Below are 121896 nucleotides of genomic sequence, written 5' to 3'. Positions count from 1 at the left end.
TTTCCCATTTCCCGTTGCGAAACCAGCCGAGCCCAAGTCCACCCTTTCTTTTTTTTCCACGGCACACTCGGTGCCTTTCCCACGATCGTGTCTCCTTCAGATCTTACGCAAGCTTCCTCGATTTCCTGGTGTGTGTGTGTGTGTGTGTGTGTGTGTGTGTGTGTGTTTCTTTCTTATTCCTCCCTTCTCTGGTGGTTGGAAAGGCGTGTGATGCGCTTCGACAACAACTCTGCTGGCTCTCTCGGTGGGAACCTCCCATCCTCTATATACCCCCATTTCAGCTGCTTCGCAAACTGCTTCCTCCACCCCACCCCACCCCACCTCACCCCCCTTTTTCCAAACATTTTGTTTGCACCTCTGGGCCAAGCACGCAACTCCGAAAACGATCCCACCACTGGCAACTCCCTAGCACCGTAGGCAAAAACTAAAGTCGAAGCCACACCTGACAATCGGGGAGGGGAGGGGAGGGGGGGAGGAAGGAGGAAGAAACCAGCGCACCCTTTGCCCTTTTATTGTCACAATCGAAGAGGCAGGAGAATGCGGGGTGGGGAGGGGAGAGAGAGAGAGAGTAGAAATCCCTATTTTCGGAGCCAAGAAGAGAAGCGCAGCTACAGCAGTCGCTAGAGTTCCTCCCAAGGGGGCGGAGAAAGAAGAACTGTCGGAGCGTTTCTTTCGTAAATACGCGCGCAGGCACACACTCGCCCAGCCGCGTGCTTCGCCCAGCTACTCGCGGGGAGTTTGCAAGCCCTTCGTTTCTCTTCAGGGCCGTCAGAAGGGCGAGCAAGTCTCTGCCCTGCCCTGCCCTGCCGTGGGGGTGGGGAGCCAAGCGCGCTTGACGTTCCTGGAAACGAGAAGGGCCTGTGGAGACTGACACCAACCCGAGTGCCCAAGCGGGTCTTCTCAGCGTCAGGCAAAGTAGCTCACATGCAAAACAAGCCCGGCAGAGGAGCCGGAGCAGCTCCGCTGCTGGGGGCGCGTCTCGGCCGGGCCTTGCAGGATCTGGGCCGGGCACCTCTGCTCGCCGCTCCGGCTGCTCTGCCAGGCTTGTTTTGCGTGCGAGCTACTTTGCCGGCCGCTGCTGAGGGAAGATCTCTGGAGAGGAGCATAAGGTGAGCTGCTGCATTTCCCAGCCTCGGCTTATACTCGAGTCACTAACTTTTTCCAATTTTGGGGGGTAAAATTAGGGGTCTCGGCTTATATTCGAGTCGGCTTATACTCAATTATATACGGTATTAACATAAATGGCAATGCTTGCAATAATTGCTAGATTTGGTCTACAGAACTTTTAATCAAGAAATAATACTTAATAAATACAGAGATAGGATGAATTTATATTTAATAATTTTTTTCTTTTACATTTTAATTATGTTATTATATACTGTTGACTGACAATTTCTAAATATCAGTCTATACTTTTGCAAAAATAAATGCAAACATAACCCACTTCCCCACTCAAAACCTAGAAAGTTCACGGCAACAGCAACTTGAATAATGTCATGTTTAGAAATAAAAAAAACATACTTCGTGTTATCTAACAAGAAAAAAACTGTAACAAAACCCTTCAATTCTTGTAGGCCAATTAAACAAAAGTAGCCACATACTGGCATGGTAGTGGGAACATAGACAATTATGATTCATTGCTCCCAATAGATGTTTCAGAAACTGTGACAACTGAAGTTTTGGATCCTACTTTGTTTCTGATCTTTTTCCTGTTAAAAAAATGTACTATCTGGATTTCATAGATATTCAGAAGAAAAGCCGTAAAGAGAATCCCTCCTATTGACACAGCTACAATTGTGCTGATGAGATATTGTCCTGGGAAAGCCAGTGGGGAATCATCGACATATATCTGCAATAAAAAAAATACATCCTGGTAAATTTAAAAATCACACTACTTGAAAAGTTGGGACTTGAGATAGATAACTCAAGTTTACATTAGTAAATGTACTTTTGAAGGCAAGGTTAACGTTGCAGGATTAAAATGCAGATTTGAAAATTTATGGCAGTAAAGAAGTGGAAAGAATTCTTTCAGCTGAATTTTCATTTTAGGAGTATTCAGACTTTCAAATGCAGTACAGGTTGTCCTTGACTTATGGCCGCTTAGTGTTCTGACAGGCCTACCTGGCAGGGGGTAGTTATGACTTCAATTTGAAGGACCAGTCATTGCACCCTCTGTGGTCACATGACCACACTTTAGATGCTTGGCAGTTGGGCTGCATCTAGAGCCATTTCTGATGTTCTGTGGTCACATAACACATTTTATGATGGTTTTATTGAAAAACCAGTATTTACATCCATTTTTTTGGCAAAACTGCACATATAGCGAACAAATGATTTGCTTTTAATGATCGCAGATTCACTTAATGACTGTGGAAATTCTATTAGCAATTGTCACATAAAAGGTCATAAAATTGGTCACTTAACCAATAATTTTATACCCATCATAAGTTACAATAATGATGGGCAGGTTCTTATGTAGTTGTAACCTGAGGTTATATGTATAAGAAATGAATGAATGAATGAATATCAATAAATCAGTCTATTAATCCCTGCCAAATTCTTATAATGTTATATCTGAATTCCGTAATGGTATATTTACTTACCGTAATTTGCTTAATTTCTAGAAAGGGACAAGTAGGGGCTCAGATTTGTGGTACATCCATTGTAGTCCTTAAGGAAACTACATCTACATAGAGGGAAGTATGAAGTAGAGTACCCCAAGATTTGTTTTAAGTCCAGTGCTCTTCAACATCTTCATAAACAATTTAGATGAAGGAATAGAAGGGGAACTCATCAAATTTGCAGATGACACCAAGCAAGGAGGAATAGCCAAGATAGGCTCAAGATCCGGATGGATTTTGACAGACCTGAACACTGGACCCTATCCAACAAAATGGAATAATTCAGTAAGGTTTTATGCTGGATAAGATATGATAGCTGTTGAATAGGTAGTACCTGGCTCAACAGTAGCAACTCTGAGGGGGATCTCGGAGTCCTAGTGGACAATCACCTAAATATGAGCCAGCAGTGTGCTGCAGCTGCCAAAAAAAGCCACTGCAGTTCTAGTCTATATCAACAGAAGGGATAGCATCAAGATTACATAAACTATTTGTACTGCTATATATTGCCTTGGTAAGATCACACTTGGAACATTGCATCCAGTTCTGGTAACCGCAATACAATAAAAAGGATATTGAAGTTCTAGAAAGAGCACAGAGAAGAACAACAAAGATAATTGGGGGGCGGGAAGCTGAAACATATCATGAACATTGTCTAGTCTAACAAAGAGGAGACTAAGGGTGACATGATAGCAGTCTTCCAATATTTGAGAGGATGACACAACCTATTCTCCAAAGCACTTGAGAGCAAGACAAGAAGTCACATATGGAAACTTATCAAAGAGAGAACCAATTTAGAAGTAAGGCAAAATTTCCAGACAGTGAGTACAATTAATCAGTGGAACGACTTGCCTCCAGAAGTTGTGGGTGCTCCAGCTCTGGAGGTTTTTAAAGAGGACATTGGACAGCCATTTATTTGAAACGGTATAGGGTCTTCTGCTTGAGCAGGGGGTTGGACTAGAAGACCTTCAAGGTCTCTTCCAACTTTGTTCTTCTGTATTCTGTGTATTTCTGTTACAACAAAAGTATAAATCTTTGTTGTCTGTGAAAAGAAGCAGGAGAGGTTCCTCTTGCTACAAGGAAAGGAATAAAGAATCTGTCTGTGCCCATGACTCTTTTATTATGTTGGGGGCTATGAAGATTGGATTTTTGCATTCTATCAATATTCATTTGTAGAAATGTTATCACTCACACATTGTTGTAGGGACACTTCAGACAATATTACTTAAATTTGATGAAGATGAAGTTGTTGCCGATTATATCTGTACTAAGATACATTTACTTTATATAAATAATTTTTGCCAATGTAATTATTTTATATATTTGTGATTTGTTTCACATTCTTCTATATTTCAGTACTATGAAAAAATATACCTGAAATTCATCAAATAAGTTGCAAAAGGACACTCCGGGAATAGTGGATACTCTAAAATGGAAAAGTTCAGATCCCTGTTAAAAGTAAACATTATTTTTATTAGTGCATAATAGTATTTCTTTTGCTACAAATTCATTTTTAACATTGCTTAATCTGTTAAAATTAGTGTTGTGCATTAAATTTACATCTTGAATGACGTGAATGGAAATGTCTATGGAAATGTCTATGGGGATTCTCAGTCATCCAAGCCATGGTTGCCCCAAAGGTGCTTTTCCAAAAGGCAACTGGACTTCCTTGGTTTGTTTTTTTGTTTTCTCTTGAAAACCCACTCCCCACCATTCAGACAGAATCGAAGAAACCGCTTGGATGAGAAGCAAAACATTTTCAAGAGAAAAAAAAAGCCCAAGAAAGTCCAATTGCCTTTTGGAAATGATCTTTGGGACATGAGTGGAAATGAATTGTTTTCTCTATTACTATTTTACTTTATTTCCAAAGTAGGATTTGCTGCCCTAAATAACTTGATTGGTTTTAGATAGGTGTCTTTATCTGAGCAGATGGACAGGGATTTAACTGCATGCTATATTTATCCTCCATTTGTCTATCCAGGCCAGGGGTCAGCAACCTGAAACAGTGAAAGAGCCACTCGGAACCGGTTCCCTCACAAAAGGAAAAACTGGGAGCCGCAAAAAATGTGTGCACATGCGCGTACATGCGCATGCGCAGAAAAGGGTTTGACTGAAGAGTGGAGCCAAGGCAAGATATGCACCTACCCTGCATATTTGAATTGATTGGTTGAAATTTTTTAGTCCCACTTTTTTTTTTCTTTTTTCTTTGGACTGCACATGGCAGAGGACTGGGAGCCGCAGGAGACGTCTGAAAGAGCCGCATGCGGCTCCGGAGCCATGGGTTGCAGACCTGTGATCCAGGCCAATTCTGCCTTCTCTGAGTATTCATGAATATGAATATCATGGTGCAGTTTTTTCTATTGGGAAATTACTAAAATTAGAGAACAATGTGAGAATATTTGTCCTGAATTATTTAATGCAATGTATAGACCAGGGCTAGGCAACCTCGGCTCTTTTATGACTCATGGACTTCAACTCCCAGAATTCCTGAGTCAGCTATGCTGACTCAGGAATTCTGGGAGTTGAAGTCCATGAGTCATAAAAGAGCCGAGGTTGCCTAGCCCTGGTATAGACTAACCAGATGAGTTTATTCAACAAATCATAGATAGCAAAATCATGCCATTTGAACAAATATGATTTAAGATTTTTTTGTGGAGATACAGGTATTCAATACAGCGGCAGGGTGGTAATTAACATTAGGATGGGAAAATTTGCCCTTTGGTGCCAAAACAAAGATTTTCTCTACATTTAAAATTGCCACTTCTTTGATTGGCCATTTTGACCAAGATCATTGACCAAGGAAGAAAGTTTTAACCTTTCTGTGCCTTGTGAGGCCAATGACGTTCACGTTTCCCCCAGACTGTCAGTAGTAAAGAATCTTTTCAACCTGATTGCCTTGCTGAATGTTCTTTGTGTCAGGCTGTTCTTTTAGTTCCATTAGTGGGGGAGGGGGGAGGGTTAGAAATGTAGAAATGTAGTTTCTATTCGGGTTGCAAAAACCTGGATGATAGCTACTTGACACATGCCCGCTAATGGTCATCCAGATTTTTGAAGACAAGATATGGTAGCCCTACAACAAGCTGAGGTAGGATTCAAAATAACAGTGCTTTATCAACTTTCCTCCGCCCTGTGCGTTCCCACAGAGAGGGCCTCCTCAGGGTGCCACCGGTCAGAGAATGTAGATTGGTGGCCCCCAGGGGGAGATCTTTCTCTGTGGGCGCCCCGGAACTATGGAACCAGTTACCGGTTGAGCTCCGGACAGCGCCCGATCTTCGCTCCTTTCGCCGCGATCTGAAAACATACTTGTTCGAACAAGCCGGCCTGGCCTGAGGGGGGATTGGTGGGGTTTTTACTATCATTTTATTGGGGTTTTTATTATGTATCAACTGTTTTTATGGGCATGTATTTAATTACCTTTTAACTTTTGTAACTCTGTGTTTTATTCTTGCCCTGTACACCGCCCTGAGTCCTTCGGGAGAAGGGCGGTTTAGAAATATTAATAAATTAAATTAAATTAAATTTATTTCTGCACCATTTTTTATTAGCACAGTGTATTTCAAAACAATAAATAACTTGGCTCTCATCACTCTTGATTAAAGGGGAAAATTGGTGCCATTTGTTTAAAAATCTACTCCTGAGGAAGGGGAACATCTTGCTATGCCCCACCCAAGCTTTAGTTAAATTGAAGGAATCTCTACCATCAGGAAAACTGAGTGACAGTTTTAACTTCCTATCCCAAATCTAGGGAAATGGCTACATCCAAATACTCTGGAACTCAAGTAGGGAATGGAAATGGGGATTACCTAGTGTTATGTTTTTATGCCAGAGAATTTACTCAGTGTCATCTGCAGAAGGCACAAGTTGGTGATCCTGATTAGGTGATCAAAGTCTTACCCCTTTTTAATATTTTAACAGTTTTAGCAGTAGGTATGCCAAATTGTTGCAACACCTTCAGTTTTTCTATTCAAAATATGTATTTTATCAGAAGCTTACTGTTATTGATATAGTTAGCCCATCTGGATTATACAACTTGGTTTTGACCTTACTCTCCAAGTGCATCCTTAGTTTTGTCAAACTTAATGTTTCATTGGTACCTGGAAAAAATAAAATAGTTTAAAGTTATAGTTTCACATATTGTCTGATAATACATTTCAGTGGTAAATAAATCATATATAAAAAGGGTGAATTAGCTAGTGCTTTGAATAAAGATATCCTTTTGTGAAAGCTAAAAATAAAAATTTAGATTAGAAATTATACATGAGAGCTATCTGCAGCAGATTTTTTGTTATGATGATAACTTAAACCTTGGTAAACCAAAGTATAATCAAGACTCTTTATCATGGATTGTGCTTGGGTGGAAACAGGGTTGGGTGAAACTCTTCAAGAATAGTGAAAGTGAAAATGAAAGTAAATAGATCTGGAAAACAATATTTTTCGTTGTAAGTTATTGTAGGTGTAATGTATGGGGCTTGTTTTGTTAAGGGAAGACCACATGAGTTAATTGCTGGAAGGTTGCTTGAGCAGGGAAGCTGGCTAATGGCTCCCAGCTCCCCAGACAACCCGTCGCCAGTGCCGCTATTGGTTGCCTCTAGGGAAGCAATAGGTTGCTTTAAACCTATTGGCCAGGGTATAAATTGCTGCATTCGCAGCCCTGTTTCTCAGGTCAGATCCTGCAAGCATTAAACAATTATCTTTGCTGAACTCACTCGCCTCGTCTTCGTCATTAAGCAACGAACACAGTACATAACAGTAGGTATGGCAAGGAAGAGGGCATTAAAGAACAAATATTTTTAATAGAATTTCTCAGAAAGATTCCCTCTGAACCCCAGCAGTCTGCTTCTTACCTGAAATTTTCCAGTTTGTTCTATTATTTACTTCTTTTATGGTGACAAAATAAGGAGATGTCAGATTGACCATATAACCCTCATCTTCCACTATAAAATAGAGAGGAAGGTTTTCTACTGGAAATTTCATCCGCAGAGCCTAAAGACAAATGAACCATAGAGACAGAGATGTTGAAGTGTGTGTGTGTATATATATATATATATATATATATATATATATATATATATATATATATATATATATATATATATATATATATATATATATATATATATAATTTTTTTGGATTGCTAACAAAGAATTAAAGGGAGACTGATATGCATTTCAAACTTATTTGTTCTCATCAGTCAGCCATACCCTTCTGAGATTTGAACCTGGGCCAAATGCACCTTAGGCAATTGTTCTAAACTTTAGGCCACTGGCTCTTTCTTGCTTTGTTAGCTGAGAAGCAAGGGAGATATGTGTTAAGTGTTTGTTAAGTATTTGGAATACCTTGCTAGGCCCCAAACAATATTTAACAAACACCTATGTGTGTGTGTGTGTGTGTGTGTGTGTGTGTGTGTGAATATGTATGTGTATGTATATGTATACACACACACACACACACACACACATACACACACACACAAAGTTAAGGGTCAATGGGACAATCTATTTTGAGAATACTTTTCCATTTGAAAGATAAGTTAGAGAAACTGACATAAGAAGAGCTACTTTGTGTATAATTTTGCATCTCCCTGTACCAATATCTTACAGGGCAAGAATGGGCAATTAATTTTCTCAAGGGGCCATGTGAGAAGCTGGGATTGTTGTGGAGGACCAATAATTCAAGCTCAAGTCCCCTCACACCATGACCACTGCCACCACCACCTCCTTAGGCTGCTCCAGGCGAGAGGTGAGCGCTGCTCAGGTGCAGAAAAGCCCTTTGTGTCCTTGCCCTCCTGCAACTGCCAGGCAATGGAAGGAGCCCACAGTGACCGTGCAGAGCTGGACCCGATTGTTCTTCTTTTCCTGCCCCCCTGTGGCACACTTATTTACATTTGATTTTTAATTTCTGATTGATCTTACGTGAGCCAGAAAGACAGTCAAGAGCCCAGATGTGGCCTGTAAAATGCCCAATCTGCTTTAGAGGCCAATCAGATCCTCAGACAGGAATCTCAGTGATTCCCTTTCTATCCCTTCATTGAAATCATTGATGAAGATGGACTTCTGGTTTTTGCACCATAGCACATGGCTGTTGGATTGTGGAGCTCTGTACCCCACAGCTGATTTAGCCCTGCCAGGGGACCCTAAATGGGTCTGAAGTCACCCTGGAGAGGCAACAAAGAAAGAGGGGTGCTCCGATGATCACAGAATGATGGCAGTCATTCCACTCGATCTGGGGGAAGCCCTCTAACCCAACAGGAGAAAGGCTAGCTTCACACCAGCGTTTAGCCCAAGCTACTTGCAGCCAAAGTCCAAGAGCACAAATCAGAACAACGGTGAACAGCGTGCTTGGAACTGGTGAGAGTATAGATCTTCTATCCTCTACTCTGTAACTAAGTCCTTGGGAAAGATCTCCAAAGCAAGAAAACCTCTGAAAGTGGACTACACCCCCACTCCCTCATAGAAGGAAGCAGTGAATTAACATTTAAGGGGAAAGAAATATACTGAAATCAAAGTTAAAATACTACAGTCTGGATAAATCTAGAAATTAAAAAAATAATTGCTAAGATTATACCTTAAAGGGTTTTGATGAAACTATAAAATAATAATAAATAATAATAATTTTTTGTCTGGAAAAGCTGGAAAATAAACAACTACTGACACCTAGCGGAGAACTAGAGCATAGAACATTAACAACACAGACTCAGAAATTGGCAAAGACCCCCAGAAACAAAGAATAATCTGTCCCCTTGCAATTTTAATAATCCTCAGAAGACAGCTGTGTGGGAACAAAGAAAAAATACACACTGGGCCAGCCATAAGATTAAAAAGTGCCTGAAGGAAAAGAAATACTCTGATTGTTGTCTAAACTCAAGAATTGTTTACAGAAAAAGAAAAACTCTGACTCTGGGCTAATCTTTTAGGGGGGAATTTCAGGAAGGACTCAAAGTGACTAAATATACTGAACTGCAATTTTGACTGGTTGACAACTGACCCCTGAATAAAAGAACTGTTATAAAATACTGATTTTACTGATGCTTTTACAATTGGAAAAACAGTGGATTATAAAAACTATATATAAAGATAAGATCTATAAAAAAGTGGGCTGTTTGGATTCTGAGTTTGGCCAGTTTGACAAGGCTAATTATAGAGATGATGGCACCGATGAAGGACTATTTGAAAGGGGGAGACAACATGGATATTGCATACTTGTCAACAAAATGACAGAAAAACACATTTAATACTTACTCCTGAAGTACCTAGCTTGGAATATCAAAGACCTCCAGAAGAAACATTTCAAATGACAATAAACCATGAGCAGATCAAAAACAACTTTGATGACTTAAATGAGCACATCTCTAATCTAAACACACAATAAAAAACACTCAGAAAATGACGGTAAAGGTAAAGAATGAACAAACAAATCAGATAACAGAGCATAAACTAGAAGAAAATGACAATCAGCAAAGCTACAAAATGAAGAAAATTTTAATTTAACACAAGCAGGTAAAAACCTACAAGACTTAGACTTAACAAAAGTGGAAAAGATATTTTATTCATCAGAACATCAAAATAAACCTGAGGATAAGAAATAAGACTGAACAAAATGAACTATAGAACTGCCAGGAGAACCATTAGAATTTGGGAGACAAAAAGCTTATATTTTATGCATTCTGTCTTCTCCACTACCAACAATACTTACAAAAATACAAGAACTTCCTGGCAAGCAGAATGCATCAATTTGAAAAGCTGCTTGGCAAAAGAAGAAGGCCAGAGACAGATTCAAAAGATTTGACTCGCCCTACCAGATGAAGTATTACATGAGCAAACACTTGTTTGAATACGCTTAAAAGAACAGATAACTTTGGATATAAAGGGGCCTTAGAGGGATAAGAGATATAAGTAATATAGCATTTTTCATAATATATAAAATGTAAAAATATTGGGATGATGTATGTGAATGAAAAGTTTGAAATTTTAAGGTAAATTAAGTTGAAGAGAATTAAGACTAAGGAAGGATTGAAATACTGAGGTGAAATTAGGATATATAGTGATTTAACAAATTAATTTTTACAAATATAAGTGAAATATAAACCAATCAGAAAAGATGTTATAGCTAGATGTCATCAGATGGATAAGCAGTATAGTATTTTTATAATGCATGAAATATGAAAACCTTGGGATGGTATGTCTAAATGGAAAATCTGGATATTTAAATGATAAATATTGAGAAAATTATAACTGATAAGAATTGTTTGATTATTAAGGGGAAATTAAGCTTAAATAAGAATTATGAAAATAGGATATATGGTGAACTAAAGATGATATTTATAAAAACAACACAAGTTGATAAGAAAAAAATGTTATACATGGACATTATTATTTGTACAAACATGAAAAAATGTTTATATTTAACCATTTATGCATTGAAAATACTAAGAATTATATTTGTTTAAGGTTGAAGAAGGAGAATACTATTGGGAGAAGGGAAGATCAAAGAAATATACTATTAATTAATATACTAATTATGGAAGTAGAAAAATTAATTATTATTGACTGTTAATGAACTACTATTTTTTTTAAAAAAATATATGAACCAAGACAACACGCTGTACACTAGGCACTAAGGATTGTTATTGTAAAAAATCAATAAAACATTTCTAAAAAAATAAATACATCACTGATGAAGATATTGAAGAGTACTGGGCTTAAAACAGAGTCTTGGGGGTACCCCACTGCATACTTTCCTCCATATAGATGCAGTTCCATTAAGGACTACACATTGAGTGCAGTTGATCAGTCAATTACGAATCCATCTGGTGGTGGTGCTGTCTAACTTATGTTTTCTATCTTGTCAAGTAGTAGGTTGTGGTCTACTTTATTAAATGCCTTACTGAAGTTCAAGTAAATTTTGGTAATGACTTTGTTTGCCTCTAGGTGTTTGCGGATTTGTTGCTGGATTATATTTCTCAGAATCTTCCCTGGTACTGAGGTCAGGGTTTCCTGGATCCATTTTTTTCCTTTTTTGAAAATGGGCACTACATCAGCATTTTTCCAGTCCTCTGGTAGTTCCCCAGTGCTTCAGGATCTTTGAAAGATATAATTCAGTGGTTCTGAGATCACTTCTGCCAGTTCTTTCAGAATCTTGGGGTGTAATCCATCTCTTCCTGGTGATTTGAACTTGTGTAAAGTGGACAGGTACTCATTTACTATTTTCATGCCTATTTTAACTTGTGTTTCTAATCTGCTTTTTATGGTACTGTTTTTGATAGGTTGGACTGTTTTTTCTCTTTGTGTAAAGATGCAAAAAACAAGTTAAGGAGTTCTGCTTTCTCCTTGTTGCTTATCACTTTCTTGCCACTTTCTCCCACTAATGGACCAATCATTTCCTTAACTTTTTTTCTTGTTTTTTACATGTTGAAATAAGGTTCTTTTGGGGTTTTTTGTGTTTTGTTGCAAGCCTTAGTTCATTTTGAGCCTTAGCTTTCCTCACTTCATCTTTGCAGCTTTGCAGCTAAGGTATTTTGCCTTAGTTATATGCCCTTTTCCCACTTTTCATACTTGTCCTTTTTGTCTTTCAGCTTATCAGAGAGTTCTTTTTGCAACCATGCCGGTTTCTTTTGAGATCTCTTATTTTTCTTATTTATTGGTATTGTACTAGACTGGCCTTTTATAATCTCATTTTTAAAGTTTCCCAAGCTTCTTGGGTTGTTTTCTTCTTGAGGATTTTCATCCATGGAATCCTTCCCAAGTTCTCTCTAATTTTACTTAGATCAGCTCTCTTAAAGTTCAAAACTCTAGTTTGGGTTTTTTCTATTCCTTGTGCTTGCATAATGTGGAATTCCAATATTGCACAATCACTCCACCCCAAGGTTCCTGTAACTTCAACGCCTTCTATTATTTCATCTCTGTTAGTGAGAATTAACTCCTATATAGCTGACTCTGTACTTCAGAGGTCTTCAACCTTGACACCTTTAAGACTTGTGGACTTTAGCTTTAGCTGAAGTACACAAGTCTTAAAGGTTCAAAGTTGGGAAACCCCTGCTCTACTTCCCTTCTCTATCTTTTCGGAGACAAAGCTGTCAGCTAGATTTCAAGGGAGGTATGTTTGCGTACTAAACTTTCTGTGTATCAATAGAAGAGAATATTTGTTGCTCAGAGTTGAACTGTGGGATCCTTGGTGCACTGCTGACGTTACCTATTTTAGTAATGCAACATCTGCAAGCTCAGAGGGTACAAAGGATGCACACTACCTGTGTACCTTAGAGACTTCTTGAGCCATATCGGGTAACAAATTTTTTCACTTGGACAACCCATTTTTGGAATTCTTTTTTTAGAAAGGTGTGCCTCTCACACTTTTTCTTTAAAAAATATTGCTAATTAAATATCAGGTAGTTGATTATATTTCATTCTGAATGATACTGTGTTTTTGTAAACCCAGTCCTTATCTCCAAAAATTATTTCTAGAACGAAGCCCTTTTCAAACACATTAATTTAATTAGGGGGCAATTAATGCTTACCTTCTCTTTACAGTCTGAAAAGGCAACAGAAAATGACAACTTCATATAATCAGCACATTTGCATTCAGCTCGGCTTGATTTGTTAGCACACTGTTTGTACTTTCCAGAGGTCTGTGGAAAAGATATCCATTGATCTAAAACTGTGAGATCAGAGAATGACTAAACAGTGATGTGGTATTTACGTTAGTGACATTTTTTGACTATCATTTGTTCACATGTAGGCTCCTAAATGGTAGAGTAGGGACGGAAAGGGATTTGCAACTGCTTTTCAATATTATAAGTGACTTGTAATTTATGAATACACTTGTATATTAACATTGTACATTAACATAATGCATAAAAGCAAGATATTTTAAGTTTATTTAAATCTTTAAAATCATGGCATTCAAAAGACAAACATGATTAATAACCAAAACTTACTTTTGATCCTTCAAAATAATCTCTCATTCTAGGTTTACTTGGATCTGCATTATAAAAATTATCTGTGAGTGGCACAGCAATTCCCATTACAGATGGTGGTCTATAGTTCACCTATATTAATAATAACAACAAAAACTGTTGGGGAATATGAAAATTACTTCAGCATCCTTTTTCTAATCCCAGTAACTTAATTTCCTATGTACTAGTATCATTGTTTCCTATGAAATTACCCTGATTCCACTGAAAGTGGTCTTTAAATTGTGCTACAAATCCCAGTCTTCAGTATAATTTATGTAATCAAATATGTATGTGGAGATTTTTTTTCCTCAAAAATATTAGCCACCTAGTTGATGCTCATGTCTGTAATTATGATGAAGTGTTGTAAGCTCTAGAGAGAAAACTCTTGGATATAGTAATTTGTTAAAAAGCAAAGAAATGAGATGAACAAACCAGCAAATCTCAAATAAACAATAGCCAAACAAAATCTCTAGCTATATATGAGGGAGAGTTGGTCACAGTGCTGCTCTGCTAAACCCGCAGGTTTTTACTTACCAGACTATTGAGGGCAATCCATAGAAAGCAAATGGATTACCTTCAAGAAATACATATACAAAATATCCATCCAATCCACAGCAAAAGAGGGAATAGGTACATATGTAAATATACAAGAAAAATAAAGGATAGAAAACTTTACACAAAACTTAAGTATAATGCACCCATTTGCTTCCCACCACCTCTGGACTCTTACTCCATTTCACTCTTGGGACCCCGGAACTGCTCTTCTGGGATTCCGAGAGTCCTGCTGGAGTTCTGAAGCTTGGCTATGAATCTGTGACCTAAAATTGATGGGATCACCTGGGCTTGGAGTTTGGAGAAGGAAATGCAAAGTGCACAGTTGTTTCTGATGGATCCAAAAGCCAGGACTAGATTTGAGTTGTCCTCTACAAAGAGGTTGAAAAATACGGCTTCCAGCATTTCCCATTTAATCTTCAAAAAATGCTTGAAAATGTGCAGAGGGGAAAAAATGTAACCCTGGAGTAGGCACAACTGCTTTAAGGTGCTATATTATAGTGCTATATGCTAGAGACTAAATCCAAACATTGCACAGTCCTAATGTTTTGTGACAAATAGCTTTGACCAAGAATTTTGCAGTGGCTGGATTTCTGCTTCACTATATAATATGATTGTATGGTTGGGTTAACAGAGGCACCGGCAGAGATCAGGATATGCAAAAAAAATTGCAAGAAAACACAAGATGGGAGATGTTCAGAATTTCTTTCAATGATACTTCTGAACAGATTTTGTTTATTAAATATCTATGCTGCCCATTCACTGATACAGTGACTTTCAATAAAAAGTACTAAAAACAGTTAAAATTATAAAAAAATGAATAGAAAAATTAAAAACCAAAATGATGGGAGGCCTTGGGTGGGAATCTTCTCTACCAGTCAGTCACCACCGGGCCAAGCAATAGAGTCAAGTTCTTGGGTGATGCATAAAGCCAGGAGCATTTGGGTGGACCTCTTCTCTGACAGGAGAATACTCCAGAGGGCAGGACCCAGAACAATAAAGACTTTTTTCCTGGAACCCACAAGCCAACATTCTTTGGCTGATGGGATCTGAAGTAGGCACTTTCCTTGGGAACGAGTGGGGCAGGTTAGTCCTATCACAGTGAGATGGTATCTCAGATAACATATTTTATCATTGTCAAATTGCCATTGTACTTGTACCTTTTTTTTTACAAGTGTCCTGTACTCTGCAACTTTTTTGCTGCCTATACTTCTCCTCAAAATATGGTAAAAAAATCAAGAGGGCAGTTATGAGACTGAAGCTCTGTTTTTATGTTAATTGCACATGCAGTACACATATAAATATGAGCAAAGTTTCAGCAATCCTCTTGTGGCCCACCATCTTGACTTTTTTGATCACACTTTGGGGACCTCACTGTATCAACTGAAAGTTTCTCCTAACTTCTAGTTTCCATATGGAGAGTCAGGAAGACTAGTTACTACTGGAATGATTGTACACTTAAGATTGTCAGAATCTCACCTTATTTACCTCATAAGATTGCTACGGTATGCAATGCTATCTCACAAATAAGCAAAGCACCTATATCTTACCCATGACAAATTTGCTATAGCTGCCTTATCCTTTTTTAAAAACAAAAATAATTCATTTCCTAATTAAAGGAATGGTTGCAATAAAATTCAGTGCCACATTTTGATTCCAGGTGTCTGATTAGATCCATCTCTGAAGCCGTTTAATCTGTGGCTAAAGACCATATTGCTACACCTTTGTTTTTCTGTCTAAAGCATTTTGGAAATATTTTAGTATCCTTACCGGCAGAACCGTCAAATATTTTTTAATCTCTGAATTATTGTATTCGACCGTATTCCATGCAGACAGCCAGTCTGATGGAGACAATTTATAAGGTAGAACATAGTGCATTGCTTTAAGGTAGGAGCAGGAACTCTTCAAGGTTATTACAATACATACAACATCACATAAGAGACTGGCATGTGGCAGAATCACAGCTAAGGTAGTTCTACCCTAGGGATGATAATTAAAAAGCATAATATTAATTCACCCCAATATAAAAGAAATAATTATTATCCCATCATAAAGCTTTATCTATGAAAGCTCAACCATTAAAGTGGTTAAATATCTATGCTGTCCTTCATTACAATAGTTTAAGAATTCTCGGTGGGAGAAATATGTCTTCAATGGTAACGTTCTTTGTACATTGAAATACAGCAAACATAACGCATGCATTTTAAGTGAATGGTTTCATTCAGTTAAAAAGAAACAATAATACAAAAGTTACGTATCTGTTCAAATTTATATATTGTTGCTTTCAGGAATCTTGCAGTGCAGTCCTAGAAATACTTGGAATTTAATTGGGCACAAGATAGTACATATCACAATTTAAAATACAGTAGTTGGAATGGAATAGATGCATTTCCACCTTCACAGAAACTTCTTCAGGCATTCTCCTAGAGGGCAGAGGCTTATGTATGGAGACTGGTGGGTCTGTACACGCTGGGGGAATACATCCTTACCTCCCTAACTGTTCTTCTTCCTATTTGAGCAGAGCAAGATGAGTTCTGCTGGCGGTTTGCTTGAATGTGAGTAAATCTCTATTTCGAATTGTGGAACCTGCTTTATCAACATATGCACTGTAATCTCATGAAACATTATAACATGTTTAAGTACATGTGAGTGAAGTTTCCATTTAAGCTGCCTTGTTTCCACCTGAGAAAATCTGAAGGGACCGAAGGAAGGAAAAGACTTGTTTGCCTGGTGCTGTCTTATTCATTTGAGCATTTTTGGTCTGTTTTGATACTTTTGATCATAGCATCTTCTGGACCACCTGCAGTGTTTGGAGGTTTGGAGAATTGTTTTATAGTAGTTCTGATCTTTACTTGTGAATGGTTTCTATCTGTTGTAGTGGAGATGGAAAGGTTGTCCCATAGCCCTTCATTAAGGTGTACCTCACCCCCTTGCTTTGTAACATTTATATGAAACCACTGGGGGAGTCATCCAATGTGTTGATAGACTATACTATAGTGTACTGTACTATACTGTACTGTACTGTACTGTACTACTTTGTCTCATGAGGAAGATCCTGTTCTGACTTGGTGCCTGGAGACTGTTAAGGTCTGGACAGGAAAGAACAGGTTCAGATTGAAGCAAAGCAAGAAAGAGTTGAGGTTTATACATTGTGGTTCTTCTTTGGTATCAGTGTTATCCCTAAACAGACAGGCATTTCCTGTCCAGGAATAGGGTCATGATTTAGGGCAGAGGTCACCAACCTTTTTCAGTTGATGGACTGGAGGGAAAGGAAAGAGGAAGCATTTTAAATGCACGCGCACAGGGCCGTGAGCATGCACGTGATGCAAAGAGGATGGCACTAGTGCATACATGATACTCGCTAGCCCTTCCCCGTTCTTGCATGGCACAGCACCCCATTTTTGTGCCCTGTGGTGTGGCTCCCTGTTTTTGTGTCCCATGCCGTGGCAGTGTCCCATTTTCATGCCCCATGGCACAGTGGCATCCTGCTTTCTTGCCCCATTTTGTTACCCCACACCATGGTGGCATCCTGTTTTTGCACCCTGTGGCGCATCATCATCTTGTTTTTGTCCCCTGTAGCAAGGCAGCAGCCTGTTTTTGTGCCCTGCAGCCGTGGCGCTAGCACAAGTGGGGTTGTGTGCACGCACATGTGTGCACACTGGGCAGCCTGTCCCGCAGCTTGGTAGCCAGCAGGCCATGGCCCAGTACTGGGCTGTGGCCCACAGGTTGTGGACTGGATTTGTGGATTTGACCAGGAGAGACTAAAATTAAATATGAGTTATTTATGTGCTAATGTTCTTGCAGAACTTGTTTTTCCAAAAGGCCCTCAAAACTTAGTTATTATGCCTGGGGTTCCCAGGGTACTAAAGATTACTGAGATGGTTCCATTGTTGAGCTGGCCATTTTCATCCTTCTTGTTGCCCAGGGTTTATATCTTTGGTTTTTCTAATATTAATAAGAAATTTTACATATTATATATGTGGTTTTTACATTGTTACTTTATCTGATTGTTAGGCAGAGTAAGACAAATATGAAAAATCCCTTTCTTCCTTCCTTCCTTCCTTCCTTCCTTCCTTCCTTCCTTCCTTCCTTCCTTCCTTCCTTCCTTCCTTCCTTCCTTCTGCATGATAATTGGGACTGGAAAATCTATTGTAGCAGGAAGCAGAGAGCTTCCTTCATCCTGGAGTTCACTATCTACCTGTGTGGTGGCAGGAATGGATTGGGAATTGAAGGGATGACAACCACTGGTTGAGAAAACCTGAAGAAGATAATTTGCTTACAACTCTTTGAACTACTCCACATTTATTCTGTCCTGAATATTAATCCATACTAGAATATCTCTGTTATACATGGTTAATACTCCTTTAATATTCATTCCCTGTATTATACCTACTGTATATATCCTACCCCGAGAAGAGATTTCTACTATAAGCAGATCAAATCCAAAACAAGTTCGCCCGGTTCGGTCCCACAGAGTCGGCCTCCTCAGGGTTCCGTCGGCTAAGCAATGCCGGCTGGCGACCCCCAGGGGGAGAGTTTTCTCTGTGGGCACGCCGAACCTCTGGAATGAGTTTCCTCCGGAGCTGCAGATGGCCCCTGACCTTCGGTCCTTCCGCCATGACCTGAAGACATGGATGTTCCAACAATCGGGCCTGGACTGACTATGGTTTTAAATTTGGTTATATTGGGTTAATTGTTATGTATTTACTACATGTATTGTTTAATTCTTTTTTAAATTTTGTATTTTATGTTTTTAACTTTTTATTGTTGTGAGCCGCCCTGAGTCCTTAGGGAGAAGGGCGGCATATAAATTTAATAAATTCAATTCAATTCAATTTATTGTGCCATATGTATTTGATAGAAAGTGCTGGCATAAACATTTGAGATGTAGACACACAGATCAAACAGTTGAGCAAAACAGTTTGTGTATTACCTGTTCAAAAAATTTACTGTGAACAGTGATACTGAATATATAACTATGATTATCATCCCAGTAATCTTTTGTAGTCATATCCAGTAGGTAAGGCCTTCCAATTAGTACTCTCATCAGATACTGATGAAACACTATGAAAGCTGTTGAAACAACAATGAAAATTATATTTATCATTACTATTTGCTTTCTGCAGAATAATTCCACGTAAGAGGAGGAACACCTAGTGCTTTGCAGGCCAGTTACACATATTATAATTTCTGAAAAATAAATAAAGCTAAATAAAGCTGTTAACTGGAGCTAGTAATTACACATTGTTCCACATAAAGCCAGGTTTAGCATTTTACCTCTTATTATAAAGAAATACACATATGATAAACCCTAGTACCACTTTCTGCCCCTATGCGGGTATCCAGTCTGTACAAACAATGAGACATTGGAATCATGCTAGCTTGTGCTGTTCAACTTAATATGAACTTGAATGAATGAGTTCACATTCGTCATGTGAGAAAACCAACACATAACCCTACAATATTTGGATAGTTCTGTACATGCTTCCTACCACGTTTGATTTTCCTAATCCATTTGTTTAGCCCTCTTTTGGTCTACCAGGCCATTCCTTCTACAGTGATATCAGTGCCATAATGTATACCCTATAATTCTCAAGAATCAAAACAATATTTTATAGGAGGAGGAACTACCCTGCCACTCTTGAAACTCCAACCCATAAATACCTTGTTTATAATGATTTAGTACCAAGTTCCCTGTGAATGTGCCTTGGGTAAGAGATAGTTTGGTTGGTGACTATTTTTCAATTGATTGCAATAAGGGAGCAAAACACTTAAACATTAAAACACTTAAAACTTCAATGGTAAGAAAAGGCTTTATGCATAGGGAAGTAAAATCAAATGTACAGGTTTAGAATAGGTGAAACCTCAATAGCAGCAACTGCAAGATAGATCTAGGACTCCTGTTAGACAACTACTTAAATATGAGCCAGAGTGTGCAGCAGCCACCAAAAAAGCCAATGCAACCCTAGGCTGCATTAATAGAGGAACAGAATCTATGTGAAGTTTTAGTTGTTATTGTTGTTGTTAGTTGCGAAGTCGTGTCCGACCCATCATGACCCCATGGACAACGTTCCTCCAGGCCTTCCTGTACCATCTTCTGGAGTCCATTTAAGCTCACGCCTACTGCTTCAATGACTCCATCCAGCCACCTCATTCTCTGTTGTCCCCTTCTTCTCTTGCCCTCAACCTTTCCCACCATTAGGCTCTTCTCCAGTGAGTCCTTCCTTCTCATTAGGTGGCCATTAGGTGAAGTTTCAACTTCAGGATCTGGCCTTCTAAAGAGCAGTCAGGGTTGATTTCCTCTAGGACTGACCAGTTTGATCGCTTTGCAGTCCAAGGGACTCGCAAGAATCTTCTCCAGCACCATAGTTCAAAGGGTTCAATTCTTTGGTGCTCAGCCTTTTTTATGGTCCAACTTTCACTGCCATACATTGCAACTGGGAAGACCATAACCTTGACTATATGCACTTTTGTTGGCAGAGTGATGTCTCTGCTTTTTAGTGTGCTGTCTAGATTTGCCATGGCTTTCCTCCCAGGAGCAAGCGTCTTTTAATTTCTTGGCTGCAGTCCCCGTCTGCAGTGATCTTGGAGCCCAGGAAAATAAAATCTGTCACTACCTCCATTTCTTCCCCATTTATTTGCCAGGATGTCATGATCTTGGTTTTCTTAATGTTAAGTTTCAGGCCAACTTTTGCACTCTCCTTCTTCACCTGCAACAAGAGGCTCTTTAGTTCCTCTTCACTTTCTGCCATTAGAGTGGTATCATCTGCATATCTTAGGTTGTGATATTTCTCCTGGCAATCTTAATTCCAACTTTTGATTCATCTAGCCCTGCCTTTCTCATGATGTGCTCTGCATATAAGTTAAATAGGCAGGGCAACAGTATACACCCTTGCCGGACTCCTTTCCCAATTTTGAACCAATTAGTGGTTCCATATCCAGTTCTCACTGTTGCTTCTTGACCCACATATAGGTTTCTCAAGAGACAAATAACATGGTCTGGTACTCCCATCTCTTTAAGAACATGCCACAATTTGTTGTGATCCACACAATCAAATGCTTTAGCATAGTCAATGAAGCAGAAGTATATGTTTTTCTGGAACTCCCTAGCTTTCTCCATGATCCAGCGTATGTTGGCAATTTGATCTTTAGTTCCTCTGCCTCCTCGAAATCTTGCCTGTACTTCTGGTAGTTCTCGACCCACATACTGCTGGAGTCTAGCTTGTAGGATTTTAAGCATAACTTTACTAGCATGTGAAATGAGTACAATGGTGTGATAGTTTGAACATTCTTTGGCACTGCCTTTCTTTGGAATTGGAATGTAAACTGATCTTTTCCAATCCTGTGGCCACTGTTGAGTTTTCCAAATTTGTTGGCAAATTGAGTGTAGCACTTTTACTGCATCGTCTTTTAAAATTTTGAATATCTCACCTGGAATACTGTCACCTCCACTAGCTTTGTTGTTGCTCAGCTTTCCTAAGGCCCACTTCACTTCACATTCTAAGATGTCTGGCTCGAGGTCAGTGACCACCTCATCGTGGTTATCAGGGACGTTAAGCTCTTTCTTGTATAGTTCTTCTGTGTAATTTTTCCATCTCTTCTTAATCTCTTCTGTCTCTGTTAGGTCCTTGCCATTTTGGTCCTTTATCATGCCCATTTTGCATGAAATGTACCCCTCATCTCTCCAATTTTCTTGAAGAGACCTCTGGTCCTCCCTATTCTATTGTTTTCTTCAATTTCTTTGCACTGTTCATTTAAGAAGGCATTCTTATCTCTTCTAGACCAAATGTGGTCTTACCAAGGCATTATAAAGTGGTATTAACATTTCACATGATTGAGATTCTATCCCTCTGTTGATGCAGCCTAGAACTGCATTGGCTTTTTTGGCAGTTGCAGCACACTGCTGGCTGATATCATATTTTTTCATCTATAAGACGCACCCTTGTATAAGATGTGAGTTTCTCTGTGCTGATCAGCTGTTCGGCAGAGCGCCAAACAGCTGAGCCGGCAAATCCGGAAGTTTGGCCAGCTGACAATCTTGCCCCCTCCTCATTAATGGCAAGCCCACAGGCATGCCATGCACCAGGTGGCATGGCAATCCACACAGGTATGCCCTGGGCTGCAGAGGTTACCATTATTTTTCCATGTATTAGATGCTGCACTTGTATAAGACGCACCTGATTTTTGAACAGGGTGTTTGCAGGAAAAAAATAGCATCTTATACATGGAAAAATACGGTATTTAAGTGATTGTCTCACAATTACTACTATTGAGCCTGGTACCACCTATACCTGTGCATTTGATTTTTCTTGCCTAAATGTAGAATCTTACTTTTTTCACCACTGAATTTCTTTTTGTTAGATAGGACCCAATGTTCCAATCTGTCAAGATCCTTTTAAAGCTTATCTTAAGCCTGTCTTCTGGGGTTTGGGCTATTTCTGCCAGCTTGGTTTCATCTGCAAATTTGATGAGTTCTCATCTATCCCTCATCTCAATCCTTGATGAAGATGTTGAACAGTATTCGGCCTAAAACAGAGCCTTGGGGTACCCCACTGCATGCTTCCCTTCATGTAGATGCAGTTCCATTAAAGACTACATGTTGAGTGCGGCTGGTCAGCCAGTTATGAATCCATCTGATGGTGATGCTGTCTAACACACATTTTTCTACCTTATCAAATAGTAGGTTGTGGTCTACTTTAGCAAATGCCTTACTGAAGTCCAAGTAAACTATATCTACAGCATGTTGTCCTGTCCACTGATTTTGTCACTTTGTCAAAGAATGCACTAAGATTTGTCTGGCATGATCTGTTGTTGACAAACTCATTTTGACTTTTGGTTATGATTTTGTTTGCCTCTAGGTGTCTGCAGATTTGTTGCTTAACTATCTTTTCCAGAATCTTTCCAGGTATTGGTATAAGGCTGATAGGTCTGTGGTTTCTGAGTCTATTCCCCGCCCTTTTTTGAAAGATAGGAATTACATCAGCTCTTTTCCAGTCCTCTGATACTTCCCAGATACTCCAGGATCTTTGAGAGATATAGTTCAGTGGTTCTGCAATCACGTCTGCCAGTTCTTTCAGAACCTTGAAGTATAATCCATCTGATCCTGGTGATTTGAACTCATCTAGGGTGGACAGGTGCTCCCTTACTATTTTCTTGCCTATTTTAACATGTGTTCCTAATCTGTTTTTTTATGATATTGTTTTGATAGGTGAGACTGTTTTTCCTTTTGTGTAAAGACAGATGCAAAAAATGAGTTAAGCAGATCTGCTTTTTCCCTGTTGCTTGTCACCTTCTTGCTATTTTCTCGCATTAATGGATCAATCATTTCCTTGACTTTTTAAAAATGTTTTTTACATGTTTAAAGAAGCTTTTTTGTTATTTTTTTACTTTTGTCCAAAGCCTTAGTTCATTTTGAGCCTTAGCTTTCCTGACTTCATCTTTGCAGGCTCGGGCTATTTGCTAATATTCTGCCTTAGTTATGTGCCCCTCTTTCCACTATTTATTCTTGTCCTTTTTATCTCTTGATTTATCAGAAAGATCTTTGTGCAAGCATGCTGGTTTCTTTTGACAGCTGTTATTTTTCTTCTTTATTGGAATTGTGCTAGACTGGGCTTTTATATTCTCATTTTTTCAAAATTTCCCAAGCTTCTTTTCCAAAGCACTAGAAACAGGACCAGAAGCAGTGGATGGAAACTAATCAGGGGAGAACCATCCTAGAACTAAGGAGAAATTTCCTGACAGTGAAACAATTAACCAGTGGAACAGCTTGCCTGTAAACGTTGTGGGTGCTCCATTGCTAGAAATTTTTAAGAAGAGATTGGACAGCCATTTGTCCAGAATGGTATAGGGTCTCTTGCTTGAGTTGGGGTTTGGGTTAGAAGATCTCCGAGGTCCCTTGCAACCTTGTTATTCTATATTCTGTTACTGTCTAAAAAATACCATACCATAAAAAATAAGACTGCCTGTTCCTATTTCATTAAATTTAAAGGATTGGATAGATGAACTGTGCTTCACAGAGACCTAACATAGCTAGGTGAGGGTTTAATGTTGTTTATGGCGACTACGATGCCAGCCCATCTTTTTCATTAATTTCTTTCAAGTGCTACAGGTAGTCTTTGTTTAGTGACTGCCTTATTGCTAATTGTTCACAATTATAATGATGAACATTTTACAATTTTACATTTATGACTTTTACATTTTACATTTATGACCTTCACAGGCCTGTAAAACAAAGGAAAACTGAAGTAAGATCACAAACACAATCACAGCTTTAGTTAGCAATCATTTTGCTTAACAACCCAGTTGCTTGTCCCAATTGTGGTCACTGAATAAGGACTGCCAGTATTACCTTATTTAAATGCTATTGATTCCAGTTACTTATGCTAAAATTTTATTACAATAATCTTACATTAAAAATGATAAGAGCTTGAAAGACAATTAATGACTAATTAGGGAAGGATAGTATTTTTTTCCAGTGTGGAGTCAATTACCAGCTAATAGATTTTTCTTCAGAAGGTTGTAGTTGAAATTTTTCAAACTTTTCTACAAATTGAAAAGTAGATGAATGAATTAAGCATTTCAGAGTCCTGATATTCCTATTTTGAACATTTTAAAGATATAAAAGGCAGAGCTGTATATATTCATGGGCTCAAATTGTCTACCCATGAATAGCAGTGAATATTTGCATTGTTACTAAAAACATACATTTAACAAATTAATATTTTCATACTTTAAAAACTTATTGTATACATGCTTATAATACATTAAGAGTTTAAAGAGAGAGAGATACATATATAATTCTAATGGTCTTACCAGTATTAACTGGAGTTACTCTGAATGAAAAATATAACTTTTGTCCAAGATCCAGGTATTTAATGGCATGGAGTGGTAGATCATCAAACTGTTGTATTACATATCTACATGTGTCAACTACAATTTTCCATTTTCTACCATTTGTTGTGCCAAAGTCATACAGAAACCAGTTATCAGGTGGAAAAGAGTAGTTTAGAAGCATTTTTTCAGGCAAAGTGATAGTTCCTAAAGCGTTAAGATCATCCAACACCGTAGTGATAAAGAAACTGCTAGTGCCTGGAATCACCACTGTCTTTTCAACATCAGATGCCTTAAATACATTAGTACCTAAAACAAAAAAAATCACACAGGGAGAAGCACAACTGTCATTAAAAATGAGTTGACGTTATAATGAATAAGGCTAATGTATTCAAAACTAGTTACCCGACCTATGCCAGCCTCACTTAGTATAAGGAATCTTAGATTTTATACCTCAGTAAACAATAAATGACAAATTTTAACCATAGTTTACCAGCCATATACGGTAGCCCACTCAGATTAATTTAGCCTGCCATTCTTCTTTCGAATGAGAAAACAAGCAAAAAAAACCCCCCACAAAAAACCCTACAGGCTTTCTGGATGCTAAGGATGAAAGCCTTCTGCCTTGGGTGGCTCAGAAAATGGTAAATATGTGGGGGGAGAGCCAGGGTAAAGTCCTTCAAATTGACAATATGCTAAATGAAGTTCTTAACCACTATGCTGTTTCAGCAGCACTGGTAAGGTAAGATACTGTAGAATCTTTAGAGTGCATGATAAGTTGTGTTGGATATGTTCACTGCCCCGAGTTATTTGTAAAAACAAAAGTGGCAGGGCATAAATAAACAAACAAACAAATATTAGCTCAATTGAATAGGTGATCCTCTGCAAAGTAACCAATGAACTAGTGAGGATAGCTCACAACAAACTGTCGCCCAAATTGCCCAAAGGGTAGCCCAAATTGACAAACGGACTCCAAGAGACAATATTACTTGGAATTTTGGGGCTTCATTATTAGCCTTTTAATAAAGATGATATTAGCATTATTAGCATGGCATCCGTGCCTCATTCTGAAGTTCAGAAAACCATGTTTTCTTTATCTAAAAAAAAATGTGGTCTAAAAAGGACTATAGCCACTTAAGTTGTCATTCAACCAAAATCAATTTTTCAGACTCAGAAATGCAAAGATATATGAATAAAACAAAGTGTTTGAAGGAGGCAGACAACTGAGCAGCCAGGAGGAGGTGAATAGAATAGAATAGAATAGAATAGAATAGAATAGAATAGAATAGAATAGAATAGAATAGAATAGAATAGAATAGAATAGAATAGAATAGAATATGTTGGGAGGAACTCCCCCCCATTCCAGCTTTTCCAGCCCGGATTCTCACAAGCGGCGCAGAGGAGAACAAATAGAAGGTGAAGCCAACTACTGGAAAGAGAGGTTTAATCATGGAGATTAAATTTGAGTGACAATTCAGCATGAATCCCCGGCTAGCTCTTATATACCCTTTCATGGTTTTCAAAACTGTCATTTCTGATTTGTGAGTTTAAAATTGTCATTTCTGACTCGTTGGTCAGTGTCTATTGATGGGTTAATTTCTTTATCAATTCTGTCTAGGAAAATGTTAATCTTTGCCCCAGGAGGGATCCGGCGTGATTTATTTTATTATTATGTACCTTTTAGTGTTTCTATTTTAATCCTGTCAATCTCAATTGCTGCTAGTGGGTTCTGCATTCCTGTGGTTTAGACTTGATAGTTTGTAGCCAGTGTGTGTTAAGTGTTTGTTTATTTAGCCTCAGCCTGCCACTGAGTCAGACTAGTTTGTATTGGGTTCTTCCTGTATTTGCCAAGGTATTTTCTTGTGGTGAGGAGGGGGTGTCCTGCTCTCATAGAATAGAATAGAATAGAATAGAATAGAATAGAATAGAATAGAATAGAATAGAATAGAATAGAATAGAATAGAATAGAATAGAATAGAATAGAATAGAATAGAGCTGGAAGGGACCTTGGAGGTCTTCTAGTCCAGCCCCCTGCTCAAGCAGGAGAACCTACAATATACTATTTCAGACAAGTGACTGTCTAGTAGTCTCTTCTTAAAAACCTCCAGTGACGGAGCGCCCACGATTTCTGGAGGCAAGCCGTTCCACTGGTTAATTGTCCTCACTGTCAGGAAGTTTCTCCTTAATTCCAGGTTGCTTCTCTCTTTGATCACTTTCTAACCATTGTTTCTTGTCCTGCCCTCTGGTGCTTTGGTGAATATTCTTTGGAGAATAAATGCTATCTGATAATCCCTTGGGAGAGAACCCATTGTAAAGAAATGGTACAGGGGAAAAGCATGCAATTTGATACACAAGAGGGAATGTATGGGCATGGGGATAGGGTGGGGAAGCCTCAAAGGTTACCCACTTTGTGAGAAAATCAACTAGACTGCAGATAATGGAATCACATGAAAAAGAACAAATCAAGACACAGCTCGTACCTAAAGCCGGGGTTGGGCTTTATGGAGAATAGGGAATTGATCCTGAAGACCTGCCATTTACTGCTTGCCATTTTTCTCTGGGTCCTGAGAAATGTCAGTTCTGATAGCTTAAAAGTCTTAGCAAAATAAACACCTGAGAGAACTTGCAGGATTAGGACCCCTGATCATGTTCAGAAGACATTGAATGTGGTTGTGAGAAATCATAATTTGGAATTTTAGAATGTTTTCAAGAGATTTGTTAAACTGGAATTTGACCAATGGTATCCAGCTACAAAGGGAATATCATTCATTTTGTATAACAAAACATTATGGCTTTTAACATTATAAGCATGCCAATTTTTTTCCTTATTCTTATAGGATTTCAGATACCACAGTACCACACTTAATGCATTAAAAATATGCCTGTTCAGAATTTAGAAAATGCTGGTTTTTAAGAGAAATATAAGCAAATTCAGAACCAAGAGTTCTTCATTATCAAGCAATTGACATACCTGCAGTAGTAAGTTGAAGTTGATATGAAGTAGACTTAGGTTTAGGAGGAAGAATGATTAAAGTATTTGCTGTACAAGGGCTGTCAATTATAGATTCAATAGGAAAATGTTCCAGAACATCTACCAGGATAGACGATACAACTCCTGCAGGATTCATACGTGTGAAGACTGTGTTAATTGTACCTGATCCTCCTGGCCTTAAAAAAAGTAAATATTATTATCTTGATAGATTTGTCCCATTGCATTTTATATGTACCACAATTACAGCTTTTCATATGTCATTCTTCTCTCAGAAGCCCTGTAGATCTGGTCCTGCTTTCTGCTTTGGGCTAGCACGTGACAGTTTCTGCTGCTAACACCTGTCTTCTAAAGGGGTTCCCACTGGGGGAAATAACCAATCCTTGGTTCTCTGTAGTATAAGAGGGGGAACTTGATCTTTAATATTCAGATTAAAAACTTTAGAACAAGCTCCGTGATAAATAAACTCATCCTCTGTTAATTGGTGTTTAGTGGAGTTCAGCATGATGTCAGTTTTAAGGGCATCTCCATACTTTTCACTGCTGCAATACTCGCATAGGATTTGTTTGGACTTGTTTTTTCCTCCTGAATTATATTGTGCATAAGGTAAGGGACAAAGCTTGAGGAAGAGGAAGAGAAGTTTGAAATTATTTGTCATTGACATGTCACAAGGTAACATTTTATCAATAAGTTTTAAGAATTGATGGAGGTTGTGTCTTGGCTATTAGAGGAAGGTAGAACTTGGAAAGGAACTATGTTAGTATGAAACTTTAACACAGTAATTTTTAAATCTTCCAGCCCCCAAAGAATATCAACTAGTTCTTCCTCAGAAAATTGTCTGACAGAGTTTGACTTAAAGTTTCCTCTATAAGCTGTTCAGATGATGACCTTATTAAAGATTTATTAGGGGTCATAATATCTTTTCTTTTCAAAGTCATCATATCAAGCACATTGTGACCATCGGTGTTCTCTTCCATTTTATGGGTAATTGGATTTTTTTTAATTAAGCAGCAGTGTTCTGATATATAGGTCAAACAACATATTTTGGATAGATCTGAAAACACTCCATGAATTTGCTTACTTTAAGTAACATTAATATAATAACTGAACTTTTATCTTTAATTATAATGAAATTTCTTGCAAAACCTATCAATTACTTCCATTAATCTGCAACATTTGGATATGGAGAAGCTGACTCAGAGAAAATATTATTGTTTTATAGGAGACTCGTTATGTTTTGAAATGGAAAAGTTTTCAGCATTAAGCACTATTTTGAATGGTTGCCAAACTTGCCCAAGGAATAGACCCATCAAATAACATATTAGCATATGTGTGTCTTTCTTTACATCGGTATCCATTTCTTCAGTCATGTGAGCTCTTATAAACCTTCTTATTTGATATTCTGGTCTCTTCCTTATTCATACTGACTTATTCATACTAACAGGAGAACCAAGGATGGTTGAAATTTCTCAACTATATCTGATCGTTCCTGAAAGATAATAGGCATTGTATTTGCAGTCAACAGACTTTAACTTATCACCAAAGCCATCAAACAGGACTGTGGCATAAAGATCTTAGGTAAACAATCATTTTCCTGACTAGTTTTGGCTTCCATTTTCCAGTATTTACAGAAATTAAATCAGTGCCAAAGGCTTATATTGGTTACATAATGGGAATAGAAATAATTAATCTACTCTTACTAGAATACTTTCTGTAGTTGATAGCAAATCCCTAATCCTCAGTTGTTTTGAAGTTTTCCAACATCTTATCTACCCTGAATTTAGTTTTAATCTTTCTTCAACTCCCCACACTAGAAAATTTTGTCACAGAATTTTTTTAAAAAAAACTGTTGGTGTCTCAAACTATTAACAAGAAAAGTGGGGAAAAACTGTAAAATAATAAATTCAAACAGCTAAAACCTAAAAGATTTAAGTTGACATCTTTCTTAAGGCCCCCTCCCCCCAAATCACTATTTTAGTACATGCACATTTCTGTTAAACAGCTACTAAGACCCAATAGTAAAATACTAAATGTAAAATACAATGTAAAATACTAAAATAAAATCTTCAAAACTTTTTTTTTTAAATAAAAACGTTTTTAAATATTTTTTTAAAGTCACAGATATTCACACCTAGCATTAAGAGATGTGAAATCTATGACTTTTGTTTTACACACAAGGCCTTTGTTCCACATTTTGAGACTCAAAAGCCCCTGAGGATCATGCCTGTGAAATCTAATGACACTTGAGCATTTTAAGTGGCACATCATTTCATTGTCTTCCTTTTAAAATAAGAGCTAATATAGAGAAGTCCCTCCCATCCTCAAGAATAGCTGAAAATATCAGCCCTGCCCATTCTGGACCTTTAGTGGCCTGTAAAAAATTGCTACTGTTGTGCTGGCCATCCAACTATGTATGGTTCTCAAACCACAGTGGCTGGGTTCATATAACATGCTGAACCAAAATCAAATAAATCATATTATACTTTACCATAATGTACAAACCAGGCTTCTATACTCTAATCAAAAAGAAATGTTAAGGGGGTCATGTATAGTCTCAATTCTGCATTACTGGAATAATTTAGTGTCAGAAGCTGACAAATGTGATTTCATTTTGAAATTATATAACAACAACAACAACAGTTGGAAGGGATCTTGGAGGTCATCTAGTCCAACCCCCTGCTCAGGCAGGAAACCCTATACCATTTCAAACAAATGGCTGTCCAATCTCTTCTTTGTGCCAGGTCTGTTAACACTTGCCAGATATATTACAGGTTCTTTTCCTTAAATCTGTATTTTAAGAATGACTGCCATTTACTTTTCTTAGGAAACGGACAATGTTTTAAAATTAATAATACGAATAATTAAAAAACCCCAAATAATTTATTTTTAACAGGTGGTTCTTAAAGCATATGCTGTTGGTATTTACTCATAGTCTATGCGTTTTCCACTGTGTAAGTTGGAGAATGTTGGTATAGTTTTTGGTGGCCCGTGGTGAAAAAACAGCATTTGTTCTTCAGTAACATAATGTGGAGATAAAGGTTCATCAAAACCTAAGTCAGTCTCCTGAAACAAAGTGAAGAAGTAATTATTTGGTTTCTTTATTTAGATGTACAATTTTTAACTATTTTAGGGGGGAAATCTAAACTGTTCTTGGTTAACAATATTGCATATTGACCACTCATTCTTATATTCAGTCCATATTCAATTCCTATTTATTCACAACCAATTGATTCTTGACTCTGTCTCTTCTTGTTTTGCCATGCAAATACCATTTAACCAACTTGGTAAAAGCTATTTTGTTGTATCCATCTCTTCAATAGATTTCATATTGGCACAATCTATGTAGCTGATATCAGGGGCCTGACCATCTCATATAAACATGACAACCTGTGACAAAATCACCTTGTTTTACATAGGGCTCATGGCTATGGCTCATGAACCAGCCAAAGGTGATAGAAAGCATTCCTGTCATCATCAGTAGCTACAAAACCAGAAAAATCCTAAATGTTTGCCTGGTCCTTTAATGGAAGATTATCCTGCTCTGACTTGCAGCAAAAGGTTTGCCCACCGACAGTATTAAAATGACTTAGATTTAGGAGTGAGGAGCAAGATAACCAAGTATTCTGATGCTATCAAATTGCTCAGATCAATAAAATAAAAGATGAATTGCAAAAAGTTCAGTGATGGAAATGTAACGTAAGCAAATGTAAAGCGATGCATGCTCATCCATAAATCTCTGATTTCATATATGCAGTAATCCAGAGCTGATAGTGTTATGTATTGCGTTGGTTTGAAGCACGAGGCGAGACGAGCAGGTGAAAACAGGAACATGCTTTATTGAGCTGCTGGAATAAAAGAGAGCTGTGCGTGCGTCCGCACCACTATTTATCAGGATGGCCACTAGGTGGCAACCAATAGGTTTAAAGTACTACAGTTCCCGCATAAATCAGCCAGTGGCTAAAGTTTGGCTAAAACCCCCAAACTGACACCAGGTATGCGTGCTGCTGCAAGGCCCTGTTAAGGGTACATTTGTAATCAGCACAGATTCTGGTTTCCCCATTGGCCTTAAGTGGCATGACAATGGGAGTTTCCCACTCCCCCCATCTATGGGCTGTAAGATTCTCTGGTTTAGTAGCTTGTCCAGCTCAGCATCGATTTTATGCTTAAGCACGAATGGCACTCTGCGGGGCTTGATCCTTATGGGTGTTGAAGCAGGATCAAGCTTGAAGGCAATCGGAGGACCCTTGTACTGATCCAGGCTAGTGTCAAACATGTCCGTGAACTCCTCGCATACTGATGCCAACTTCGCCACTTGTGTCCGGTTGATCCCTATAACTTGGATTCCCAGGACATCAAACCAATCAAGGCCTATGAGATTTGTTCTCTGGCCCTCCACCACATCCAGCCCCCCCCAAACCCCTTGAACTTGATGGCCAATGTGGCCTCACCCTTGATGGTGACTGGGGAATTCTGGAAGTCGGTAAGGAGTATGTCAGATGGCCTGAGCTTGGGCCACCACTTGCTGCGACTGCAGACTTGTCTGAAAATATTCAGAGAAATAATTCACACCGCCGACCCAGTATCCAGCTCCATCCTGCAAGGAATGCCTTGCAGTTTGACCTGAAGTCGAAGTTTAGGTTTGAGGGGCCTATGAGCTCCTGTGTGGCAGACACTTCTGCAACTGGAGCAGAACCCTACTCTGAATTGTCCCGGGGCCCTGGTACCCCTCCTTGGACTGTTGTGCTGCTTGTGGTCCTGTTGGTGACCCCAACAGATGGATGCGATGTGGCCTGCCTTCCCACAGGCCCGACACGTGGCCGTTCTGAATTTGCAGTCCACTCGCTGATGGCGGCCTCCACAGCCCAGGCACCAAAGAAAGGGAACTGCCTTCTCAAGAGTGCTTGTGTCCTTGTTGTGGTGCTTCTGGACCTTGTCAACTTGGTTGAAGTTGTCTTCTTCCAGTAGTTCGGCATCTTCGTGGTGGACTGCTTCCTCGTGCATTGTGCTTTTGGCGGGCCGCATGGTTTTCACAGTGCCACCGGCAGCTTCGTCTGCCATGACTTTTTTGACAGCTTCTTGGAGTGAGAGAGTTTCATTGGCAAAGAGTTTCTGTTGCAACTCTCTGCTCTGAATGCTGAAAACAAGCCTGTCCCGAAGCCTCTCCTCGAGGTCCGAAAACTGGCACAGCCGTGAAGCTTGTCTCAACGCTGTGATGAATTTGGTGGCTGTTTCACCTGGTTGCTGAACACACTGTTTGAATGTGTGTTGCCATGCTATCACCGATAGCTTTGGCTGGAAGTGCTCACTAAGTCTTTTCTTCAAGTCCATGAATGCTACGGACTCTATCTGGGCCGGCGCAACAAGATTCTCTGCAATATCAAAGGTGGCTGGGCCGCAGATGCAAAGGAGGGTTGCAGCCTTGAGGCCATCTTCAGAAACCTGGTTTGCTTTCAAGTAATTCTTGACCCGTGCAATGTATGACGACCATCTCTCTAGGTGAGTGACGTCAAATTGTTCTAGTTTTCCCGACCTTGACCATTCTGGAAGGTCTTTGCAATTAGAGAGTCGTTTCTTCTATCCTGCTTCCCAGTTGGCCCTGGAGCTGGGCTGCACGGCCGCATGGTCACTAGCATGGGGACTAGCCGACCGGAGGGTCGCTGGCCTCACCCTAGTGACTTGTTGCAGCTCTTCGCAGGAAGCAGGATCCCACCTTTGTTGCCAGTGTTATGTATTGCGTTGGTTCAAAGCACGAGGCGAGACGAGCAGGTGAAAACAGGAACATGCTTTATTGAGCTGTTGGAACAGAAGAGAGCTGTGTGTGCGTCTGCACCGCTATTTATCTGGATGGCCACTAGGTGGCAGCCAATAGGTTTAAAGTACTACAGTTCCTGCATAAATCAGCCAATGGTTGAGCAGGAGACTCTAAGTCTGTCTAAAACCCCCAAGCTCTTACACAGGCAATCATTAGCAGCAATCACAGACACGTGAACTTTGCACACAAGAAAAAACCCCAATACATTACAGATAGTAAAATCAGAAAATGGATATTACATCCTTGGTTAACATATCAAAATGTCAAGCTACTCTGCAACAGCAAAGCCAAATTCCACACTTGGAGTTATTAGAAAGGAAAATGTAAGTAAAACTGCCACTTCAATGATACTTATATAGAGTGTGATGGCTCTTGAGATACTATATATTTTTGTGGAGCCTGCACCTCAAAAAGCATATTGATATCACGTCATGTACTGTATATGAGCATTTAGACAGGTATTCTAAAGAATTAATGGGAGCTAGTGTGGATTTATAACACATAAATCATATTAGACTTGGTTGTAAGTCAAGAACTATGTGTACAGATGGAATCCTTGAAGGTTATGACCATTCCAGAGTCCTTCTAAAGTCACATTTAATATTTCATATCCAGGTGTAAGAAAAATTCTAGGTGAATTTAGATCTTAAAATTTTACTATGTGTTATAGGACTCAACTGCAAATTTAATAGTTGCTGAAAATACTCAAAAAATTATATGATTCAATAAAAGTCAACAATTTCTAAAACTCTCACTAATTTCTAAGAAATCTTTAAACAAGTTTTGTCATAGCTTTGGCTTATCTGCTGTTCGTACAATAAATTAGTTAAATCACATTTTAAGTACCTTTAGTATCTAGTTCAAGGGTAAGGCAACCTTGGCTCTTTTATGACTCGTGGACTTCAACTCCCAGAATTCCTGAGCCATTCTGGGAGTTGAAGTCCAAGAGTCATAAAAGAGCCAAGGTTGCCTACCCCTGATCTAGCTGGAAATAATTTCAGTGTATTTAGGCTATGTGTTTTCAAGGAATCACAGTTATAAGTAAATATGCACTTCATACAATCAAATTGAATAACCTTTACATAACCCTAACATTTTATAAATCATCTTTAGTAGTATACCAAATAAATGATAAATGTCAAACCTGCATTAAAGTGTGTATATCCATCACAGAAACTGACAAACCGTCTTCAGATGTGCTATTAAAACTTATATGACTCAAAATTCCCAGGTGATCAAAGTACATGTTGAAAACACCAAGCGGCATTGTTATAAGCCAGGTATGTGAAATTACTCCTACACAAAAAAAAATGTGCGTACCCCATCTTACTATTATAAACTCTATGACTTCACACAGTAGTATTTTCAGCAGATATTCAAAAATAACATTTCTTCTAATCAAACCAAGTGTGCTCTATGTAATCAGGAAACAAGATATTTGATTTAGAAAGAAGTGAATGTAAATGTTTTACTCCATAGATCCATGTTGGTTAAAGCAATAGTGTGGATACCTGCAGCATAGTGCTCAACCTTAACAGAATACACAAGCCCTTCCCCCATGGCAAGGGGATATCCACATGGAGGGTATGTATTCAGATAGGAAGATTTTTATTGGCTAGATGCCCAGTTTGATGACAGCATCTAGCCAATTTATACTGATCCTCAAAAGCTACGCAGATTGAATAGGAGCTCATCTGACAATACTGTACCAAAGTTATAAGCTAGATTGTAAGTAAAAAAAAAGCCTGGAGAAAATCATTGTCAAACCATTTTTATGGCATTGACAAGAAAACTGCAAGATTGTATTCATGAAATCACCAGAGATCAAGCTCAGCTTGAAGGAGCCTACTTACTTTACTCAATAATTAAAGTTTGAAAGAGAAAGAAAGAAAAATATTACCGTAATATAATAATTTATGTGTCTGGTACACAAAGAGATCAGGTGAGGGACTCCTAGGAGTAGTCAGGCCTAATTCTGATTCTGATTCTCTCTTTAAGATGATGATATAAGTGCATAAAATTTCCTTAGAAATGTCACATCTTGTGATATGTGATATTTTGGCCCTATCTCACACATCATCACAGCTGCACTATTTACGCTATTTTCTAGCTATCAAATAATATTTTATGTACACATTTGTTCAGCTGGTCTTTAGAGAGCTTAAGCTCATTAAAAGCTTCTTAGTTTTAAACCAACAAGTGTTTTATCTTAACAGACTAATACAGTTATTTCTACTTACAATAAATACATTCTAACCTTTTTTACTTGCTATTCTTGATATTTCAGTATTTGATGTTTTATTGTTCCATATGCCAATGGGGAAATGCAACAATTTGCATCAGGTCATATGTTGAAAGCTTCTCAATTCAAGAATAATTTTAATTTTAAAAGAATTTCTTACCTGCTTTAGTATAATAAATATTTGCCTTGTCTGTAACAAACACAATTCCTTGAGTGTAAACACATGAATCTGTGCTTACAACAGTCTCATTAATCAGTTTAATCAAAAGTATAAATGTGTTGCCTCCATCAAAAGAACCCCACACCTGAAAAAAAGAGACAAAACTGAATATACTTTAAAATCACAATGACTTAAAGAAACTTTTAAATTACTTTGTTGGGGCTCAGAAGGAAGGTGTGGTTGGAGGAATTCAGAAATTAGGACCTTTTAGTTAAGCTAAGAAAGGAAAAAAATGTCCCAGAAGATGGCACTGTTTCCATACTATTATAAAGAAAAGGATAAGGTTGGGTCGGATTTAGTCACCAGGAGTTCACTTGACTCAAAAGCACTTTTAGATTTATTTTACCATATATTATCGAAAATGATAAATATAAGATTACAAGTCCCTTCAAGAAGTTTTGTTTCACAATAAAGCTCTAAGACAGGGGTGTCAAACTCAATTTCATTGAGGGCCACATCAGCATTGTGGTTGTCCTTGGGGGGCCGGGTGGGTATGGCCAGGGTGGGCGTGGCCTACTGGGTGGGTACAGCTGGAGTGCGTATGGACTACTGGGTGGGCATGGCCAGCTCTACATCATCGGCATCAAGGGTGCCTATGGGGGCCTGGGCAGGAGTGGGGACAGATCTGGGGGTCTCTGGCAGAAGGATGGTCTCTGGGCTAAGGCCAAGGCAGCGGGGACCGTTCCCTCACTGTTTCCAGGCTTCGGGGGCCACATGAAACCACTTTGCAGGCCAGATCTGGCCCCCGGGCCTTGTGTTTGACATGTCTGCTCTAAGATCATGAATGCAGATAAACAAGTTCAAAGTAGAATTATTGAATGTAATTAGAATGTGATCTAAAGATAAATGTTTGGTCCTCTTGCCTGAGGACAATAGCCAAGCAAATGTATTTAACAACATAATAAAGACACAAACAAAACAATACCACAGAGAAAAACAAGAGACCAGCATGGTTGTACAAACAGTCTCTGACAAGCTGAGGGATAAAAATGACAAATTTAAAAAAAATGGAAAGAGAGGCCTATAACTAGAGCAGAAAATCAGCAAATAGCCTGAATTCATAAAGAAGGAATCAGAAAGGCTAAAAATCAGAATGAACCAAGTCTTGGAACAAATCCGCAAAATAACAATATGTAAGGAGTGGGAAGGAAGTCAAGAAAATAGTCAGTCCACTAATGGAAGAAGATGGTAAGAAGGTGACAGTCAGGAGGAAAAAAGAGAGCTGCCTTAATTCCTTCTCTGTGTTCTTTTTGTCTTTATACAAAATGAAAATATAGCCCAATCTATCAAAAACAGCACTGTGTGAAAGGCAGAACTGGAATGCAGGTTGAAATAGGCAAGCAATTAATAAGAGAACACCTCATTTGAACTATGAGTTCAAATATCTGGGACCAGGTGGTTTAGATCCCAGGTTAGTGAAGGACCTGGCAGATGAAATCTTCCAGAGATCCTGGAGCCAGAAGACTGGAAAATGCTGATGAGGTTTCAACCTTCAAAAAGAGTAAAAAAATTGGATCCAGGAAACTACAGACCATTCAGCTTGACATCAATACCTAAGAAAATACTGGGAAAAGATAATCAAGCAGTGGATTTGTGAGCCTCTAGAAAGGAACGTGGTGGCTCAGTAGATTAGGACGCTGAGCTTGTCGATCAGAAGGTTGGCAGTTTGGTGGGTTGAATACCGAGTGCCGCATAGCAGAGTGAGCGCCTGTTACTCATCCCAGCTTCTGCCAACCTAGCAGTTCGAAAGCATGTAAAAATGCAAGTAGAAAAATAGGGACCACTATGGTGGGAAGGTAACAACGTTCCATGCGCCTTTGGCGTCTAGTCATGCTGGCCACATGACCACGGAGATGTCCTCGGACAAGCACTGGCTCTTCAGCTTTGAAATGGAGATGAGCACTGGCAAACTAGATTTACTTAACCATGTTACTAACTTAACAATTGCAGTGATTCACTTAACAACAACAACAATAATAGAGTTGGAAGGGACCTTGGAGGTCTTCTAGTCCAACCCCCTGCTCAGGCAGGAAACCCTATACCATTTTGGACAAATGGGTGTCCAATCTCTTTTAAAAAACTTCCAGTGTTGGAGCATTCACAACCTCTGGAGGCAAGTCGTTCCACTGATTAATTGTTCTAATTGTCAAGAAATTTTTCCTTAGTTCTAGGTTGCTTCTCTCCTTGATTAGTTTCCATCGATTGCTTCTCATCTTGCCTTCAGGCATTTTGGAGAATAGCTTGACTCCCTCTTCTTTGGGGCAGCCCCTGAGATATTGGAACACTGCTATCATGTCACCCCTCATCCTTCTCTTCATTAAACTAGACATATCTAATTCCAGCAATCATTCTTCATGTGTTTTAGCCTCTAATCAAGTGGTGGGATTCAGCCAGTTTGCACCACTTTGGCAGAACCAATAGCTAATTTTTTGTTGCCCAGGCCCAGAATGGACTGTTGGAAGCGGCATCCACACAGAGAACTGGTTGTTCACATATTTGAATCCCATCACTGCTCTAGTCCCCTATTCAACTTTGTTGCTCTTCTCTGTACTCTTTCTAGAGTCTCAACATCTTTTTGCATTGTGGCAGCCAAAACTGGATGCAGTATTCCAAGTGTGGCCTTACCAAGGCATTGTAAAGTGGTATTAGTACTTCACGTGATCTTGATTCTATCCCTCTGTTAATGCAGCCTAGCACTGTGTTGGCTTTTTTGGCAGCTGCAGCACACTGCTGGCTCATATTTAAGGGATTGTCCACTAGGACTCTGAAATCCCTCTCAAAGTTACTACTATTGAGCAAGGTACCACCAATATTGTACCTGTGTATTTGGTTTTTCTTGCCTAAATGTGGCAAGCAAGGTTGTAAAATGGGGCAAAACTCATTTAACAAATGTTTCACTTAGCAACAGAAATTTTGGGTTCAATTATGGTTGTAAGCCAAGGACTACCTGTACTGCATTAGTGAGGTCACATTTGGAATACTGCATCCAGTTTTGGTCACCATGATACAAAAAAGATGCTGAGGTCCTAGGAAGAGTGCAGAAAAGATGATAAGGAATTTGGAGTCTAAAATCCTATGGCTAAAGGAACTATATATGTTTAACTTAACTAAGATAAGATTAAGGGGAGACATGATAGCAATCTTCCAACACTTGAAGAATTGCCACAGAGAAGAGAGTGTCTCCATAGCATCTGAGAGCAGGACAAGGAGCAACTGGGTGAAACCTTATCAGAGGGAGTTTCAACATGCTCCATCACTGAAGGCTTTTAAGAAAAGATTGGACAGCCATTTGTCCCGGGTCCCTTTCAGCCCTATGATTCTATGTTTCTACAAATTGCTGTCATATGGCAATTTTGTAGTACCAACTAAACAATCTGATTTTGAGAAGTTTCCAGAACTGTAGCCAAATTTTGTACCACTGCTGGGACCTGATTGTTTTTCTTTATGTTTCTTGTGCAGCATTTTAATTAGATACAGTGTAATTTATAAAGTTCCACAAATTCAGCCTGTAATAGAATTTTAAGAAACTAAACTTTATATGTCTTGGAAATAGAATCAATTTAATTTGTGGAACTTCTTGGATACATAAAAGCAGTGCTTCTTTTGTAAAAGAAAAAGGTGCCGGAACTCACACATGTCATACAACCTGCCTTGCCTACCCTACAAGGTTCCATCCAAAAAAGGTGCCGGAACTCAGTTCTGAGCGTTCTATGAGAAAAAAAGCCCTGCATAAAAGAATTTTTGCTGACACCAACCCTGGACACAACTCATTTGTATGAATATGTACTATATATAACCAGTGCTATTTTTCTTTTAAAAAGAAAGGTGCCGGAACTCAGAGGTGCTGTCGCTGGGAGCGATGCCAGTGTCTTGCTATGGTGTCACCACCCGTCCTTTGCACCCCCGCCCCTGTGGCTCGGATCCACATGCCGCGGGGATTCCCCTCCCCACAGCCGCCATGGGGATTCCCCTACCTGCGGTTGCCACCCACGGCCTGTGCTGAGCCCACACCTGGAGCTGCTCCGAACCCCGACCCAGAGCTGTGGGTCATAATATAACTGTATATATTCATATAATGACATAAGGCCACATTCCAAAAAAAGACTAAACCAGGACAAAAATTAAATCAATATCAGCAAAATTAATAATTACTGTTGAAATTAATTGCCAAAAATAGAAGTTTGAATCACTTATTTATTTGCACCTCTTGCTCCTTTGCTCATTTTCAAACATGGCATTCTTTATTACCACACTTCCAGCCAATGTAAGATATTCTCCATCTTGATCTTATAGGAAGTTATTTGGGGAAAAATACTCTCTTCCTTTCTCCTGCATGTGATTATATTTGTTTATGAGTTCTTGACACAGCAATATTTTATTTTATTTATTTTTATTTATTTTAATTCCATTTATATCCCGCCCTTCTCCGAAGACTCAGGGCGGCTTACAAGCTTAGCAGTAGCCTTCATTCTATGTATATGCCTGCTTATTAGGGCTTTCACACACACCCCAAGCGGCATTATTACAAAGTCAGCTTAATTGCCCCCAACAACCTGGGTCCTCATTTTACCTACCTCGGAAGGATGGAAGGCTGAGTCAACCTTGAGCCTGGTGGGACTCGAACCTGCACTAATTGCAGGCAGCTGGTGTTACTTAAGGAGGCATTAGCCCACTGCTCCACCAAGGCTCTTTTACTATGTAATGTTGTTATTTATCTGGTTATTTTAGTTGTTTCAGTCCTATTTGCCTGATGAGAGCCATGGCATCCAGCTGACAGTGGGACAGAATTTTCAAGAAACAAAATGTGCCTGGATGCTGGAGAAATAGTTGAGATAACCCATGTGCACTCCAGACAACCACTCCTCATGATTAGAGTGCAGTAACTATAGTTTTGTGGTTGGCTTATGAGTTGAGTGGCTTGGATACAATCTAAATTCATACACATAAAACAGCCTTTTAAGGACAAAAAGCTTGACAGCCTCATTTCATAATTGTTATTTGGATTATTTTTTTAATGTTATTGCTTTGGACAAAATTAAGACTTTTTTGGTTTTTGATTTTTCTAAAATATTCAACAAAAGGATGAGTGGAGCGTTGATTTAAGGAAGTTTTGAAATATGTTAATGAAGGCTCAATCTGCCTGGACAAAGTTAGACAACTTTGGCCTGGATGATAGAGTCTTCACTGACATATTACAAGTCATTTTGGGAAGAGTTGGTACATTCCAGTGACTCTCTGACTCTGCCTAACTAATTTTGTTCTGACTAATGAAGTTGCTTGGATGAACAATGAAACACCTCAGATTAACAAAGTTTGGTACAGTTGCCATGATTCAACCTTCAGACACAGAGTTTTGAAATGTACTACGGACTCAGATGGATTCAAGTTAATTATTTTGAAATTAATTGAATTCTTCCCCCTGGAAACTATCTATGATTACTTTTGGGAACACAGATAATTAATAAGATGGCTTTGAAGGTTGCCCATTGAATGATATCAGATGGAAAGAAATCGTGGATCTGATGAGAGAGAATTACTATTGGATTCAGAAAATTATTTAAGAAAAACATATATAAAATATATTACAATCATTTTAACATAACAGTTCAATCCGCAGTATTCACATTATCACATCCCCACTAAAAATAACTAAATCAGACATCTGCCTCAATAGAATCATAAGAATACCAACAGTGTTTCTTCATTGGTTTTGAAGAAACATGTATTCTACACCAATAGTTCTACACACGGTTGAAAAGTATCCTGCTACACAATCTTGAAAATAAATTTTGCAACTTCTTTTAAAATTTGTTTTAAAATTTTATTTGTGTCAGCTACAGAAGAATAACTGGGTTTATTTATTTATAAATAACTGGGTTTATAAATGTCCCAAGGTTTCAGATGGGACCAGGATGTAATCACTCTTCGTTTTCTCTTTTCTGTCACATAACTCTTCACATATACCTACGGCCCCTCCCCCCAAAAGCAACAGTTAAAATAATAGTCGAAGGTAGTTTGAAGGACTTAGTTCATAACAAAATAAAATACTACAAATAATATCATTATGAAATTCTAATTTTTAGTTTCACACCTCTTTTTACACACCTGGTTTCCATAAGCATACAAAAAATGACTTCCTGGATGGAAAAAAAATCCAGTTGGCACAAACGTTTTGCTTGGAAATGTGAAAGTAGGAAATTTGGTTTTTTTATTCAATGCACCACCTGTTAACTTGTGTACGGATACAATTTTTTTGTCCTAGGAAGAAAAGAAAAAAATACTATTTTTTTTTTACCTTATCAAGGGCACAGAATAAACTAACAATAACTCCATGTAACTTAGCAAGTAGATTTGCCAGTGGAACAGCATTCATCTGAGCTTATGAGGCCATGATAAGAAAGTAGTATTTTTCTTAATACCCAGAAAGCTAGAAGAATTGGGGTGAGGGTGGCATAGAGACAGAGTGACAAAGAAAGTAAGAAAATAAGCAAAACTGAGTGGAAACTTTTCTTCCAGCTCAGCTGTGGTATGGAGACCAAATTGCAATATACATACTTTCCTGTCTTTTGATGAGGAAAACATCCTTCCACCTCTATAAATATCAGAATTCATCAGAATAATTTCTTCTAATTTTAGCAGGAATTCAATGAATTAATGAATGTGAAAACATGGTATACCCTAATGGCAGACAATTATACTATTTTTTTTAATAAAAAAATCCCTTTGCCTCATAGGTTACTAAGGACCCGTGTCACAGTAGTTAGCTGCTCAAGACTTTCATTGACCTGGAAAAAATTTGTTTGGTGTTCTTGTGAAGAAACATGCCAATATCCACAAGATGTCTTGTGGGTCTCCTTCAAATCTTCCTCAAATACAATAGAAACTGCTCCAACTACATAATAGAATTCAATTTACGAAAGAATGGTCCTATTATCCAGGAATTTTGAGAGAAAGGGGGCAGGACAACTGCCTGTTATTTTTAATTTTCTCTTTGTAGAATGGGGAAATTCATTCTACAGAAGGATCTGGATATAAAACTGTTCTATTGCAAGGGGCAACACAATCATTTTTCTTTGCTGATAAGACACCTAAGGCACTTTTTTGATCCATTTGAAAACATTTTTAACAGGTGATTATTTTTAAAGATGCTATTCCCAGGAGACTTATTATAAAAACTGTAAAGGCACAAGATTATAATGACAAAATATCAAAGAATGATAATAAAACTGGACAGTTAATGATTTGTTCTTCAGGTAGTGATAAAGGGTAAAATCCTGGTAGTCTTTATAGTGGATGTGAGCATGCCCAGGTTAGCCATACATCTAAAGATGTAGTGATCCCCATACAGGTGAATAGATATTGTTCAGGATTGAATAGCTGTATTCTTAGTATTTTCTGAGTTTTTGCTTAGCACTATAACAACATATCAAAGCAAGCTCAAATAATAAAAGCAACAAAACCACCATAAAGATCAGCCAATTAACATTTACACACATGTAACAAAGAGGCTGAAATAAAACAAAACACAAATAAATATTAGATAAAATAAAAGGACTTCCTCTTGACGTTGTTCCAATATTAGAATAGCTTAAACCTTGTTATGGCAATAGGTGCCAATAAGAACTTGGCAACTTTGCATGTAGTAGTAGGCTTCTGGTCTGAGAGTGTAAAACAAACCACTTAGGCCTCATTAAAGACTTGATGTCTACCAGGAGGCAGTTTAAATATTCTAGCATATTGCTTCTCGTAGAACAGACTGTGAACAAATACATGAATTAAAATCTCCTTGTTGATGAAATTCTTCAAGAGAAGCCAGTGTTCAACGACTCTCTTTACCATGCTAAGAGCATAACTAGCAGTGGTGACTGTTTCTTTTTGTCCTTCCTTCCAAATTAAAATCTGAAAATCTTATTGAAACATTTATTTAAAAAATACCAATAGTTTGAAAGAAAAGCTTCAGCATGTATACCAGTATCATAAGGATGAAAATGGCAAAGAGCATAAAGATATCCAGCTTATTTTTCAAAAATATATTTAAAGAGAAATAAATTCATGTAACTGAACGGTCAAATATAAGCACTGAGGTAAGTAGAAAATTGAGGCAGTTTTATAAGCACCCAAAGACAAAGGAAAAGTAAAGTCCCCGGTTGCTTCAAATCTGTTGTTGTTCTCTATACATTGCATAATTGGAATATCAAATAATTTGGATATTAAACACCATTTTTAAAAATGGATAATGGAAGAGAAGAGGAGAGGAGAGGACAGAAGAGAAAGAGAAGGTCTCAATAGTAACTGAGTATACATAAGTGGATTAATAATTGAAAAAGTACTATTTCTAATACCTTTTGAGATAATAGAGCTATGCCAGTATTCTGCTCATAATCAACCACAAAAGAAATTACCCGTCTAGAAATATGCTTTTCGGCTTGTAATCTATATGGTAAGCAACTGTGCCATTTTGTAAATGAATCATTACTATAGAAACAGGTGGATTCCTGTAAAAGTATGAGAAAAGTAAACATAAAGTGCAAGATATTAAACTGTTTATATATCTAGATATATATTATATTGTTGACTTAAATGCGCTGCCAAAGAATCTGTTGAGCACATTTTAAAACAAATCAGAAGGAAAGGGATGAAAGCCAAGAGTTCAAGTTTCCAATCAGAATGCGCTTCTGAAATGCACTGGGATCCTTTATTAATTTTGTATTAAAATTATTCCTCTCTCTGTTCATCCTGCAACTGCAGGTACAAAAACTACCAAGGCTGATGGGATTCCCAGTTGGAAATTACCTGTATATATAAAGCACAAATAAAATAATCATATAGTTGACTCTAGCAAGTAGGTTAAAGAAACAGAAACAAAAATGAATTCACAAAAGACCAAGTGCTTCTCTGAGAATGCACATATTATATTCTGCTGTATTGGAGATTTTCTAGTTGTGTGAACAATTACTGATTGGCAAACAATGTCTTTAGATTAGAATTATGCATGAAGAATTATACATTATTAGCCAATGAGGGTTATTATTATTATTATTATTATTATTAGCCCTCATTGGCTAATAATGTATAATTATTCATTCATAATTCTAATCTAAAGACATTGTTTGCCAATCAGTAATTACTGAATTACTGATTGGCAATCAATGTCTTTAGATTAGAATTATGCATGAAGAATTATACATTATTAGCCAATGAGGGCTAATAATATTGGGAATACAGTTGATATTTTAATGCAAGAATAAATTTTTGAGCAAGTCTGCTTTCTTCTCTATTTGGTCCACTGTCCAATATGTTCAACTTGTTTGAGATTTGATGGAACTTTTATGTTTCCATCACTTCTGGTCCGAGTATTCTTGCTAACATCTCATAATTTAATTTATAATCTAGTAAATAGTTTAGGCTCTTCAGTCCTGAAAAATGTTTTTATTCATCTACATGCTAATAACCTTTATTTTTCCTCATTGTCTAATCTTTCCTTCCTTCCTTCCTTCCTTCCTTCCTTCCTTCCTTCCTTCCTTCCTTCCTTCCCTCCCTCCCTCCCTCCCTTCCTCCCTTCTTCACATAGCATCAAACCCAATGAACAATGGTAATTGAAATTTCTGTAGCAGTGGCAGCAAAGCTGTTGACTCTGCATGGTCAATTAGTAAAATTGGATTTTTGTGGATATTGTGCCCAATCCTCTGTGTAGTGTTTCTGGATCAACTTCTATACAGAACAAAGTAGACCAAGCCATGATACAAATGGTCATTATTTGTCTTACCTGACTCAATGTCTTATCTTTGTTGAATGAGAGACTGACATAATCCACTAGAAGAAAAACGAACTGCATGTAATTGTTTGCATTTTTAAAGATGTATGCATCCAGTTTGATATGAACAATTGCAAAAAAATGTAGAGATTGTTTTTCCTTTTTTAAAAAAAGCAAGCTAGCACAAATTAACATGACCTTCTGAGTCTTGTTTTCAAAAATCTTTTGAAAAATCACCTAGAGTCACATTATAGAGAAGATTGCATAAAAATTTAATAAATAAAATGGTCAGTAACCTTGTAGCATTTCCATACTCAGACACAGTATATCTTTTAAATGCTAAGATATAAATAAAATAGGGGATAAATAAAATAGGATAACAAAGTATTTGAATGGTAATATAAAAAAACAAAGACCCTGAAATGCATGGGGTTCTTCGTTTGATCCAGTTGGGCTATTCTGATGTTCTTATGATTTAATTCAAAACAAATACGCCAAGCAACTCATCTCTATTTCTTCACTTATGAATAGACACATGCTTCCGGGGGATATTAAACTGAAGCTACTCATTTGTAATATTATGTCTTTTATTGCAAAGTTACCTCTGCTAAGTTTAGTTAAGTCTAGTTTAAAGGTTTTTTTTTTAAGTGTCAATACCTGACAAAGAGAGAATTCATATACAGAATAGGTTCACACTTACACAGTTTACACTAACTAAATCATAATTTGATTTGTCTGGTTTTGTCTTAGTATGATATGTGATTCCATTTATAATATTGGATTATGGTTAAAGATTAGCTATGATTAACAGTTTGCTATGTTTTCTTGGACAGGAAGGTCTGGAGGAACATTGGGGTCGCGTTGGGTCAGACACGACTTCGCTAACGACAATGTTTTCTTGGTATTTTCTGAGAGAATAGAAAACCATTGGTTGCCTTATAACTTGTAAAAACTAGTTCAATTAATTAACAGAGGGATTCTGATTTTTTTTAGCATCAAATATAAATAATTAAGTTAACATATAATAAATGGAAATATTTGGCAGAATAGCTTTTGCAGCCTGTACTAAACATTTAAATTAGTTTAATGGGATTGTATTATAGCAAAGTATCTACTTTGTCTCATGAAACTTTCTAAAAACATTTGATGCGTTATATACTAGTTTATAGTCTGCCTTTCAAACAGGAGCTGAAAGCACCATACTGTACATACTACACTTCTCCCTCCCCCATAGCAATAATTCTTGGATGTACATGGGGATGAAACAATGATTGGCCCAAAATTTCCCAGTGAGCTTCCATGACTGAGAGTGACCTTGAATTTGGATCAGTCCAACATTTTAATATTACAACTAAATATTGTGTATGAAATACTCTATAGAGAGAAAGGTTTATGTACACCATAGGTATGATTACCATTGACAAACTAGAAGTGTGGGCTGAGAGTATTTGAAGTTCTGTACTTAAACTCAGCTATGTATGAGTTTACTCTTCATTCTTTAATGGACTTAACAAAAGATTGGATATTTGTCTGATTTTGATTGACTATTGTGGACCTGAATATTCCAATATGGTTTTAAAAATGAAATGTTTATTGATCTTAAAATAAACTTGTTTTAGCTCTTAATGTGAATCTAAACTTTTAATAGTGCTATCTTAGTTAACCGCACATTTTTAGTTTCAACATTTTATCTGGAGTTAATATGAATATTCACAATTAGTTTTTAAAGAGTTATTAAACAGAACTCTTGAAACTAATCTTTAAAGGAAACAGATCTTCATAACTTTTACACAAAAGATCTGGTGTGGCTTTGATAACGTCATGTAATACTTGGGACAGTAGTGGGTTCAGCCGTGATGTCTTTATCGCTAAATCCTTACAAAGTTGTAGACACACATCAAGACAATCATTTAAAAAGCACTGATAATATAATACTCATTTAGTATTTTTGATATTACTTTTGCTACTGGAAAAATCTGGTTTTCTTACCTTCATAGTCTTCTTTATTAGCTAAACATTGCTTATTATACCAGATTTTTGCTTTGTAATAATCATCCTGTGGAAATCAAAATATGAAACAAATACATAACATATAACCTGGAACATGATCTATATTTATTTTATTTTATTTTTTTATTTTTATTTTATTTTATTACATTTATATACCGCCCTTTCCCAAAGGACTCAGGGCGGTTTACAGGGTGATTAAAACAAAAAATACAAAAGTTAAAAACAGTTTAAAAAATTACATCCATCCCTGAACAAATAAAACCCCAGTTAAAATTAAAATTAAAATTCTCAGGCTGGGCCAGAGAGCTTGAAGAGCCAGGTCTTCAGGTCCCGGCGGAATGAACGGAGGTCGGGGGCAGTCCTAAGCTTCACTGGCAGCTGGTTCCAAAGGGCAGGCGCACCCACTGAGAAGGCCCTCCCCCTGGGTGTTACCCGCCGGCAATCTCTTACCGGTGGCACCCTGAGAAGACCCTCCCTGTGGGAGTGCACTGGACGAAGGGAGTTTGATGCCGGCAGCAGGTGTTCCCTCAGATATCCCGGACCCAAGCCATTTAGGGCTTTATAGGTCATCACCAGCACCTTGAATCTCACCCGGAGGGCAACCGGGAGCCAATGCAGCTCGCGGAGTAGAGGTGTTACATGGGAGTATCGGGAAACCCCCATCACAACTCGTGCGGCCGCATTCTGCACCAGCTGAAGCCTCCGAGTGGGCCTCAAGGGCAGCCCCATGTAGAGAGCGTTGCAGTAGTCTAAACGGGAGGTCACAAGCGCATGAGTGACTGTGCGTAGGGCATCTCGGTCCAGATAGGGTCGCAACTGGCGCACCAGGCGAACGTGGGCAAAAGCCCCCTGGTCATGGCTCCTATATGGTCTTCAAAATTGAGTCGTGAATCCAGGAGGACTAGACAGGTAATATACATGAGTGGATCCAGTAGATTTCAACTTCATTATCCTTCTGCCACAAATGAAGCTGAAGAAGACAGATGTTAGGGATATCAAATGCCAGCAAGGATAGATGAGGACTCAGGAACTCTAGTTGTTGTTCTGGTGATAATGGCAATTAATAGCAGTGACCTTCACTATAACATTATTATAGAAGAGTAAGTCTAGTAACTCAAGAATAAGAATGGAATTAACCAGTCATGGTAAATAAAAAGAAGCACATAGGCCACATAATTACAAATACATAATTCACAGGTCCTTCTTGATGCAAGTCAGAATTTTGACTCTTGCTAGGGATTGAAAGAAAAAAAGTTTAGTTTTAGATGATGACAATTGGGAGCACTACTTGTACTGAATCTTGAGTATCTTCCAAAGAGTTAAAATTCCTTCCAGCTTTGTGTTATCTGAAAATTTGATGAGTGCCCCTTCAATTCTCTCATTTAGGTCACTCATGAAGATGTTGAAGAGCACTGGGCCTAAGACAGAACTTTGAGGAACCCCTCTGCATACTTCCCTCCAAGCATATGTAGTTCCATTAAGAAATAACAAGAAGTAGGCTGTGATCAAATAATATACTGAAAACCGTATACTGCATTTCATAAATTGGTTATGTATTATTAATGTATCATTTTGAAGACCCTTCCTTCTTGTCTTTTCTTTTCTTTTCTTTTCTTTTCTTTTCTTTTCTTTTTTTCTTTTCTTTTCTTTTCTTTTCTTTTCTTTTCTTTCTTCTTTCTCCTTTTTTCTTTTGAAATAAAGATGTTAAAAATGAGTACTTAGAGAAGTCAAATGCTTCCAAGTGTTTATTATATTGTGAAAGAAATAGATTATGTAGTGAAATAGCATGTCGAATAATTGAATGCTATGACTAATTAGAGCAAAAATATTAGCAATTTCTCACCATTTCAAAGCCACATAAAGCTGGTTTGTTGAACTGGAAGAAAGAAAAGGTAAAATGAAAAAGAAGAAAAATATGAATGAATTAAAACTTCTAAATCTTGCAAAGCAAGAAAGCAGAAATATATATACTGCTCAAAAAAATAAAGGGAACACAAGATAAGACATCCTACTATTAAATACAGTACATTGTGTTGTTTAAGTGTTCCCTTTATTTTTTTGAACAGTATATTATATTATATATTCGCTTAATACTTAGGCTACTTTGATACAGTACTGTGTCCTAATATTATACATTTCTCCTGCATTTATACTAGCATTTAAATGTCAAATATTTCAGGCAGGGGAACTTGGTTTAACTGAGGGGTTTGGCCACTAGAATTGCAAAGGAAAGGCATCTATATCATCGTTCTTAAGTTTCTAGTCTCAAATGTTTATACAGAACCCATTGTTTTGGATTCTTTGTGGGCTGTTTTTTCACAACCACAACTGCATATCTATCTGGCTAACCTTGTCCAAGTTAAAAAAAATGTAAATGTTTCCTATTTGCTTAGAATGAGTGCCACAAATAGCATTCCAACATAGGAATTCTTTCACTTATAGAAACTATTTCTAGACCACAAAATCTTTTACTAAAAGACTTCAAATGGAAGCTGTACTGGAACTATTCTTACCAGAAAGTCGGTATCTAATTCAAATATTTTTTTTAATCAGCTCCATTTACATTGACGTTTATTCTAAGCTGCCATGAGGGAAAGGGCTTGATTGCCTTGAATTCATAGCAGAACAGTAGAACAATAATAAGGACACCAAAGAACAGGATAAAAAGTTTAACATCATACTCTCTATTATAGCTGCCTTGCCATGAGAACAAGTTAATAGCTTTACAGCAGATCAATGACTTGAACAGAAATATAGGCTATGTATCTTTAAAATAAATGCACGAAAATAAAGTGTTTATTTGACTACATCAAGCTCAAATCTTGAGCTATAATCTTGATTTTGGATGATTCAGTGTACTGCCATCTTCAGATTTGCTAGTAATTTTCATTGTTATAGAAGAGGCAGAGAGAGTAGTTATGGAACAATTTGTGAATATCTTTCTGTAAAAACAGTGTATTACTCTGTTTCAGTTCCTTACTACACAGAGAGTTTCTAACATTTTCCTCTAACTCTGTGTTCTACTTCTTTAGTTTGATCTAGCTTACTGTCACCCCTCACTTTCAATGGATTTTTGAAAGCCTAAAATGTTGCAGTTCAAATGTTCTCTGAAAATTTTTTCAGTATGTTCTTTGTTAACTTTACTACACATATCATATGGGAAGGATATATTCAAAACATACTTTCAGTTTACGTTTAGAAGGATACCGCAGATCTTCACTGATAAATAGACCCAATGTAGTAAGCATTATTAAACGAGTATTTATTAGAATGATATCCACAAGTGCAAGTCCAGAGCAATCTGTGGAAAACAAAAGGATTCATGGTTATTTATTTTTTATTTTATTTTATTTTTTATTTTTAATCCTATTTATATCCCGCCCTTCTCCGAAGACTCAGGGCGGCTTACAATTTAAGCACAAACCAATGTGCTTAGCAATAGCCTTCATTCTATGTATATGCCTGCTTATTAGGGCTTTCGCCCCCCCCCAGCGGCATTATTACAAAGTCAGCTTATTGCCCCCAACAATCTGGGTCCTCATTTTACCTACCTCGGAAGGATGGAAGGCTGAGTCAACCTTGAGCTGGATGCGAACCTGCACTAATTGCAGGCAGCTGGTGTTACTTAAGGAGGCATTAGCCCACTGCTCCACCAGTATATATATAAAATCCAACCACAAACCCAAACTCTGGCTCAGATACGTAGATGACACCTTCGTAATCTGGCCACACGGCAAAGAAAAACTGGATGACTTCCTCATACACCTCAATAGCCTACACCCCAAAATACAATTCACCATGGAAACGGAAGCTAACAATCAACTTCCCTTCCTTGATGTCTTAGTCTACAAGAAATCCAACGGCTCCCTAGGACACACTATCTACCATAAAAAAACACACACAAACCGCTATCTGAATGCACTCTCACACCACCACCCAGCACAGATCAACTCCGTAGCCAAGACACTCATCTCCAGAACAAAACACCTAGCTGACGAACAACACCTAAAAACCGAACTACACACTCTCACTAATGTACTAACAGCCAATGGATTCCAAAGAAACACGATCACCAACTTAATCCGAAGAGAGACACCCACAAAAACCCAAGACAGAGAACAAGAAAATGGCAAAGCCCTCCTCCCATACTTAAAAGGGACCACAGACAGAATCAGCAAGGTCCTCCAAAAACACAACATCAAAACAGCATTCTACACAGACAGAAAAATATCCACCATCCTAAGAAACCCCAAGGACATAATTGGGTTAGAAAACCAAGGAGTATACGAAATCCCATGCACCACCTGCCCCACCACATACATCGGACAGACCAACAGAAGAATAAGTGCACGCATTGAAGAGCACAAAAACTCACTCAGAAAGGGAGAACAAACTTCATCCCTGGTCCAACACTTTGAAGCCACGGGACATGAAATTGATTTTAAAAAAACCAAAACTATCGCCAAAATTGAACATTTTAACAACAGCTTAATCAGAGAAGCCATTGAGATAGAAAAACGCCCCCACAGCATGAATAAACGAGATGATACCTCTCGTCTACCAGCCATTTGGAAACCCGCCTTGATTGACAGACGAGGCCCAACCACCAAGAATGATACCAGACCCAAACTCATGATAACATCACATGACATCACCACCACACAACCATTCAAAAAGCAAATCCGAACCCACAACGATAAAGACACACAACCACAAAACAGAAACCTAACTACAGCTGCAACATCAGCCACTGTAAACCCCTCCAAACCACACAATAAGCAAACTGACACCCACTATAAAAACATGACACCACCACAAACACGAAGCCGAACAAAAGCAGCACAACTCACCAGCTCAGGTCTGGAGCTGGCAGCTGAGACCAGTCCATCCACTCAGAACACCCCCCCACCCAATCAGAACACACCCACCATTCAAAACACACTCCCACCCAATCAGAACACACTTGGTCCCCTACCCAATCAGAGCACACCTCCACAGAACACACCCCCTCTGGCAGTTTAAAAAAAAGAGGAACAAACAGCCACATGCTTCTCCCAGAAGAAGGAAGCAGAAGCCTGATGATGACGGATGGGATTCCGTCGAAACGTTGCGCCTACACCTTTAATTCTACGCGGGGAAAAACCCGAAAAACCAAGGATCCACATACAGGTACCCGCGAAAACCTCAGAAAACATATATATATATATATATATATATATATATATATATATATATATATATATATATATATATATATATATATATATATATATATATATATATATATATATATATATATATATGAAGGTATATTTATATTTGTATACAGAAAATATTGTGTTGCTGTCTGGAACTTGAATGATTTATAATGGATTTTAGATGGAGTGTATAATGCAACAAGGAGTATGGACATTTATATTAATATATACTGCTCAAAAAATAAAGGGAACACTTAAACAACACAATGTACTGTATTTAATAGTAGGATGTCTTATCTTGTGTTCCCTTTATTTATTTTTTGAGCAGTATATTAAAAACCAAGGAAGTTGGAGCTGACAGATAAATGAACAACAGCAAGGTATAACCAATAACAAAACATTTAAAGCAAATAGATTTGTGTCCTGCAGAATTTTTAATGAAGATGAAAAACCAGATGGAGAAACTGTTAAAACCATGAAACAGAAATATATATAATACTTGTCTTCTGAGTCCTATCAGAGTTAGTCTCTTAGCAGAAAGGACCAATAACATGCTCCTCTTGCCAGACCTGATGGGATGAATAGATGTAATTAGGGAGAGATGGTCCCTCAGATAACTCGGCTCAATGTCATGTAGGTTTTTAAAGGTCAAAGCTAATAGCTTGAATTGGATCCACAAGCAAATTGGCAACCAATGAAATTTGTGGAAACAGAGGTATAACAGGCTAAAACATATAGGGAATGGTTGCTGGAATTTGGTATGTGTAGTTTAACGAAGAGAAGGGTGAGGGGTGAGATGATAGCAGTGATCCAATATCTCAGGGGTTGCCACAAAGAAGAGGGAGCCAAGCTATTCTCCAAAGCACCTGAAAGCAGGACAAGAAGCAATGGAGGGAAACTAGTCAAGGAGAGAAGCAACCTAGAACTAAGGAGAAACTTCCTCACAGTTAGAACAACTAACCAGTGGAACAACCTGCCTCCAGAAGTGGTGAATGCTCCAACACTGGAAGTTTTTAAGAAGAGACTGGACAGCCATTTTCCTGAAATGGTATAGGGTTTCCTGCCTGAGTAGGGGGTTGGACTAGATGACCTCTAAGCTCCCTTCCAACTACTTCTTCTTCTTTCTTCTTCTTCTTCTTCTTCTTCTTCTTCTTCTTCTTCTTCTTCTTCTTCTTCTTCTTCTTCTTCTTATTATTATTATTATTATTATTATTATTATTAATTATTATTATTATTATTATTATTATTATTATTATTATTATTATTATTATTATTATTATTATTATTATTATTATTATTATTCCTCCTGAATCAGGAACAAACACACCGGGCACACAACACAAAGTTGCACAGAGGCCTCCCAGCCACAGCTCCTGCCTGCTATTCAAGCAGGGATCATGACTCCAGAAGAACTCTCCAGACTGCATACTGGATCTGTCTGGGGCAGTGCCTTCCATCCAGTAGCAAAGAGGTAAAATGGCCCTAGAACTCAAAACCATGGTTTTGTTGAAGCCTGTTTTTTTCCTCCATCCAAACCCCCCACATCCTCCTGGTACCAGGACAGGACATCAACAGCATGCTTAATTTTCTAATGGCAGAGTTGTGATTGAATATCACCAGCATACTGGTGAACATTTGTTGCCTTGGGGTGAAGTATCATCAGCTTCAACATGTAAATGTTGAAGAGGTGTGGAGAGAATACTGAACTCTGCAAAATCCCACATACGTAGTAGTGGCCAAATATTGGATCATTCACTCCTGATCAGCAATGATGGTATACCCCCGAGGGAGGAAAAGAGCCAGTACAATATAGTTATGCCCACTTCCATCCAATTCAGAAGGATACCATGGTCGATGGCATTGAAGAATGGATGCACTATCCCAATCCTGTTTTTTGAGATCATTCAAAAGCATGACCAATGCTCTTTCTGTCCCATCCTCAGGCCTGAAGCCTGTCTGAAAAGGTTTCAGATAACTTATTGCATGCAGAGTCCACTGAAGTTTGTTGCAATCACCTTTTCCACAATCTTCCCCTAAAGAAAGGAGATCAAAAAGTGTCCAGTATGGTGGGATCTAGCAATATCTACTTGAGAAGGGGGTGAACCAATACTTCTTAGAGGCAGAGGAACAACTCACTCTGCACCACTGCTAGAACTCAATCACACATCCCTCCTCAGCAGCTTAACCAGACAGGAGGACCATGGAACTAACTGGCAGGTGGCCGAGTTCGCAGTCACAAGGGCTCTGTTGTCAGATAATAGGGAAATTCCCAGATAACAGAGCATTCTGCTAGTGTACTGCCCACCTGCTATCCATCAGTCTCGCTTCCTGGGCTGAAAGGTTTGGTTTTGGATCTGGGTTGAGAATGCCCAGACTGATTGTCCTGGGGGATCTGAATAAGTATATTTGTTCTGGAGGAGAGTAGGTCTCCATAGCTACCATGGGACTTCCATGACATGTCTTTAGTCCCATGCATATCGCAGATCTTATTTGTGATGGGGTCTGATGGGTCAGCAGTTAAAGATGCTAAGCTTGTCAACTGGAAAGCTGACAGCCTGGGTTTGAGACCCAAAAGCTTCATGACAGGATGAGGTCATGTTACTTGCCCCAGCTCCTGCCCACCTAGCAGTTTGAAAGCATGCAAATGCAAGTAGATAAACATTGTCTTTGGACAATGCTGGCTCCCCTGGCTAAGAAACAAAGATGAGCACCAGCCCTTAGAGTCAGACATGACTGGAAAGGGGAAACCTTTACCCTTTTATTTCTGACATAATTTTCTTAGCTGGATGGAATAAAGGTGAACTCAGTGTGGGGAGACTTGCTAGAATGCCCTTCCCAGAGTGGCTTGACTGATGCCCATGTTACCATTACTTTGACATTGTGGGAAGACCTTTTTATTTTTCCTTTTTTTAAAAAAAATGTTTTTAATTCATATTGTTTTAGATTTTGAAGACTGCCTTGTTGCTGGCTAACTTGCATGATATCTTTATTTTATTTTACTGGATATGTTTTAACTTGAATTGTATTATTTTTTGTTTAGTGTTTTTATTGCAAACTATCCAGAGAGCTTCAGTTATTAGTTAGTTTATTTTAGAAATAAATGCTTAAAATGGGAGTGGAAGCCTATTTCCATTGCGCACATGTCCAATCTAGGTTTGTTTTGTCCTAATTTTGTATATGTTTTTTTTAAAAAAATAAAGTATTTATAATTAAATGTTGTTCTAAGATATTGATATTTGTACAGCATTAACAATTTATGAACTGGTTAGAAATTTTGGGAGAAATGCAGAATGTATTTGAACCCATATATTTAATCTAGAACTTGCAAATTGGGTGGATTTCTGAAAAAGGAGACAAAATGAAAATAGCATTGATAAGAGGATAGTATAAAATAGAGGGAAGTATCTGGATATGTGCAGGGATACCGATTCACTCTAGCTTGGACCTGGCAATTAAATAACCGTGACTGAAACATCAGCAGGACAATTCATGGGAAAAGCAAGTTGGTTATGAGGCATTAATTGAAACCCCTGAACTCCAACTGCTTATTTGACTTCAGAGTGAAAGGGCACCTAGTCATTATCTTTTAGGATGAAAAGAGCAGCGATTATCCTGAGTCAGTGGAGTGTCTGAAGAGACGGCATGAGTCACATGACACATCCTGATCTTCTCTCGAAAGCATAAAATTATCATACAGAATTCTAATAGGCCTTAAAGAATGGAGCGTACAACATTTTCAGGCCCTTTCTCCAAAAAGCATCAGATATGACGAGGAAAGAAAAACTAAATTTAATAACAGAGTTGAAAGGGACCTTGAAGGTGTTCTAATCCAATCCCTTGCTCAAACAGGAAACCCTGTACCTTTTCAGACAAATGGTTGTCCAATCTCTTCTTAAAAACCTCCAGTGTTGGAGTACCCACAACTGGCAAGTCGTTCCACTGATTAATTGTTCTAGGAAATTTCTCCTTAGTTCTAGATTGGTTCTCTCCTTGATTAGTTTCCATCCATTGGCCTGGGTCCAGGATATCTGAGGGAACACCTGCTGCCGGCATCAAACGCCCTTCGCCCAGTGCGCTCCCACAGGGAGGGTCTGCTCAGGGTCCCGCCGGTAAGAGATTGCCGGCGGGTGACACCCAGGGATAGGGCCTTCTCGGTGGGAGCGCCTGCCCTCTGGAACCAGCTGCCGGTGGAGCTGAGAACTGCCCCCGACCTCCGATCATTCCGCCGGGGCCTGAAGACCTGGCTCTTCGAGCTCTCGGGCCCAGACTGAGGAGAAATTTTTAATTTGGGGTTCTTTTAATTGAGTACAGGGTTAATTTAATATTTTTTAATTTGGTTCTTAATTTTTGTATTTTGGATTTTTAATTCCCTGTAAACCGCCCTGAGTCCTCAGGGAATAGGGCGGTATATAAATATAACTAAATAAATAAATAAATAAATTGCTTCTTATACTGCCTTCAGGACAAGGAGCAATGGTTACCCTCTTCTTTGTGGTAACCCTTTAGATATTAGAACACTGCTATCATGTTGCCCCTAGCCCTTCTTTTAATTGAATTAGGCATACCCAATTCCTGCAACCATTCTTCATATGATTTAGCCTTCAGTCCCATAATCATCTTTGTTGCTCTTTTCTGCAGTCTTTCTGTAGTCTCAACATCTTTTTAATATTCAGGTGACCAAAATTGGATGCAATATTTCAAGTATGGTCTTACCAAGGTATTATAAAGTGATATTAACACTTCATCCGATCTTGATTCTATCTCTTAATGCAGCTGAGGACTGTGTTCGCGTTTTTGGCAGCTGTAGTACACTGCTGGCTCATATGTATGTGATTGTTCACTAGGACTCCAAGAAACAGGCACCACCTATTTTGTACCTGTTCATTTGGTTTTTCTGGTCTAAATGTAGAACCTTACTTTTCTCTACATTAAATTTCATTTTCTTAGGTAGGGACCAATGTTCAAGTCTGTCAAGATCCTTCTGTAATTTTGAGCCTATCTTTTATTTTCATTAAGCTACAATTAAATTAGTATGTTTTCTTTCCAATCATATTATTTAATATTTTCTCCTTTGGACTTGTTAAAAACTATAATTGGTACAAATTGGGGAGAGAGTTCTGAAGCCTACAGCTAAATTTTTAGGGCTACGTGAGTCTTATGCCTCTGTCATAAAATTTAGGAGCTATATACAGAAATCTACAAATGAAAAAAGACAAATACTAATTGAAAAGAAAATTACCATAATCCATGAGAACACAAATATTATCTGTTAAATTCTGCCACATTACATCTCGATTCATAAATCCAGTTTCAGTGACTCCTATAACTATTCCTATGAAAAAGGACAAAAAACATAGAATCATAAATAAATCTGGATACATAGTACAATATTGTATGCTTCTAATTTCTACAAGTGATACAGAAATTTCAGAGGTGTAACAGAGATTTGGATTCCTATGGATGAAGGAAAATAACACATTTCTTTTATACTTCATTTTACAGGATAGGTGGAGACAACACTGCAAATGGAGCAACATTTACTACAGTCATAGCCCATCTCTAGATGGAAGCCCTTTGGCATCTTCAGAAGCTTGCAGAACATAATAGCTCAGCTGAATTTCTTGTTCTAACTGAAAACGTAACAAAACATGGTAGGTAGAAGTGTGTAGCTAAACAGACTATGGTGGAGTTTTATGTATGTACGTGATTCTGAATTCAATTCAGCTAAGACAGAAAAAGATCAGCTCAAAGCCCACGTGGAAGTGTCCTCATTCAACAAGTTTCCCAACAGAAGAAAGATTTCTATGGAGATTCTCTATCATCCAAGTCATGGTTGTCCAAAGGTGCTTTTTTCCCCTTCAAAGGCAACTGGACTATGTTTTTTCCTTGAGGAAAAAGAAGACATTTCACTTTTAAACCAAGAAGCCTCATCAGTTCTGGCTAGATGGTAGGTGTTAAGTCGTGGGCTCTGGAGAGCAGGAATGATGACACGAGGCTGAGTACAGAATAACTCATATTTTTATTCTTGCTGGAACTGTACTTGAGCTTGGGCCGCAACCAGCCACAATACAGTATATTGTCTAGCCCCTAGGAGGCAGTCAATAGGTTTGAACCCATGCTTGCCGCCTGGGGCTGACCATTTGCAGGACTGGAGACGGCCTGTCTGGGTTGCTGGAGAGGCGTTAACCCCTCCAGCAACGCACGTGGTGTAACACCACAAGCCCAATACACAACAGTAGGGGTGGGGAGGAATGGAAGGATTAATTCTGATTAGTCGTCAGAACTTATCCTTCCCTTCTCCCCCCCACCTCCCCCCCATCCAGCCAGAACTGATAAAGCTTCTTGGATGTAAAGCAAAATGCCTTCTTCTTCCTCAAGGGAAAAAACATAGTCCAATTATCTTTTTTGGGGGGAAGCACCGTTGAGACAACCAGAAGAAAGTTATGCAAATTGTTTTAGAACTAGTCACAAGATTCACCATTTTAGCATTCTTTGAAATTACTGTTATTACCAATCACCTCTTGGAGATCATAGCTAACTAGAAAAATAGGAAGGCAAGTGATAATCAACTCAGAGGCCTGCTGCACTGGGATCTTCTCTCCTCCCCTCAGAAGACTGTTACTTCCAGAAAATGGATGTTCTCATAGAGAGAAACAAAAAACAAAAACCCACATGCAACCACCAACACAGAATCCTGCCCAGTAGGATTCTTTCCTCATCAGCTTAAGCTAGAAACATGAAAAATATGGTGATGAAGTACCAATAAGAATAATAATTTGGAAGATGCCAAATTTCTTACACTTTTGCTTGATCTGGGTATGTGTGTACTTGAAATAAATTTACTTAATTGTTGTATTTATAGATTTCTAGAAGTAAAATAGCTTCCAATCTTAAGCAAAACATAATTGTGCAATCCTTACAAGTTTAAAAGACAAAGTCTATTATGAGTTGAGCTCAACTCCTGATAAATTCATTCATTTATTCAAAAATTAAACCCACTGAGCTCACTGTGATTTATTCCTAAGTACAGATAGTCCTTGACTTATAACGGTTCATTTAGTGACCATTCAAAGTTATGACATCACTGAAAAAGATGACTTATGACCGTTTTTCACACGACCATTGTAACATCTCCATGGTAACATCTCCATGACCAAAATTCAGATGCTTGGCAACTGACTCATATCTGTGATGGTTGGAGAGTCCTGGGGTATTGTGATCACCTTCTTGCAACCTTCTGACGAGCAAAATCAATGGGGAAGCCAGATTCACTTTACTAAACAACTGCAGTGATTCAATTAACAACTGTGGCAAGAAAAGTTGTAAAATGGGGCAAAGTTCAGTTAGCAAATGTCTCGCTTTTGGGCTCACTTGTGGTCATAAGTTGAGAGCTACCTATATAAATAGGAACATGTAGTGGTATTTGGTTCTGAGTACACATAGATCAGATTACCTTGTTTGATAGCATCTATTATCATTGGTGGTTACAGCTATGCAACACTCATCAGATAATATGCAGTTACAGGATGCCGCACTTACCTGTATCTTTCTTTCTATAAATCACACCAACTATTGCTACATCACTGGCACAAGGACTCTTTGTTATTAACAAATCTATTATCTCAGGCATTGTTTTATAAATATTTACATAAGTACCAAGTTTATAAATCCACTGAAGAATTGGCTCTGTAAAATATAAGACAGTGAGGTTACTATGTAAGAAATGTGTATTCTGCACAGTTTTGTAACTTTACTATAAAATACGGAAATAAAGATTTTCATTACCAAAATGAATGACAATATATTTACAGCTCCATTATTAGGAGCCCAAACCTAAATACTATGCATCTAATATCTAAATTCCAATACTTCCTGGAGAACAATGCCATTAAAAAGAAAACATAGCAAGACTATCTGTCCTTATTTGATTCGGATTTATTGTCCTAAATTCCAGGAATAAAAGTCACTTGAAAATCTATCTCAGCTGCCAGCAGACAGATCTCTCCTCATGAGCATAGTGTTTTAGCCATTCAGATGACCACCATTTAATATTTGAACACCTTCAGAAAGCTTTGAACTGAATGTAGCTACTACAGGTAATATCTCCAGAATGGAGCTATAACTTACCTCGCATTATATCCAATAATGTCCCTTCAGTAGTGAACATACCTAACCCATGATGCATATTGAATTTTACAAACCATTCCTCTACTGGAGCAATATCTAGTCAAACAGGAAATAGAAAATGAGGATAATTCCTATGAACATCCAAGTGTAATATTAACATCTTTCTTTAATATACAATGCACCCAAGCATATTCAGTGGACTTTTCAGTAATGAGTATGTTTCCATATTTGGGGGTTCATGTTATTTTCTTATTTTATATTAGCATTTTACATTTATATGTATCATTTTATATTGTTTATGGTTAATATGACTTAAAAAATAAAATAAATGGAAAGGATCACACCACTGGAACATTGGTTCAAATTAAACTAAGGAAGCAGCAGTAATCACATTAGCAGAAACAGGCTATTATAACAATCTCTCACCTGTATTGTATGTAATCTTTGTTCTAGGGATATCAATAAACCATGAATCCACTTCTTCGTCTCCTTTTCCCTTTAGAAATTATGTCAGAAAAAAACTTTCAAACTTAAAGTTTAAACAGCCATAGTCTCTTAATGTTCTTAATTATGCATCATGATTTTAATATATATTTAGTATTGTATGGTATGGTAGGTTTAGATTCTGTTCTCTTCTCAGCCAAATTTACTAGCTTAGCCTGGGTGAGCCAATCTTTTAACCAAATTTATTGCTTGATGCTTAGGTGGGGATAAACTACTCTTAAATAAGTTACGAGCTCCTTGGGAAAAATGAAAAACATAAGTAATGGAAATTTCTTATTTTTATTGGAACATCTTGCAAGAAGTACACAAGGTCAAGCTTGATTAGTATTTGGATGGAAGACTACAAAGAAACCCCAAGGTTATAGATTAGATGTAAACTAGGTGTAGATAGAGTATATGTACTGGAAGAAAACAGTGACAAACCAACTTTGCCAAGAAAATAAATGAGTATGTATTACAAATATCAAACTAAAATAACATTCTGCCATTTCGGAAATGAACATTTTAACTTAAATCACCTTATAGGGAAGATGGGCAGCATAAAAATGTAATAAATAAATAAAACAAACATTTTAATTCAAATTAATGCAAATTATTTTTGCCCAATTCAGCAGTCTTTTCTCCGCAAGAGCTGCTTATGGTGGCCTGTAAATGGACTAAAGTCATCTCTTGCTGTAATTCATAGTAACTGATGACTGAGATCTGATCCTGGAAGTAGTATAAATCATTATGAATACAGCATGTACACAGACACAGACACACACATATATATGTCATACATGTATTTGCTTGAAATTTTGTATAATCAAGTACAGTGGTCATAATATGCCTTCTCTGTTCAACTACAATACACTCCACTTTCAGCCTGAGCAATGTTATGAATCTAAACTTTTTTGTTTACGAAGACCATTATTTTTTATTTAAATCTTCTAAGCACTGTGATATCTGGCAGTCCAATTCTTGCAGGAATCATGGCACACATCATCCTCTTAAAGGAAACCAAAATTAAATTTAAAAAGTAAGATAACTTCTTTAAAATAAATGGTAGAAATTCCATGAGATTGCCAAATTTTATACATTGCCAAATTTTATACATTCCAAGCCTTGTAAAATTAAAAAAAAACTGTCATTATGGAAATGCTCTACATTTTTGTAACACCTTTGCAAAATCAGACAATAATGCTCATCTGCTGACTTCTGCTACAAAATAATAGAAAGACAAGATGCTGCTGTGCACCAGACTTGGCTATTTTAATATTTATCTATTCTTCCCTCATACTACTGGCAGTCTCTCTCTCTCTCTTTCTACATCTTTCAATCGTTTGCCGCTTGAATCTAACTGGTGATATCAGGAAAGGAATCTAAGCTTTTCACTTTGCAAATCCTGTTCTCTCCCACTGAACAATTTACCCTCCCCAAATGCTTTACCAGAGTCATTTTGAAGAAGAAGACGTTTGAGTAGGTACTATTGAAGATCTGTATGCTGGGAGCAAGACCTGCTGAAGTATAGAGCAGTAGATTTTTTCTTCTGTTCTCCTTGGTATCCTCTTCATTAATATTATACAAATGGCACATGACTTTCTTTGAGAAAAAACAAAAAAGAAAAAAAAGTATATACAAAGCCATATAGTCCAACCATAGCACCAAGCATCTTTAAAATGTTAAATAATATGCCAATACATTGACAGTGAAATCAATTACCTAGTGAGGCGGTGGATTTTCCTTCATTGGATTTTTCAAGCAGATAACAGACAGCCGGCAGTCAGAGTACTTTAATGTGAATTCCTTCACTTTTCAAATGTGTGTGTGTGTGTGTGTGTGTGTGTGTGTGTGTGTGTGTGTACTCTTACGGTATTTCAGTTGAAACAGCCCTCTCTCTCTCAGTGGTTGATAGGCGGGATCGATGTCAGTGTGTCTGTTTACTACCAACCTGTTAGCTACCAACATGAGCTATTAATATTCAAACACACACACACACACACACACACACACTAATTCGTAATTCCTACAAAAACATCTTCCAACATGCTACTTTTGTGATGTAGCTAAATAGATTCACTCTATATCTTTATTATCAAAGCTGATTTTCCTGGCCTCTGTGGAAATAAAACTATGGGGCCTTAGAACCCAAGCAGGCGCGCCCACAGAGAATGCTCTCCCCCTGGGGGCCGCCAGTCGACATTCCCTGACCGACGGCACCCTGAGGAGGCCCTCTCTGTGGGAGCGCACAGGACGATGGGAAGTTAACGCCGGCAAAAGGTGCTCCCGTAAATAACCCGGACCCATGCCATTTAGGGCTTTATAGGTCATCACCAGCACTTTGAATCTCACCCGGAAGACAACTGGAAGCCAATGCAGCTCGTGGAGCAGAGGTGTTACATGGGAGCTATTCCAAATAAAATTGCATTTTGCAATTGACTGACAGTGATTTTGTAAATGCTGATGGTGTTCAAGTGATGCTCCAGATGTTTTGGAATTGCACCCAAGGCATCTATTATTATTGGCTAATATTATTATCTTTGCTTTCTTTTGACACAGTTATCCTATTTGTAGGTCTTTGTATTTTGTGGTTTTTTTCCATTTGCTCCTCTTTTCTTCTGCTATTATTATTATTAGAAGTAGTATACCATCTTTTTTATATTTGCTCAATTCAAGAGAAATAATAATAATAATAATTAATAATAATAATAATAATAATAATAATAATAATAATAATAATAATAATAATAATAATAATAATAATAATAATAAAGTTGGAAGGGACCTTGGAGGTCATCTAGTCCAACCCCCTGCTCAGGCAGGAAACCCTATAACATTTCAGATGGCTGGCCAGTCTCTTCTTAAAAACTTCCAGTGTTGGAGCATTCACCACTTCTGGAGGCAGGTTGTTCCACTGGTTAATTGTTCTAACTGTCAGGAAGTTTCTCCTTAGTTCTAGGTTGCTTCTCTCCTTGACTAGTTTCCATCCGTTGCTTCTTGTCCTGCTTTCAGGTGCTTTGGAGAATAGCTTGACTCCTTCTTCTTTGTGGCAGCCCCTGAGATATTGGAACACTGCTATAATGTCAACCCTCACCCTTGTTTTCCCTTGTTGCTCTGGGCAGGAAGTTAATGCTGCCCTTCGAAAAGAGGTGTGAAATGGCAGAATAAAACATCCTCAGTACCAAGAAAATGGTACATGTGGAAAGAGTGGACAATATGATTACTACTTTTTATCTTTTTTAAAAGATTTTTAAAATCCCACCTTTATTATTATTTATAAATAACTCAAGGTGGTAAACACACCTAATTCTATTTTCCTCACAACACTTCACATCACCTGTGAGGTGATTTGGGATGAAAGGGAGTGACTGACCCAAGATCATCAGGCAGCTTTCATGCTTAAGGTGGGAATTAGAAATGATAGCCTCTTGGTTTAGCTCCATTTCTTTTATTTACATTTTATTGCATCCTTTCTATACTTCCATAGTTATAGAAAAATTCCCTAAGCAAGTAAAAATATTTTTTATTTTTGGAGATGTTTTTTATCCAAAGTACTTGTATAAACTCAAGCTGAAATTTATAGAAATAACAAATTTTCATTCATACAAAGAAGAAACTGTTGATTTAATGGACTCATGGGAGAGAAGGGGTGGATCTGTTACAACCAAATGTAAAATAGTGCCCTGTATGTTCGTGTTATGTTTAAGTAAAATGGCATTTTGCCTATTGTTTATGAAGTCTGTGAAACAGAGATTTACTGGATAGTGAGTTTTTTTAAAAAAATGTCATTGTTAATTGCTATAATTTAAGTTTCTGTATAGTATATAAAACTGAAGGGGAAACTTACTAAATTCTTTCGTGGAAGATACAGTTTAACTGCTTTAGTCTTTGAAGTATCCTTCGTGTAAGTGTCTGTGTAGCAGGCAAAACTTGAAGTGGACACCTCTGAGAGAAAATACAGAGATTACTATAATGCCATCTCTAAACATGTCTATTTATACCAAGGATGTACAAACTTTATGGGGTAAGGGCTGCACCTGGTCTTTGCTCATGTATGTCTATGACTAGAAGGGTAGCAGGATAAAAACCAAATTTCAATTTAACTAAAATGAAATTAAATGTAATTAATATAACTCAGTGACTATGATATTTTCCTCTTATGTCACAGTACAAATTCTGATATGATTTTTCACACATTCTAGGAACAATGCTGAAGACTTGGGCAAACAGTATGCAGCCAGTGATGTTTAATATAAATGAAAAGTTGAAACAGATAATTTTAGAGAAATGGATAGGAGATGAAGAAATTGAAGAAGAAAGAAAGAAAGAAAGAAAGAAAGAAAGAAAGAAAGAAAGAAAGAAAGAAAGAAAGAAAGAAAGGAAGGAAGGAAGGAAGGAAGGAAGGAAGAGAAAGGATCTGCTAGTGTCAAAAAAGAAAGTGTTGGAGTAGGTTCCAAAGTGTATAAATATTTTGAAAATAATGGGGATTAAAGAGAAGGGATCAATCCATAAAGATAAAGACAGACACTGGTAGACCTGTCCACAGAAAGTCCAGTCAGCAAGACTTGTGTTCTGTATATGGTAGGGAAGGGAAGGGCAGGATGCAAGAGAATGACTAGCTATGGCCTTCAATAGCCATACTCTGGAGTGACTACCAATCAAACCCAAAAGCGAAAGAAAGAAAGAAAGAAAGAAAGAAAGAAAGAAAGAAAGAAAGAAAGAAAGAAAGAAAGAAAGAAAGAAAAAGAAAAATTATCAGTGATGCCTACTGTTAATATTATCTCTTGGCTTGTAGTAAAAATTAAGTTATATATTATTTGCCACCTTGCTCCTCTTTTGGGCCAAATTAAATGCTTAATTTCTTACAGAAGTTTCATATACCATAGAATTGCAAATAGAGAGGTTATTCTTTTAATTTAAATAATTAAATTTAATTTAAACTACGACTACCGCCTTAATCCCCTTCATGGATTACTGCCTTGTCATGGCGAAGGGGCTTGCGTAATTCAATGAAGCTATGAGCTATGCCGTGCAGGGCCACCCAAGATGGACGGTTCATAGCAGAGAGTACTGACAAAAAGTGATCCACTGGAGAAGGAAATGGCAACCCACTCCAGTATCTTTGCCATGAAAACCCCATGGACAGTACCAAAATGAAAAAAGATATGATGCTGGAAGATGAGCCCCTCAGGTTGGAAAGCGTCCAATATGCTACTGGGGAAGAGCAGAGGGCTAGTACTAGTAGCGCCAGAAAGAATGAAGCGACTGGGCCAAAGCCGAAAGGATGCTCAGCTGTGGATGTATGGTGGTGAAAGGAAAGTCCGATGCTGTAAAGATTGTTTTCTCCATAGGAACCTGGAATGTAAGATCCATGAATCAAGGCAAGCTGTATGTGGTCAAACAAGAGATGACAAGACTGAACATCGACGTCTTAGGAATCAGAGAACTAAAATGGACAGGAATGGGTGAATTTAATTCAGATGACCATCAGGTATACTACTGTGGGCAAGAATCCCTCAGAAGAAATGGAGTAGCCTTCATGGTCAATAAAAGGGTAGGAAAAGCAATACTGGGATACAATCCCCAAAATGACAGAATGATCTCAGTTCGAATCCAAGGCAAACCATTCAATATCACAGTAGTCCAAGTCTATGCCCCAACCACCAGTGCTGAAGAAGATGAAATTGAACGGTTCTATGAAGCCCTACAGCACCTTATAGAACTAATACCAAAAAATGATGTTCTTATCATCATGGGGGACTGGAATGCTAAAGTAGGAAGCCAAAAGATAACCGGAATAACAGGCAAGTTTGGCCTTGGAGTACAGAATGAAGCAGGGCACAGGCTGATAGAATTTTGTCAAGAGAATACGATGGTCATAGCAAACACTCTTTTCCAACAACCCAAGAGACGGCTCTACACATGGACATCACCAAATGGTCAACACAGAAATCAGATTGACTATGTGCTCCGCAGCCAAAGATGGAGAAGCTCTATACAGTCAGTAAAAACAAGACCAGGAGCTGACTGTGGCTCAGACCATGAGCTTCTCGTTGCAAAATTTAGGCTTAAACTGAAGAAAGTAGGGAAAAGCACTAGGCCACTCAGGTATGAAATAAATCATATTCCTGATGAATATCCAGTAGAGGTGACAAATAGATTTAAGGAATTAGATCTGATAGAGTGCCTTAAGAACTATGGACAGAGGTTCACAACATTGTAGCAACTAAAACCATCCTAAAGAAAAAGAAATGCAAGAAAGCAAAATGGCTGTCTGAGGAAGCTTTGCAATTAGCTGAGGAAAGGAGGGAAGTGAAAGGCAAGGGAGAAAAAGAAGGATACAGGATACCCTGCTCAATAGTAGCAACTGTGAGAGGGATCTCAGAGTCCTAGTGGACAATCACTTAGATATGAGCCAGCAGTGTGCAGCAGCTGTGCAAAAAGCCAACACAGTGCTAGGCTGCGTTAACAGAAGGATAGAATCAAGATCACGTGAAGTATTAATACCACTTTACAATGCCTTGGTAAGGCCACACTTGGAATACTGCATCCAGTTTCGATCACCATGATGTAAAAAAGATGTTGAGACTCTGGAAGGAGTACAATGCAAAGCAACAAGGACGATTAGAGGTCTGGAGGCCAAAACATAAGAGGAACATTGCTGGAATTGGGTATGTCTAGTTTAATGAAGAGAAGGACAAGGGGGGAACATGATAGTAGTGTTCCAATATCTCACAAAGAAGAGGGTGTCAGGTTATTCTCCAGAGTGCCTGAAGGCAGGACAAGAAGCAACGGATGGAAACTAATCAAGGAGAGAAGCAAGCTGGAACTAAGGAGAAACTTCCTGACAATAAGAACAATTAACCAGTGGAACAACCTGCTTCCAGAAGTGCTGAATGCTCCAACACTGGAAGTTTTTAAGAAGAGACTGGACAGCCATTTGTCTGAAATGGTATAGGGTTTCCTGCCTGAGCAGGGGGTTGGACTAGATGACCTCCAAGGTCCCTTCCAACTGATTATGATTATGATTAACAACAAGCAGCATGATTTCAGCTGTCATTTAAAGCAAAATTTCCTTATGGTGTCAGGAACATGACTGATGGTCATTGCAGCTACCCGGAACTGCATTGTATGCACAAAAAAGCACAGAAAAACTAGCATAAGCCTTCCTGTGGCATGAAAGGTAAAGAAAGAGAGAAATGAGCAAATTCCTCAGCCTGAGTGTCCATCTTCCCCTTTTGAATATCCTAACAATCAGGAATGAATGCATTTGAAATCACAACTTGCCTTTTTTATTGTAGGCAATGCCTGAAGAAGGTTTCAAAACAGCTCCAAGCAAAATATAAAGCCACAGCAGCTCCATCTGTGAAATAAGGAAGGAAAAGAAAATGTGAATATAAAGCTACACTTAAAGCTATTTCTCTTGCAGGCATGGTCAAATAAAGTCAAGATAGGAGCCCCAACTGTGAGACCACAGCTGCATCTGTTTTTATGTGCATTGCTTGGGCAGATGGCACTTCATTATGCTGCTGTGTATGTCATATTGATCTTTTTAACCATACAGATACTGTTTACTGTGCTGAATCCCACTCTCGTGATATCCCCTACTCTAGCGACTAGTTGATACTTGTTTAGCCCAGCTTGCTAGGATGTGCTATCCTCAAGGGATAAGTGGTTTCCTTTTTTGAAAAATAAAATTAAAATTAAAATTAAACCTAGTTGATCACTAAATCCAGTAAAATCTCCTGACTACTCTGTTTTCTCCACCAGTTCTTCTAGCCTTCCTCCACGTTAACTTCATATCACCTGCAAACACCCTGCTTTTGATTTCTGCTTAGGATGGTAGAAGCACATTCTCCTTTCCTTCTGACCCAACGTCCTTTGTATTACAATAGTTCCCTTCCCCACTTTTTAAATCTTTGAACTACAACTTAGGCATGTTGGAATGAAGTCACAATATTTCAATGAATACTATTTCTTTGCTTCTATGAACTATCAGCTTTTCATTGCCACAAAATTGTTATGGACCTAACAAAGAAACAATGTGTTCTTTTCACTTTAATCTTTCTAGCAATAAGGCAACAATAGTACAATATAAGAGAAAAGAAAGATAGATAGATAGATAGAAAGAAAGAAAGGAAGGAAGGAAGGAAGGAAGGAAGGAAGGAAGGAAGGAAGGAAGGAAGGAAGGAAGGAAGAGAAAGGATCTGCTAGTGTCAAAAAAGAAAGTGTTGGAGTAGGTTCCAAAGTGTATAAATATTTTGAAAATAATGGGGATTAAAGAGAAGGGATCAATCCATAAAAGATAAAGACAGACACTGGTAGACCTGTCCACAGAAAGTCCAGTCAGCAAGACTTGTGTTCTGTGTATGGTAGGGAAGGGAAGGGCAGGATGCAAGAGAATGACTAGCTATGGCCTTCAATAGCCATACTCTGGAGTGACTACCAATCAAACCCAAAAGCTAAACCATTGTAACCTGGACTTTGTAAAGTTTGCATTAGAAACTATTGGGAGCTGGGCTTTTTTTCTCATAGAACGCTCAGAACGGCGTTCCAGCACCTTTTTTGCAAAAAATAAATAAAAAGCTTTTGCACAAGCTGTGCTGCTATTGGCTTTCGAAAGCCTATTGCAGGGATCAGCAACCTTGGCTCTTATGACTTGTGGACTTCAACTCCCAGAATTCCTGAGTCAGCTATGCTATTGGCTTTCGAAAGCCAATAGGAATTGCTGCTGAGTGCGCCAAAAGACCTGGCCAGCAAATGTTGCACAGGCAAGTTGCAGCGAAGGCAGGAACTTTACACTCCTCCCTGCTCCCCAACTACACCATCTCAACTAGGTAAGTAAGATATTATTTGCAAATAGGATATCCAAGTATGACTCAAGGAAATTTTCCCTGCATGGAGTAGTGGTTTGTTTCACTTTGTTTTACTTTTCAAATTGCTGTAGGGAAGAAATGATTAGAAAAAGGCAGGAAGTTATTTTTATTAGGAAGAATTCATTTATCCCATGCTAGATCTTTGGGAGCTTAGTACCACCAACACAGAACATTTGCTTTTCTGAAACTTCATTCAAATTCAATTCCTGATAGGGCCATTTGAAAAAAAAAAAAGTTATTTATTAAATTTATATGCTGACTATCTCACCAGGATGACTCTGAAGTCAACTGTGAATCTATGCACAGTGGGGCCATTAAGCCCATTTTTTCCACTTTATCAAAAAGGAGACTATGATTTACTTTATCAAATCCCTTTAAATTAACTTCAGCCCTTACAATTGCTAGCAAACCTGGCTCTCAATTATTATAAAGAGAGGCTATTGTATTGTCAAAAAAGGAAAAATCTGTGTTGAATTGCTTTAACACACTGCATTTAAAAGTTGATATCTCCAAAAAGAAAAACAAAAAACAAAAACCTCACAAAGAAAAATAACAGAAGGAAAACAGAAATGGTTCATCCAATGTAAAAGTGAATCATACATTAGCTCAGAAGAAATAAAGTTTTGGAAACAAAAACAACAAAGAACAACAGATTTGTTCCAAGTTCAAATAAGCCACATTAAAAAAAATGAAAGACACCAACTCAGCCCTAAATGTCAGCTGACATTATGTGTCAGGAAGTGTTCCAAAACCACTTTAAGTCCTTGCATAGATCTTCCACATTGTTTGCACATTTCAGTTAAGAATCTCATCTCTTTCTCTCTCTCACTCACTCACTTTTCCCATAATATCTTCTATTTTGAAAATGCTGGAACCATTCATGGCCACACATACATGCACATACATGTAGTTGTGGGTGTGTATGCACTTCTGTGTATTAAGCCTGATAACAACTCTGGCAAGAAATGTTCAGCTTCTTTTCAATTATATAATAATTTACACTGCTTTATCAACCCTGCTATATCGTATTATATCATTCGTGGTTTTGGAGTTGGGTATCATCAATACGCCGATGATACCCAGCTTTTCATTTTGACCCCAAACCACCCCAGTGATGCCCTCGACGTGATGTCCCGTTGCCTGGAGGCGGTTCGGGTCTGGATGGGGAGGAACAGACTTCAGCTCAACCCTGACAAGACTGAGTGGCTGTGCATTCCGGCATCCCGGGACATTCAAAATATTCCACCTCTTTCTATGGGGGGTGAGTTTTTACCCCCCGTGGATAGGGCTCGCAACTTGGGAGTCCTCCTTGATTCACGGCTTACCTTGGAAGACCATATAGTAGCCGTGACTAGGGGGGCTTTCACCCAGGTTCGCCTGGTGCGCCAGTTGCGGCCGTATCTGGACCGGGATGCCCTGTGTACGGTCACTCATGCGCTCGTGACCTCTTGGCTGGACTACTGCAATGCTCTTTACATGGGGCTTCCCTTGAAGACCACTCGGAGGCTCCAACTGGTACAGAATGCGGCCGCGAGAGTTGTCTTGGGAGTTTCCCGGTACTCCCATGTTACACCTTTGCTCCGCGCGCTGCATTGGTTACCACTTGTCTTCCGGGTGAGATTCAAGGTTCTGGTAATGGTTTTTAAGTCCCTACATGGCATGGGTCCGGAGTACCTCGGGGACCACCTGCTGCCGGCGTCAACTTCCCTCCACCCTGTGCGTTCCCACAGAGAGGGCCTCCTCAGGGTGCCTCCGGTCAGAGAATGTCGGCTGGTGGCCCCCAGGGGGAGGGCCTTCTCTGTGGGCGCTCCGGCTTTATGGAACCAGCTGCCGGTTGAGCTCCGGACGGCACCGGACCTTCGCTCCTTCCGGCGCAGTCTGAAGACCCATTTATTTGAACAAGCTGGCCTGGCCTGATGGGGGATATCAGGGTTTTTTAATGGGTTTTTATATTGTTACTGTTTTATCTGGGCGACTATTTAATTCTCTTTTAATTTTTGTATTTTTTATTTATATGTGCCCTGTTCACCGCCCTGAGTCCTTCGGGAGAAGAGCGGTATACAAATTTAATTAATTAAATAAATAAATAAATAAATAAAATATATCAGCTCAATTACAATTCCAACTTTTTATAAAAAATAATCAGTTTTCACTTTTTCTGAACAAGCATACCTCTACAAACACCATTTGCTCGTTCACACACTCACTTACTGCCCCGTTGCTTCTAAATGCTTCCAAATGCCATTTGCTCATTCACTCACTCACTGCCCTGTCGCTTCTAAATGCTTCCAAACGCCATTTGCTCGCTCACTTACTGCATTTGGAAGCGATGGGGCAGTAAGTGAATGAGTGCCAGGGCTGGAGGCCAACATTTGTTTGGCACTGGAGACGCCGGGCGGCCTGACGCAGCGCTTCATGGCTGAGGAGTCTTCAGCTGGTGTCAGGAACGGTGCTGGAGGCTGTCAGCTGTTCAGCGCCGGAGACCGCTGCCACGAGGAACACAGCTCTGGGTTGGGGTTCGGAGCAGCTCCGGGTGGGAGCTCAGCATGGCCTGCAGCATGGCAACTGCAGGAGGGGAATCCCTATGGCAGCTGTGGGGAGGGGAATCCCCGCGACCTGTGGCTCCAAGCCACAGGGGCAGGGGTGCAAAGGACAGGCAGTGACGCCATAGCAAAAGGGGGTTCTTACAGACACCGGCATCACTCCCAGTGACAGCACCTCTGAGTTCTGCCACCTTTTTTGGGGGGGGGAAAGCACTGATTAGGAGCATCATGGGAAACAAGAAGGTTAGGGGGTCATTTAGAATTGCCCAAAGCATGGCTCAAAGCCACTGTTTCTTGGCCAAAGATTATTGTTATTGTTGTTGTACACCATCCAGAGTCACTTGTTATGAAATGGGTAGTTATATAAATTAGGTAAATAAATGAATGAATAAATAAGGTCTAAAAATTAGATGTTCTTGGTTATAGCAGAGGTCCCCAAGCCCTGGTCTGCAGCCTGGTAACGGACTGCAGCCTGTTGGGAACCAGAGCACACAAGCGGTGGGTGAGTGCATGAGCTCCATTTAAGCAAACAGCAGGCACACGCACAAAACCATCCCCTCCCCCTGCCACCTCCACTGGTACTGGTCCACAGAGCTGGAAAGCTTAGGAACCACTGGGTTATAGCATTGCACCTTGCCTACCACACCCCACCGACTTTCAATTTTTTTCCTACTGCTAGTCAATATCTGTAAATCTCCCATAAGGAAAAGCATAGTACTGGACTGATAGAACCAGGTTTTGGGGGAAAAAACAAAAACAAAATCCCACTTGCTACTTAATGCAGAGTAGCAATGACCTAACAAAGCAGACTTCCCCCCAACAACATATTTTGAAGTATTTTTTCAAGCATCCGGTCATTGTTCCGGAAACAGATGAGAGGGGGAGAAGTAGCTGTGGCTGGAGAACAGCATCCCCTAATGGCCTCTTTCCTAGGGTTGGGTGTGATGATTTGCTCCCTGATGGTATTCTGTGCCTAGTCCTTTTTTTTTGCTTTTTTCAATCATTTTCCCACAAGGAGCAGTATGTATTTTTGTTCTTAGCGTGTTATCGATGCTGCTTTACTTGCTGTCTAAACCTTAACCTTAATATGTGAGCTGCCTAGCATTACTGAGGTGTGTGTGTCATATAAATAAGCAATCATCACTTCCTGTGCTAAACACATTGATCAATAAGGAATGAAATATATAAATCTTACCTTACTTCAACCTGGCTAACTTTACCAACAGGAGAGATTTAAATGAGATGCAGCTTTGTTAATAGAAAGATTATCTAAGTAGTTCTTTCCTCTACTTTGTAATTGTATACCTTATGAAAGGCAGAAGTGTTTTAGCAACTAGCTGATGATATTAATGATGGGGATTGTCGTCAAATATATGTGAGAAACCTAGGACTAGGGCAATAGTCCCCTTCCTCTGTTTCCTGAGTCTTCTCCCTTGCACTTTTGCCTAGTTCTAACCTGCCTCCCATGTACGGCTTTGAAAGAGCCAATCAACTGATTCTTACATTTGAATCTTCAGAAAGGCAGTTGGAAAGATTCAGTTTCTCTTCCAACCAACCTCTTACATAAGCAGAACAAACTACAGGTTGTCCTTGACTTACAACCATTCACTTAAAGTCACAACAGCACAAAAGTAACTTATGACCATTTTTCACATTTCTGACCATTGTAGCATCCCTGTGGTCACATGATCAAAATTTTGATGCTTAGCAACTGTCATGTATTTATGACGGTTGCAGTGTCCTGGGGTCACCTTTTCCGACCTTTTGACCAGCAAAGTCAATTGGCAAGTTAGGGAAGTTAGTGTTACTAACTTAACAACCACAATGATTCACTTAACAACTGTGGCAAGAAAGGTCATAAAATGGGACAAAACTCACTTAACAACTGTCCTGCTTAGCAATAGAAATTTTGAACTCAATTGTTGTCATAAGTTGAAGACTATTATACAGCAACGTACATCCAGACAGTTGTTTTTCAGAATTATTTTAATTGGAAGCCGAAGATTGCCAGAGAGAGTATTTTATTGTATTGCCCTGTACACCGCCCTGAGTCTTTTGGGAGAAGGGCGGTATAAAAATTAAATTATTATTATTATTAATTATTATTATTATTGCAGAATATGGTTCCTAAATATAAATTGACAGAACTCATTTGGAAAAGCTATTTTCCAAAAGCAGTAAAGTAAATAAACTATGTTTATAGTGCAGGTCAATTCCTGGCAATTTATTTTGGCAACAATATGGAAATAAACCTCACGGAACTCTTAGAGAAAAAGAGGGATATGAATTAAAAGAAATGAAAGGACGTAAATAATTATCTAAATCTAATGTTTAGGCTTACAGAAGAAGATTATGTAACACTTTACTGCAGAATAGTAGTGTCAACTATATCGAACTAATAGCATGCCCCCATTCAATTTTTGTCCTAACCCTGCCCACTTTGCTTTGGCCTCCCACCACAAAGACTGGGTGAGAAGTGGAGCCCAGAAAGTCACCTTTCCCTGACTCTTCAGTGATCCTTTGCAAGAGAGTTTTCTCTGTATGCTCTGCATAGTCTTCCTGGCTTTGAAGCCCACTTCCTAATATCTCTGATACCTTCCTGGATGGATCCCTGAAGTACCAGTTGCAGGTATTAAAAATGTTGCCCACACTTAAGATAGTTGATGATATAAGATACCATAAGGACTCTATTTTCAGAATTTAATTTACAAAAATGAGCCTTGGTGGAGCAGTGGGCTAATGCCTCCTTAAGTAACACCAGCTGCCTGCAATTAGTGCAGGTTCACATCCCACCAGGCTCAAGGTTGACTCAGCCTTTCATCCTTCCGAGGTAGGTAAAATGAGGACCCAGATTGTTGGGGACAATAAGCTGACTTTGTAATAATGCCGCTTGGGGGGGGGGGGGCGAAAGCCCTAATAAGCAGGCATATACATAGAATGAAGGCTATTGCTAAGCACATTGATTTGTGCTTTAAATTGTAAGCCGCCCTGAGTCTTCGGAGAAGGGCGGGATATAAATGGGATTAAAAAAAAAAGAAAAAAAGAAAAGAAAAGAAAAGAAGGAAAGGAAAGGAAAGGAAAGGAAAGGAAAGGAAAGGAAAGGAAAGGAAAGGAAAGGAAAGGAAAGGAAAGGAAAGGAAAGAAGGAAAGGAAAGGAAACTAATTTGTCACCAGGCTTTTGAATGTAGCTTAACTGCAGTGACCTGGACAAGTAGAAAAACATTTTTTTTCAAATGCCTGGAATTAAATTGGTAAGTTGGCAGAGAGCCAAGTGACAAAATGCTAGGTGCTCTGGGCCTGATGCGTTTGGTTTCAAGCCAGGAAATTATGTGTGAATCTAGTCAGTGTAAAAAAAGCATGCAGATAAAGGTGATGCAAGTAGTCCTTGGCCCTGTTCATTGTTTATAGCAAGCGCAACCATAAGGGAGAGAGAAATGTGTTGTGTAATTATTTTAATTTGCCCAACTGATTCTGTAAGGTGATCCTGGGGGGCTTGCCCGGTGAAGTTGCTCTAGTTCCAAACAGACGAAAGTTTGTTTGAACTAAAACAATGGAAAATGAGTGCGATTGCTTATGGCTAAAGTGACTCCACCCAGTTAGTCATGTAGTAATTCTTCATTATCGCTTCATTTTGTCATTCAGTGAAGAACGATAAAAGGACCTCACTTAACTTGAGAAATGAACATCAAACCAGCAAATGTAGCTCAGTGTGAACATTTAAAAAACATTTCCTGAGTTTCTATATAATCAACTCCAAATAAAAGCCAAGTTTATATTTGTTTATAAGTTCACTTTTCAATTAGCTAGGTTTCCGCCAGCATAGAAACATATATTCATTTTCATGCTATGTCCAAAAAACTGGGTTTGGTCTTGTTATTTAAGGGCTATTTTAGCCAGAACACAACTAAAACAGCAACATTTCTTCTTAATAATACCCCCCCCCTCAGGATTTAGTGAAGTAAATAAAAAAAAAGCTGCGGTCAGTTTTTCTTTGCACACAAATGCTTAATTCACCAGCTTGTTTAATGAATATCTCAATGCTTTGTCACTGGGACAAAGATCCATATAACTGTTTTTTTGTGAGCTTGGGCAATTGAGGAAGAGAGCAGAGGTTTTGGTTCCACTTGTGCAGTCTAATTCAGTGTTTCTCAGGCTTGGAAACTTTCAGATGTGTGGACTTTAACTCCCAGAATACAAAAATATTCTGGGAGTTGATCCACCAATTTTAACATTGCCAAGTTTGAAAAAAATGTATGTTTAATTGGTCTTATGGCAGCCAAAAGCACTGGCTCTACGTGATGCTTATAAGCTTCGTTCAGGTCTGCCTGTCTCATAAATCAGGGGTCTCCAACCTTGGTAACTTTAAGACGTGTGGACTTTGTAATGTATTAGGCTTGCATTGTTAAGAGAATGTTGTTGTTGTTAGCTGCGAAGTCGTGTCCGACCCATCGCGACCCTATGGACAACATTCCTCCAGGCCTTCCTGTCCTCTACCATCTTCTGGAGTCCATTTAAGCTCACGCCTACTGCTTCAGTGACTCCATCCAGCCACCTCATTCTCTGTCGTCCCCTTCTTCTATTGCCCTCAATCTTCCCCAGCATTAGGCTCTTCTCCAGGGAGTCCTTCCTTCTCATTAGGTGGCCAAAGTACTTGAGTTTTAGCTTCAGGATCTGGCCTTCTAAAGAGCAGTCAGGATTGATCTCCTCTAGGACTGACCGGTTTGATCGCCTTGCAGTCCAAGGGACTCGCAGGAGTCTTCTCCAGCACCACAGTTCAAAGGCCTCAATTCTTTGGCGCTCAGCCTTTCTTATGGTCCAACTTTCACTACCATACATTGCAACTGGAAAGACCATAGCCTTGACTATACGCACTTTTGTTGACAGGGTGATGTCTCTGCTTTTTAGTGTGCTGTCTAGATTTGCCATGGCTTTCCTCCCCAGGAGCAAGCGTCTTTTAATTTCTTGGCTACAGTCCCCATCTGCAGTGATCTTGGAGCCCAGGAAAATAAAATCTGTCACTACCTCCATTTCTTCCCCATCTATTTGCCAGGAATTGAGAGGGCCAGATGCCATGATCTTGGTTTTCTTAATGTTAAGTTTCAACCCAAGTTTTGCACTCTCCTTCTTCACCTGCAACAAGAGGCTCTTTAGTTCTTCTTCACTTTCTGCCATTAGAGTGGTATCATCTGCGTATCTTAGGTTGTTGATATTTCTTCCGGCAATCTTAATTCCAACTTTTGATTCATCTAGCCCTGCCTTTCTCATGATGTGCTCTGCATATAAGTTAAATAGGCAGGGCGACAGTATACAGCCTTGCCGGACTCCTTTCCCAATTTTGAACCAATCAGTGGTTCCGTGTCCAGTTCTCACTGTTGCTTCTTGACCCGCATATAGGTTTCTCAAGAGACCAATAAGATGGTCTGGTACTCCCATCTCTTTAAGAACTTGCCACAGTTTGTTATGATCCACACAATCAAAGGCTTTAGCATAGTCAATGAAGCAGAAGTAGATGTTTTTCTGGAACTCCCTAGCTTTCTCCATGATCCAGCGTATGTTGGCAATTTGATCTCTAGTTCCTCTGCCTCTTCGAAATCCTGCCTGCACTTCTGGTAGTTCTCGATCCACATACTGCTGAAGTCTAGCTTGTAGGATTTTAAGCATGACTTTACTAGCATGAGAAATGAGTGCAATGGTGCGATAGTTTGAACATTCTTTGGCACTGCCTTTCTTAGGAATTGGAATGTAAACTGATCTTTTCCAATCCTGTGGCCACTGTTGAGTTTTCCAAATTTGCTGGCAAATTGAGTGTAGCACTTTTACTGCATTGTCTTTTAAGATTTTGAATAGCTCAGCTGGAATACTGTCACCTCCACTAGCTTTGTTGTTGCTCAGCTTTTCTAAGGCCCACTTCACTTCACATTCTAGGATGTCTGGCTCGAGGTCAGTGACCACCTCATTGTGATTATCAGGGACGTTAAGCTCATTCTTGTATAGTTCTTCTGTGTAATTTTGCCACCTCTTCTTAATCTCTTCTGCCTCTGTTAGGTCCCTGCCATTTTGGTCCTTTATCATGCCCATTTTTGCATTAAACGTTCCCTTCATTTCTCCAATTTTCTTGAAAAGATCTCTGGTCCTCCCTATTCTATTGTTTTCTTCTATTTCTTTGCACTGTTCATTTAAGAAGGCATTCTTATCTCTTCTAGCTATTCTCTGGAATTCTGCATTCAATTGGGTGTATCTTTCTTTTTCTCCCTTGCCTTTCGCTTCCCTCCTTTCCTCAGCTATTTGCAAAGCTTCCTCAGACAGCCATTTTGCTTTCTTGCATTTCTTTTTCTTTGGGATGGTTTTGGTTGCTACCTGTTGTACAATGTCACGAACCTCTGTCCATAGTTCTTCAGGCACTCTGTCTATCAGATCTAATTCCTTAAATCTATTTGTCACCTCTACTGTATATTCAACAGGGATATGATTTAATTCATACCTGACTGGCCTAGTGCTTTTCCCTACTTTCTTCAGTTTAAGCCTAAACTTTGCAAGGAGAAGCTCATGGTCTGAGCCACAGTCAGCTCCTGGTCTTGTTTTTACTGACTGTATAGAGCTTCTCCATCTTTGGCTGCAGAGCATATAGTCAATCTGATTTCTGTGTTGACCATCTGGTGATGTCCATGTGTAGAGCCGTCTCTTGGGTTGTTGGAAAAGAGTGTTTGCTATGACCATCGTATTCTCTTGACAGAATTCTATCAGCCTGTGCCCTGCTTCATTTTGCACTCCAAGGCCAAACTTGCCTGTTATTCCAGTTATCTTTTGGCTTCCTACTTTAGCATTCCAATCCCCCATGATGATAAGAACATCATTTTTTGGTGTTAGTTCTATAAGGTGCTGTAGTGCTTCATAGAACTGGTCAATTTCATCCTCTTCAGCACTGGTGGTTGGGGCATAGACTTGGACTACTGTGATATTGAATGGTTTGCCTTGGATTCGAACTGAGATCATTCTGTCATTTTGAGGATTGTATCCCAGTATTGCTTTTCCTACTCTTTTATTGACTATGAAGGCTACTCCATTTCTTCTGAAGGATTCTTGCCCACAGTAGTATACCTGATGGTCATCTGAATTAAATTCACCCATTCCTGTCCATTTTAGTTCGCTGATACCTAAGATGTCAATGTTCAGTCTTGTCATCTCTTGTTTGACCACGTCCAGTTTTCCTTGATTCATGGATCTTACATTCCAGGTTCCTATGGAGAAAAAATCTTTACAGCATCGGACTTTCCTTTCACCACCAGACACATCCACAGCTGAGCGTCCTTTCGGCTTTGGCCCAGTCGCTTCATTCTTTCTGGCGCTACTAGTACTAGCCCTCTGCTCTTCCCCAGTAGCATATTGGACGCCTTCCGACCTGAGGGGCTCATCTTCCAGCGTCATATCGTTTTGCCTTTTGGTACTGTCCATAGGGTTTTCATGGCAAAGATACTGGAGTGGGTTGCCATTTCCTTCTCCAGTGGATCACGTTTTGTCAGAACTCTCTGCTATGACCTGTCCGTCTTGGGTGGCCCTGCACGGCATAGCTCATAGCTTCATTGAATTACGCAAGCCCCTTCGCCACGACAAGGCAGTAATCCATGAAGGGGGTTAAGAGAATACTACGTGGTAATTGCTGGAAGGCTGTTTGAGCAGGGAAGCTAGCTAATGGCTCCCAGCTCCTCAGACAACCTGTCTCCAGCACTGCTATTGGTTGCCCCTAGGGCGGCAATAGGTTGCTTCAAACCTATTGGCCGCTGCCTAGGGGCCAGGGTATAAATTGCTGCATCTGCAGCCCTGTTCTCCAGTTCAGATCCTGCAAGCAATAAACCATGATCTTTGCTGAACTCATTCACCTCATCTTCATTCCTGCACAACGAACCCATTACACAGTGCTTTTCTTCTAAAAAAAAAAGGTGCCAGAACTCTCATCTTGGTGGGCGCAGGAGGCGGGGGGGGGCCGGCACTGCTGCGGTCACGGGTGCGAGGGGTGTTGGCGGTGGGCTCCCCCTTGGGGCCAGAGCTGGCGCGGCTGGTGCTGTGGGAGCAGCAGGGCCTGCTCTATATGGTGGGGCTGCGCGGGGCAGGCAGCGGAGGTGGTGCGGGCAACGTGATGCAGGGTGGCCACTTAGGCACGCAGGGCGAGGCGACAGTGGCGCAGGTCCAGCACCTGGTAGGCCACCAGCCTGGCTGACACGGGTGAGCACAAGGAAGGAGTGCACATGGACTCCACAGAACCCACCTCCCACTCCTTGTCCTCTCTTACTTACCTAGTTGAGATGGTGTAGTTGGGCAGCAGGGAGGGATGCAAAGTTCCTGCCTACTCGCTTTTGCTGCAGACAACTTGCCGGTGCAACATTTGCCAGCCAAGTCTTTTGGTGTGCTCAGCAGCAATTCCTATTGGCTTTCAAAAGCCAGTAGGCTTTTGAAAGCCAATAGAGGGAGTAGTATAGCTTGTGCAAAAGCTTTTTTTTGTTTGTGTGCAAAAAAAGGTGCTGGAACGCCATTCTGAGCATTCTATGAGAAAAAAGCCCTGCTTTTATGTTTTAATCTTATGATTTTAAAAATATATTTTTTTCTGTTGTAAGTTGCCCCAAAGCTCGCCATGTGGATTGCATACAAATATTATATAATTGGTAAATATAGAACATATGTTAAATATACATCAACTGATAATATGCTTCCCTACAAAGTCTGTTCTTACTCAATGACAGACCAAGGAGTTAACTCAGAAAGGTAAGAGGAAAATCTAGAAGAGATCTGTGCAATTTGTAAAAGGGAAAGGCCCACACTGATAAATTAAAAATCTTTGTGGTCTGAATGCTGGTGGGCTAATCAATGATTTGGTGACTAGAGGAGCATCTACAGTGTTGGAGTTTGTGGTCATGGTAAGCCATGGACGCACTAGGCAACATGACTTTCAGGGCAGTGGTGGTGATTTTATTACTTTTTTTAAAAAAAAATTGTGCTCTGTCCAAGGGTGCTTGGCAGGCTGCATGTACAGGCCTGGTCTAGAATTTATTTTGGAGCATTCAACTATCTAGAGCAGGCATGTCAAACTCATTTTGTTTGAGGCAACTTCTTATAAAATAATTGCCATTAATTTGTTTTAATAAAATAATTTAAATCAATGTTTCACTTGATTTCAAATTAAATGAATTATATTGGTTAATAATGAGATTTTTTTAGTACAATTGCCAAATGCAATAAACTGGTTTTAGGTATATGTTACAGGAAGGAAAAAGCAATCCCTGCTGTGTTACTGATCCCAGAGAAGCATTTGCATGTATGCAGGTATCCTTAGGGTGCCATAGTTAAGGATGATAAATATTGGTTGCAAAGTTGGCATTTCTGGATGTAATACAGATATTTTGGACTTATTTTTGTTTCTTTGCATGTTTGATATTTTTAAAAAGGCATATGCTACTGACTACACTTATGTACATATGTAACATCTTTTGCTAGGATACATGATCACTGCTTCTCCAAAATTTAAATATACAGATAATACCACCAGAAATTATTTTAGCCTTTTTAATAAATGTTGTTATTGATGTTAAGCTCACCAGGGAAAACATCATATATTGTTATGTATATACTAGGTTAATTATTTAAGGACTGAAGTGCAACATAACTAGATTCTAAATAATCTATTTTTCAAAACACACAACAGTCCAAACAGTAAAAGTAAAGTCCAAAGTAAGAATATTTAATTCTTCAGAATTGTTTAATTTAAAGTGGTTTAGTTGTAATAGATGGTTATAGATTCAAAACAGTTTTCAAGAGTGTACAAAAGATACTATTTTTTCTAGAATCAGCTAAATTAGACATACTGTATTACACTGAGAAAAATGTTTCTCATTTCTTTCCTGTTACCTTTGATTTCATTGCAGAGATGTTAACATAAGAAATAGATTATTTTGTTATATAATTTTACTTTCCAAAAGACAGAAGCAGATGAAAAATGTGAGGTTCTTTCCTGTTGGCTTTTTGAATTAGCTGTTTTAGGTTCTAAAAGTTTAATTCCTAAAGAAGTAATCTTGTAAATAATTTTAATGTCCTCCTCTAGTGCAGGGCAGGCAACCTTGGGTCTTTTATGACTCAGGGACTTCAACTCCCAGAATTCCTGAGCCAGCATGGCTCAGCTTGGAAACCTGTCTCTTTCCCCTCAGCATGGCTGGCTCAGGATTTCTGCGAGTTGAAGTCCACGAGTCATAAAAAAGAGCCAAGATTGCCTAGCCCTGCAATAGGCTTAGGAAAGCCAATAAGGGAGCTGTTTGTTTTTTTGCAAAAAAAAAAAGGTGCCGGAACGCCGTTCTGAGCGTTCTATGAGAAAAAAAGCCCTGCCAGTACACAACACTGGCGACGAGGATGAGATCCTGCTTCCCCGTCAAAGCTGAAAGTCACTAAGGGAGAGGCAGCACACGCCTGGCAGGAAAGCAATTGCCCCCCCCCCACAGTCGGCTAGCTAAGCCACGCTAGTGACCACGCGCTCCAAGGACCAACGGAGCAATGGAGAGGCCCTCTGACATAATTCTAACAGATTTTCAGAACGTCAGAGTCGCAGTCAAAGGTGAAGCCACCTTGGCCATTAAATTTAAGGGGTTTTCAGGCACCTTGATGTTGTCGTAGCAGGGGGCCAGAAAACTAGCCTAATTGCACTTGATTGGTTTGATGCGCTAAGCATCCAAGTAACCATAATCAACCGGACACAAGTCGTGAGTCTAGCGACAGTTTGTGAGGAATTCACAGACGTATTTGATTCAGCTCTAGGAACTTACACGGGCCCACCAATAGCATTCAAACTAGACCCAAATGTAGCACCAGTCAGTATTAAGCCTCAGAGGGTCCCATTTGCCCTCAAGCACAAAATAGATACAGAACTAGACAAACTTGTTGAACAGGGCATTTTGCAACCAGTAGATGGTGGGGAGTGGGAAACTCCTATTGTAACACCACTCAAAGTCAATGGGGAAGTCAGAATCTGCACAGATTACAAATGCACAATTAACCGGGCCCTCAAACAGCACGCATACCCAGTTCCAGTAGTGAGCCACATCCTGGCATCCTTGCAGGGTGGCACCACTTTTGCGAAATTAGATTTGGCACAGGCCTATTAGCAACTCCCTGTTGATGAGGCCAGGGCCGCAGCACAGACAATTATAACCCACAGGGGGGCATTCAAAGTTAAGCCCCTTTAATTTTAGGTCAGTGTAGCCCCGGGCATTTTTTCAGGGAATCATGGAATGCACACTCAAGGGCATCCCGGGAGTTTGCCCCTATTTTGATGATGTGCTTATTGCCAGAGAATCCACAGAGGTGCTAGCAAGGAGGCTCAGAGCCGTCCTGCAGAGGCTGTGTGAAGCAGGCCTCGTTAAAAAAGAGCAAGTGCAGTATTGGGGTCCCTTCAACCAAATTTTTGGGGTTTCGCATTGATGCTGATGGCATACACCCGGCTGAGTTCAAAGTACAAGCCATTCAGATGGCACCTAGCCCTAAAACAAAAGGAGAGCTGCAAGCATGCTTGGGCCTCCTCAACTTCTACCATGCATTCCTTCCTAAACAAGGCCACAGTGGCAGAGCCGCTTCACAGGCTCCTAGATAAAAAAGCTTCTTGGAAGTGGACTAGCATTCACGAAAAATGTGTTCAGGACCTGAAGGCATTTCTGTTGGTCAGTTTCACTATCACTCACTTCAAGGAGTCAAAACCAGTTTGCTTAGCATGTGATGTGTCCCCATACGGGGTGGGTGCAGTCTTGAGTCACTTAGAGAAAGATGGAACTCAAGTTCCCATTGCTTTTTATTCAAGGACACTGTCCTCTGCTAAGCATAATTATGGTCAGGTTGACAAAGAGGCATTGGCCATTGTAGCTGGAGTTAAAAAATTCCACAACTACTTATATGGCAGAGACTTCACGGTCTTCACAGACCACAAACCGCTATTGGGGTTATTCACTACCAACAAACAGACACCCCACATATTATCCCCTAGAATGCTGAGATGGTCTATTTTTTATCGGCTTATACGTATAAGCTGATTCACAAACCCGGCAAAGAGATGGGCCATGCAGACGGCCTGAGCAGGCTTCCACTACCGCAAATTGAACCATATCCAGCCCCAGCAGCCTGCGTTTTGTTCATTAAGGACTTGCCAGAGTTTCCCCTCCACGCAGGGGACATAGCTGCAGAAAAGGTGGCTGACAAGACATAAGTAGAGTGCTTTCTTGGGTACACACAGGGTGGCTGGATAAAAGCCCAGGACCTGAATTTCAGAGTTATTTTACAAGAAGACATGAGCTATCAGCTCACAAGGGTTGTATTCTTTGGGGGAACAGGGTCATAGTTTCTACCTCACTAAGAGACAGGGTTTTACAATCACTGCATGAAGGCCATCTGGGTATCGTCCATATGAAAGCTTCAGCTAGAAGCTACTTATGGTGGTCAGGATTAGATAAGGCCATTGAGGCCCAGGTTCATGGATGTTATACATGCCAGCAATCAAGGCCTGAAATGCTGCACTCCCTGGTCTAGAATTCACATAGACTTCACTGGGCCCTTTCAGGGACAGCTCTTCCTTATAGTGGTCAACAGCCACTCTAAATGGCTTGAAGTAATACCAGTTGCAAACATGACTACTGCTAGGACCATCCAGGTGCTTAGGAAACTCTTTGCCACGCACGGGCTGCCAGACGTCGTAGTATCCGACAACAGAGCCCAATTTCAGGCATTTCTGAGAGTGAACCTAATTAGGCATGCAACGTCGGCCCCATTTCACCCTTCTATCAATGGTCAAGCTGAACACATGGTTCGCACCACAAAAGAGTCACTCAAGCGTATAGTGACTGGGGACTGGCACCACAGACTGGCAGATTTTTTGCTTTGCCAACATTCCATGCCTTGCATGGCTACAGGAAAAAGCCCAGCAGAGCTGTGCTGGGGGAGGCAATTGATCATGAAACTGAACAGATTGCACCCAGACCGGGTAGCAGCAGAAGCCTCTCATCCAAAACCCCCAAGGGGGCTGCAAGTGGGCGATGGGGTGTGGGCCAGGAACTATGGGCATGGGAATTTGTGGGTGCCAGGAATAATCACTAAAACATCAGGCCCTCTCTCCTATGAAGTGGGTCTAGAGGGCAGGTGAGTTGTCCGGTGCCACATTGATCAGCTTAAGAAGCGTTTCCCAGAATGGCCACAAAGCGAGGACTTCGTCATAAGTCCTTACCAAGGGCCGCAAACCGGCAGCCAGGCCGATCCAGACATACTCTGAAAGCTTAAACAGCCAAAGCAACAGGGAGTTGGCCGTAGAGGGGGGAGCCCGGAAGTGCAACATGGGTCCCCTGATGGAGAAAGCCAACCTGAGTTATACAGCCGCTGTGCTAACTCTGCTGAACAAACTGACTATGGGGTGGGCCAACCTGGAAAGGCCAGACAGAGAGCACCGAGCCATCCTGATTCGTGTGAACTAAGAGACACTGGTCTACCCAGCCCGGCGGGCAAGCTGGTAGATCAGGAAGTGCCTGGGTCCCCCAGGCGTTCCACAAGGGCTTGCAAACCTCCTGCTTATCTGCAAGATTATGTCCGGAAATAATAAAGCTATAATGTTGTGTGTACCTTTTTGTAATGCCTGTTGACCTACAAGATTGTCCTGAACAAGGAAGCCATGATGTTGTAAGTGCCTTATTGAGCTGCTAAGTGGAAACCTGTTTTCACACCATTGTTAAACCTTTGTAATTTGTATTGCTGTAATTACTTTCTGTTGTTGCTATAATGTTGCTCATTCTAAAGGGGAGGAATGTAATGTATTGGGCTTGTTTTGTTAAGAGAACACCACGTGGTAATTGCTGGAAGGCTGTTTGAGCAGGGAAGCTAGCTAACGGCTCCCAGCTCCTCAGACAACCCATCTCCAGCACTGCTATTGGTTGCCCCTTGGGCGGCAATAGGTTGCTTCAAATCTATTGGCCGCTGCTTAGGGGCCAGGGTATAAATTGCTGCATCTGCAGCCCTGTTCTCCCGTTCAGATCCTGCAAGCAATAAACCATGATCTTTGCTGAACTCACCTCATCTTCATTCCTGCGCAACGTACCCAGTACACAACAGACTTCAACTCCCAGAAGACTGAGGACCCCTGCCATAAAGGGATGCAACTCTATAAATCTCTCCATAAGAGAACACTGAATTCCCTATTTCACTTTTTTGACCTACCCTTAAGGCAGCCCTCTGTATATTATCTTAGGAACCATTACATCACTTTGGTTGGGGTAAAGGTAAAGGTAATGGTAAAGGTTCCCCCGCATAGTCGTTGCTAGTCGTTTCCAACTCTAGGGGCTGGTGCTCATCTCCATTTCAAAGCCGAAGAGCCAGCGCTTGTCTGAGGACGTCTCCATGGTCATGTGGCCGGCATGACTAGACGCCAAAGGCACACGGAACGCTGTTACCTTCCCACCGTAGTGGTCCCTATTTTCCTACTTGCATTTTTATGTGCTTTCAAACTGCTAGGTTGGCAGAAGCTGGGACAAGTAACAGGCGCTCACTCTGTTATGCGGCACTCGGGATTCGACCCACCAAACTGCCGACCTTCTGATCAACAAGCTCAGCATCCTAACCCACTGAGCCACCGCATCCCATGGTTGGGGTATATTAGGTTAAATCCAAGGTTTGGATTTGGGTGTGAAGCTGTGAAATTTCAAAGCCTCATCCCAAGTTTGTGAGCTGATTAACTAACTTTCCTCCCTCCATTAGCAGATGGCAAGAAAAATGGCATCAGGTTCATGCCATCAAACCTAAATCCCTGCTGTTCCTGGAAATTATTGAACACATGACCTCCCAGATTAGTCAAAGCATGGAAGACTTGGTCCTGATATTTTGAGAAATTATTATCAAGTGTTATAAGCTGCCCAGAGTCTCTTTCATCTGAGATGGATGGATAAATCAGCATGATTGTTCCAATAGAAGAGGGTGTAACTCAGGTTGAAACTGTTAGGTTTTTGTTGATCTCTGAGCTTGGCTGTTTGCTTAAAGATGTTTCATTCCTAGCCTAGGTGACATCATCAGTGCTTGCAGAGACCACCAAAACCCAACCATACAATTGTGCCCAAGATTTTCCCATCAACTCAATTACTGTGTCAATTCTTTTTAGACATTTCTTTCACTTCTCCATTCTTGCCATGGCTATAATTTGGACAAATACACATATCTTTCCTGCTGTAATCGAGGTCCATGTTTATACTTCTGCATATAAATTATGAATATATAAATCCAAATCATGAGTTGCAAATATTCCTCCACAAATCACACTTCAATACATTTCTTTATTTCTTTATTTGTTGAATTGGCATACATCCTATTGCATCAGTTGGATTCATGGTAGTTTAAAGAACAAATAAAATCTCCACAGTACAACATGAAAATAAAATAATGAAAGATCTATAATAAAATATAAAAAATGACTAACACTGAAATATCTATCACAATTTCAATCAGTAAACATTACATAAGTATTCTTTACATTAACAATACAATACAAATTAAATTGACAGAGAACAATAAAGTAGAAATCCACAGAGAATAATCTCACTATTATATACAAGATAATATTCCACTAAGGCCCTTCATAAAAATTTGACTTCCATTGCCTTCTGAAATTTTACCACCATAGAAACTAACACAATATCCAAATGGGGTTGTTCTATAATATCAGTGCCTTAAAAACATTGCTTCCTAGCTTCAGACTCTTCGCTTCATGAAAATGTAGAACTTCCAAATTCTTTTCCCAATGCGACCATGTCAAATAGATAAAGTCTAGTCAAAGAAGATGCTCCTTAAGATGCCTCAATGCCAAACCATAGATGGCTTTATAAGTTAAAACCAGGAAAACTGTCAGCAACTAGGGCAAGCCTTAAGCACAGAAGTAATATCCTCATGGCAGTCAACATCTGTCAACAGTTGTATTTTGTACCAATTATACTGTAGCTATAAAATACAGAAGTTTTCAAAGGCAGCCCTATAAAGAGGATGTGATTAGCCATAGTGATGAGGTCCTGAGTTACTGTTGCAAAGCTATTGTGCTGTAGGTAAAGTTGTTACTACCAAAACAGCCACAGCCTCACCTATTTGACAGCTTGAGACATTGCTGCTACCACCCAATGGATATGTACTGTATTTGTGTGAATGGTTGCTTGACCTGCATAGCAAATACTTGGTGGAATGGGACTGTGCATATTACCCTGTTCAAAATATGTTTTCCTGCATATTTTGTAGTTTAGATCTGGAACAACCACAACTCCATCATTAGTGAGGGAGCATGACAATATTTCCTTCCTTCCTTCCTTCCTTCCTTCCTTCCTTCCTTCCTTCCTTCCTTCCTTCCTTCTTAGAAGCACTGCCCCATGGGTGTCCAAGTGTGAGTTATTTGCATGTGCAGTTTGGGTTGAAAGGCAAGTGCCTTGTTGTTGGGTGGCAGCAGCCTTGCATCAGCTTTTGGAACTCACATCTGGCCTGATATTGGAATTTTCCAAACTTCTAGTGTTGACAACTTCAATCTCCATGTCTTGAAACTACATTTTGGTTGGGCTTAAGGTCACATGAGACAGTCCTATTTGTGCTTATTGTTTCTGCCCTCAACCTTCAGGATTAAAACTGGACGGATTACTGTGCTCCACCCCAAGCACCTGAGAGATATTGGGTTTTTGAGGAATTCCCCAGAGATCAAATAGGCAGATTTATCACATCTCTAGTTATGCTTTGGAATTCTTCTCTGGAGGCCATTGGGTGACATTGCCCCCTCAAGTGACCTATCGTAATTTGCAGATCTCATTGGAAAATCAAGGAGCTCCAGGGAATAAAATAGTTGAAACATCAGAGCAGAGGGTAACATAAAAGAGTGAACGTGATCAAAGTAATGAATACAGTATACTGTATCTTTAATATTATTACGTGTATGCAGTACTTTTACTGAACTTGCATGTTTCTGTAAAGCACCCTTGAGTTTATTCTTATTTGGAGGGTAAAAATAAAAAAGGAGATCTTCCTACTGACTGCTGCCACATATTTGTGAGACTCTTTGCAGATGAAATTGTCCATATTCGCTCATAGCTAAATTGGCATCTGAAGAGATGATTCAGGTGATAGCTTGCAAAACGGGGAAGTTCGCATAGAAACACAAGCTCCACATATAGACAGAGGTCTTCATAATAACATATTAATAAGTGACCATAAAAACCTCTGAAATAATTCTCAGCTTCTTAATTTTCAAAACAGTCCTAATTTTAGCAACACTAAGTACTGTATTAATCAACTTTTTATTTTAAAGCATTTTTATAATTTTAAGAAGTAAAATAAAAACAAGTAATATGGGAAGGCCAACATAAAAGGAAGAGTTGAGAAAGAGGTTCAAAATGTCTTAGTTCTCTTGGTCCAGCATACTGCAGAAGAAAGACCATTTCTAAGGCCAGGTATTGTTTTGAAGCCATACGTAGCAGTCAACAAAACTAGGCTATAGAAAGCAAGTTATTCTCAAAAAATTGCAGGTGCCTACAGAACTGCTGTAATTATTCATACAAGAAGGTATACTCTGCTAGTTTTCTAATAATTAACTGAAAATATGCACAGGTAATGGAGTTAATTGACAATAAAAACAGCATGTGGGTTAATAATAAGACTTGAAGTGTACTGTACAGCTGTGCCAGGATCCGGGATTATTCATGAGGTAGATTAACAGTGACGTCACTGTTAACATTTGGCATCACCAGCCTGTTGGTCAATTCATTTCACACCCTTCTTAAACAAAGTCCTGGCATGAGGCCCAGCATGTTGCATAATGGGTACTCAGTTCAAACCATCAGGAAGCTCTGAGAGATTTTTTTCCTCTTTGCTTGTGTTTTGTTCAATAAAATAATCTGTGTGTGTGTGTGTGTGTTTCTATGTGCACTTGTATGTGCACATGTGAAACGCCTTAGGCATATTTTTATCATTTGAAAAAACAAGCTAAATATTTTTGGCTAGAGACTTTTCCTAAACAGATCAGACTACAGTTAGAAGGCAAAGGCAGGCTTGTTGTTGTTAGCTGCGAAGTCGTGTTCAACCCATCGCAACCACAAGGACAACGTTCCTCCAGGCCACAGGTCTGCACCCCGCGGCTCCCGTCTCTTGCGGCTCCCAGTCCTCTGCCATGTGCAGTTCAAAAAAAAAAAAAGTGGGACTAAAAAGGTTCAACTAATCAATTCAAATATGCAGGGTAAGTGCATATCTTGCCTTGGCTCCACTCTTCAGACAAACCCTGTTCTGCGCATGCGCGCATGTGCACACAGTTTTTGCAGCTCTCAGTTTTTCCTTTTGCGAGGGAACCGGTTCCGAGTGGCTCTTTCACTGTTTCAGGTTGCTGACCCCTGCTCCAGACCTTCCTGTCCTCTACCATCTTCTGGAGTCAATTTAAGCTCATACCTACTGCTTCAGTGACTCCATCCAGCCACCTCATTCTCTGTCGTCCTCTTCTTCTATTGCCCTCAATCTTTCCCAGCATTAGGCTCTTCTCTGGTGAGTCCTTACTTCTCATTAGGTGGCCAAAGTATTTCAGTTTCAACTTCAGGATCTGGCCTTCTAAAGAGCAGTCAGGGTTGATCTCCTCTAGGTCTGACCGGTTTGATCACCTTGCAGTCCAAGGGACTCGCAGGAGTCTTCTCCAGCACCATAATTCAAAGGCTTCAATTCTTTGATGCTCAGCCTTTCTTATGGTCCAACTTTCACAGCCATACATTGCAACTGGGAAGACCATAGCCTTGACTATACGCACTTTTGTGGGCAGGGTGATGTCTCTGCTTTTTAGTGTGCTGTCTAGATTTGCCATGGTTTTCCTCCCCAGGAGCAAGCGTCTTTTAATTCCTTGGCTGCAGTCCACATCTGCAGTTATCTTGGAGCCCAGGAAAATAAAATCTGTAAAGGCAGGCTAGAATCTATTCATACAAATGCTTCAGTCATTATATTTATTGCATTCGTTTATTAAACGAATTTATTTGGTTGCCCAATTCACACAGGGTTACTCCAGGGGGCATCAACACACAATATATATTTCGAATATATATTTCGAATCTCGGAAGGGTATGGCTGACTGATGAAAACTAATAAGTTTGAAATGCATATCAGTCTCCCTTAATTCTTTGTTAGCAATTTAAAATTTACACAAATATGAGCTGTCACCAGTGTGACTACTGCCTGCCAATGGCCTTCAGGATAGGCTGAACTAAAGGTGTAGGGGCAAAATGTATATATGTATATATGTATATATGTGTATATGTGTATATATATATGTATATATATGTATACACATACACACATACATAATAAAACATCTGGTCATTTGTGTATTACAGTACTATAAATTCAGTAGAACCTCTATATATTCCAATATTTGAATGTGAGCTCCCTAAGAATGTTATTATTGCATGAAGCCCTTATAAGATCTGCATTTTTCCTACTAGACAATGTATACAATGTTTATGAAAAAGAATAAAGAGAGGAAATAAAATACTGTACCAAGACTGTTAAGCAGCTTTGCTCATTATTTCATTGTTCTAATTTCAGTGATTATTTTGCCTTAAAAAAAGACAGTTATTTTTTCTACCAATTACTTTGCAGTACAGTAGAGAAATGATTTTTACAGTGACACACTAACATCACCTTTGCCATGAACTGATACACATAAAGTATGCTGTAAATAAAAACTGTAACCAAAGACCTGTAGGATATTTAAATTTTGATTTAAATTTCTAATGCAACTTCTAAACAATCTCGGGTTTTTTCAGCTATACAGTGACTATATTGAATACACTGCAAGCCACAATTTTCTATTTGCTTTTTATTTGCTGAGATAGAGGACCAATGCTCTTCCAAAAGACTAGCTGCTATATCTACCACTATTTCATTTGCTCCTCCAGATTTAAATCCAACTATGTTAGCAATGAATTCATGCAGGTATTCCTCAATGTACGACTATAATTGAGCCCAGAATTACCGTCTTGTCTGCTTAACGGCTACAACAAAAAAGGTTGTAAAGCCATTGTGGTTAAGCGGGTCACCAGATTACCAAGCCTGATTTTACTACTTTTTGCTGCAATCATTAAGTGAACCTGTTTATTCAATAGATTTTTGACTAGAAACCAGAAATAAACACTCAAAACCATTCCCAAATGGCAAAAATTGCAATCCCATGACCTTTGGACACTGCAAATGGCTATAAATGAAAGCTGGTTGCCAAGTATCCAAAATGAGATCACATGATCGTGTAGGGGTGAAATTGGATCATAAATATCCTTTTGGGGGGGGGTCTGCTGTAACTTCAAATGGTTACTCAGTGACTGGTTAAGCAAGGACTTATTTTTGCTATCTAATTATAATATTTGAGGATACAAAGACATTTTTTTCTGAATTATTCAAGATTTCATTGCTTTGAGGTAAGTGTGGTTCTATTTCTTCTCCAGTTTTATGTTCCCATTATTCTTTTCATTTGCTTTTCTTAGTGTGGCTTTTAGTTTGATCATTTATTTCACTTAATTCAATTTCATCTCTCCTGAATGTTGGTTTTCTATGCTGTCATTCTGCCACCTTTTCTACACAAGCCTTTTTTCTCCTCTTTCCTCATAAAAATCTGGATTCTTCCAGCTAATCATGGTATAACTATACCTTTTGATTCATAGTTCATTACGCACTGAGGACATTCTCTGTTTCATGCATGAATACCAGCCAAGTCTGACCGAAACAGAATTCAGATTTGAGCCTGGTCATTTTTGAAACCAGTGCATTTTAAAGTAGTATACCACTGCCTGCAGCAATTCCTAATTCTTTGCAGACTGCAGAGAATAGTTTAATGATCTATAATTTGCTGGAGTTCTCCTACAAAAGTTATAATAATGTATGGTTTTATTTTTGATCATTGCATATAAGCATCCTACGTGCTTTAGATGTTATGAGAAATAGGAATGGTATTGTGACAGCTGGCGTAATGGACTACAGTGAAGTGGCAGTATAAGGAAGGAGCATATTCCAGAAGGAGAAGGAAGACAAGAAGCAGCGCATCTCAGAGCTGGAGAGGAGACAGAGGAAGAAAGTAAGGATAACCACTCCTTAGAATATCTCAGGGTGCATGCATAAGGCTGGGACTAACAAAGGCTTAGTCTGGCAAGAATCTGTCTGCTATGTGAAAGCAAATAAAGAACTGCCATCACTTATGGCCGAATTGTTCCCTGTCCGTCTGACAAATAGTCCTGAGATTACATCAGCATGAGGACTCACATATTAAATGTGCCCTTCCAGGTTCACATGGCAACAGCTTTGAGGCAAACTGAATCCTATTTATTGAAAGCTCAGTGTGAACTGTTAATCTAATGAAAGAGGCAGCGAAGACATTCAAATCCCCATGAAAGTTTTTCAGATGTTACTGGTCCATTTTTCCCAATAGCTTATCTGCTGCACAGTGCCTAGTGGTATTTTTACTGCCAAGCTTTTTGTATTGTATGCAGTAAATGCAGATCCTTGTGCATCTCTAGTAAGTACTCAGGGTACCTGCTTGATTACAGCCAATGATCTCTATATAAATTTATATACGTGGTGCCAGTTTAATTATCCATGGACTAGTTAGGTATACAAGCTTTATTAGCCTTTATCACTTTATATGTTATCTTAAAATACTGAAGGTTGGGAAGTGCTTATTTCTCAAATAATTGCTTAGACTCATGATTGCATATTTTGTTTTGTTTCTTTCATTTTATAAGGAAACTTCACTTTTCTTAAAATATGGAATACTGGGTCTCTGTTAGTTCTAAGGATGAGATCAAATTCTATTGAATTTCACTATTAGACTACTTATTAATCTATCTCTTTGTTCAAATCAGTAAAGCAAATTTTATACTGTAGAACTATGAAACTGAATTAACAAAAGAATTGTTACTTCCCTGCCTTTCTCTCAAATTTACAATCCAATATAACAACTATTCTTAAAACTGGCCTTAAAATGATTGTTTCAAGAATTAAATGGCAAAATATTAGTTCTACTTTCCTGCCTACCTTATCTCACTTGTTCAACATATTGGTAGAAATAATAAAGTGTCCACAGAATACTTTTAAAACCAAAACAATAGCTGGAACATGGTTGTCAACTAATACATGGAACACAATCTTCTTGAAGGATAGCTCTTCCAGTGGTATTTTTTTCTAAAATCTATACAAAGTTTTTAAATTAATTTTTATTTTAGAATATAAATATTTTAATGTTTCATATGTAAGCTTCATAGATTTTTAAAACAGTCAATTAATAATCAAGCCATTATTTTTCAACGTGGCTTTTGAATTTCATTTGCTTTGCTAGGATTTCCAACATCCTTCCTTTTTCAACTCTATTGCTTCCTCTGCAATTTTCTTGTGCAGAGATGATATTGTATGTGTCTATATAGGTATTTCTTTTCTGGGTTTTTTTGTTATCTGATGGCTGGTCATTTTAAATAAGTGCAAAAGTCTCTGCAGTCAAGTCCAAATCAGTACCAAAAGGGCTGTTCAAAGCAGTATCATGCTGGAATAATGTTATGCCATTTAACCACAACCTTCTCTGGATTAGCAATTGTGTCCCTCCATTGATCAGCAGCTTCTGCACTGTTACTGTCACTGCTTAACCAAACCTGCATGATAAGAAAAAACAAAGAATCATTATAAAGACTCCAAAAGCTGTTTTAGAAATTTATCTTGATCAGTGTATAAAAATCATGTTTATACAATGCAGAAGATGAATCAAGAACAGAGAGGATGCCAAGATGGTATACAAATATGCATTTTATTAAAATGGATTCTAATAAGATTATGATATCTTTTATTTTGTTTTTAGGATTTTGAAAAAGACTAATTTTTACATCCCATGATCTGGGATTTCTGCTTTAATACCTTCTGAGCATTTGATCTTTGTCTTCTAATAATACTTTACTTGTGTCTTATAAAATTACACTCTCTTACTTATAGTGATTCTTCTACTAAGATTGTTTTGAATTTTATTTCTGTTTTCCAGGCTGTAAGATATTCTATTTCATATTGTGTCATCTGCGTAATCTACAAATAACTTCAGGATTTAGCTTTATTGAATTCAATTTATGATATAGTTTTATGATGGATGGATGGATGTGGCTTCTGAGCTATTCACAAATTTATACTTCCTAACAATTTATAGAATGGAATTGAATGGATATTTGTATCTTCTGACAAATTTGAGTTGTAAATTTGAGATCGCTGATATAAAGTTGCATAAGAGGAAATTACTTATGATACAAAATTTATTCATAATGAGATAAAATTTCAAAGGATCTAGCCATAAAATTAAATCCATATTTAAAGAAATTGCTGAATATCACCTAAAAGGTAAAGGTAAAGGTTCCCCCGCACATGCGTGCTAGTTGTTTCCAACTCTAGGGGCTGGTGCTCATCTCCGTTTCAAAGCCGAAGAGCCAGCACTTGTCCGAGGACGTCTCCGTGGTCATGTGGCCGGCATGACTAGACGCCAAAGGTGCACGGAACGCTGTTACCTTCCCACCGGAGTGGTCCCTATTTTTCTACTTGCATTTTTACGTGCTTTCGAACTGCTAAGTGGGCAGAAGCTGGGACGAGTAACAGGTGCTCACTCTGCTAGCTAGACAATAATCAGCAAAATCTAGAGGGCTGCAGGCTTCCTATTCCTGTTTTATTTCAACCAGGATTATATTAATGGTAACATTTTTTTTTAAAAAAGCAAAGTCTATGGTCCATATAAATTTTAAGTTTTAGAATTCAGAAACTTGCATTGGGTGTCATAGGTGGAAAAAATAAAAACACCAACCTGTCCCAGGAAATGTTTTCTTCTCACTGAGCTCCTACTATAGAGTTTGATGAGAAAGTTTATTCCATGTTCATTCTGACTCAAAGGGAACATCAGGGTTTCTCCCCATTTTACTTGACTGTTAGTAGATTTCAGCAGACGAGTTTTTTTCTTATCAACCAATCCTTCAGTGCTGAGCATCTCAATCTTTACAAAAAAATCTATGGTAGAAGCAATGACTTTTTTTTAACATTTTCATTGTGTGAAGTTTGAAATCCCAAAGAAAATGTTGCTGATAATTATAACTGATGCAAAGTCTTTGAACATGATATACAAATGGGGAGAGGGGGAGCCACTGGGTGGATGCATTCTGATTCACAGATACACAGTGCTCTTAGAAACAAATCTCTGCTCACTGGAAAGCAGCTTCAGTATTTTTTTTTTAAATCCCATTTAAAAAAAATCCCATATATCCCACCCTTCTCCGAAGACTCAGGGCGGCTTACAATCTAAGAAGCACAAATTAATGTGCTTAGCAATAGCCTTCATTCTGTGTATATGCCTGATTATTAGGGCTTCCCCCCCCCCAAGTGGCATTTTTACAAAGTCAGCTTATTGCCCCCAACAATCTGGGACCTCATTTTACCTACCTCGGAAGGATGGAAGGCTGAGTCAACCTTGAGCCTGGTGTGACTCGAACCTGCACTAATTGCAGGCAGCTGGTGGTTACTTAAGGAGGCATTAGCCCACTGCTCCACCAAGGCAGTTCCCAGTATTAGGCTGTTATAAAGAGCAATGGAATTCACCTTTTGACTTAAAGTGCAGATTTTTGCTTTCCGACTCACTAATGCATACTTCCTGAAGTCGGTCCATTTCCTAGTGAAAACTTTCTGGATGATGCAACTTTGCCTGTTAAATTTGTCCACACCAGTCAACGAGCCTGCTGCTATCTCAATTGCAACATCCCCACAATAGTATAACCCTACTCAAACCTCTAAACATATTTGAATATCAAATAATAAACTTTAAGAAAGCATATTTTAAAATAAGCAAGATCAACTGGGAGGATTCAGAAGAAATCTTTTTAGTTTTACTTTTATGAATCTGAGAAGCCTAGATAGTAGATCAAGACATGACATATATATGACTGAATATAAAAGTCACTATACAGTCAGAAAAGAACAGTAGCAGCTACACAGAGATGTGTAGTTTTGTATTTAAACATGCTGTCTTTTATGGAGTTTGACCAATAAAACTATAGTATTTACTTGAGGACAATGGTGTGGATGAACTTGGAAGGTTCTGAGCTTCTAGAATTTGCAACTGGATCCGGCTGTTTACTGCTTGAAAACAGGTGCCTATTTTCAATTCTGCAGAACACACCTGCACAGAGAGTCAAAGAGCAGAGGAATGTTCCATCTTCACCTTATTCACAAATCAAATATTTTGTTACACAGGTGTAATAGAGTTTCATGTTGACAAAGAAACATCAGCCCTGTCTTTTTTTTTAAATGGCCTGATAATGCTGCTTTTGTATGCTACAGAGTTATGAGTTCTAACCCTTCCAAATTTGCCAGAATCAAGATTGGGATCCAAAAAGCTACTGTATATGTTTTTTGGAAAGTGCTTTCAGGATTTCTGTGGAAATTTTTAAAATGGCAGGGTCTCTTTTTTTCCAGATTATAAATTGTTTTTTTAAAAAACTGCCTTACATTTCTAAAGACTTTTTCATGAGGTTGGGATGACCTTTGGTTGATGGAATTCATTTCCTGGTTCTTTAGAGCCGGTTCTGGCAGATGTTAATAAGTGAAACTACAATACTACTTCCTTGTGTGAAATTCTATAGTGATGAATTTTTATAATTAAAATACTTTCATTACTAATGTAACTCCATTTCAGAGGAATGCCAATCTGTCCTACATAAGGAGAGTAAAGAAAGTGACCTTGATAGATATTTTCAAAAACCCATGCCACACAAAAAGGGCTTACAAATTGTAGGAAGCAAGATAATATTCAGAAGCAGGCAAAAACCTCCCTGATTCATGGAGTAAATGAAGGTAAGATACAGCACACTCTGCCTTGCAGGGTCTCTTATTGTAGCTGATCTCAAGAAATTATAGTTCTAATTTTCTTGTGGAGATATTAGCCATAGAAGTTAGGCCAGACCAGAAAATAATCGACAGACCTATTAACAGATCAAATCCTGTTAAGTGATCCAGCCTCAGAATAAAAACTACTATTATATTAGAGACATATAGCTATTGTAAATTTATAGCTGGGATGGAGGGGAATTTATAACAGGTGAAGGAAAAGAAGGAGTTGCAACGTACAAAGAATTAGAGCCTTTGCATCCTATTTATAATTTTTTCAGACATTACCTTTGTAGATAAAAAAGAACAGGTTGCAATTTGGCAATGGGATAAGTGAGTGTGGAAGTTTTAGCTAATAGGACTACAAGTGAGGGGACTCTTTTCTCCCTACACCCCCCCCCCTCCCAGCGTTGCGGACTTCTGACAAAAGTGGGGAAGAATCAATGAATATTAATAAAAGGACATGACAAAAAGCAATTATAGATTTCTGTTCCTGCATAAAACCCCATGGATCACCTTCAAGAATCCTTAGGATACTTTAACTTACTAAAGATTTGGAAGGAGGTGTTATCATCAGCCAATAATCCACTTCCTGTGAACTGAGGTCTCGCAGTGGCAAAATACATTCTCCTATAGTTTTTCTTCTGGGAATCAGAGATTGTACTTTGAACAAAAGTCTTGCAGTCTGGAGGAGTTGCAGTTTAATAGCAAACACAAAGGTTTCCATGAATTCAATGTCCTAGATGCAAGCGAAAGTCAAATATGAGATTTGGAAAAAAAAATCCTTTCCTATAATCACTCTCATATCTATGCTTTTATCAACTGACATATTCACATTATGGAACAATTTTGAAATATTTTGGTTTTTTTTAAAGTGCCACTTACATTGGAAGCTTCTTTTGGTAAACATCTGAATTGCACTGGTTTGTGTAGGGTGAGGATTCCTTTGATGGAAATTTGTGGGTGTTCTTCACAAGTAGATGACCAGTTCAAATCTTTGCACTACAAAATTGAAAATTAAACAATGCAACCTTGGAAAACACAACTACATGCTTAATTTCCTTATGTCAGTTTGCTTTATTTATGATTAACATTATTCATCTTCTCACTATAAAATATGGTTCTTCAACTTTATAAAATCTCAAGGCAACTGAAGAATCAACCCTTGCCGATTCAAATTATTGCATTAGATATTTATTGCTGAAAAAGTGATTCAATACTGGCTGTCTAAGATATAAGTTACATTAATGTCTCATTATTATATCTTCATGAATACTGAATAATTATTAAATATTAACAAAATAAAAATTCTAATGAAAATGAAGTAGATTAAAATACAAATTATTCTTTTTCCAAATAATGTTATATCTGAAGATGCACTGGTTTATGAAACAGTATATTCTCTGTACATAGTCTGTCCCAATTCAATTCCTCTCATTTTCAAATAAAAGGATTTCATACAGCAAAATTTGTATGGTATATCCTCTACTGCTAATAAAATCTAGCTAAATCAATAATGACATTCATATACGTAATAAAAAGTGCCATTGTCCATTAAGATTTGCTTAGATAAATCCATTGTTGACGGGGGCATTTTTCCTCCCTTCACACAAGATTTGTATATTTATGATAATTAATGTGCTTTTTTACATTTTTATCCGTTGTTTTTACATTTGGTGTTTTATATGATTGTGCACTGCCTAGTATAACTTTTGGTGAGACAGGTGGTTTTACAAATTCAATAAATAAACCTTTGTCAACCTAATGGTTCTTGCCTAACAGCTGAGTTTAGGATATAAACTTGATTTTTTTTCACCAGCGCCCCTAATGTAACCATTCAAGAACCAGTAACTGAATGCTTTTTAGGATTACTTACTTTCAAGATGGTGATCCATATCTGTTCAACAGAAAAAATGTAGCACACCTTCACATTCAGCCTGCCAAATTCTCTTTCATCACCTGATAATGTAATTGTATCTGGGGATAAATCCAAAAAACATTTTTGAAACTTGTTTTCAAAGGCTGAAAAAACATTAGTTTATCCAGTGAACTCATACTTCTTTTTAAAAACCTGTTCTCATGACTTAAATATTTATCCCTACTGCCAAGAAATGCCAGTTGTTATGTATAAGGAAATACATGTGTTTGATATAAATCAAATATGTCAATGTTTCAGCCATTTATGAGTAATCCTATCTAAATGTTTCATAAAAGGTGTTTTCAAAATTACATAAACAATATAGTGGGTTGCCAACTTTCTTCTTTGGCATACACATGCACTGGCAGAACCAGAGAGATTAAACTTTTCACCAGTTTGGTATCCCTCTGCCAAGCAAAGTTTATGCTAAACAGCACAGGACCAATGTCATAAAATAAGTGGCAGATGAATCCAAAACAATGTACTATACTAAGCTTTAGTTTACAGCAATCTTTGCCAACCTGCCACTTTTCAGATGCAGTAGGACTGCAATTCCCAGAATTCTGAACAAGCATGACTTAACAAAGGATGCACTGTGTCAAAAACACTTTCAGTAAAGTTCACGCCAGTGTAGTGTGAAAAATATTTCTTTATACCAGGGGTAGGCAACCTTGGCTCTTTTATGACTCGTGGACTTCAACTCCCAGAATTCCTGAGCATGGCTGGCTCAGGAATTCTGGGAGTTGTAGTCCACGAGTCATAAAAGAGCCAAGGTTGCCTACCCCTGCTTTATACCAATATAATGCTGGCTTCCTTGCTGTCAGCTTTGGAGCAGGGATTTCATGAGCGTCAACTTGAAAAGTCATTTCATTCTCTTAACCCCATTATTTTCTACATGGGACCCTCACTTACTACTCAATATTTGCTTATTTCCTACAGACAGAACAATTTTGTTTTAATGGATTTTCCCAGTCCTTGGCTCTCTTTTTCCCTATTCAGAATTTCCAATCATTTTTTCCACCTAAAAAAAGCACTGGCGTTTAAAGAGAGTATGTGGTTCAGCCATGCCATATTTGTACCAATTCATATTATAGTTACATATCTGAATATATATAGATAAAGAAGTTTCCATGTGGAAAATAAGGAGGTCAGCAAACCACTATTATGAACTTCCTCTACTCTGGATATAATAGCTTTCCATTAAAGAGAGAGAGGCTTCTTTCTTTTAATACAGAGGATTAAAAAATGTGTAACTCATGCTTCTCTTTATTATATCAAGTACTGTAGTCTAGGAAGTCATGCAACATATTTTAACTAGGTCTTATTTTTGTTGGGTTCAATCAACTTAAGTTCTAAGTCAAAATATATTTTGATTTTTTTATAAAAACATAATGTAGGACCTCTATTGGCCTACATCTTTAGCATGTTTGTACCAGATATTTCTGGACATCACAGAACTCTCTCATCATATGAGACCCATTTTACCCAATCTCTAGTAGAAGCAAGACAAGACAACATGGTTTATTACCTAAGCTCCTATTACTACCTTGTGAATTTGTTCTGGAGGAGGTGCTGCTTGGTACACTGGAGGGGGAATCATGCCTCTTCAACAAACAAAAAAAAGTCTGATTAGTTAAAACAAAACAAAACAACAATAGGGAAATACAGAAACTAGGTGTGAGATTGAAATATATTATTAAGGAATTACAGCTAGTCCTCAATTTATGACTTATGACTGATCGTTTGACAACAATTTGCAGTTATGACACTCAGAAAAAGTTACTTACAACTCATCCTCAAAGTTACAACCAGTGCACTACCCTGGCAGTCATGTGATTGCAATTCAGGCACTTGGCAACTGACTTGAATTTAAGACAGTTGCAGCATCTTGTTATGCAATCATGATTTGTGGCAGGCTTCTGAGAAACAAAGTCAATTGGGGAAGCCAATTTTGTTTAACAACTGATTTGCTTAATGATTGCAGTAAAAGTGGTTGTGAAACTGGATCCAGTCTCTTAATGCCTTATCATTTAGCAACTGATGTGGTCTTAAGTCAAAGACTACCTGTGATCAATCATTTACAATTATTGATTACAATTATTAATAAAGCTTGGTACTACAGTAACACTAAATAACACTTATTTACCTGAAGAAATCGGTGGGGTGGACTTGTAAGATCAAACATAGAATGGCTTAAGGAGGAAGAGCAGGGCAATGTGCTACTTCTTAAGTCACAAACTGAAAAAAGAAACAGAAAAGGAAGCCCATCTTGAAAATTTCATGATCAATTTAGTTTTTTAAAAAATTCTACATCAGAATGGGGTTGATAAGAGGTTGCTATAAAATGCTGTAAAATTTCATAATTTAGTTTGATTCATAACCACGTGAGAAATTGCTATCACTTCCCCTAAGAATAGACAAGGCTAACTCTGTGTCATTTAAACAATCACAATTAAAAATATGGGAAATCAGTGCAAGACATCACCACTTAAAATGTTACAAATTAACTGCATTTCAGTAGAAGACAACCAGACATTTCTAATATTCTAGACCAGGGGTCGGCAACCTCGGCTCTTTTATGACTCGTGGACTTCAACTCCCAGAATTCCTGAGCCAGCTATGCTGACTCAGGAATTCTGGGAGTTGAAGTCCACGAGTCATAAAAGAGCCGAGGTTGCCGACCCCTGTTCTAGACAGTACAGGAGGAGAGCTGTGTCAATCTATATAGGCAATAATAGGAGGAGTCTGGTATCATCTTTTCCTATTAACGAATATCATGAAACTGCATGAACTTTCATGAGCTACAGCACACGTGCTTGATAAAGTGAGCTGTAGCTCACAGAAGCTTATGCCTTTTAATACAGCCTGCTAGTCAGAAAAAGATTTGTTTCTAATGTTCTAACCATAGCAAACAATGGCAACCGAAGAAGATCAGAGCTTTTATTATGCAAGAGTAGGTCAGGTGGCTCTCTATTCTGACTGCTATTAGGGACAAAACTGGAAACATATATTAATTGCCAACAAAAGAAAAAAATAACACTGGAAAAAGACAAGAACTGAAGCAGAGGTTGAATCTTTTATTAGAAAAGGACTGCCCAACTTTATGACAGAGAGAGTTTTCCTTTATACCCCTTGCATTCCTTTAAATCAGACATGTCAAACACAAGGCCCGGGGGCCGGATCCGGCCCACAAAGTGGTTTCATGTGGCTTGCGAAGCCATCCTGGAAACAGTGAGGGAACGGCCCCCACTGCCTTGGCCCTGGCCCAGAGACCCTCCTTCTGCCAGAGATCCTCAGACCTGTCCCACTCCTGCCCAGGCCCCCATAGGCACTCTTGATGTGAACGATGTAGAGCTGGCCATGCCCACCCAGTAGGCCACACGCACTCTAGCCACGCCCACCCAGTAGGCCACGCCCACCCTGGCCATAACCACCCGGCCCCTTGAGGGTAACCGCAATGCTGATGCGGCCCTCAATGAAATTGAGTTTGACACCCCTGCTTTAAATTTTCCCTACCAAGAACGTAACACAAGGCAAACAGAGCCACACTTTAACTCCTACATGAATCGACATGACACTACAGCACAAGACTGCAATGGCAAGAAGCAAAAAAGTCAACAAGGTAACAAGAAGTCCTGTCATAGGTTCTATGAACATCAAGCAGGTCTGAAAAAGCTTCACACCCATCTAGAACTGAGTCAGTAAAAATTAAACAGCGGAATCAAGTGACAAAAAGAGCACAGTATGAAAGCAAGAGTCTTCAACTTAGGATTTTAAAATATACTTTTAAAATTTAACAGGGCACAAGACCATATAAAAAATTGATACATGTCCAAAATTGCAACAAAACAGACCAGACTAACATGGAGACTCTGTATTTTTACCTGCATTCAGACACTCAGCATCAGAAAGATACAACAGCATGCAAACCAGTTAATGTTCTACGGATATTTAAATAGCTTCGTACAGCCTGAATAGCCTTAGCAACATCTGAGTGTAAGTCAGTCTAATATGTACATGCATGCATGTATAAAAGCACATACGTACACATACATGAAATATATATCCAGTATGAACAGACATACAATATCTACTTACATAGTACAATGTAAGTGAGCTGCTCACCTACAGGAAATCTTACTTCCCTATGCCGAATATTTTGTGTTTAATAGCTGTTCCCCTCTCAATATTCCATTCACACAGCACTCCAACTAATCTAAACTAACAACAACAGATAACTGTGACTGCTGCAATACTAGCTGAGCTGGAAAACATTTGAAAGGAAAGCAACCCAACTAAAGGCCAGAAAGTAGTATGAATAGCAGTTAGAAAAATCAAAGATGATGCCACACAAAATATCTAAACTTGGTTCCAATAGCAAAAACACAGCACATTTTGTTCCTATTTCAGTACAAAATTCTTAAAATACCACAACTACACCAAACTGGCTTTCAAGTGTTACAGAATGCTTGTGAAAAACTACTGATTAATCCTCTAAAGCAAAACCATTCAGTTGGGCTTGAAATTTTCCGTAATTCACCTGGTCGGTCTATGTCAAATAGTGATCATCCTTAAACTATTTTCTTCTTTAGACAATATCTGCAGCTTCTGCTTCCAAGAAATGCAGTCCACATAAATACCACGAAGATTTATCTTCTCAAGTAAAGCTGCTCTTTAAATTAACTTGTTCTTCTTCCTTTCAAGGTTTTGCACCTAGAGTATGTAGCTTTAGGGCAGGGGTCTTCAAACTCGGCCCTTTTATGACTCATGGACTTCAACTCCCAGAATTCCTCAGCCAGCATGCCTGGCTGAGAAATTCTGGGAGTTGAAGTCCATGAGTCATAAAAGGGCCGAGTTTGAAGACCCATGCTTTAGGGCATTAAAGAGCTTGAATATCTTGCCCAAAAACTAAATACAAATACAAGAATGACCTGAAAGAACAAAATACAAGACTGTACTAATAGGAGCAGTCTAAATGGAAGGCTATTTAGGGAATCAATCAGAAATAGACACATAAGACATGTAGAATAATATTAGTCTTGTTTTGGAAAATAGTTTTTAGGACATTTATGCTTTCCTAGTTTAAGGCAGGCTTATTTTATTCACAACTAATATAAAAAGGCAGAATTCATGTCCGCTGTCTTCTAATTCTATTCTTTAAAGTGGGGGAAATGCATGATGTTACAACTGATGAACTCTTTTACCTGACCCATATAATCTCCTGTTCGCCATTTTTTCTTTGTGGGCTCGACTGAAATCCGGAGAAAGAGGTGGCAGTTGCATATAGAATGGGTTATATACCACATCAGGAGGAGGTCTTTGATGGTATATACCAGAAAGTTCTGCTTTCCGATCACTGAAAGACGTTACAACTGAACCTGAAAAGTATGATATGATATATGTATATTATTAGGCAGATCAAATGGATATGGCTGTTTGGCCAGTCTACAGCAAAACTTTATGGCAGTCATTACCCATTTGGAGAAATGTCGAAGGGAAGATCATACCCTTTAAAACTGGGAAGCCAGGAAGCATTGTTGGTCCCAATGAAATGATACCAAATTGTCCAAGTAACAAGTCACTGTTGGAGCTATTCCCCACCCCTGCCTCAAAAAAAAAAGTATTGCTTCCAAAGATGGCCAAGATGGTGAGGAAAAAATGTAGGGAATTGATTCAAGCGGAAGGCCAATACTCACTTTGGAAAGAAGGAAATATATGGGTGAAGGGGGAGCAGGATCTTTTCATAAGGCAAACTGTTTACCAGATTGACAGGCCAATGCCATGACTACCAAAAAGACTGTTGTTGTTGTTAGCTGCGAAGTCGTGTCCGACCCATCGCAACCACATGGACAACGTTCCTCCAGGCCTTCCTGTCCTCTACCATCTTCTGGAGTCTATTTAAGCTCACGCCTACTGCTTCAGTGACTCCATCCAGCCACCTCATTCTCTGTCGTCCCCTTCTTCTCTTGCCCTCAATCTTTCCCAGCATTAGGCTCTTCTGCAGTGAGTCCTTCCTTCTCATAAGGTGGCCAAAGTATTTGAGTTTCAACTTCAGGATCTGGCCTTCTAAATAGCAGTCAGGGTTGATCTCCTCTAGGACTGACTGGTTTGATCGCCTTGCAGTCCAAGGGACTCGCAGGAGTCTTCTCCAGCACCATAGCTCAAAGGCCTCAATTCTTTGATGCTCAGCCTTTCTTACGGTCCAACTTTCACAGCCATACATTGCAACTGGGAAGACCATTGCCTTGACTATACACACTTTTGTTGACAGGGTGATGTCTCTGCTTTTTAGTGTGCTGTCTAGATTTGCCATGGCTTTCCTCCCAAGGAGCAAGCGTCTTTTAATTTCTTGGCTACAGTCCCCATCTGCAGTGATATTGGAGCCTAGGAAAATAAAATCTGTCACTACCTCCATTTCTTCCCCATCTATTTGCCAGGAATTGAGAGGGCCGGATGCCATGATCTTGGTTTTCTTAATGTTAAGTTTCAACCCAAGTTTTGCACTCTCCTTCTTCACCCGCAACAAGAGGCTCTTTAGTTCTTCTTCACTTTCTGCCATTAGAGTGGTATCATCTGCATATCTTAGGTTGTTGATATTTCTTCCGGCATAGAAATAATGAAAGAAATAATCATGAAAGAACTTGGAGTGATACAGAAAGAACAAGAAGGAGCCCTCAGTCCAAAAGTAGCATGGATGCTTTAAGATAGACACATAATTAGGTCTTTCATGAATTGCTTCTGTGGGTTAAAGAAAAATGTTTGGGAAAAACAAACAAGGAAAGAATGCCATCACTGAAGAGAGGACCAAGGGTCATGCATCAAGTATCAGAAAATGAGATTTGATAATACCAATAAAGAAGAATATTTGTAGCTCGGGATTGACCTCTGAGCCAGGTTAATTTTCTTGCAGGTGTTTCATTACCCAAACTAGGTAACATCATCATGCTAGCCTTTGCTAGCACTGATGATGTTATCTAGTTTGTGTAATGAAACCTCTGCAAAAAACCCCACAACCCAGCTCAGACAGCACCAAGGACTCCTCAATTTGATATGCAAGGATTGTTTCCATGTGATGTCTTCAAAAGCTTTCTCCCCCTGTATGAATGCAGGGATGACTTTGGGCAAGGAAGGCATGAATTGTTAAAGGAAGTGAAAGGGCAACTCAGTCCTAGAAATATGGAAAACACGAGGAAGAAATCTGAAATAATTCCACCATGATTTTTTCTGGTATAAGAGAGAAATAGGAGAGAGGGTGGAGAAAAACACTTTCAAGATTCTGTTATTCTACCTCACTACAATAAAGCAGCATACCTAGAATCCCTACAGTGCCTATCTCTTGACTTGGCCTATCTCAAAGGGCTGACATCAATCCCGAAAGCCTCGCTACTTTCTTCAGAAAGGCATCAAACCTTGCTGTTAGATTTTTAAACCTGGCAATAGATCTGAAGGGCACTCTGATGTTCTCAGAAGACGCTGCTAAAGCATTATTAGGTCATCAACAGCAAATGCATGTACAAATAATTAATCAACACAATGCCATGATACAACTAATGCAGCAATTGTGGTTTGCCTCAAACAGCGGCAGGTCAAAAGCTTGCACCTCAAGCAGTTTGGATCAATGTCAGCCCTTCCAGGGAGACTAGTTTTGTTGCCAATAATGTTCCACGCTACACCATCATCTACTAGATGACCCACTGTTGCATTCCTCCTCGATATTTCTTTCTTCTGCCTTCAGTCACTTTTGTTTTCTTTCATACTTTGGATCTCCAATTTTTTCCTGTCACTTTTTAAAGGACTGTACACCGAAAAAACTAACAGCAGGACCCTGCTATAAATGAGGGAAAGAAGCAAGTGAGTGTTCTTGCTGCCATACATTTTTCCTCTAATGTGTTTTCTAAGTTATAAAGCTGCTTTTACTTCTAAATTCCCAAGATTTAGTTTGCAAATACAACCATGGATTAGCTAATGTAAATGAGTTTTCCTCCATGAGAGATTTGTGGTGTTAGTCAGTTTCTAAATAGTATAAGTAAATAAGCACACTTGTAAGTTGCTTTGGTCTTCTGTTTGCAGGCAGTCATATGCATCCTTGGTATCTTGTTTCATACCCAGTGGAAATTATGCTTAATCACTTAAACAACTTTATAGAAGCTAACCATACTCAACCTAAAAATTATAGACCTATATCGCTTTTGAATACAGATTATAAGATTTTTGCTAAAGTATTGGCTAATAGATTAATGCAAGTTTTGAAACAAATGATTCATAGTGATCAATCGAGATTTATGTCTGGAAGGTATATGAAATATAATGTAAGACAAATTGTAAATTTGCTTGAATACTTGGATAAGAACAACCAAGTCCCTGCAGCGTTGATATTTTTGGATGCAGAGAAAGCTTTTGATCAATTGAATTGGCAATTCTTATTTAGAGTTGTTGAGGAAATGAACTTTGGAGAAGGATTCTTACATTCTATTAAAGCTATATATCAACAACAAACTGCACAAATTATAATTAATGGGGGGCTAACAGAGATGTTTAAAATTAAAAGAGGTACAAGACAGGGATGCCCCCTATCACCATTGTTGTTTGTATTAACGTTAGAGATTTTATTAATTAAAATTCGAGAGTCCTCTATGATAAAGGGAATTAAAATAAAACAGAATGATTACAGATTGAGAGCTTTTGCTGATGACTTGGTTGTGACATTATCTCAACCGATACAATTGGTTATAGATTTGATGGAAATTATAACTCAGTATGGTAAGGTTTCAGGATTTAAGGTAAATAGTAGTAAGACTAAGATATTGTCTAAGAATATGTCTATGAGTGAAAGGGAAATGTTACCGTATATACTTGAGTATAAGCCGACTCGAGTATAAGCCGAGACCCCCAATTTCACCCCCCAAAACTGGAAAAAGTTATTGACTCGAGTATAAGCCGATCCGCCGTTCTGCAAGCCTCTGCCGCCAGCAGAGGCTCGATCCGCCATTTTGCAAGCCTGAATACACAGGAATACCCTGTGTGGCCGCGGCTCTCGGGGAAGCCCTGGCTGTCCGCTTCCTCGCTCCACGCTGCCATTCGGGGCCCACGTGTTCCCCGGGCAAATCGCGGCGCCCAGCAGGCGAGGAAACACGCCCGCTCCAGTCGCCCCCCCTTCCCTCAGGAGACGCGAAGCAAGTGACCGCCCGGAGCTTACCGAGGACTTGCGCGCGGCCGAGGCTTCGGTGCTTCCAAGATCGCGTGCACCTCTCCCAAGCCGCCGCCGTACGGAGACCTGCCGAAGTTTGGGGAGGTTTGGGGAGGTGCGCGCGCACCTCCCCAAACCTCCCCAAACGTCGGCAGGTCTCCGTTCCTCCTGCCAACGTTTGGGGAGGTTTGGGCGCCTCCCCAAACGTCGGCAGGTCTCCGTTCCTCCGCGCAGACCTGACGACGTTTGGGGAGGTTTGGGCGCCTCCCCAAACCTCCCCAAACGTCGGCAGGTCTCCGTTCCTCCTGCCGACGTTTGGGGAGGTTTGGGCGCCTCCCCAAACCTCCCCAAACGTCGGCAGGTCTCCGTTCCTCCTGCCGACGTTTGGGGAGGGTTGGGCGCCTCCCCAAACGTCGGCAGGTCTCCGTTCCTCCGCGCAGACCTGACGACGTTTGGGGAGGTTTGGGCGCCTCCCCAAACCTCCCCAAACGTCGGCAGGTCTCCGTTCCTCCTGCCGACGTTTGGGGAGGTTTGGGCGCCTCCCCAAACGTCGGCAGGTCTCCGTTCCTCCGCGCAGACCTGACGACGTTTGGGGAGGTTTGGGCGCCTCCCCAAACCTCCCCAAACGTCGGCAGGTCTCCGTTCCTCCTGCCGACGTTTGGGGAGGTTTGGGCGCCTCCCCAAACGTCGGCAGGTCTCCGTTCCTCCGCGCAGACCTGACGACGTTTGGGGAGGTTTGGGCGCCTCCCCAAACCTCCCCAAACGTCGGCAGGTCTCCGTTCCTCCGCGCAGACCTGACGACGTTTGGGGAGGTTTGGGCGCCTCCCCAAACCTCCCCAAACGTCGGCAGGTCTCCGTTCCTCCTGCCGACGTTTGGGGAGGTTTGGGCGCCTCCCCAAACCTCCCCAAACGTCGGCAGGTCTCCGTTCCTCCTGCCGACATTTGGGGAGGTTTGGGCGCCTCCCCAAACGTCGGCAGGTCTCCGTTCCTCCGCGCAGACCTGACGACGTTTGGGGAGGTTTGGGCGCCTCCCCAAACCTCCCCAAACGTCGGCAGGTCTCCGTTCCTCCTGCCGACGTTTGGGGAGGTTTGGGCGCCTCCCCAAACCTCCCCAAACGTCGGCAGGTCTCCGTTCCTCCTGCCAACATTTGGGGAGGTTTGGGCGCCTCCCCAAACGTCGGCAGGTCTCCGTTCCTCCGTACAGACCTGCCGACGTTTGGGGAGGTTTGGGCGCCTCCCCAAACCTCCCCAAACGTCGGCAGGTCTCCGTTCCTCCACGCAGACCTGACGACGTTTGGGGAGGTTTGGGCGCCTCCCCAAACCTCCCCAAACGTCGGCAGGTCTCCGTTCCTCCTGCCGACGTTTGGGGAGGTTTGGGCGCCTCCCCAAACCTCCCCAAACGTCGGCAGGTCTCCGTTCCTCCTGCCGACGTTTGGGGAGGTTTGGGCGCCTCCCCAAACGTCGGCAGGTCTCCGTTCCTCCGAACAGACCTGACGACGTTTGGGGAGGTTTGGGCGCCTCCCCAAACCTCCCCAAACGTCGGCAGGTCTCGTGTTCCTCCTGCCGACATTTGGGGAGGTTTGGGCGCCTCCCCAAACGTCGGCAGGTCTCCGTTCCTCCGCGCAGACCTGCCGACGTTTGGGGAGGTTTGGGCGCCTCCCCAAACCTCCCCAAACCTCGGCAGGTCTCCGTTCCTCCTGCCGACGTTTGGGGAGGTTTGGGCGCCTCCCCAAACCTCCCCAAACGTCGGCAGGTCTTCGCGGAGGAACGGAGACCTGCCGACGTTTGGGGAGGTTTGGGGAGGCGCCCAAACCTCCCCAAACGTCGGCAGGTCTGCGCGGAGGAACGGAGACCTGCCGACGTTTGGGGAGGTTTGGGGAGGCGCCCAAACCTCCCCAAACGTCGGCAGGAGGAACGGAGACCTGCCGACGTTTGGGGAGGCGCCCAAACCTCCCCAAATGTCGGCAGGAGGAACGGAGACCTGCCGACGTTTGGGGTGGTTTGGGGAGGCGCCCAAACCTCCCCAAACGTCGGCAGGAGGAACGGACACCTGCCGACGTTTGGGGAGGTTTGGGGAGGCGCCCATTCCTCCCCAAATGTCGGCAGGAGGAACGGAGACCTGCCGACGTTTGGGGAGGTTTGGGGAGGCGCCCAAACCTCCCCAAACGTCGGCAGGTCTGCACGGAGGAACGGAGACCTGCCGGCGTTTGGGGAGGTTTGGGGAGGCGCCCAAACCTCCCCAAACGTCGGCAGGAGGAACGGAGACCTGCCGACGTTTGGGGAGGTTTGGGGAGGCGCCCAAACCTCCCCAAACGTCGGCAGGAGGAACGGAGACCTGCCGACGTTTGGGGAGGTTTGGGGAGGCGCCCAAACCTCCCCAAACTTCGGCAGGTCTGCGCGGAGGAACGGAGACCTGCTGACGTTTGGGGAGGCGCCCAAACCTCCCCAAATGTCGGCAGGAGGAACGGAGACCTGCCGACGTTTGGGGAGGTTTGGGGAGGCGCCCAAACCTCCCCAAATGTCGGCAGGTCTCCGTTCCTCCACGCCCTGCCTGCCTGCTTCTTTCCGCTGCGGAAAGAAGCAGGCAGGCAAGGCGCGGAGGTCCGGAGACCTGCCGACGTTTGGGGAGGTTTGGGGAGGTGCGCGCGCACCTCCCCAAACCTCCCCAAACTTCGGCAGGTCTCCGGATGGCGGTGGCTTGGGAGAGGTGCGCGCGATCCCGGAAGCACCAAAGCCTCGGCCGCGCACAAGTCCTCGGTAAGTTTTTTTGTTGACTGGAGTATAAGCCGAAGTGGAATTTTTCAGCCCAAAAAGTGGGCTGAAAAATTCGGCTTATACTCAAGTATATACGGTAATTAAACTAACAGGTTTTGAAATAGTAAAAAAGGTTAAGTATTTGGGAGTGTATATTGCAGCTTCAAATGCAAAATTATATAAGAATAACTATGAAACATTATGGTTGAAGATACAAAAGGATTTAAATAATTGGAAAAATTTACAATTATTTCTATTGGGAAGAATCGCAGTTGTTAAAATGAATGTTCTGCCGAAGTTTCTCTTTTTGTTTCAAATGACACCTACATTGAAAAAGGATGCCAACCTTGATGAATGGCAGAAGGGTATTAATAAATTTATTTGGGCGGGGGAAAAACCAAGAGTTAAATTTAAGATTTTTTCTCTCCCCTTGTCTCCTGCTTTCCAGCAAGAACCCAGTACACAACAATGCTTGGAATTGAGCATTTCAGAAAAAGAAGGAATTGCAAGTATCCTCTCGTATCCTCTCTATATCATATGGCTAGCTGGGCAATTCTGGGAGTTGGACTTCACATCTTAAAACTGCCAAGTTTGAGAAATGCTGCTCTACATTATAAAACCATAAGTGCAAATTCAATGTGCAAACCTTTCATTCTAGAATTGTTATGTGGCTAAAACTATGTTTGAGAATAGTTTAAATATTTAAGAGCTAAAATTTCCAGTAACACAAAACATTTGACTTTTTTTTTAGATTGTAAGGCCAAAAATACACTGTGCTCTAAACTTGTGGCTCGCGCAACTCTCTGCTCTGAGAGTCCTTGAGGTGCACACATTTCACAATAAGATACTGTTCTTTCATTCAATAGACTCCAGGGACAAGTAAGGCTAGCAAGTTCAGAAGTACAAACAAAAGAGCACATTGTCACGAGAAGGGAACTATATCTGGCTGAAACAAGACCTTTGCTCTATTGTCCAATCCAGATTTAAGTCATGCAGCTGGAATAAAAACTATTATCTGGGGAAAAAACCAGCAGTTTTTAAAAAGTTTGATCTGTATGTTTAAATAATAAAAAAGACTAAAACCAATCTCAGTAGAAGACAGGAGTTTTCTTGCACATGGTGAATGAAATGCATTTTAGGTTAACAAGTGGTGGATAGGACAGACTTCTCTGAAGTCACAGAATAATCCGAAACAGTAAGAATACTGTACATATTTTAATAACCTACAATCCATTGTAGAATTTAGAAAAAAAATCAACCATTACAATACAGTACAGTATATATTATTTTTGGTCTTACTTTTTACTAAGCCACAGTCAAAAATAGCTAACAACCCAAAACAGTCAGACACAAATAAAAACATCAAATAAAATGAAACAAACCCTATGGGGAAAAGCTGTGTTTTTCCTTTATTCATTAAAGCTAAAGAGTATATTGGCCTGCTTCTATTTCAATGTTGTTTGTGTAGAGGGGACTGGAGAGAACCGGAGGAAGCTGTCTACCTAGTTTTACAAACGGTCACTGCTACACGCAGTGCTTTTTTTGTAATAGAAAAAGGTGCCGGAACTCACACATGTCATACACCCCGCCTTGTCTACCCTGCAAGTTTCCATCCAAAAAAGGTGCCGGAACTCCATTCTGAGCGTTCTATGAGAAAAAAAGCCCTGGCTACATGTATCTATATAGTTTGATCTTGAGTCTTAATTAGCAATTTGAAGTGGTAATCAATTGCATAGGCAAGTTTCCAATGCATCTAAAGGCAGCCTGTCAAAAAGAAACATTAATTTTACACTCTTTCATCTTTTTACCTTGAAGTCCCCCAAGATGTGGATTACCAAGATTTCGAGGTTGGATGTAAGCAAGTTTGAACTGAGGAACTACAAAGGGTATTTCTTTGCCACCTGGTGGGAACTTAGAGAGAAGATAATCTTCTGAACAGCCAACCTGCCTTTTCATGGATACAGAAGACAAAGGAGGTTTCTCCACTACTTTTGATCTATATTTGTCAGCAACTGCAGACTGTTTCTCCAGAGAGGCTGCGATAAAACACAGAAAGAAGCAAACGCATCAGTACTCAGTTCATAACCTTTTGTATTTTAAAAGGGTCACATTTCCAACATATTGATTGGGATATGGAGTATCAATTTTGAGAAGGTTTGCAATGATTCTAAAATATTATAACTGATGATTTCAACCATTTGTCAGTGTTAGTTCACAGAATCAGTCACAGAATCAGTAAATTACCAATTTACTTAAAATGATAAATGTTGACAAAACTTAATTCTAATCATTACAGTGTATATGTACACTGGAAAAAGGGTAAAGTGCCAGTTGACTGGAGTATGGCCTATTTTATGCCTCTTTAAGCAGCTGTAAAATATTTTGATTTTGGCAAACCATTTCATAAAGTACAACATGACATTCTGATTAGCAAGCTAGCAAGTGTGGGCTAGATAGTATGGCTACCTAGGAGCTGAATAACTGATTGAAAAACGGAGTTGAAAGTCTACCCATCAAATTGGAAAGAGGTACATTTAGTGACTGTTCAAAGTTACAACAGCACTGAAAAAAAGTGAGTTACGACTATTTTTCACACTTCCTACCTTTGCAGCCTCCCCATGGTCATATGATCAAAATTCAGATGCTTGGCAACTGGCTCACATTTATGATGGTTGCAGTGTCCCAGGGTCACGTAATTACCTTTTGTCACCTTCTGACAAGCAAAGTCAACGGGGAAGCCAGATTCACTTAACAACCATCTTACTAACTTAACTGCAGTGATTCACTTAATAATTGTGCCAAGAAAGGCTGTAAAACGGGGCAAAAATTCACTTATCAACTGTCTTGCTTAGTAACAGAAATGTTGGGCTCAATGGTGGTCACACATCGAGAACTACCTGCACAATCGTTAGAGTTCAAGTGAAAGTGAGGGAGGGAGGGTCTGCTCAGGGTCCCGCCGGTAAGAGATTGCCGGCGGGTGACACCCAGGGATAGGGCCTTCTCAGTGGGGGCGCCTGCCCTCTGGAACCAGCTGCCGGTGGAGCTGAGGACTGCTCCCGACCTCCGATCATTCCGCCGGGGCCTGAAGACCTGGCTCTTTGAGCTCTCGGGCCCAGGCTGAGGAAAAATTTATTTTAATTGGGGTTTTTAATTGTACAGGGTTGGTTTAATCTTTTTTAAATTGGGTTTTAACTTTTGTATGGTTGATTTTTAACTCCCTGTAAACCGCCCTGAGTCCTCAGGGAAAGGGCGGTATATAAATGCAATAAAATAAATAAATAAATAAATAAATAAATAAATAAATAAATAAATAAATAAATAAATAAATAAAGTGAGGCAATGGTTACTAGTTTTGTCATGTCACCATTAAAACATTTAAGATATTTAAATTAGCTGAACTTACCATCATGCTTTTCTTTATCAATATATAAACATCCTCTACAACAATTCTTAATGCATTCTGTTGCCATTACTGCTTCTAAGCAAGCTGGAAGCAATGAAGAAGGCAGACCTAGAAATTATTAGAAAATTAGATCAGAAATACAGAAAAATTCCTCTCCAGCCACCCATCTTAAAGTTGCCAATGTTGAGAAATACTGGTCTAGGCAATAGCTATTTCCCAGTGCAAAATTATGTGTAATACTGTAGAAGCTCCTATGAAGGAGATCTACTCTGCTTCTCCAACGTCAATGTGGCATTGCAGTGGCTTATAGGGGATCCCCAAAGACACCCTGTAAAGTATAATTTCTCTGTGTCCTGTCTTCCTGCTGAAGTATACTGCTATATTCTTTCTCATCATTTCATTGGGATTAAATTGAATCCAGGTTTTCTCACCCCAAAACCAGTAATTTTTTTTTAAAAAAAATTATGCTTGAGATTTGTACAAGACAAAGTATCAACCTCAAGTACAATTTTATTTCTAAGAATATGTCTGGCTTAGAAACGCCTGGGACATTCTTCGGGGGGAAAAACCCCATGATTGTATGGGGGGAGGGTTACAGCTTTGTAGAATTTTTTGTTTGATTTTGGAAATATGCCATCTTATAAACAAATACTTTTAACTTATCTATCTAAACGACTTACAAGGCTGCCTACCTTATATAATAATCCTAGGCAGCTCACAATAAAATAAAATAAAAAATATGAGCCATAGTGGCACAGTGGTCAGAATGCAGTATTGTAATTCTGCTGACTGCCACCAGTTTGATCCTGACCAGCTCAAGGTTGACTTAGCCTTCCATCCTTCTGAGATCAGTAAATGAGGAGCCAGACTGTTGGGGGCAATAGGTAAGTCTGTAAACCGCCTAGAGAGGGCTATAAGCAGGGCTTTTTTTGTCATAGAATGCCAAGAATGGAGTTCTGGCACCTTTTTTGGATGGAACCTTGTAGGGTAGGCAAGGCGGGTTGTATGACATGTGTGAGTTCTGGTACCTTTTTTTTTTTTAACAAAAAAAGCACTGGCTGTAAGGGACTGTGAAACAGTATATACGGTAAGTCTAAGTGCTATTGCTAAAACAACAACATAAAAATACTTCATACCCTTCCCACCATGGCAGCCTAACAATTCATGGGCTCATCCCCATCCTATCCCTGAATGTAATATTTTCTTCAGATTCCAAATATAATACATAATATAATACATAACAGCAATGCTTCTTTTAATTAGTTCATTTAGTCTTGGCTTAGTCTGATGCATGAACTCAACCATTTTTATTTGTAAACCCCAGCTATGCAATATGTGTGAATCAGTTGGTATAGCTTCAACAAACCATATTGTACTTAAAATAAATTATGGATTAGTATAACATACACAAACTTAGTTACTAATGTAGACAATAGTGAGCTAAGTAGATAGTTTGTCTCTATAAGATGGTCAACTTCCTATTATTTCCAGAGACCGTGAAATGGATCTCTGCAACAGATGACTCACTCTTTACTCTTACCCTCTGGAACTAAAAACTAAAATGAGCTGCTCTCTGCTATCATGACAAAGATTTTCACCAGCGACTATTACTGATAGAGGGTCCTGGAAAAAATATCTATCAATGGAGAATGCAGTTGGGTGAAGGGACAAACTCTAAACCCTCCAAAGAACTAAAGGTAAGGTGTTTTTTTTAAGTGCAATAGGCAACTAAAGTCAAATGAGTTTCCTCTCTGCTTGCGGAGTGATAAATGTAAGTATCAAGAAATGTCTTCCTATAAATACCATCCTGTGGCATGTCCTAAGTCAGCAGATAATTTCTTGAGGTATTAAATGATGTTAGGTAAATACTAGACATAAGTCATGTATACACAGGTTAAATATTCAGTTATGCATAATACGCTACTGTGCTCAGTTTTAATCATTATGAAAGTTTAGGATGAACTGATTTCACCTTTGCAAACAGAATGGCAAAAAACAAGCACTTCTATGCTATAATATAGGAGGTTTACATTAATACATGGGTATCTACAGAACAAAACATGGCATCTTAACCTATTTAGTCATTTTGCTCCTAAGCGAGCACAAGAGTCACACTGAAAGCCTCTGGCTTCTTACTATTTTAATTTCTCTCCTATAAGGAAATTCCCTTAACTAAATTGTATTTCTAGAAGGAAATAAAAGTTAGTATTGATAAGGAGAAAACCTCTATGAAACAGAAAACACCTCCTTACCAGCAATGAGGCAGAGATCAACATCAAAATCAACATGAGACCAACAATCAAGAAGCAAACAATACCCAATCAAGGAACTATCAAATCAGATAAAGAAGCTAACAGTAAACAACAACCCAATTAAGGAACCACCAAGACCACTCCCACCAACATTGACAGGGCAAATCACCAGTATATAAAATAAAGCAAACCCACTCCCTACTATCACTATCACTGATGATACTACCTAGTTTGGTAGTGAAACGTCTGCCACAAAACAACCAAGCTCAGAGAGCACCAAGGACCCTGCAGCTCAACCCTGAGGTACAAATATTATCTTCTGTGGATACTACACAGAATAGTCCAGCATATTCATTTAAATAGAATTGTCCCAAGTGCTCTAAGGGACGGGTTCCCAATGGATCTAGGTAGCATGTGAAACTACGCCCCCCCCAATCCCTGGTGCCCAAAAGGTTGGGGGTCACTGCCCTAAAGGTTAATGTAAAACTGCTATACAAAGCTTTCTTACAGTATATACAGCTCGTCTCAACTATATGGATTCCCAACTATCTGCACTTCAAATGGAGCATCAGCCAGTATAATCAGAAGCAGTTTGTAAGTGAAGTTACATGGCACTGAAGCATCCTATTTCAGTTACAGAACACGATCAGCAGGCATGGTTAAAAAGTAAATAAAAATAAAGTGGAAATACAGCCTGACTCTTGATTTGATTATGTGCATATTCTGTGAATGCTAAAATGTTTAGCCAGTTACTCCTTGTTTAATTCAAAGCAATGAGGACACAATGGTTAATTTATACAAATGAAGTTTCAGAAGTAGCTTGATACACAGCTTCTTCAACATAATAATTTTGCTCTTGAGTGGGCACAAAACTCAGACTGAAAACCTCGGGTTTGTTGTTATTTTCTCTCCTATAAGGAAATACTTTTAACTAAATTGTGCTTCTAGAAGGAAATAAACTTGGTACTCATAAGGGAAAAACCCTCAGAAATAGATCTTGTTCTGTAAATACTGTAGTGAATCAAATTATATTAAATTGGGCATTAAAAATTCCCCACAGGGAGGGTCTTCTCAGGGTGCCACCGGTAAAAGATTGCTGGCGGGTAACACCCAGGGGTAGGGCCTTCTCAGTGGGTGCGCCTGCCCTCTGGAACCAGCTGCCCGTGGAGCTTAGGACTGCCCCCGACCTCCGTTCATTCCGCCAGGACCTGAAGACCTGGCTCTTCGAGCTCTCTGGCCCAGGCTGAGAATTTTAATTTTAATTTTAATTGGGGTTTTTTTTTACTTTTTCAGTGACTGTTGTAATTATTTTTAATTGTTTTTAACTTTTGTATTTCTTGTTTTAAATACCCTGTAAACCGCCCTGAGTCCTTCGGGAAAGGGCGGTATATAAATCCAATTAAATAAATAAATAAATAAATAAATAAATAAAAATGGCAGACCACAAAGCTGCACACAGAACATAATGAAAGAGGAATATATCAGCCATTCAAACCCAAACAATGGGTACATTTAATAATTATTTAACCCTACTTTCATATCCTATTTATCTTCTATTGCTTATGGTAGTACATGGTGGTAATATTTTAGTATAACAGTTAAAGTTATCTTTATTTGGTTAATGACCAGCACAAGGTAAACGAAAGGCAGACAGATAAAAAAATCCAAAAAGAATCAAACAAGAGGAAAAAAGTAGCATAGTGGTACATTACAACACTATAAAGTATAATTAAGATCAGAATAATTCTCAAAAATCTAATATTTTTAACATTAAAGTTATAAGTTATAATCTTGATCACAACAGATCTAAAGCCACTGCAAAATAAGAATGATTTTCTTAAGAATTATTTCAACAAAATAACCATATTATTAGAACTCAATGTATTTCAACAAAATAACTATATTGTTAGATCTGAATGAAATTGAAGAAAAAAAATCAATAACACTTTCCTTGTCCCAGCTTTTGCCTTACTTCCATTGTGGCAACCCAGAACCTAGCTACTGAGTAAATGATGGAAGGTTTTAAATCTTCCAAAAGGTCTGATTGTCTTCAACAGGTTTATATAACAGGGGTAAAATAAAATGGATCTGAACAACCTTGAAAAATTTACAACATGTGGCTGATTGTTTCTTAGCACAACATGGACTGGTGCTCTGTCAATAGAATTTTTTAGTGTCCTTGCCTTGCAACGATGTATTATAGTAGGATGCTAGCTTTAAAGAGTGGTTTTCTCACCTGGGAGGGAAGGAGGAATGGATGAACAGATAGAAACTTGACAATAGGTTGTTATAATTTTATGGGGACCAACAAACTATTTATACATTCTTGGGTAAATACTATTCTGATCCCAATACAAGCTTAGTAACTCAAATTCTATTATTCTGAGACAACCTGTTTACCTCAGCCTGATGATCCATATCATTCACTCTTTGGATGACCATGTGCCTATCCTGGTAATATCTTAATATTAAAAATGGTATGTAAGCCTGCATGATGGAAGCTTCTACTCTACCATTAATTTCCATTGGAAATGGATAAGTCATCAGCAAAAACAAAAAGCAGCAAGCTTCCTGGAGGAAAATGACTTTAATTAGCTATTAGCCTAGAACAGGGGTATCAAACTCAATTTCATTGAGGGCCACATCAGCATTGTGGTTGCCCTCAAGGGGCCGGGTGGTTATGGCCTGGGTGGGCGTGGCCTACTGGGTGGGCGTGGCTAGAGTGCGTGTGGTCTACTGGGTGGGCATGGCCTGATCGACATCACTTGCTTCAGGGGTTCCTGGGTAGGACTGGGGCAGGTCTGAGGGTCTCCGGCAGAGGAGGATGGGACCAGGGCGAGTGCCGGGAAATGGTCCCTCCCACCCTTCCATCCTCTGTTCTTTCCTTCCTCCCTCCCACCCTCCATTCCTTCCTCCCTCTGTTCCTTCCTTCTTTCCCTCCCACTTTCCATTCCTTCCTTCCTCCCTCCCTTTTCCCCTCCCTCCCTTCCTTCCTTTGCCTTCTCATATCTTTCCTTCCCCCGCACTCAGGAAGGGGTGATGGGAGGGGGAGGGATTGCCAGCACTAATATGCTGCTGCTGGCCATTACTATACTATGTGGGTGGGTGGGGGCGGTCCTGTTGAAAGGGATGCCTTGTGGCTGCAAGGATGGAGGGGTTGGTGGGGATGGGGGTGATCTACAACCTGGTTGTGTCCATCAAAGCCAGAAAGCCTAAGATCCACTGGAACCAGCAAGGAGCTCCCCGC

The 121896-nt window shown here is 39.5% G+C and overlaps 2 protein-coding genes across 4 annotated transcripts in view; both read right to left on the bottom strand.

The window, feature by feature from the left end:
- Positions 1-1627: 1627 nt before the first annotated feature.
- CATSPERB (cation channel sperm associated auxiliary subunit beta) lies at positions 1628-63627 on the bottom strand (the record flags this gene model as incomplete). The annotated part of the gene is made up of 24 exons (XM_083349666.1): positions 63234-63627; positions 61728-61797; positions 61302-61397; positions 60714-60860; positions 58414-58506; positions 51159-51277; positions 49820-49852; positions 47956-48022; positions 45979-46025; positions 44555-44707; positions 42318-42470; positions 36153-36297; positions 32508-33430; positions 30865-31001; positions 27921-28117; positions 24932-25258; positions 19053-19192; positions 15890-16099; positions 13550-13660; positions 13130-13240; positions 7463-7601; positions 6612-6712; positions 3993-4067; positions 1628-1849 (listed from the first exon to the last, which is right to left on the bottom strand). Exons 1-24 carry the CDS (start codon positions 63429-63431, stop codon positions 1628-1630), a joined length of 4014 nt encoding a protein of 1337 aa, XP_083205792.1. The 5' UTR covers positions 63432-63627.
- Positions 63628-92402: 28775 nt separating this feature from the next.
- Positions 92403-121896, bottom strand: part of TC2N (tandem C2 domains, nuclear) — a 46045-nt gene continuing 16551 nt past the window's right edge. For 2 of the 3 annotated variants that reach the window (XM_083379492.1, XM_083379493.1), the window contains exons 2-12: positions 116398-116505; positions 114803-115030; positions 106258-106431; positions 103200-103291; positions 102582-102657; positions 101012-101112; positions 100021-100137; positions 99683-99874; positions 98314-98428; positions 97067-97266; positions 92403-95885 (exon numbers count right to left, since the gene is read on the bottom strand). In XM_083379492.1, coding sequence (XP_083235618.1) covers positions 95775-95885; positions 97067-97266; positions 98314-98428; positions 99683-99874; positions 100021-100137; positions 101012-101112; positions 102582-102657; positions 103200-103291; positions 106258-106431; positions 114803-115030; positions 116398-116464 — 1473 coding nt within the window. In that variant the 5' untranslated portion in view covers positions 116465-116505 and the 3' untranslated portion in view covers positions 92403-95774. The remainder of the gene's footprint in view (positions 95886-97066; positions 97267-98313; positions 98429-99682; positions 99875-100020; positions 100138-101011; positions 101113-102581; positions 102658-103199; positions 103292-106257; positions 106432-114802; positions 115031-116397; positions 116506-121896) is intronic. The other variant, XM_083379494.1, reaches the window with a different exon arrangement.

The sequence above is a fragment of the Vipera ursinii genome (assembly GCF_947247035.1).
Source record: "Vipera ursinii genome assembly, chromosome: 1".
Classification (NCBI taxonomy): domain Eukaryota; kingdom Metazoa; phylum Chordata; class Lepidosauria; order Squamata; family Viperidae; genus Vipera; species Vipera ursinii.
Note: the sequence above shows the minus strand (reverse complement) of the source record. Positions and strands in the feature narration are given on the sequence as shown.